The following is a 144179-nucleotide window of genomic DNA, read 5'->3' on the forward strand; positions in this document are numbered from 1 at the left end:
GCATGATCAAAAAAAAAAAAAAAAAAAAAACTCTCATTTGTGCAATATATAGACAAAAAATTTCAGAATATTGAACATATTATAAAATTTAAAACATAATGAGTGATTAAGGATAGATTATTTTCAAATGAAAAAAACACTTTTTTTATTTTTATATTTTGACCTTATTTTCATTCTGCCTTCAAATTTTTACGGCTTTCATTTTGGTACTTATATTTTTTAACTTGCTTTCATTTTGGTCATTGTCATCATCTCGCTTACCAAAACACTATTTTTCACTAGCAAATGCAGTTTATTAGCCACTGATGTGTTTTCTATAAGTGTGATAACGACAATAACCAAAATGACTATTAGTTTAAAAATATAAGTGAAGAGGGAAAAACTGGTGGTGACGGATCCATTTAGGTGGACTTGACATTGTGTGACAAATGGGCTAATGGTGAACGAATCCAATGTGAATGGGCCCAAGGTGGACGGATCAAAAGGCCACGCGGCACTCAAAAGCTCATTGTGTGGATCCTAAATAGAATCGACTTGCACCTCATAATTAACCCTAGTCCATAGAATCCCAATATGAATAGAATTCTAACACTAGGCAGCTAAAGTTCCTAGTAGTTGGCAACGATTACTTCACCAAATGGGTGGAAGCAGAAGCCTTAGCCACTATCACAGAGAAGAATATTCGGAGTTTTGTCTGGAAGAATATCATTTGTAGATACGGGATACCCAAGGTGCTTGTCTCGGACAACGGAAAGCAGTTTGACAACAGCGCATTCAGAGATTTCTGTTCGGAACTAGAAATCAAGAACCACTACTCGTTGCCTGCTCACCCACAAGCCAATGGACTGGTTGAAGTTACGAACCGATCCTTGCTCAAGATTATCAAGACTTGGCTTAAGGGGGCAAAGGGCATGTGGCCAAAGGAACTACCGAGTGTTTTATGGGCATACCGGACAACAATAAGAACACCTATGGGGGAGACACCATTCTGACTAGCATACGGAAGCGAGACAGTCATCCCAACAGAGGTAGGGTTCACGAGTTACCAGGTGGAGAACTATGATGAGAACAAGAATGATGAAGCTATATGCCTGTAACTTGACCTGGTGGACGAGGTCCGGGCAACAGCTGAGCAAAGGATGGCACAATACCAAAACCTTATGGCGAAGCACTACAACTCCAAAGTCAGACACAGAGGCTTCCAGGCAGTAGACCTAGTTTTGAGGAAGGTAATGAGCGCCACTAAAGATCCTACCTAAGGAAAACTCGGCCCTAATTGGGAAGGACCCTACAGAATTACATCATGGCAAAGGAAAGGCACCTACCATATGAAGACGCTAGACGGGTGACAGTTGCAACATCCATAGAATGCTGAGCACCTATGGAAGTACTACCAGTAAAGATGACGACATAGAAAGCAACATCCACCAAACCTTCAGTTTACTTTTAGATAATTTTTGCTACATTTTCCAGTTTTTTTTTTTTTTTTTTAAGTTCATTAGATGATTTATTTTTGCTACAATAATTTTTAAGTATCTTTTTGAGCTTCTCCCTAGAGAAATTACTCTCCTATGAATAAATGACTAATAAGAGGAGTATTCAGATATGACTAGTGTTTTTTTTCTACAAAATTTTATCAAGCCCACAAAGTGGACGGGTACATTCGAGAATGATGGAATAACTGAAATCCTTGTGGACGGTTTTCATCCCAGGAGGATGAGATGTTCTAAAGTCCATAAAAAGGACAAGTTATTACTTAAGTCCATAAAGTGGATGAATACATCCGTAAAGGAAGAAATGATTAAAATTCTTATGACGGTTCATCCAAGAAGGGTGAAAATATCCGTCCAACAGATGGACGGATCTATTACAAAGTCCAAAAAAATGGACGGCTCACCCATAGAGGATGAGATGTTCTGAAATCCATAAAAAGGGCATCATTATTCACGTCCATAAAATGGACAAATCCATCCAGGACGGATGGAATACTTAAAGTCCTTATGGACGGAATCATCCTAAAGGATGAAATAACGAAAAATCCGCAAGATGGACGATTCATCCCATGAAGATGAAAGTTTTATGTCAAACAAATTGATGGGTCTAATGTAAATGGGCAATTTATTAGCCCCATAAAGTGGACGGTTCATCCTGGGAGGATTCGTCCAAAACAAATAACAATGTACAAGACGGGTGAAACAGGACAGACCCATTAAGTGGACAATGTTAACATTTCGTCCCTCAGCGAACGGACTCATTCTATAAACAATGACCAGTGAACGGGGTCAACACCAATATCACATTAAAAAGTTGATCACATTCACATCAACTACATGACGGATAAGTTAAAATTGATTGAAAACCACAACAAAAAGTCTATAAAAGGACGACGGTTAAAATCAAAAAATTAACTATCCTAGTCTTTACATAAAACAAAAATCTATTGCTGAACGGTCGGGGTATCATCCTCATTTGCATCCTCAAGATGACGGGTACCTTCTTCAACTATTTTCTCCTGGCCTCCTGGAGCAGCATCCCCATCACTCTGAAGGACAACGACGGCATCGTCTACATCTTCATCAACTAGGTCCTCCGTACTCTCTGAAAGGTCGAGTTGAGCTGTTGATTGAGCCTGAGTCTTAATGGAGACATGGGACACATCCAGGTCTAGATAAGAACTCTTCACTTGATGGAGGGCATCATCAAAACCTTCAACAAATGATTCTCCAAGTTCTAAAAGGAGGGCGTCGAAGTCCTGATATTCGCATACCGCTTCCTCCTTCACCTGACGGAGTTGGTTCTTGGTGTCGGCAATTTCTTTCTCTTTGTCCTCGAGAACCTTCCTTAATAACTCCATCTGCTTTTCAAGCTCCACTTTGGCTTGCTCTGAGTAGGCAAGTTTCTTCTCCATACCCGTCCTCCAAGCCTTTAGCCCGTTCAGCTTGTCCTCTATTGAATTGGCCTTCGCCCTGACACGCTCCAAAGCCATCTCATGGCTCAGGCAATGACCCATTAGCCCCTTCATCATCAACATTGCCTGAAAGCGAAGCAGAATTAAAAATATGGCAACATAAAAAATATATAAATAGAAAATGGACGGACGTGATTACCTAAGCAATGCAGAAAAGCCTCGTCTCTCCCATTGCTTCAGTAGCATGGTTGCTCAGGTCCTCATAGTTGTCAGTTAATTATGGACGCGAGCTTCTCCAACACGTACTTAGAATCCTCATGAAGGAGGGCAGTGGCTTCTCAGCAATGGTGTCCGGACCCTTCATTAAGCCCTTCCCCCGTCCTATTCTGATTAGGGTAACCGTTTTCTTTATCTTGGCTTTCAAACCCACGATGGTCTCAAGGGCTGTCTTTGGCTTCTTTGGAGGACGGTCCGTTTTCTCCTGTGGTTTCCTCCTAGTGAACGGATTGGATGAACCCGTCCCTTTGGAGGTACCCTCCACTTGTTTTCTCATAGCAGCTTGCTGCTTGATATAAGCCCTTCTCTTGGCAACATCCATTTCTGCAAGATAGTGGACGGGCATTTAAAAAGCGAAAATAAGCATAACAAAAACTCAAGGTGACGGACTTACGTTGACGGACTTGGGCGTCGTATCGACAGGCGACTATGGTCGGCTCTAGTCTGTCACAATACCAATATAGGGTATCCAAATTGACCAATTTAACCCACATTCTCTCTTCGAGCTTGGTCTTGTTAAAAAAATTTTCCAAAAAGCTAAACTATTCAAGAGAAACTTCAGTACAATCCCTAGTTGCAAAAGGAGACGGACAATTAGGTTTACAGTAAAGGGCAGTTAGAAATAAATGAATCTCACAGTAGACAGACGCATACCCGACGGTGGCATTATGCCCCATGTTTTGTCAATAGGCATAAATTCATTGTCACCAAGGTGACACATCCACCCGTCACCTTCAAAAAAGAAGTAATGACTCTTTCAATCCCTATTGGAGTCGGGGTTCTCACAAATGAGCCTTAGCAATGGGCTCCTGGGCATAAAGTTGTACATGCCCTTGGACTGGGAGACCTCAGCCGAATGGTAGCAATGAAAAAAATCTTCCACCGTTAGCCTTCATGCCCCGTCTGACATGGCACCATACAAGACCTCCACACTCAGGAAGACCCTCCAGGCATTTGGGGAGATCTGGTTAACAAACAAACCAAGGTATTGGAGAAGACAACGGTGGAGGGCGCTTAAGGGAAACCTGAGCCTAGCCTTCAGCATTTGCTCATAGATTCCTATGTCCTTAAGACCCTCGTAATAACACTTTTCTGACTTGTAAGGTAGACGTATGGGTATATGGACGGGTATCTGGTATTTATCCTTTAGTGTTTTGAAATGTGATTCTTTGATTTTAGAAACAAAATCATTGACCGTCCATAAAGGGAGTAGGGTGAACTCCCTGAGCCCATCAGGTCCCACAATGGATTGGATTGGGGGTTTCAGCACCAATTAGGCCGTCACTGGAGTCCCCACCTGACCTTTCCATCTCCAAATCCTCATCCCTTGAAGTGGAAGCTGACAAACTCCTTTCTTCACTTGATGTGTCGGGGTCTTTATGACTCGACAGATACATTTCATGATAGCCCACTCCATCACAGACACACGACTGATTACTCGATGCACTAGACATTTGTCACCTACACGTAACGGTAAACCCTAAGACACTGACAGAACTAAAGTAGTCGACGATAATATAAAGTCCAAAAAATGATAAGAAATTTGAACGGTAAAGGAAGGGGACTTACCAGTTGGAAATGGGTTGTAAGGAGAATGTAAATGACGGTTGCACCAGATGGACGGTGTGCTTCTCTGACAGGGTTGACGGGTGCGCTCTGGTTGTGAATTTTAGTATAAAAGTAAAGAAATGAAAGGGAGAACGCTTGGCTTATATAGGGAGAACGACACGAAAGACGAATGGACACTTCGATCCAAGTGAGCGGCCATTCAATAAGCGCCATGTGTCCTTCATCATTAATGATCTTTGATGACTCAAGGCCCGGGGGCATTCTTCAAAAGGCCGGATTAAACCGTCACCCCACGGGTCCTTCCACTCAAAGGTCACGGACCCATGGGGTGAGGGGGCAACTAAAGAGGGAAAAACTGGTGGTGACGGATCCATTTAGGTGGACTTGACATTGTGTGACAAATGGGCTAATGGTGAACGGATCTGATGTGAATGGGCCCAGGGTGGACGGATCAAAAGGCCACGCGACACTCAAAAGCTCATTGTGTGGTCTCCAAGAAATCTTAAATAGAAACGACTTGCACCTCATAATTAACCCTAGTTCATAGAATCCCAATATGAATAGAATTATAACACGAGAAGGATTCTAGAAGATACGCACATTGATGAAGATCTTCCCTATAAGGAAAAGACTTGTTGCGCAAGTATAGAAGTTTGGCTCTACACTATTATAAAAACCCAAAGACCCTCAGAAAATAGGTACGCATAATTCATCCCAACTTTGGCACTCTAGAGTTGTGAGAAGTTCTAACTTGACCTTCGGAGGCTGTTTGGCCGGCACCACATCGGTGCTCTCTGTTAGGTCTCTTCTTTTTATTGTGCAGGTATTGTTTCGAGCGTGCGAGGATCGTGTGACTCACTGGTGATTTTTCGGCATCATCAATAAACATTAAAGTGATATTTCAATAATTTAAAATATTAATTAGTTTGTTTTGAATTTTAGTATATTTATTATCTTTAAATATTATTTAATTAGATTTGAATTTTATTATAATTCTTGTTCTTAAAAGGTGAAATTTTTTATTTCATGCTTTGACCTCAAAGATGAAATCATAATTCCCTTCTTTATATGAATCTTGACCAAGCAGTGATATAATCATAATATGAATAAGGAATGGGGGAACTTGGCATTATTCTGGTAGAAATAAGAGAAAAGCCCCATTTTTCTTCAGAAATAAAATTGACCAAGTAAACACTATGGTAAATAATTTTGAAAGTATCATCTTTATCAAAAATGGTGTTAATAATAATAGATTTTTCATGACGCAGGAGATCAAAATAATAATTTAAATTCTTTTCTCTGTGCTCCGAAATCCAATGAAACATCGGAGGGAAATAACTTTTAGCAAGTCTAAGAGGATCAGAAATAGAGACTCTGTTGGGTTCAATATAAACAAGTGTTGGAAATATTGTTTTTTGATGTATTGAGGGGAATTTTTTGGAAAAACAGTTTTAATAGGCTGGTTAACAGGGGTTATGGCATAAGGGTCATAAGATGAAGCAAGAACAGTGGAGTAATTGGGCCTAGGGATGGTTCCTAGGGTGGTGAAATGGTTAGTAATGTCAAGGGGAGAAGCAGGTTCTTTTTTAACAATTTGTTTGGAAGTTTCAGCAGGATGATTATCTTTCGGTCTTCTACTTGCCATTGTGACACTGCAGAAATTCACGGGTAAGGAAATCAAGGATAGAATTTTGAGATCCTTTAATATATTCAATATCAAAATAAAAAACGCTTAAAATAGCTTGCCATCTAGCAAAAATATGTTTTGAAGCAATATTTTCAACATCTTTTTCAATAACATATTTAGCACTTTTGCAATCAATACGTAACAAAAACTTTTGGTTTAACAAATCACTTTGAAATTTTGAAATACATAGTACTATAGATAAAATTTCTTTTTTAATAGTACTATAATTTAACTGTGCATTATTCCAAATACCAGAATAGAAACGAACAATTTGTTCAGGTGACTCAGGAGAAACTCTTTTTTTTAGAATACCACCATAACCAACGTCAGAGGCATCAGTTTCAACAATTTTGAAAGCACCAACAGTAGGAATACCAAGACAAGGCAATGTCTTAACATGAGATCTGATTTGTTTAACAATAGAAGTATGAACATCAGACCAAGGAGGAGGATTACTTTTTAACCGATTAAACAAAGGTTTGCATTGTTTCCTCATATCTTTGTAAAAATCCACAACATAGTTTAATGACCCAAGAAATCTTTGGAGCTGTGTTTTGTCAATGATAACATCAGGAAACTTATTAGCAAATTGGATGGCTCTATCTATAGGACGAATCTGTCCTTCAGAGATATCATAGCCAAGAAAACGAACTTTGGTTTGAAATAGTTTAACCTTCTTGGCTGAGACAACAAGACCATTTCTTTTAATAGTATCTAAAATCGAATTCAAATGTTTCCAGTGTTCGTCAATAGAGTTAGAGTAAACAAGAACATCATCAATATAAACAATGGTGAAATGACTGAAGGAGTTAAAAATATCATTCATGATATTTTGAAACTCGCATGGGGCATTTTTAAGGCCAAATGGCATAACATTCCACTCATAATGTCCAAAAGGAGTGTTAAAAGCAGTTTTGTACCTATCATTCTCACTAATCTGGATTTGCCAGAACCCAGATTTCATGTCAAACTTGGAGAACACAACAGCTTCACTTAGCCTAAGGACAAGGTCATTCTTATTGGGAATAGGATACCGAATCCATTCTAAAACCTTATTCAAGGGTTTGTAATTAATAACTAATCTTGGGGTTCCTCTTTCAATCTCAGCATTTTTTTGGACATAAAAAGCTAAACAAGACCAAGGGGACTTGCTATTCCTAATCAATTTTTTCTGTAGCAAATCATGGATTTCTTTTTTGCAAAATTCAACAGTTTCAACATTCATTTGGATAGGACAAGCTTTAGTGGGAATATTTTTCTCATCAAAATCTTTAACATATGGCAAATCAACAATATGTTTCTTCCTATGCCAGAAAGCATTAAGAACATTGGAGCAAACATCATCAATCAACATTTTCTAAAAATTATCAATTTTGGATTGCAACAATTTATCAGAAATTTGTTCAGCAATTTTCTTGTATCTAACCTCTTGCTGAAGGAATTTAAGATGTTTAATTTTAGCATGAATCATGTTTGAAGCAGTATTAGTATCAATATCAAACTTTAAAGCAAATTTGAACTTTACTTTTTGTCCAAAAGGATCAGTAGTAATTCCATCATGTTCAACAAGAAAAGGATATGAAGCATTTATAAAAGGCAAACCAAGAATCACTTTATCAGTCATATTTTTAACAAGAACAGAAGGAATCTTGAAACAGACATTAGCATGGCATACATAGCATTATTCAATTCATACTTAATTTTCATCTGAGAACCATTAGCAGAAACCAATCTTTCAGTAGATTTTTCAAAGTATTTTGAAGGAATCAGTCCTTCTTGGATACAGTTCATATTCGCACCTGAATCTATCATAGCAATAATAGTGAAATGATAATCAAGAGAAACAACAATTTTAACTTTTGTAAACCATTTTGGAGGAATTATTTTATTAACAAGAGCAAGTTAAGAATTAGTGAAAGCATTAGGAATACCTTTACCAGAAAGAAGAGCTTGCTGACTTTGTTGACTGGATTTATCTCCATCTTTATGCTCATGTCCTTGTTTAAGATTATTGTTATCACTTTTATTATCTTTAAAATCATGTTTTAATTCGCTTATCTCTTGTTTAACAATATTAATTTCATGTTGTAAATCATTAACAGTTAGTTCTTTATATTTCTTTTTATTAAATTTTTTCAAAGTTTTATCCTCTTTACTCTCAGTGAGAACATTAGTTTTAATAACATTGCAACAAGAACCTCTACTACCAATTTTAATATTAGGAGAATCAAAAGAATCATCAATATTTAGCATGTTAAATTTGTTTTTTAAATTACCAGGTTTTTCTTTACAGTCTTTACTAAAGTGTCCAGATTTACCTGACCTTTGTTTAACATATTTTTTAGAAACATTTTTCTTCTTAGCATAGAAATCATTAGGTTTAACAAAGTTATTTATGTACTTTTTATATTTTTTTATGGTTTTTATCATGTTTTTTACTTTTTTGCCTGGAAGGAGCAATAAGAGGCAAACCATATTGTTCACAGAAATTTCCCATTTCATATTTAGCTTTTCTTTTATCCTTTAATTGGTGTTTTAAAAATTTTTCATCATTACACATATTGATACCAAGTTTTTTAATAGTACTGAAAATATCACCATAGGTTAAAATCATTTTTACCCATTAATTCTTGTTTTACCTTATGAGCAAAGATAGGAGACAGACCGTCAATAAACTTTTCTTTCCAATAAGGCATATGACAATCTTTCCGGAGTATCACTCTGGAAGTAAAAACATCTTGATACCATCTGTAATCAGACATAGTTGGACAAGTCAAATTATTCAAATAATTAAAAACACGAGATAAAATATTGGATGGAGTACCAACGAAATGTTTGAGAATAGTATAGATCAAGGTATTGACACCATCAGGAATACCATGACCAATACTTTCATCAAAAATAGGCAAACCTTCATCATTCTTTTTAACAGCATGTTTAATAGACTCTCTGGATTCTTCAGTGATATACGAATCCCACCATCCACGAAGAGTACCAGAAAAACCAGTAACAAGCAAATTAACAATTTCAAGTTGATCAAGATCATGGTTATTTTGATAAGCAATACCAACCATAGACATGTGACTCATTTTATTAATGATTTCCTGTTCAGACAAACCATCAATATTCCATTCATAAATTTTATCAGCAGAGACAGAAAACTGTGTTTGAAAAGATCTCTCTTCAAACTGCATATCAGGAGGAGTGGGTTTTGGATACCAGTTTTTAGTAAAAGACATAGGTTTGGAGTTTCCAACAAATCTTTTAATTTCTGGGAAATCATCATCAAAGATTCTATTTGCAAAAACAGAAGAAACAGTATCAGAATCTGTATTTTCTTCAGAAACAATTTCTTTTTTGGAAATAGTTCAAGCAGCTGAAGTACTTGTAGAAGTACCCTCAGTTTTAACTTTTAAATCAAAAAGAATTTTTTCAACAATTTCAAGAGTCTTGGACTGAGAAGTTTTAAACATAACTTTTTCTCTTTGACTGGGTAAATCGATCAAAGGTTTCTCAGTTTTAACAGAAACAGATTTTCCAACAATTTTGAAAGGAGAGGCCTTCACTTCCTCTTTTGTCACTTCATCTTTCTTGGTAGTTATCACAATTGAGTCAAGAGGAGGATGACTAGACCTAATAATGGTTTTATCTATTTTAACAAAATTTGATTTCTTTATTACATTTAAATGTTGTTTTGAAACCTCATCTTTTGAAACATAATGGTTTTCAAGAAAATTAAAAAACAAAATATGTTTTTTCAATTGATTCATCTTTTCCAACCATTTTCTTTTAACACGGTCTTTTTCAGACTGAGCAAAATTATTTTGGTTCTTTTGGTTCTATTTTTTGCAAGCATAAATTCATCATACAAAGAAACCAAATCAACTTCAAAGTGTTCATCCAAAATAGTCAAAACTCGTAATTGATTTTGGTAAACAGGAGGATTTTCAACAGGGGGAGAATCAAAGTCAGATGGAGTAACAGAAACAGAGTCTTCTTCATCATTAACAGCAGCATTGTCATAAGGAGAGGAAGATTCAGCTTTAGTAGAATAGAAAGGAGTGCTAACTTGTGAATTACTACTGGAAACTCCTTTTAGCTTTAAATCAAAGGATTTTTCCAAATTCTTTTTCAAAAAATCATTGATCTCTCGATCTCTTTTTGAAATACTTTCAGATCCAGCAAAGGAATGTCTTCCTTCGTTGATCCTTAAGGGTGGATTGTTTTGAAAACTTATTTTAACAGTACCATCAAGATATTGTTGAATATGGGTGAGATCAAGTTCATCAAAAACAGGTTTAGTAGGAGGGGTTTCTTGTGCCAACAACCAATCATTAAGAAGTTTAACATCTTGTCATTGAATCATTTTTGGAACTTGAATTTTAGCATCAGGAGTTGAACACTGAATTAACATGGTTTTACCTGAAGGTTCTCTAGGAATCTTAGCACATGGATTCATTTGAGTACACATTAGTCTATAATAAATGCGATAAATCAAAGCAAAAGGCTTACTTCCTTCTTCCATGTGATAACTAGATGAAGAAATATTCAATGTCAAAGCTTTAACAATATTAGGATCATCCAAAGTAAGAGTAAGATCAGGATAACAGTTAAAATAAACAAGACCATCATACATAGAAGCAGTAATCATACCAAGAATGCTATCTTTAAAAATCTTAAATCTAGCATCTCTTAAACACATGAGAACAGAAGCATTAATACCCTTTCGGGTAAGTGGTTTAATAGCAACTTGAACCATACCAATATACAAATAACTAAATTTTTTAGCAGCAAGGAAGTCATTAATATTTCTTTTAGTGAACAAACAGCATTTTTCATGAACTTTAGAAATAGAGAAAATTTGTTCAATAGTTCTGGCTTTGTAAGCCGAATGAAAAGTACTTTCAACAAAACTAGTTTTATAAACAGTTTTAGTATCAACTTTAGGAATATTCCAATTACAAAAATCAGGGATCAACTCATTATCATCAATAGTGTGATCTTTTTCATTTACAATATCAGGAGGACAACTAGTCCTGGAGCTAATAGAGGAGTTGGATCTCCACAACCTATCCATACTATCCTAGGTTCAACACTCAGTTATCATGTTTTTCTCACAACCGTTGCATTTCGTAACACATACCCTAACCAACCTTATACCTCTCATGCCCTACACGCCCTCTCTTGGCTCAAACGGGCCTTACAGTTAGGTTCTAGGAATTCACTTTACGACTAGGGTGGCGCCAACGACGATAAGAAGGGAACACAACAACGGAATATCAAGCGTTCAGGTAGACACGGACAAGAAACAAAGACACAACAACACTACCACCGGCCAGAAAAGAGTGGCTCTAATACCATAAAGGGGGAAGGAGACGCATTGCTGAAGGGAAGAGACGGAAGCACAGTAAATATTGTAATGAAAATATTGTTCTTACTTTCAAGTTACTGAAGAATCCAGAGAATCTATTAAACATGCTGTTAAAAAGAATGATGAAGGTTTGCCTATTTTTGATGAAAGTATTGGTCGTGGTATTCCTGATGGTGTCAATACCTTGATCTATACTATTCTCAAACACTTTGTTGGTACTCCATCCAATATTTCATCTCATGTTTCTGATTATTTGAATAATTTGAGTTGTCCAACTATGTCTGATTACAGATGGTATCAAGATGTTTTTACTTCCAGAGTGATGCTCCGGAAAGATTGTCATAAGCCTTATTGGAAAGAAAAGTTTATTGACAGTCTGCCTCCTATCTTTGCTCATAAAGTAAAACAAGAATTAATGGGTAAAAATGATTCTATTGATTATGATAATTTAACCTATGGTGATATTTTCAGTACTATTAAAAAACTTGGTATCAATATGTGTAATGATGAAAAATGGCTAAAACACCAATTAAATAATAAAAGAAAAGCTAAATATGAAATGGGAAATTTCTGTGAACAATATGGTTTGCCTCCTCTTGCTCCTTCTAGGCAAAAATGTAAAAAACATGATAAAAGCCATAAAAATACAGAAATAACTTTGTTAAACCTAATGATTTCTATGCTAAGAAGAAAAATGTTTCTAAAAAATATGTTAAAAAGAGATCAGGTAAAGGTAAATGCTTTAACTATGGTAAACCTGGACACTTCAGTAAAGACTGTAAAGAAAAACCTGATAAGTTAAAAAATAAGTTCAACATGTTAAATATTGATGATAATGTGCAAGAAGAATTATTCAGAATCCTTGAATCAAACAACTCGTCTGATTCTTTGGAAGATGATTTTTCTTCTTCATCTGATTTTTGCTATCAATCTGTTGATGATTCTTCTGATTCTCCCAATATTAAAATTAGTTGTAGAGATTCTTGTTGCAATATTATTAAAACTATTAATACTCTCACCAAAATTGAAGAAGATGAAAAATTAATAATTCAACTAATAAATCAAATTCAAAATCCTGAATTGCAAAAAGAATATTTGGATAAATTTAAGAAAAATTTGATAAGAGATGAAACTGGTAAAAAACCAAAATCTACTATAAGCTTTGAAGAAACTTTGGAAAGATTTAATAAAAAGAAATCTAAAGAACTAACTGTTAATGATCTCCAACATGAAATTAATATTGTTAAACAAGAGATAAATGAATTAAAACATGAATTTAAAAGCATGAAAAGTGATAACAATAATCTCAAACAAGAGTTGATAATGTTAAAAATTGATAAAGATCTTAATAAATCCGATAATGAACAAGATAAACAAAATGAGCACAACGATGGAGATGAATCCAGTCAACAGGCTCTTCATTCTGATAAAGGTATTCCTGATACTTTCACTGATCCTCAACTTGCTTTTGTTAATAAAATACTTCCTCCAAAATGGTTTACAAAAGTTAAAATTGTTGTTTCTCCTGATTATCATTTCACTGTTATTGCTATGATTGATTCTGATGCAGATATGAACTGTATCCAAGAAGGATTAATTCCTTCAAAATATTTTGAAAAATCTACTGAAAGATTGGTTTTTGCTAATGGTTCTCAAATGAAAATTAAGTATGAATTGAATAATGCTCATGTGTGCCATGATAATGTTTGTTTCAAGATTCTTTCTGTTCTTGTCAAAAATATGACTAATAAAGTGATTCTTGGTCTGCCATTTATTAATGCTTTGTATCCCTTTCTTGTTGAACATGATGGAATTACTACTAATCCATTTGGACAGAAAGTAAAATTCAAATTTGCTTCAAAGTTTGAAATTGATATTGATAATCTGTCTTATAAGAAAGATTCTCCCATGAATGAACTTATTCAAGAACTAGTGATGAGTTCTTACCAATATTTCATTGATGATTTTAAAGGTAATTTTCATAGTACCAAAATGTTAAATACTATCCATTATCCTAACATTATCACTGATTCTTTGCAGGAATCGAACAATGATGCTTGGATAAATACCACTAATAAGTGGGATAATAACAATAATATTCATATTTATACCACTAGTAAGTGGATTATTATGGAAAAGAAAAATAAGGGAAAAGCTCCTACACAGGTCTATTCTCAAAACAAAAGAATCCCAGTGGGACCTTTTGCAATGCATGAAGGCGCATCTTCTAAGGTAAAACCCAGTGGATCAACATCCCTTCAAGGAGATGTCCCGGCAACGGTGACATATTCCAATGGTGATATGTTAATTGCTTTACAAGAAGTTTTGTCAAGAAATTTACAATTCCACAATGGAACCTATTTAGAATTACCAAATTCTATTAAATTCATCCTTGATAGCCTTCAATTTGCTTTTATTAGAAACCACCATGATCTTTTCCAAAAAACCCTCAGAAACCTTGAAATCCATCTTGTTAACCTTATTGCTCAAAATGAAGCTTATGTGAGCCACCAAGTTAACCCTATTTCAGAAAATGATCTTGTTTTAGAAAATAACTTTGCTTCAAAAAAAATGACATTGTTTCAAAAAATGAGGCTTTTGAAAGCCATCCTGTTAACCACCTAAATATCATAGATGAACCCAATACTAGTCAACTCTTTAGCAAAGAGGACATCCATTCAATGGATAAAAAGACTATTATGGGCACTGATTACACAAGATTGAGTCTTAAGACCCAATCTTTGTTGAAAAGTGCTATTGCCAACTTGCCAACAGACATACAATCTCGTATTCTGGAAAGCAAGGCTATGTTTAAGTCTTATGACTTATGATTCGAACATTTCAAGATACTTGTTACAACTGTTATTCTTGATCCTGCTAATTCAGATGATTTTAGTGACATCCTTCAACAAGCTGATTGGAAAGAACACTTTGGGAGTAGTTTCAGAGTGTATGAAAAGAAACACCCATTTCCTGGCCTTCTAGTCAATTATGATGATGGTTCAGATGATGTTAAGAGGAGTCCTAACTGGCTCTCCCAAATGTTTGAGTATGGCTTTATTAGGCTCATAAGACTAATAAGCCATGACCAAACCAGCCAGCTCCCACAAATCATTCAGACTGCTATTAAAAAATTTGAAAGTCCTTTTGTTTCGATCAGATGCTGGAGCACTTTGCCTCAATGGGAAAGAGATAACTGGATGAATGTCCAGCCCTCAAAACATCTCATTCTCATTAATGGATACACGCACCAAGGGCAATGGTATGAAGGAGACTCTTATTTATCCTTCAAAAATCCTTGGGCTCTCGCAGATTGCTGGAGTAATTATTTTAACAATCAAATTCGTGAGGTTGCTCAGAATTTATGGAAGAATTATCACTTTATGGGGAATTCAGATAGAATTTCTGTTTTTGGTCTGAGACCTTATGCTAATGCCATTCCTCATTTGCAGATAGCAAATCACTGTAATCCAAGAAGTTTTCTCATCCCGGGGAAAACTCCAACATTTGAGCCAATTCTATATTATGGATTCTATAATCAATATGCTATTTACCATGAGCATGAATGTGATTCTCCACAAGGTCCTTTTGATCCTTTTGATGGTTATCCATCTGATGCTCCTTCTACTGATTGATGAGTATATTCCTAAGGTCACTACTATTACAAGACTGGTGCTACTTTATTTGTCTGGCTTGCACAAAAGCCAAAATATTTTATTGTCCTTCACAAATATGTTGCGGAAAATCCGAAACTGATTCATGATACTCCGGATTCTGCGGAAGATTTTGATTCCCCTATTTGTCTAGCTTGCACAACGGCCATATTCAAAATGTGTCTGAAAAGCCACAAGCCATGAAATGATGATATATGAAGAGATGAGATGATGCTTCTGACAAAGACTTCAATAAAGCCAACAAAAGAAGTCATATTGGAGTCTTTTTAAAAAGAAAAGAGAATCTACGTACATGCATGATATTCCTATTGCCATGCTTCCTTTTGCCATGCTTCTCCTGACAATGTTTGGACCAAGAAAAAGACAAAAAGTTCAGAAGTTTTTAATTCAAAAGGTGGGAAAAACACTATTCACTTTTACTGTTCACGGATTACTGTTCACTGATTATTGTTCACTGACACTGTTCACTTTTCTTGTTCATGACACTGTTCACTTTGAAATTTTGCCTATTTAAGGGGGGTTGTCCCTTAAGTTTTGGAGTTTTTCAAGTCAAGTCAAGTTTAGTTTAGATTTCTCTTCCCTTAGAACTAGCCTTCTTAGAGAGAGAACTCACCCTACTTCCACTACTACTACCTTGTTCACTACAAACTTTGTAATCCTACAAACCTTGTAACTAGGACTCCTCCTGATATGCAGTTTGAAGAGAGATCTTTTCAAACACAGTTTTCTGTCTCTGCTGATAAGCTTTATGAATGGAATATTGATGGTTTGTCTAAACAGGAAATCATTAATAAAATGAGTCATATGTCTATGGTTGGTATTGCTTATCAAAATAACCATGAATGAAAACATGTCTCATTCCTGGTTTGTTAACTTTGACAAAAATTTCACTGGTTATTTGCCTCTTTGGTTCAACCATTGGTGGACCCAATTTGGTCCTATTACTGAAATATTTCCTACGCCACTGCTTGATGCTTTCGAATGATTCAAGAAATGTTATAGGTGTGATGCTTATGGAGCCAAATTTCCTGTTTTGCTTCATTTTGTTAAAAAATATAAAATACCTTGGATATTAAAATAGCAATATGAGAAATACGGTGATGTTCTCTCTAGGCATTGGTATGTAAAATGGTGGGGGCAAATTCCCTCACACTCAACGTATTATTGCCACTATTGCCACTATTTCCAGAGAATCTTCATCTGCTGCTGCTTTGCCCATTGCAAAGGATCATTCCCTTGCTCAAACCCCTGCCCCTGTTGATGCTCCCTCTTCTTCCTCCAACAAGAATGTTAAGTCTCCAGCAAAGAATAAGAGCTCCCCTATTGACAATTTGCGAAAAAATCCTGATGCTCTTCTAGCTTTACTCAAATGGGCAGAAGAAGCTGTTGCTAATCAAGAAGAATCCAAAGCCTCTTCAGAAGAATCTGTTGCCCATAACCCCTATTTCCCATATGATCAAGAGCTGTTTGGACATGATGAGGATAACACTCCAGATCTTCAAGAAGATTGAGCTTATTTGTCTGGCCTGCATAAAGGCCAAATGCTACACTGTTTACTTATTAGTGAACTTTCACTGTTATTTTCCACTTCTGATGATAATGTTCTGAAAAGATGATTCTCCATGTTTCCCGTGACTTTTAGTCACACCAAGATTGCTTTCAGCAAATTATTACTGTTAACTTTTACTTTCCACTGTTAACTTTTACTGTTCACAAGTACTGTTTACTCAGAACTTTGCCTATTTAAGGGGGGATGTCCCTTAAGAGTTTTTCAAGTCAAGTTTAGTTCAGATTTCTCTTCCCTTAGAACTAGCCTTCTTAGAGAGAGAACTCACCCTACTTCCACCACTACTACCTTGTTCATCCTTGTTCACTACAAACTTTGTAATCCTACAAACCTTGTAACTAGGACTAGTTCAAGCTTTGTAATTGTCAACCTGTAACTGTTGAGATCTTGTATTCACTACTACTGTAAGTGTTTATCCTACTTTCAATAACAAGTATTTTCAATTTTATGTTCATTATTCTACTTGTTGCTACCGCCACCTTGGACGGATTACCGCCATACCGGACGGTTCTAAATTGCTTTCATCTACTTTGAACTATTGTTTTCATTTACTTTGAGTTATTTTCACATATACTTGGCGGGTTCTACTGCCTTATAATTGTTCTTACTTTCAAGCTATTTATTGTTCTTACTTTCAAGTTACGTACATTATTTTCATTACAATATTTACTGTGCTTCTGTCTCTTCCCTTCAGCAGTGCGTCCCCTTCCCCCTTATATATATATATATATATATATATATATATATATATGCGCATGATTGAAAGAAATTGGTCTCTAAAGTTTGATATATGTACCTCCATGTATCCTTTATGTTGAAAGGCTTTTAATTGTAAAATTCTTACCAATGTTTTTGGTGTTGCATTGCAGATGCTAATAAATTGAAAGACTATATGGAAACCTACTAGTACTACTACTCAAGAAGAAGTATCAGTTGATGCTCTTTACCCATGACTCTACTCATTAACGTATTTCAAAAAACAAAATAAGAGTAGTGCTAGATATGCACTAAGAAATAAAAGAAAATCAGTTGATGATCTGAATCCTTTATATTGATTATTGTTTCAAATAATATTGCCTATTTTATATGGTTGCTTTATTAGTCAACTTTTGCTATTTCATTTTTTATATTACTTTTCGTGAAAAATATGGAATTAATAGAAGATGTGAAGTACGAGGCAAGCCAGGAAATTAATCTAAGGGGTGAAGCTAATTAAGTAAAAAAAAAAAAAAAAAATCTTAGATAAAAAAAATCCATACCCAAAACAAATACTTTATTTTACATATGGGGCTCAATAATTTGTGGCCCTAACCCATTTTTACATTGGGGCCCAAGGCCCGTGCCGAGGATGGATATAGCCGAGGATGGGTAATAAAAGTCCAAATAGTCTTGAGATACAACCGAGGATGATTTTGTCCTCGGCATATCCGAGGCCCCCCTGGAAGAAAGGGCAAAAATGGTATAGGAACAGTTTGAGAAAAAATCTAAAATATCTATGTCAATAGAGAAGAAGACGCTGGATAGTATAACGACTAAAGACAAGGGGAAAGTTGTCATTACTACCATTCAATACTCTGCACCTGACAGAGCCATGCTCTTCAGCTTTTACAACCACCCCCAACCACTCTAGGTAGGGCTGACAGGACAGGTTATAAATCCTGGGAAATTGGGCTTATATGTGGATGCTGGTGAGAGGATAAATGCCAGTATAAAAGGATAAGAAAGGCAGTGTGAGAAAGGGGGGGGGACATCCCGTCCTCCCAGCCATGGTGTCCTAGAAACGAGGAGAATAATAAGAGCATAGAGCTCCCCAGACTCCTCGGACGAGATTCGCTGACCGAAGCCAACCCGAACTACCGTCCAGTGACCAAGGCCTAGCCTTTCAAATCCACGCTCTACAAATGATATTATTTGGGCCTTTTTACATGCGAACCCAACATTATTATGGGTCGTTACAAAATTGTGTCCTTACATTACATATTAACTTTTAATTTTTAATCTAATAAAGTTGTGTTTTATGCTCTTTCATTGTATTAAAATTATTTATAATTGATTCTAAACTAAATTTTCAAACCAACTCTCTTTCACATCTTTGAGCCTTTTTAAAGAATTCAACATAGCAGAAGATTGTGGAATAGTTAAGATTGTTTTTATAAATTATTTATAAAAAAAAAGTTTATTTGAGAGAAAATATGTTAAAGTATCAATTACAGATTAGGTACAATTAAATAATTGTTTTTAAGTATCTCAAAAATTCTTACATTTATCATATATATATATATATATATATATATACATACATATATAGATAATAATTCTACAACTCACTTACTAGTTACTACCCAGTATGCAATATCTCTATTTACTAAATGCCAATTTTTTATTTTGAGGAATCGGTAAGTTCTAAATACCAAATATCAATAAGTAGTGCAATATAAAGTATAAACAACAGTAATGTATATTATATATTACATAATATTTACATGAACCAACAATAATATATATATTCTCTTTCTCGGCCTAGCTTTCTCTCTGAGAAACTAGGCTATAGAAAGTAGAAACCCTATTATCTTTTTCAAAACGATATCCCTCTCCCTCTGTTAACACGGTTAGCAATAGAGCTTGTTGGTTTTATTTTTTCGTGGGTTTAGGGAAACACTTCTCTCTCTTTCTTTCTTCCTTTCTACGTCCCTTCTACACTAGCCTCTCAAATCTGACCATGGACGAAGTACTCAATGAATGGAAAAAACTATCCCTCACTACCGAGGAAGGTACCAAACTTAGTCTGACAAAGTCCAAAAATTTGAGTAAAAAAGAATACGTTCTTGCAGCGAAGTTTCTAACAAAACATGCCCTAAACGTGGATGCAATTGGGAGAACATTCAAACCCTTATGGAAGGCCAGGATCGAGTTTAAGATTAAAGAAGTAGGAGACCACATTCTATTATTTGTTTTCGAACTTGAGACAGATGCGGAATAAGTACTAGCTCAAGAACCGTGGTCGTTTGATAAGCATCTCATTCTTCTCCAAAGATATGATTATTCGATTCCGGCCAAATAGTTACGTTTTACAAAGATCATGTTTTGGGTGCAAATACATGGTCTACCAATGAGAATGTTAGACCCCGAAACAACCATTGAATTAGGAGAAACCCTTGGAGAGGTGTCAACTGAGGAAGTAAAGAAGGAGATGGTGGGGGGTGATTTTGTACGGGTTAGGGTGAAAATAGATGTCTCAAAACCTTTGTGTCGAGGTCGAAGAGTTATTTTGGACAAAGACACCGAGACTTGGGTCTCTTTCAAATATGAGAAGCTCTTCTATTACTGGTGTGGCGGTATGGTGTCTCATGATGAGAAAGAGTGCGAAAAATGGCTTGTTAGGAAAGAATCAAATACTCAAGCAAAGCAGGAATATGGAGCATGGTTGCGGGCTATTCCTTTCAATCCAGGGAAGCCCCCGTATATGACTGTGTCAGGTCTTGGCAATGGGCTTGGAGGTGTCACCACGCAGACTTCTGAAAACAAGAATAGGGTGGAAGAGGAGTCACCGCTGGTGACCTCACAGGGTGGACCTGCCCCGGAACAATTCAGTAATGCTCAATCCAACGTGGACCTTCCTCAGGCTTCTCATATGGATACTGTGGATTTCATGGAGGATTTGGTGCAGATTTCACATCCTACTTTATCTCCAATTAAAGGGGTAATAAATTCCATTCCAAATTCCTCTCCCTCCCATATCTGTCCACAAGATTTCGAAAATCAAATAGATGAGATTGATTTGGCTTTGAAGAAGTTTGACCCCCACACACCGTCAAAATTTAATATGCCAACTGTCACCCCCACACACTCAAATCCCGTTAGAGACAAATCAGGGACAATTATTGATATTTTAGGAGATGAGGTACAAAGTAATTCTCCTCAAGTGATCAACAAATCACCCCACATGATACCATTGCACCTTGCACGTGGAAGAGGTTAGCACGAAATAATATACCACCAGAGACTTCTATTCACCACCCTGTAGCACACAAAAGAACCAAGGAGCTTGATGAGGGAGCCCATCCTGAGTTACCAACGAAGAAGATCTTGGTTTCAAAAGATGATGATACGAAAAATTTATTAGTGGAGGCTGCCAAGCAGCCCCGCCAAGAACCATGAGCATTATAGTTTGGAACTGCCATGGGCTTGGGAACTTGCGGATAGGAAAAGAGCTTGAAGTAGTGATTTGAGCAAAAAATCCCTCCGTTGTGTTTATAGCCGAATTGTGGGTGGATGAAGTAAGGCTACAAGAGATCAAACACAAAATTGAATTTGATAATTTATTTTTTGTTGAGAGAAATAATAATGGTGGGGGTCTAGCACTCTTTTGGCGAAATTCAATTGACTTACACATTGATTCTTTCTCACCAAACCATATAGACTCCATCATCAATAAAGGGAAGGAGGAGGTATGGAGATTCACAGGCTTTTATGGCGAACCAATGACGCATAAAAGAATTGAGTCATGGGATAAGCTTCGACACCTTCATAACAAATTTAATCTCCCTTGGCTGTGTGCCGGGGATTTTAATGAGATCATGAGAAGCTTTAAGAAATTGTGAGGGAGTAGCAGAAGCCAAACACAAATGCAACTATTCTGGGATGTAGTGGATGAGTGTGGATTTATCGATCTTGGTTTTTCAGGCCCCTGGTATACATGGCAGAAACACTTTTCTGCAAGTCACTTGATATGGGAGAGACTTGATCTTGCTTTGGCTACTAACGATTGGCTTTTGGGATTTGCAGGTACAAATGTCCACCATCTCAAGTCAGAATCTTCGAACCACAGTCCACTATGGATTGATATGGCGGGCCTAGAAATTCAATCCATCTCCAAACCGTTTAGGTTCGAAGAGGTGTGGCTGTCTGATCACACATGTTCGGAGGTTGTTGAAGCAATATGGGAAGCAGGGGAAGTGGACGATCTAGCAGCTTAATTCATTGGGAAAATTGATAAATGTGGTCGAGAACTAAAAAGATGCACTTCGGCAACATCAAGAAAATGTTGAAGGAAAAAAGAAAGGAGTTGGCTGAAGCTGAAAAGGAGGCACTGGGCACTGGACAAAATTTCCAAATACAGAAACTAAAGAATGAGATTTCGGGTTATGGTTTCAAAGGTCAAAGGTGCTTTGGGGTACACAGGGTGGTCGAAACTCAAAGTATTTTCACAACCGGGCCACTCAACGATTGCGAAAGAACACCATTCAAAAGCTTCGGTCATCAAGTGGACAATGGAATTCTAGCAATGATGAGGTAGTTGAGATACTCTTAGGCTACTTCTAGGAGATGTACACTTCGGCCAATCAGTCCCCATGTGATGCACCAACAGTGTCTATTGAAAAGGTCATCAGCTTAGACTTGAACAACCAGCTTGCACAGGACTTTACTGCATGGGAGGTTTAGAAAGCAATAAAAGAAATGGCCCCTCTCAAAGCCCCAAGACTAAACAGAATGCCTCCATTGTTTTACCAACATTATTAGGGCACAATTGGTAATGATGTTACTCAATCTATATTACATTTCCTTAATTCAGCATATCTTCTTGATAATCTCAACCACACTTTTATTACCCTCATCCCCAAAAAAAATTCTCACGAAGATGCTTCAGATTTTAGACCCATCAACCTTTGCAATGTTTTATATAAAATATTTTCAAAGGTCTTGGCAAATATAATTAAGAAAATTCTTCCAAAGATTATTTATGAACATCAATGTGCATTTACTAAAAGCAGATTAATTTCTGACAATATTCTTGTTGCTTTCGAATCTCTCCATAGTATGCAGAAACATGTGGGCTAGGAAGATTAAATGACCATCAAATTAGACATGAGCAAAGCATATGACAAGGCAGAATGGTCATATCTTGAATCAGTTATGAGACATGTGGGATTTACCGAAAGATGGATTAAACTCTTGATGCTATGTGTCAAGACAATTTCTTATTCTATATTGGTGAATGGAGAGCCAAAAGGAATGATATACCTTACCTGAGGTATCCGTCAAGGAGATCCACTATCACTATTCCTTTTTCTGCTTTGTAAAGAAGGATTAAATGGTCTCATCAATAAGGCAGCAGAGAAAGGTGATATTAAGGGTTATGCCCTATGCAAAAATAGCCCCAGACTAACCCATCTCTTTTTTGCAGATAATAGTCTCTTATTTTGCAAGGCAACAATTCGGGAATGCCAACAAATTTTGGATATACTAGAGACTAATGGCAGGTGCTCAAGTCAACAAATCAATAAAACAAAAACCACCATCTTTTTCCACCTCAGAGGAAGTCAAAAACCACATCAAATTTGCTTTGGATGTGCCAATGATCTTACAGTATGAGAAGTACTTGGGGTTACCATCCTTGGTGGGGAAAAATAAAAAGGCCAGTTTCAACTACATTAAGGAAAGAGTCTGGAAAAAAAATTCAAGGGTGGAAGGAAAAGCTTTTGTCTTAAGTGGGTAGAGAAATTTTTATCAAGGTCGTAGTTCAAGCAATCCTAACCTACACAATGAGCTGCTTTAAACTCCCTTTGGGGCTTTGCGGAGATATCGAGAGCCTCATAAGAAAATTTTGGTGGGGCCAAAAAGGTGACCGAAGGAAGGTACATTGGGTTAAGTGGGACACCCTTTGTATACCCAAGTCGGAAGGGGGCATGGGGTTTAAAGACTTGGCCAATTTCAATGATGCTCTCTTAGCCAAGCAAGCGTGGCGATTACTTCACCAAAAAAATTCTCTATTTTATAGAGTTTTTAAGGTAAGGTTTTTTCCACATTGCTCTATCCTAGAAGCTCCTTATTTAAGTTCGGGGTCATATGCATGGCATAGCATATTGAAAGGGCGAGATCTATTGTTGAAGGGAGCCCGGTGGAGAGTGGGTTGTGGTGATGCCATAAGTGTGTGGAACGATGCTTGGCTGCCATCAAATGTTCATCCGAGAATTGAATCTCAAGTGGTACCAAGTTTTGAGGATATGAAAGTTTCTGCCCTCATAGACCCAGCCACAAAGAAGTGGGACTCCAACATGCTGAACGGACTCTTCACCACCCAGGAGGCAAAGTTGATTTCAAGCATTCCATTGTGTCTTAATGTAGTGGAGGATGTTATTGTTTGGCCTTTTACTCCATCAGGTACCTACACGGTGAGATCAAGTACAAGGTTCCTCACCTTTACCCAAGCTCCATGTCAACCCGTTGTGTTAGCCCAGCCTGATAATGAAGTGTGGAAATTAATCTGGAGTATTAATGTGCAAAGCAAAGTTCGAAATTTCTTATGGAGGTCTTGCCACAATGCTTTATCGGTGAAACAAAACTTGCGACGAAGGTACATCTTAAATGAAGATATCTGTGAACTTTACAAGCTTGAGACTAAATTAGTATTCCATGCACTCTGGGGGTGCTCATAACTCACACAGGTTTGGGACTCAATTCCTTCATTTTTGTTCCGTCAGACAAGGGTATTTTCCTCCATCCAAGAAGTGCTCACTTATACAAACAAAGAACAAAAAAATTCGGAGTTGCTGGCCTCAATTATGTGGACTCTTTGGCATCACAGAAACCAGGTTTGAACCTCACCTAAGGATTATTCGCTCATGTAGGCGACACCAACACCGCTTCAAGCGCTGGCAGACTTTCAACAGGCTAATTCCATTGATGCATCGCAAAACAGAGGCTCTATTCAATCCTAGATTCGATGGTCACCACCTGCAGATGGAGAAATTAAAGTTAATTTTGATGGAGCTCAATTCAGAGATATGGGCAAAGCAGGTTTGGGAGTCATTATCTGAGACAGCAAAGGACAAGCACTTGCTTCTCTGTCTGTGCAAGCAAGTCTTCCATTCTCTCCAGAAATAGTCAAAGCTATGGTAGCAGCTAGAGCAATTTCTTTTGCATAAGGGCTCGGCTTCACCTCCTTCATACTAGAGGGGGACTCTGCAAATATTATAAAAGCTCTGAAGTCTGATAAGGAATCCTTTTCCCCATTTGGTCATATCCTTAGCTCGGCAAAATCGATGGTGGTGGTTGGAAGTAGCATTAGGTATTCTCATGTTGGTTGAATCGGTAATATTGTAGCACATAACCTAGCTCAGCACGCTAGACATGTTAAAGGTTTTTCAGTGTGGACGGAGAATGTTCCTTCACACCTTTCTCATGTACTTTTTGCCCATCACGACTGATTTTTCTTAATGAAGTTCAAGGTCATGCTTCTTAAAAAAAAAAACCAATAATATATATATTTTTAGAGAGTTTCAACTTATGACGTTCGCTCCTAATGATAGTTCTTTATCATCAAATCAAGATACCAATCAGTTTTTGGTCTAGAAGGAAATTGAACTTCAGATCTCTTATACAACCATCAGAGACTTTACTAATTGAGCTAACTGGAACCCACTAACAATAATGTATATAGTATTAAAATATTGTTTTTTTTTTTTTTGAAAAGACCGATAACTTTATTAAGATGAAGATAAATACAATACATCCTGAGCCAAAGTTGACTCAATGACAATTGGATCCTCCTCTACCCAAGTTAAAAAAACTACTAATGCCTTTGGCATATTGAGCTAAAATTTGCGCGGGTTTATTACCTCTACGCCTAACATGGGACACAACCACAGATCTAAAATCTTGCAGTCTATGACAAATCCCAGTGACAACATTAGAGATGGCTACCAGTGGACTACACAGACCTTGAATAGCAATAGAGAGTATAAGTGAGTCGCTCTTAAAGTGCGCATCCTGAATACCAACATCCCAGGCTAACTCCACAGCTTCCTCCGTTGCTTTCACTTCAGCTTCCAAAGGCCTCAAGGGTAATGACGCCTCTTGCTTAACACAGCCACTACCCTGCCTTCATGATCACGAATAACCATGCCCACCCCTGTTGCCCGTTGTTGAATAAAAACCACCCTATCTGTGTTGATTGATCCATAGTTCTACTTCTTTCACAAATGATCTTGAAGGTTGAAAGTTTGCCACCTTAATAATCATACTAGCCGTTTGATCAGCTTTCCCTTGCCGAACTTGATTCTGATTGAACCAAATGCTCCAAGCAATAGTGATGACTAATTCCAGGATTTCGTCGCCGACATGCTACACAAACTTTAAATGCCATAAAAGATCAATGAACTCATTGAAATGCACCCCACTTGAGTCAATCGGAACTCCAGAGGTTGTCCATATTTCTCAAGTTTTCTGACATTTCCAGAATAGGTGCCCACTGCTTTCTACTTTTAGTCTGCAAGCCTCACACTTTGGATTGTCTAAGACTTTCTGATGACAGAGGATGGCTTTGGTTGAAAGTATATTGTGGCTTGCACGCCATGCAAAGCTTTTAATCTTATTTGGAACGTTAAGGTGCCACGAAGATTTCCAAAATGCGCCACTGTTTTGCCCATTGGAAGGTCTATAGCCTCCAAGAACTGGACCAAAAGTGGAGGACAAAGCAACCTTGTATGCGTTGTGAACCATGAAATGTCATTTGGGTAATAAGCACATACCAATCGATTAGTTGATAGCCTTTCACTCAGGTGGATTCCCAAAATTGTGGTGGCATCATCGGGAGAGAAAGCCTATCTAATCATGTAGATATGCCAACATTTATCCAAAGGGACAATGAGGGAGTTCACCTTTGCATCAAAAGGCAGTCCAGCCAGTGGTGAAGTGAGCTTGAAAGTGGATGGATTTGGAAGCCATCTATCATGCCTGACCCTAATAGATTCTCCATTGCCCATTTGCCACCGATGACCATTTCGGACAATTGATTGAGCCGAGAGAACGCTTCTCTAAGCATATGATGGGTGGTGACCTAATTCAACAAATAGGAAGTCACCATGAGGGAAGTATCTAGCTTTAAACACTCAGTAAACCAAAGAATTTGTGCATGTTTGTAAGCACTAGCCTTGCTTTGCCAATAGGGTAGTATTGAATGCCCTTAAATCTCGAAACCCCAAACCTCCTTCTTCCTTAGGTAGACACATCTTGTCCCAATGGAGGCATTCCATTTCATTATATATTTTAGTTTTACGAAGAATTTCTCTGGGATTTTGTTATATTGTTTTTTTGTCATTCCTTGATCCATAGAAACAAAAGCACCTAAGCCATTATAAATCTCACTTAATTATTGTTTTGTTTGCAAGATTGATGTATATCAAATTCATGTAAAAATATTCTCAAGTGAATGCCATGAGCTAAAGAAAAACTTAAAACTTAAGTTTCTCTTTAGAACTTGTTATGATCCTAATGTCTCACGTGGTTTAAGTGTAAGCTTAACCGTGTGTATATAAATTCTTGGGCACCATTCCTTTGCATGTTGGTTATCAAAAGTGAGTTCTACTCATGGATTTGTATCATTTGGTATCAAAGACAACCTCCAAGTCAAGTAGTCAAACATAGCTCGTTTGTACTAAGGTCAGCAAAAATATGACCACTATACAACCAAATAGGTATTATTCTGATTTTCTAATTCTCTCCATCCACTCTACAAGTGTGACCACTCTAGTTCTACTTAAACTTTTTTAAATGGCTAGATTGTTTGTTTTTGGTAAAATTGGTTAATTTGACTCTTTTTTTTTTTTTTTTAGTTTTGCTATTGGTAATTTTTGTTGTTGGGCTAATTTTTTTTGGGCTCTTTAATTTTGTTTTAGACTTCAAATCTTTAAAAAAAAAAAAAAAATGGTAAACTACAAAGTTGGTCCCTATCCTTTACACCACATGTCAATTTGGTCCTTAACTTTTCAATTGTGTCAATTTGGTTCCTAACCTTTTTAGGATTATGTCAATTTAGTCTTTGTCATTATCTTTTAGATAAAAAAAATTGATGTGTCAAACGGAATAATAAAAAAATATTTTTCATGCCACATCAATGGTCAACTATATCAACTCGATAAAAATAAACCCAAATTAAAATATTCAAACATGAGATAAGTTTGGGGAAAATTCTAAATCCCTAACTTCTTCTCTCTCGTCTGATTCATCTTCCCTCTCTTCTCCCTCACCCTCACTTTCACTTGAGTCAAGATCAAGTTGTAGATAACGATTTAATCAATTTGCAGTAGATTCGTGGTTTACATCTATCTAATGATTAGTTTGTGGCTTACAAAGGAGTCCTTGGGTTGCCTCTACTCTTTGTCCATTTAATAGATAACAGCAGAGATTAAATTAACATAACAATGAAAAGGATAGAGACTAAATTGACACAATTGAAAAGTTAGGGACCAAATTGACATATGGTGTAAAAGATAGAGACTAACTTTGTAATTTACCCAAAAAAAAAAAAAAAATCTAGCCTTTAAAAGGATCGATGACATTGTTAGGGGGAGCAAGTGTAATTTTATGAAGCTAAATTGCTAAAATTAGATCATATATATATATATATATATATATATATTAGTATTTAAAAAAAAAAATTGGGAGGGGAGCATTCCTCCCCCCCCCCCCCCCCCCGGCTAAAGTAGGGAGACATCATAATCATGAAAATCTAAATAAGTATTAACAAACTATCAACAAGTGGGTTAGCTTAACTGATAAAGTCTTTTGTTATTGAATAAGAGATCTGGGGTTCAAACTCCGTCTATACCAAATACCAATAAGTTTCTTGGCTTGATGATAAAGAATAATCTTCATTAAGTTGACGCCATAATATGAAATACAATCCCATCGATCAAAAAAAAAAAAATTATCAACAATTATATATATTTCAATGCAATTATCTATCAGAATGAAAAGTCCCGCGTTATTTTATAAGAAATCATCTATGATTAATTTCATACTAAATAGTGCAACAATTTCCTTTTCAATGTACAAAATCAAAGAGTCCATAAAAATCACATTCCATTTTGTTACAAAGCCTATAGTTTTAACGATATTTGTAGCCGAAAATGATCGCTCTGTAGTTATAGTTGAAAATGAAACAATAAGAACAAGTATAACCACTTTATAAGTAAGTTGGTAGTATTTTGATTTTCTAGTGCTCACTAGCCATTTATATGATTTAGAATTTAATTGGATTTATATTTTTCGGTTTTTACACCCAATAATTCACTTGTCATAAAAATTAAAAAATTAGATGGATACATAGTGCGAAATTGGACTCCAATTGAAATCCAATTTAGAATCTAATTGGATTTGAACTCTTTAATTTTTATACTCAATAATTCACTTGGCACAAAAATTAAAAATTAGATGGGACATGTTAGAGTCCAATTTAGAATCTAATAGGATTTGGACTCTTCGATTTTCATATTCAATAATTTACTTAGCACAAAAATTAAAATTTAGATAGGACACGTTGGAGTCCAATTTTGAATCTAATTAAATTTGGACTCTTCGATTTTTATACTCAATAATTCACTTGACATAAGAATTAAAAATTAGATGAGACATATGGCACAAAAATTGAGAATCCAATTAAAATTTAATTGAATTTTCTCTAAGTTTTGGTTTTTAATATATATATATATATATATATACACTATTTATAACAGGATTCCCCTTTTTGGAATGGACTTTTATGTAGTTCAGAAATACCCCTAGACCTTACATTTAACAGGAACAAAACTTGGGAACAATCTGGTAAAAATATATCTCCAACTCCACTTAATATATTTACAAAATAGGATACTCCCCTACTAATCAATTTCTTCAAAACAAACTTATTCAAAATTTAAAAAAAAAAAAACTTTATCAAGACTCATCGATTCTTTTATTTAATATTTGGATGTGTCATAATTTAAAAATTGAAATGAATGGAAAATTACGATATTAGACCAAAAATAAAGTCTTATAGCATTTGCGTGTGAGTGGGGCTAGTGTGTGTGTGTATATATAGATACATACTTGTTACAATTGTTTCTAAATAAAGAACATTTTCAAAATAAAAATTAACAAAAAATTTTAAATTGATAATTATTAATTGAAAAGGAGATTTAACAAAAATTTAACTAGTATATAGTCTACTAATCTTTCATGTTAATAAGCATTTGAGTTAAAATTTAGAATTAGTAATTAAATATATATAAAAACTTAATTTTCTTAGTTTTATTTTCATGTGTGTTTTAATAAGTATTATTGTTTACTTAAAAAAAAAATTTCTTCATAGTTTTATTTTTTTTTAAAAAAAATTCTCATTTGAGTTATTTTCTTGATCTCAAATTATAGAAGAAATTATAGAAGGAATTGTGTTTGAAGCAAATTATAAACGTTAAGTTATTATTTATTTTAATTTGAATCAACAACATAGATTAGGGATGGCAATTTTTCCCCGCCCCACTTAACCCGCCCCTCCCCGCTTCGTCCCAGGCGGGTTTTCCCCGTCTCGCAAAGGTAGTGGGGCGGAGATAGGGCAAGATTTTAGCCCAGCATCACGGGGCAGGGCGGGGATGGGTTTAGACCTTTTAGACCCACCCCGCCTAACCCCTTCCCGTCCCTGCCCCGCCACACATTACTATGGGTTATAATTGTAATTTTTTCATACCCTAAAACCCTACTATTTAAACAAACATATTAATATTAGCATATTTTATTCTACTCAATATTGTTCTCTGCCTTTATTTTGTTATGTGTTATACTATGAGATTTTTTTTATTTTTATGATTGTCTTGTTAAACACTTGAATATATTATTCAATTTAAAAAAAAAATTGATTTGATTTGATGGGATAAATTTAGTTGTAATTTCAAGTATATTTTTATTAATAAAATAGGTTTCATTAAAAAAATTGTACTAGTTGTAGGGCAAATCAACAAAAAATAGAGTTTTACGGGGTGAGACGGGGCTTCGTGGGGCCCCAAGGGACGGGAATGGGGTGAAAAAGTTTTCCCCGCTATGCGGAATGGAAATAGGACAAGACAAAACCATACGGGACGGAGACAAAAACCCCATCCTTCGACCCCGCCCCACCTCATTGCCATCCCTCGTAGAATATTTTTTCCACAACCCGTAACAAGTTAACAACCACTAGTAACGTACCGTATCATTTCCCCGAATTATATTTAAGGGAAAGGAAATGTCTTAAGTTTTAACATTGGAATGTAATGGAAAACACCTCGGCTCGTTGAATCGTTCATCATTTGAGCGAGCCACATATTGAGCCAAAGCTACACCTGCTTTATATTTTTGAAATTGATCTCTCGATCTGTAGAATTTAACCCTCTCTCTCTCTCTCTCTCTCTCCCAAAGCAAAATCCCAAAAAGAAAGAAAGTAAAATGTCGAGCGATAGCGATGATCTCGACGAGGACGAGCTTCTCCAGATGGCTTTGAAGGAACAAGCGCAGCGAGATCTCGATTACACCAACACCAATAGCAGCAGCAACAACAAGAAGCCAAGGAAGCCGGTGGTGAATTACGTGCAGCCTCCGCCGCAACAACCGCCGAAGAAGCCGGTGGCGGCGAATGCTAGTTCTAGGGCGGGAGCGGCGCGGAGACCAGTGGTGGAGGAGGACGATGATTCGGAAGTGGAGATGCTTAGTATATCTAGCGGCGACGATGACTCCTCCACTAAAGATCAGCATCCTCATCGCGGATCGGGAGCCGGCGGTCGTGGCTCCCTGGCTCGGTCTAGGGATGACGATGTCGCCGCCGTCACCTGGGACGGCGACGAGCCTTCTTTCTGGAAACACGTCGACGAGGCTGAGGTGAGTCTCTCTAATTGATGTGCTTTTGTATGAATTTTCTACTGAGATTGAGATAAGAGTGAGGGATTGGTGTTAAATTCGAAGAAAATAAGCCTTGATCAGTTCAATTTGTTGATTTATTTCTACTGGTATTAGCTGTCGAATTATCGAACTTGTTACTTGAAGAAGACTACTTGAATGGACTAAATGTGGCTTAGATTAGTTCAATAATCTGAAAGTTGACTAGGAAAATCGTTTTATTGTAGTACTTTTAGCATGATTTGAATTGAATTATAAATTTTGTTGATAAGTAAATAAGTATTATATTGACAAAAGATTACTTCATGTACATGGATTAACACAAAGTAGCCTAAAGAATTACCACAGTTTATGTACAGAAGGTTATTGATTCGAAAAACTCAGCAATAGAGTTGCTGTTAGTAAAACCCCACACCGAGGCCTTTTTTTTCCCCCCTGCGGTGCTGTTTGTATACTGCCTGTGTACTTGGGCAGTGTATTTCTTTTTTGATTTTCAATTTATTTATTTACTTTAAAAAAAAAAAAATTTGTGGCCTTGATTTTGCTTATCCCCAAATGTGTGATGAATATGTTCAAGGTTCAAATTCCCTCTCCCCCATTGTAATTATCAAATTACAAAAAAAAAAGGTTCCTGTCATAATGTCTATATCAAACGTAACGGAACAATGTTCCAAGTATTTGGAGAATGCTTGCCTACCCAATTGCGCCAACCAAACATAAGGTTAGCAATCTTTTCTAGCAGCACCCACTGAAACCCAAAAGATCTAAAGCAAAGCTTCACAATTCAAATGCAACACTATAGTGAAGTAAACACCAACTTACTAGCATGTATCCTCTCTAAATGAGGTTACCACACATAAGAATCTTCCCCCAAGCTATTTATCCAAAAAAAAAAAAAAGAGGCTTCCCCCAAGTTGCTGTTCATACAAAGAAAGATTCCCGTCTCAGGGCCTTAACATGCCAAATACTCTTCCAAGGAAAATCATAGCACAAAGACCCCTTAAGCATCATAAAAGGACATCAAAATCCCCGTTCATTACCCTGACCTAAGAGGGATAATAGAATGAAGAAGATTGAAGAAAGGGGTGACAACCTCTATCATCCAATCATTAAAGTCCTGCATGAAACTTACATCCCAACTCCTTTGTTCCCTGTCATGCTGTCTCCCCCACATGGATCTACTGAAGCATCTCTAGCCAAGGAACAATCATACGAATCAAGATAGACCATCCTTGACAGTTGTTCTCCACACCTCCTATCATGCCAGAATCAAACTCAGCTGCCCTTGCCTACCTTAAAGTGTATATACTACCATTGAATTATAATTGCCATTTGTCTTGGAGAATTTATAATTTAAGGTTGAAATGGATATGAAGTTGCCATCTACCTTGAAACATCTGTGTGACTTGGTGCAAAACCATCAATGTCTTGAGCAATTTTACAATTATTTATCCATTTATTACATTCATATACTACTTTTTATAATGGACTTGTCCTCCCATTTCTTTAAGTTAGGTTGAGCTGGTGCTGGACGTTGTTGAGTTTCCAGAAAGACCTTGTACCATGTCCTATGCAATCCAAACACAGGCCTTTGTGTACTCTCACTTAAAACATTTTCAAAACTGGCTGAAGCAAATTTGTCAAACCTCACTTAAACATTGTCATACACTGCCAGTTTGACCCTAAAGTCAGGTTTGGTTTGTGGAATATTTTCAGATTCCATGGAATGTGGTTGGGATTCTAAATCGTTCCCACACTTGGTTGCAAAAGCTCTTGGGAGCCTAAATGCCTGTGGACATCCAAATGTTCACAAAACAATATAGTCAAGTAAACATTTTTTTTTTTCACAAAACCTTAGTTTTGTGGGATTGTAGATTTAAATGAAAAAGAAGTAGAAGAAGAAGAAGAAATGGCATATGCATTACCATGAGTAAGGAAAGTAGAGTTTTCAGTTAAATTACTATGGTACTCTCATTTGATATTTTAAAGGCATTGCTTCTCCCCTAAAAATATGTTCAAAAAAGACTACATTGACTTCATGTCTTCTTAATGGGAGAGTTAATCATAAGTTTTATTTTTCACAATGGCTGTATTTTTAGACAAATGAGTAATAGGTTATTTAAAGAAAATTTCCTTTTGTCAATATGAGATGTTCTTGGCTTATTTTTGGAAAATAAATAATTCCTACAAGACTCCCAAGAATAAACCAAGTGTGGCAATAACAGATATAGGAATTTTGTTAAATTCCTAATCAAAGCAAACATGTACATTATTTACATTCTCAAAAATTCATATATTTAGACATCACATTGTCGTGGCTAGTTTTGAGACTAAGGCTTGGTTGTTGTCATTGAACATTCTTGAGGTTCTAGATGAGGGGGTCGTATTGGATATCTTGAACCAAACACCAAGTTATTGTTTTCAATGTTACTTGAGTCTTTATTATTTTATTGCTTATTTTGATGTCTGCAACATGCAACTCCTTGTATACCCCCCCCACCCCACCCCCCAAGAAAAGAAAAGAAAAGAAAAGAAAAAAATGGAATCTATCATTAGGCTATATTGAAGTATTATGTTACTTGTATTTATTCCATACTTGTAACTCTGCCTTCAGCTCTGAGTGATATTTTTCTCGGTGACAAGGCTGATACCTTTTTTTTTTTTAAATCTTATTTTCAAATACTTATAAAATAAAATAAAATAAAATAATTGATATCCTGAACTAAAGGCCCAAAAACTAGTTTTTAGGTATTTTCGTATTGAATGCCTTCCAAATGACAGTATAATGTGCATCAGAATACTTGATTTCTTTTTAAATATTTTATTCCTTTTTTTTTTGTCAATTTATTTTATGGACCATTAGTTTGATACCGTTTGGTTGTGTGTCTCTGACAGCTTTCTCGTAGGGTTCGGGAAATGCGGGAGACAAGAACAGCACCTGTGGCTCAAAAATTCGAGCGAAAAGCATCAGTAGTTGTTAGAAAGGGGTTTACCTCTTTTCAGTCATTCCCTCGTGGCATGGAATGTGTTGATCCTCTAGGATTTGGGTAAAAATCTTCTGTGTAATGCCTATCTTGGTTTACAGAATCATGATTTCTTCTGGCCTTACATGATTAATCTATTTTGAAAATTTTTTCACTTTGTTTTGTTTGCCATGTTACCTCTGTTTTCAGTGACTCCTTAGTATATCTTGCACAAATGAAAGTGTCTCCTTAATATATCAAGTTTCTGCTAGTTGACTGTTTTAATCATGTTCAGCTACTGGATATGCATTGATGTTTAAAGGATTTGGAATTTATAATATTTTGTTGTTGATTTTTCATTTGAAGGCAAGGCAACCTAATTTGTACTATTTGCAATTAAATAAAATTGAATCTAATAGAAACACAAGCCTGATACTTTTCCTATGGCAGACGGAAGTCAGTAGTTCTAAAACTTTTTATCTTTTATTTTTACTTCCACTATCCTGAGTTTGTGCTGTTCTTACAGAATAATAGACAACAAATCATTAAAGCTGATCACCGACACATCAGAAAGCTCTCCAACCAAGTTGGATAAAGATTCTTTGGATAGCAGCCTTCGAGGTATTGCATTTTCTCATTGTATTCAGCACATTTGATGCATAGTATTGAGCTCATTTGATGCATACTATTGAGCACATTTGATGCATAAGCATATTTTTTAGAGTTCAAGGGATTGTAATTCTTTAGAAAGTAGTGGATATGTTTAACACATATCTTATAGTTTTTACAAAATTTAGGTTATTTTGCTCTTTTTCTAATAAAAATAAGCAGTAATATAATCAATATCTATTATTATAATAGAGTGAAATGTACAATAATATTGACAGGAAAACAATGTTTCTTTTTTCCCCTTGTTAGTTTTGGATGACATGGAAGTTTTATACTGATTGCTGCATTCTGTGTCACATAAGTTAAGAGTGTTATATTTACCTCTCCATCTATGGCCTTATGGCTGACATAATGTTTGATGCAAATATTTGCAGAGAAGTTGATGTATTTCTCTGAGAAATTTGATGCAAAGCTGTTTCTATCCCGAATTCACCAAGATACAACTGCAGCAGATTTGGAGGGTGGTGCTCTTGCTTTGAAGACTGATCTCAAAGGAAGGACTCAACAGAGAAAACAATTGGTTAAAGACAATTTTGACTGCTTTGTCTCGTGCAAAACCACAATTGATGGTATGCATCCATTTCATGTCACTTGTTATGGTGTTAAGTTTTAACATTCATAATTGAACATAGAATGCTGTGTTGCCAGCAAACTTCTCAGGTTCCTGTTTTGTGCATATATGTGTGTAAAGCTTAAAATTCTTGATATGATTGATTAGTTCTTGATTTTGATCTGGGGAATTCTAATTCTTGTTCCAGATATTGAGTCAAAGTTGAAACGAATAGAAGAAGATCCTGAAGGTTCAGGGACTTCTCATTTGTTTAATTGCATTCGAGGAGTAAGTTTGCAGGCCAATCGTGCTTTTCAGCCTCTATTTGAGAGACAGGTTTGTAAAATTCAAATTTTGATTGGATTGGAAATATATAACATCTGATGCAACACTGATCACATTTGTTGCATTTCTCTCTCTCCCTCTCTTTTTTGAATGGCTCTGCTGTAGGATCAAGCTGAGAAGATCAGGTCTGTCCAAGGAATGCTACAGAGGTTTCGGACATTATTCAACTTGCCAAGTACAATTCGTGGGAGCATTAGTAAGGGTGAATATGACTTGGCAGTAAGGGAATACAAGAAGGCGAAGTCAATTGCCCTGCCGTCTCATGTATACAAGAATTTATATTCATCTAGTAATTTAATTTTTGTCAAGGCAGAAAAAAAAATTATGATCTCGCGTTTAAGCATCAATTAACCTGTTGGTTGAAGTTCAGTTTTGATATGTTTGTAAATTCTTTCTTCCGTTTTTATCCATCATCATCCTTTTTCTTTCCAAGATCTGTTTTATGTGCATTTGCAAATGTCCTTGTCAATGTATTAATGTTTTTTAAAATTCATTGTCATTAAAAGAACAAGATACTTGACTGATTTTATGCAGCATCACATTGTCATTTTGACAGTTGTACACAACGTTAAGTTAATGAATGTGTCCCAGAATATGTGCTAAAATGAAGGTTTGGTTTCCTATTTCTAAAACTAGGTAACCAATAAGAGTTGGTATTGGTTTTTTGTTTTTTAGGGGTCTAGGGGGTTCCCTGCCCCTTTTCCATTCTATAATATATGTTCTTTCTTTATCATCACAATCACTGCTTAAGATTCTATTTTATCTTCAATCAAATTGCCGTACTTGGTTTTTCTTTTCCTTCATCAATGAATAGATCTCTTAAAATTGATTTGATTATAAATCATGTTTCTATGTTTATAATTATAATCATGAATGTTGTAAATGCTAACATCTATAATCTGAAATGAAAAATTTTGCCTGTTTTTCTTCTTAAAATTTTAACTGTTGTTTAAGGCACCTCATCTTGGGTCGTAGTTTAGATGTTTTGGTGTAGTTCTATTACATATGCTCACTATCATTGTGTCATAGTATACTATGGAATTAGCTAATTTCATGAGGAATATTTCAGTTAAAACAAAATTATGAAATTATTTATACCCACTAATTTAAAAAATAATTGCTCGACAGTTTTCTTTTCCTACTGAAGTAAATATACTTACGGTTATAAGTCACTTTCAGGTGGGAATACTAAAACGCGTTCTTGAAGAGGTTGAGAAAGTGATGAATGAGTTCAAAAGTATGCTTTACAAATCTATGGAAGATCCACAAATAGACCTCACAAATGTAAGGTTGTTTTGTACTTTTTGGTTTCTTTTGACTATTTGCTGGTGATGCTGAACTGGAAGTAATAAAAAGTTGAAGTAACCTGATGTCTCCTGCTTGGGTTTTTAAGATGTATTAATTATATATTTTTACATAGAATACCATTTTCATTAGACCAGTCAGAGCAGGAAATGCACCAACCTGTTCATGAAAAGCTTGGGCATGACTTGGTGAACAAAGCTTATTTATGTTTGAGCATGCACAGAAGCAAGCCAAGATCGAACCCTATTATTAAACTTGTTTTATGAGCAAACTGAGCTCAAGCAAACTATTTTCTTAATGAACGAGCTTGTGAATATAAGGCTTGAGGATTAATTGTGAAGCCTAAACTTGAGAAGACTCATTAGACTTGCAACAAGCTTGGACAGGGCCCTCTATGACTTACACCATTGTTTGCCAAATAAAGTACTGCCAATTCATTCTCACTGCCCCTCTACCAGATACTTACCTGGACAGGGAATTTCTTTTCTATCAAACATCCTCCTCTTCATTCTGATTCAAAACATACGGCTTCATGCAACCATTGATCAAAGGCGTCTTGTCTTTCTGTTAGTTTTCATTTCTCTCTCTGGAGCCACCAAAGCTTCTCAGCCCCTTTCCTCTTTAGTGCAAACAGACATGGGGTCTTTTTTAGTCAATAGAGATGGTGATCAGTTGTGCAACAAAAACAAATCAAGAAGGAACCAAGCCTTTTTAGATTTCTGTTTAACACCCCCTCTCTTCTGGCTTTTCAATTACTGATAAAATTGTTTTGATGATTTTAATTTAAGGGTTTTCCCCCTTATCATACATGGATATCTTTTGGGAATTAATCTTGTAGCTTGATGTTTAAAAGCTTTATTTATTCCGTTGGGTGCAGCAGTTGTGTTTTCTGTATTCCCACCCTTCAGATCTACTATTTTGTTTTGTTTTTGTTTTTTGTTGCAACTGGGTTGAATCGAGCCAAGCTTGAGCTCATGGCTAACATATTCAAGCCAAGTTTGAACAAGGCTAGTACAGCTTGACTTGAGAAGTTGAGCACAAGCCAGGCCTGAACACTTTCACCCATGATCAAGCTAACCTCAAATAGATTAAGACTCCGTTTGACTTGACTCAGTTACACTTCTATACCAATACTTAAATACTTGTATTTAACAGTTTTGCCAGTCCCATGTGGCATCTAGGTAATGTTTAGCCTACCAAGGGAAAGCATAAGAAGAAACATACAATTTGGCATCATAATTTGCATTTAATAACACCTGGATTTTTCCAAGACAATGTAATAAAAGTATATTACCCAAAAAAAAAAAAAAATTTAAATGCAAGTTTTAAGTTTGACAACTTATAATGTGTCTTCTAATAACTCTAAAATAATGATCACATGAATTTAGTTTATAACTATACTAATTTATCAAAGATGCTTCAAAATTATTCCATTTATATATTTTTCTGAATAAATTTTGATCAGTTGGTCCTGTTGGTTGTTGGCTTATGTGATCTCATTGCTGATTAGTTGAATAGACCACTTTGGGACCTGGTTGATAGAAACAACCAGGGCAACCTGCTGTGTGCCTATGATTTGTGGCTTGGGTGTTGCCTGAGCATCTTCTAGCCACCTATGACCTTGTGGATGTGATAGATGGTTTGGCTAGGTGTGATGATTGATGATGTGTGTATTTAAGTAAGGAACAACTTGATACCAATATCTTGTTATTATATTGTTTATGTGCTTTCTTATGTACCACTTTGTGCAAAGCCAAATACTTTGTGGCCTTTTCCTTTTGTGGCTGCCTATAACTTTCAATGCTTCTTCCAATTGATATTTTTTATGACTCTTTTTGTTCATCATTGTGAACACAAAGCATGTTGCATTATCAATGAAATTGCATTACTTAATTTTCAAAAAAAATTAACTTTCAATGCTTCTTGTAGCTTGAAAATACTGTAAGGCTTTTGTTGGAGCTGGAACCTGAGTCAGATCCTGTATGGCATTATTTAACTATACAGGTCAGCAAAGTTGTGATTGTGCCACAGTTTTCAATTTTTTTTCTTTTTTTTTCACCTAATCTCCATGTTCCTAGATTGTGTTTATTCTAAACCAGTAATGTCCCTTAGGATTTTTTGATGTTAGTTGAATAGCTGAAGTTAGTTAAGTCATATGGTTGAAGTTTTTTCCTTCATAAAACATTATACTTAACATTTTAACTTACAACAGTACTGACCACTTACAACTAATAGGTTGCCTCTCTCCCTTCTTCTGACCCTCCCTTCAAAGAAAAAAGGGAAAAGAAAATTCTAAAGAACACTTTTGGCCCTTTAAGTTTGGGGTTGTTTTCATTTTGGCCCTTCACATTTCAAAATTTTCATTTTGAGCCCTTCATATTTGATTATGTTTTCATATTGTCCTTGCTCTCCATCTGCGCTAGTAATTTGGCCGTTAAGTGCCAGATTAACTCTCAGATTACTAAGCTTTCATTTGGCAATGTCAATATGATAACAGAATCGAACATGAAGGGCCAAAATGAAAATTTTGATACATAAAGGGCCAAAAAGAGAACAACCTCAAACTTTAAGGGAAAAAAAGTACTTCAAATTTTAGTTAAAAGAAAAAGAAACAAAAGATTGATCATGAGCCTTAAAACTACTTTCTGGTGAATCATCCTAATATTGCTATTGGAAGGTAAACTTGCTGAATATCTAGCATTGTCTCTTTGCCAGAATCACAGAATTCGAGGTTTGCTTGAGAAGTGCACCTTAGATCATGAGGCAAACATGGAAACGTTGCATAATGAGATCCGTGAAAGAGCTGTTTCTGATGCAAGGTGGAGGCAGATTCAACAAGCCTTAAATCAGTCTGTAAGTATAACCATAATTGGAGCAAAGTAGCCAACCAATTGACTAGTACTAATGATGATGTTAGCTTTTGTTTTCTACTGTCAGTCAGATGTTGACAATTCTAGTAATCTTGGGAACACCAATCTTCTAGTCGATTCTCAGCCAGTAGATTTTGCCGGTGAAGAAGTCGATGCCCTTAGAGGAAGGTATATCCGCAGATTAACTGCTGTACTTATCCATCACATACCAGCCTTCTGGAAAGTAGCACTTTCTGTTTTCAGCGGGAAATTTGCTAAGGTATTCTGATAATTTTTTTTTCTCTGAAAGCTTTTATATGTAAATTGGAATCCAAATGTAATTTTAGGCAGAACTTATCCTTTAAAATTAGATTTGAATGAAATCAAGGAGCATTGTGTATCATATTTCTAATTTTTTTCTTCTTTTATCTAGTTTCTTTTGTTTTTTATACACCTTTTGGTTACAATTTGATGCAATCTATATATACAACCACCACCCCCAAGTCGTAGCCCCATAAACAATTGCAATTTGATGTAATCCGTATATGATTTAGAGAATAAAAGAGTTTAAGAAGGGAAATCAAAGTGCTAGTTCAAGCTATAAAATTAGCCAGAACATTCACACTTAATCCATAAAAGGCAGAGAAAGAACCAAAAACGTTAGCTGAAATGTCATTCAATAAATTTCCAAAAGCTGCAGTTACAACTCCAGTAAATCGTTAAATAAGAAGAGAATGTTGCCCTAACATAGAAGCAGTCACAACTATAGTTAGTTGCTAACGTACTGATCACATAAGCTAACATACATTTCAATTTGTCTGGCAGCGCATTGGTTACTATAGTTAGTTGCTTCATTTGCGGCACATGGACATTTTGAATCGTGTCAATTATTGTATTAACATTAGTAATCAGCTGATGGGCAAATGATCTTTGGAGCATATCCTCCCCACACAAACATGGGGTAAAAGGGTGAGTTAATGTGTGTAATCCCATACAAGTGCATGTGTTCTAGCTACCTAGTGGGGAAAAAAATAGAAAAGGTTTATGGGATTAAACCTTTCATCATCGTATAATCATCAATATTCGTCTTTTCTATAGTTTTATTGATGATGAACAATCAATAATCCCGTAGTACACGTGTAATCATCTCAAACTCCTAAGGTTTTATTGATGATGAAAAGTACTTAAATGTTCATGATGATGAACACAAGGAAACTTTAAAAATTACAAGGAGATTAGATAGAAGGTCTAAAAGAGTTTTGACACTCAAGAAAAGAAGTACAATGAGTAAAACCCCATGCTCAGGACCAATCAAACAAAGTGTGAATCAGCAAGGATTTCAATTGATCAAGAGGTCTTTCAACATCCTCAAACATTCGGCTATCAAATTTGGATAATAAGTGTACTCAAGTGATGGGATGTGGATGCTTCTATACCTTCTTTTCTAGAGTACTCGAGTGAAGGAGACACCCTCGTGTGGACGATCAAATTTCAAGCTTTTAATGATTGGGACTTGGGAGTAGGAATCAGTTGACTATTTGTTTGATACTCTGTATTCAAACATTCCAAGCGTTGAGGGCCTAATTTTTTGAGGTAGAGGTTGAATAGAATGGTAAGTTTGATATTCACTCTTATTATGAGGCTTTAAGAGTTTCTAATGGAATAACCTTTTACTTGGAAGACTATTTGGTGAAAGAGGCTCCAAAAAAGGTTGCATTTTTTTGTGTGGACAAATGTTTTGATAAATGGCCAATGTAGTCAAAGGCGAAAGGAAACCCTAAGGTGCCAAGTCTTTGTAGTGCCAAAAAGATGCTTGCCAAAGTGAATTAAGGCGCCGAACTCTAAATATAAGTATGATATGTATAATGAGCTTAAATCATTTGTATTTAATGCTTACTAGGTATGGTTTCAAATTTTCAAAATGGTATGAAGATCTCTTCATTAATTCAAGAATAGACTTTGTTTTTTAATTTTCTTTATAAGTAAACAATTTCATTAAAAACCTAAGAAAGTGCTACCAAAGTACGCGGGCTGTATACATAAATAGGAAGCACAAAAGAAAGGGAAAAAAAAATAAAGCAGAAAAAAAAAAAAAATGTCAACTAGGTTAAGCTCAAGGAGCCCATATATGATTTTAATGCTGTAATTTTCTGCCACTCTGTATATTATACCTTTTAGTTTCTGAGTGAGATTTTTGATAAGTCACTGTCTGTAAAGATTTTTGTTTTTCAGATTTTTGACAAATAGGATCTAGTTGACATGATTCCTGTTCAGGTTAGTATGGTCTGTTGTTGCTTGCAGTCAGTGACTACGATTATGGGTTAATGTAAACTTTGCATTCTATGGAAAATGGGCAATGGGCAGTAAAATTGTTGTGGAAGTCAAAGATGTAAAATTCATGATGCATTATGTACTTTGGTTTGTTTCTTTTTTGAATGAACTTATTTTTACTTGTTAAAAAAATTCTGTGGAACTTGGTACTTATCTAGTTCATTATCATTTGATACATTTGAGTAACTCAGTCAAAATTAAAGGACTCACTAGAATGCCTAGAAATATGCTTAGGGCTCAAACTCAAATTAGCGTATATAGATAGCTAATCAGAAGAACATCATTGCTGTATTAGTAGTTATTCATACTGACAAGCATTGTTGTTTTTAGGCACGCATAAGCTCAAAGATCGAATTTCCAAGCTATCAATGCTTCACTAGGCAAAAAAAAGCTCATTTAATGAAGTGCTCTTTAGGCACGCTTTTTTGGAGCTTTTTGAAGAAGCACAGTGCATGCCTAGGCACATTTTTTTATTTATTGCTAAATATGGATCATCAAAATTAATTTCTTGATTTTGAAAGAAATGATATGGACCAATGATTTACTACACAACCACTATCCTTAGGGTGTTGTATTACACAATCAGTTTTTTTATTTACATGTCATAAGGTACAAACAAGGTTAATTTACAATTCTTGTTCTTTTTGGTCTTTGACGTTTAGATTTATGTATCTTGATTGAACCATATACATCATTTGATCATAACCATCATTGGTTGTGTACTTTTTATAAAGCACAAGATAATTATATAAAATATCATGTTTAAACTTTCTATGACTATATTACTATGATATTGACCATTGATAATTGTTTTCAATTTATTATATAAAAATTTTAAGAATTGAAATAGCTTAGGTAAAATTTGAACTTACAAGCATTATACAATTGCACTTACCTAATAGGTAAAATATACAAATTTTGAGTGGTTATTATTTTTTATTATATTTTACTAATATTTCTATCATAAGTTATTAGATATTATATTTGAAAACTATGCGCTTTACTTCAATCAGGCATGCGCTTGTGCTTTGCGCCTAGGCTCCAAGAGGCCTATGCGCTTAAGTGCGCTTAACGCTTTTATCAACATTGCTGACAAATTAAAGGTTTTATTATTTAATTTTTAAAATTATCATAGCATTGATGCTCACTTATTTGTGACATTATTTTGCACCTTCATCCTTCTAAATTTTATTCCTGCTTGAGCTGCCTGAATTTGCTTATAATACAAAAATTACACCTATTGCTTTGTGATCTTTAGACCTTTATTGTTGCATTAACAAATACTGCTTCTTGTTGTTATGACAGACCATTCTCTTGCTCTTGCAAAAAATTATTGTTATGTTTAACTAAAAATCCCTTAATCTCCTCGTCTCTTATGTGAGATGATTTTGGTCTTCATTTTGATTCTGGATCTTGTTCTTTCAGTCTTCCCAAGTTTCCACTGAATCAAATGCTAACACTTCAGCAAATAAAACTGAGGAAAAGGCTGGAGACGGGAAGTACTCAAGTCATTCTCTTGATGAAATTTCTGGAATGATACGAAGTACGATCTCTGTATATGAAGTCAAAGTAAGTATGCTGGCTGACTATTTATCACCTTTTGCATTGGATTGAAGTGTCAGTTTAATGAGCTACTTTGATGGTTGTGGAATTGGATAGTTACTGCTTTGAGAATACTTCAATTAAGTTTAGTCTGATTGTTTGATTAAAAAATTGTTTATTCTCTGGTACTGTTTTGGGATGCAAAATTTGTATATTTCAGTTGAAGCAAAAATTGGTTTCAGATTTCTATTTAGCACCGTTCTCTGTCCACTCTACAATCATTGTGGTAGTGCTTTATTGTATCTTTTGTTCAGTCCATATATTTGGCAGGTGGCTCAAAATGAATCTACTGTTGGTGCAGGTTGTTAATACTTTTCGTGATCTTGAAGAGACAAATATTCTGCGATCATACATGAGTGATGCTGTAAAGGAAATATCTAAAGCATGCCAAGCTTTTGATGTCAAGGAGTCAGCTCCTCCTACTGCTGGTATCTAGGCTGTCTATTAAGCTGCAATATGTTTTATTTTTTATTATTTTTTTAATGAGCTATTAAGCTGCAGTATGTTGACATCTCTAAATTATTCTGAGTTTTTTGTCTTCTTTATGCAACAGTTATGGCACTACGAACACTCCATTCAGAGACTACCAAGATTTACATTCTAAGGCTTTGTTCATGGATGAGGGCATCAACTGAAGAGATATCAAAAGATGAAACATGGGTCCCAGTATCAATTCTTGAAAGGAATAAATCTCCATACACAATTTCTTTCTTGCCTCTAGCATTCCGGTCAATTATGGGCTCAGCAATGGATCAGATCAATTTGTAAGTCTCTAGATGTCCCCAACAACCCCCCCCCCCCTCCCGGGCTTGCACAAAAGACAAGCGCGCGCGCACACACACTCACACACAAAAGAAGAGTAGCTTTTGGAGCTGGATTGCTTTTTCAAAGTGAATGTCAGACTATGGATCCCCCAATACTGTTCAGGAAATATAAAATTAAGAATGAACATAAGACATAAAATTTAATTTTAAAAGTAAGAAAAGAGAATGTAAATGAATTTGCCTCACCTACCTATATCATCTCTAGGCAGTGACAAAAAAAAAGAGCTGCTGCATATAGAGGTGGCATCTGGTGTAACAGTTGCGTACAACATCGCTCTCACATGGGAGTAGAACCCATGCTCATGGGGCCCACCCCCTTGTGAGAGTAATGTTGTATGTAACTGTTAGACAAAATAATAAATCCTGCAGATAGTACCCAGCTCTTTGCTTTATGATTGTAGTTCATTACCACTGAATGTCATGAAGAATGGAACATCAGAGTCAGAGCAATTATGATAAACAGGAAGAGAATGGGTGTGATCTGCAATCACATATTAAGTCATTACTTCTTTTCTTTTTCTTTTAATGGTGACTGAAAGGTGTCACTTCAATTTTGAAGAATGTTGAAATGTCAGAAAAATATCAGTGTAATTCGGAGGTGAGGTCTAATATTTTACTTTATATATCAACTTTATTCTTTATATCTGGTGTTTGACATACTTATTCCTATGTGTTAAACCTTATTGCTTCTGAATTGCACCGTGAATTGCTTTGTCCATTGCATGGAAAAAAGTAATTTTTCTATTACTCTACCCCTTGTTTCTGTCTCATTATTTCTTATTTCAGGATGATTCAGTCTTTAAGGAGTGAGGCTGCAAAGTCGGAAGATATGTTTGTTCAACTTCAAGAAGTTCAAGAATCTGTTAGACTTGCATTTTTGAACTGTTTCTTGGATTTTGCTGGTATGATGCGCTATCTCAAATTTATGTTTGTAAAGTAATTTAAACATGTTCTGTTATGTCACTTCTGTTTTCCGCAAATTAATACTTAACCAAAAACAAATAATCTGTGCACATTAATCAGGTCACCTGGAGCGCAATGGGAGTGAGGTTGTCCAAAACAAATCAAGCAAAGAAATCCCTCGTTTACAAGATGGATACTCCCATGCATTAGAAGAAAAACTATCATCTGATATACATGGAGGTGTTGTTGATCCACATCAACAGTTGTTGGTAGTCTTGAGTAATATTGGATATTGCAAAGATGAACTTTCTTATGAGTTGTACAACAAATACAAACACATCTGGCTGCAGTCTAGGTAGGTACTCTGCCCCATCTTCCTTAGCAGAGAAATGTTAACTTATCATAGATGTCTTTTGCGTTGCTTTATTATGAAAGCTAGCTTGATTAGATGTGAGCCCAGAAATTGACTTAGATAAGCTTTTGGTACCCAGAAGATAATCATCTTGGGCTAGGATCAGCACAGGCCCAAGTGACATCATGCAGTTTATTAGTTTACTGGTTACTCAAGATAACTTTTATTTTTTGAGTAAACAATAATACTTATTAGAACACACATGAACATAGTAATTCTAGTATTTTAAACCGGGTTTATAATACATTACATAACCAAAGTACAACTACAGAATGACCTAACCTTTATAGTTAGGTCCTTTGTAGTTGTAGATTGGGTTTATAACTTAGGTTAAGAGTATGACCAGAATTTGCATGTCGGTGAGATTGTCCCCAGCCTTATGTTGAGCATTGGCTGGGTATATTGTAGGATCACATAATTATGTTGTTTGATTCATTTGTATGATACCATTCTCTAGATTGAAGAGCCTTCAGTTCAAATCTTCTCAAGGTGGCATTTCACCAATCTTAGAGAGACCAATTAACCCGAAGGGTTTCTGAATGGCTCTTCAGCTTGAGTTCCAGTTGCCTTGGGAAGCTTTGGCCCAAGGTCAAACCCTCCTTTTCCCCTTTGGTGTCAACCCACAGGGATTTGTTCTGGTAATTTCCTGGTGCATATGGGACCGGGAACCAGATATGCCTGGGTATTATTAGATGCTTGAAAAGCCCTGTAAACCTCATTTGGAAAAAGTAAAAGATGCTTTCCTCAAAGCAGTTGATGGGTTGTGCCATGCTGTATCATTTATTCCTGAAAATGTGTATACTTTTATGATTCTCCTGGTGATGCTCAATGACCTGCTTTCTTGCCTCCCTTTTTCAGGGACAAAGATGAACAGGACAGTGACATACAAGATCTGGTGATATCTTTCTCTGGGCTTGAAGAGAAGGTCCTTTCTCAGTATACTTTTGCAAAGGTATAAGTTTAACTCTTCAATTTATATGGAAAAGTCTTTGGCCTCCCCAAAATACAATTCACACACAAGCATAGATGGCTCATGCCGTGTCTTGTAGGTATTTCACTGCACTTGTGTGGATATAAGTACATGATAAAGTTGATAAAAATCCGAAGCTCCGGGAGCGTAGGTGTTAAAGGGGTAACAAGTTGGTTAGTTGTGTGAATTGTTAATATAGATCCTTCAATAGGTACTGTAGAAGTTGTTTAGTAAAAAGTTAAATTTTTGGTATCTTTTATTTATTTATTTTTTTTATAGATAAGTAACAATCTTTGTTAAAGCAGCAAAACTTCCGTATACAAAGAAAAACTAACATCAACATCTCAAAGAACAATACTTAACAAATCTAAGAAAGAATCACTAGAGAAAGCTTGAAGAGTTCTAGCCCAATCCAGCATAGAAAGAAAGAAAAAGGATTTAAGCTCAGTGATAGACTGCTCACAACTCTCAAAACTTCTAGCATTTCTCTCTTTTCAAATGCACCACATTAAGCAACGTGGCACAATTCCAAATTGCAGCATTACAGTGCCAACCAAAATTGCCTTGCCAAGAGGCTAACAGATCCATTACCTGCAGTGGCATAACCCAATGGATACCAAACAAACAAAAAACCAAGGACCACATGGACAATGTAGAAGCAGATGATCCACATTTTCCCCATTCTGTTTACACATGACGCACCAATCAATCAAATTAATACCTCTCTTCCATAAAGTATCTGTAGTCAAGATCCTCCCCAACGCAGCACTCCAAGAGAAAAAGCAACCCTAGGAGGGATCTTAGATCTCCAAATAATTTTCCATGGAAAAAGGATTGAATTAGAGGGACATAATAGCCTCCTACCTCAAGAACCCTACTCTTATTCGGCTTCCAACACATCATGTCATCTCCCCTAACAATCACAGAAGATGAATACATTAAATCCATAAACCTATCCAAAGAATCCAGCTCCCAATCTTGTACTGATCTGGAAAAATTAAGATCCCAATGCTTCACCCCATTGTTGAATTGCAATAAATCTGCCATAGAAGAATCTCTATCCCAACTGGTCAAAAATAACTCTGGGAACGCCTCCTTTAGAGGGGAATCCCCACACAAGTCATAATAAAATTAGAGCTGTCACCCACTTCAAAATGAGTGAATCAGAAAGGCGTAGACCATAGGGGCAGGAAACAGATGTCGAACACCAGCCCCCCCGCCCCAAAAAAAACTGCTCCCATTCTTAGCCTCAATGATCCTCCTCCATAGCATCTCTCTCTCTCATTCCCATATGTCTACAGCCATTTTCCTAATAATGCTTGATTAATGGTTCTCAAATTTTTAACCCCTAATTCCCCATGCTTCAGTGGAAGACATACCTTAGACCATTTCACCAGATGAAGCTTGTGTTCTTCACCAATACCACTCCATAAAAAATCTCTTTGTAACTTTTCAATTCGGTTAGCCACCTCCACTGGGATAGGGAAGAGGGATAGAAAATATGTTGGCAAATTTGAGAGAGTACTCTTAATTAGATTAAGTCTACCTCCCTTTAACAATGCATCCTCTTCCAGCCTGCCAATCTCCTCACCATCTTCTCAAGAATAGGATTCCAAATTGATCTCTCCTTAAACTTGGCACCCAATGGAAGTCCCAAATATTTCATCGGAAGCGTTTCCCTTTGGCACCCAACGGAAGTCCCAAATTTTTGGTGTCCTGGTAGCTGATTTTCTAGATTCGCTTTTCTCTCTCTTTATTTAGATTGTTTGGAAGTCTATGGATCTGCAGAAGTATAAAGGGGAAAAAGAGGAGGGGGGGGGGGGGGGGGGGGGACTTATTTGAGCTCGCCAGTTGCACTCAGTAGCTGATATGAATGGCTAGGACTTGCATCTGAGCCTCATCTGGAATAATGCACTGTCAGACGGTACAAATGTACATTTTGCTAATTTTAGTAAAATCTACCAGAGTACAACCTTAGATAATATTTTGTATTTTTCTTGCTGCAATGTCATGCGTACAATCTCAAGCTGATGTGGATTGATAATTTGAAAACATAAAATTGCTTTCTGCAGCGCTTTGTTGAATTTTTTGTCATTGCCTAAACAGTTTTGTGTCCTCCCATCAGGCAAATTTGATCAGAACAGCTGCCATGAACTATTTGCTGGATTCTAGTGTTCACTGGGGAGCAGCACCTGCAGTCAAAGTAAGAAACTAGGGAATTTGTTTGTAGTAGTACTAATAATAGTTGTTTTTGTTTCTGTTTTTCTTTTTTCCTCCAAAACATTCTTTGGTGAACATTGCTGTCTCCAAATTATTACTATTAAATTGCTGGTTTCTTGCAGGGTGTGCGTGACGCAGCTGTGGAGTTACTGCATACTCTTGTATCTGTTCATGCAGAGGTAGTTACTACATGCCTTTTATTTATCTGTAAAAAAATTGATACGCATGCCATACTTGTTCATGTAGTTGGCTGGTAAATTTTTGACTTTTTAACTTGCTTATTTACTTTAGTATCTACATAAATGTTATTTAAAGGCCATACTTCCACAAATTTATGAAAAGTTTTAATTCCCTAATTATCATAAACCTTTCTTTTAGATAAGTAAACCAATTATTTTGTTATCCAAAAAAAAAAAAAAAAAACTGTCTTACACACTGATTAAGTACCAGTTTAGTTCTCTTGCTCAAATATTCTTTCAAAATGAAGTAATATTCTCGTTGCAGGTTTTTGCTGGTGCTAAGCCCCTCTTGGACAAGACACTTGGCATTCTTGTGGAAGGGCTGATTGATACATTTCTCAGCCTTTTCCATGAAAACAAAACCAAAGATCTTAGGTCACTTGATGCAAATGGTTTCTGTCAGCTCATGCTTGAGGTAAAATATGGTGTTCAACATTCTTTACTGTAAAGTACTGAATCAAAATCAAACTGCTTGTTTCTGAAATTTCAAATAGCTATAATCATGTGAAATATAACAAATAACAGTTCAATTTCCTAGCTGTCTGCAAGAACCAGGTTTTTTTTTTTTTTGGGGGGGGGGGGGGGGGGTGTGTTGGGGTGGGGAATATATACATATATCTTTTAAACTTTATGACTTTGACTAGACATTGTTGTTGTATGCATTCTCAAAGAGAAGTCAACCCCGCCAAGAGCATTGTAGCTCAACTTGCGCCTCCTGGTGTTTTCAACAGTTACATCCAGGGTTCCAATCCCCCCACCCCCAACTATCAAAAATAAATAAATAAATAAATAAAGAAGAAAGAGAAGTCAACCCCCTACCCCTAATACAGGGAGAAATTTTGGAGAAAGGAGAAGTTTGATGTGATTACCTTGTTGAAAGGAGCGCAATGCCCGAACTTTTGAGGAAATTGAGAGACTTGTTGATTGTGTGAAGTCTTTGCTTCTTAGGACTTTGTTTGAGTGGTCTCGCATTTAGGGGTTTACGCATTGTCACTCTTTGTTTGATTTCCTTAATTCTGTTAGTCTTTCTTTTTGATTGGTTTGTATTCTTTTCAGTGCAGTGAGTTTACTATCGTAAATTCGTTGTACTTTTATTATCAATAAATATTGTTATTACCTATCAAAAAAGAAAGAAAAAGTGTTACATGCATCACAAAATTTATATTTTGTTTACTTCACCTGCAGCTGTTCCATCTGAAATATGGCTACGATATGTTTTAAAGGTTAATTATCTCACCTTTATCTTCTGCAGCTTGAATATTTCGAGACCGTATTGAATCCATATTTTACACCTGATGCAAGGGAGTCACTGAAGTCTTTACAAGGGGTACTTTTGGAGAAAGCTACTGAGAACATGACTGAGGCTGTGGAGAATCCAGGGCACCATCGCCGGCCAACTCGTGGGAGTGAAGATGCACTTGCAGATGATAGACAGCTAGGGATGACTGTGTCACCGGATGACCTGATTGTAAGAAACTATTCCTCGTGTATTTTTTTTGTTGTATTATGTCCTAACCCCTAAACACTGAGGATGCTCTGAGCCTTGTTCATTATGGTTTCTAGGTTCGTGTCAGCTTTATAGATATGGTATTATTGTTTGATTATCTTGGACATAAGAAGAAGACCAGAATGGTATTATAGGGTCTCAGAATTTAGACAACCTGGTTTCATATGACTTGTCATTATTTTTTCCAGTTAAATTATTTTAAATATCAGTTGGTTCTTGATTTAGCCTAATAGCAGAAGCTGTGATAATGCTTCTCTGCTACAGCATTCTTTTATGCGTTTTATTTGTGTTATTAGATATTCTATCTAAGCATATTTTTCGGTATGCTTTAGGCTCTTGCACAGCAGTATAGCTCTGAGTTACTTCAGGCAGAGCTGGAGAGGACTCGTATCAACACAGCATGCTTTGTGGAGTCAATTCCATTAGACTCGGTGCCTGAAGCTGCAAAATCTGCTTATGCTTCTCTCAGATCAATAGATTCTCCCAGCAAAAATTACAGAGGCCCACATGCTACAGGATCACCAAGTTTCTCCAGACACAGGCGCCGATGAAATATTTTGTAACCTCAGTCTTTTATTTTATATTTTCCATGTGCATGTGTAAGTGTTGTATTGTAGTTCACTCAATTTAATTGAATGAAATTCATATTCTTTCCATTTGTATTTACCACCTAAGTTTTGCCCTTTCACTTTTGGCAGACAGCACAACGCTTTTTGTATGTTGTTTGTGCCATAATTTTGGCATTTTTCAAGGTCATTTCAATAAAAATGCTTTTAGTTTGAATAGGTTACATTCCTATTAAGCTCCTTATCCTTAAATTTCTACTGGGTTATGTTTTAATTTGACTCTGGTTTGTAGTTTAATAAGTTATTTATCCCTACTGTGAATAATCTTTCATGTTTTTAAAGGTTTTGTGCTTTTCTGCGAAATTATTTAGTGCACTTGGTATGTTACATCTTACATTATGTCAAGATTTCCTGTTCTTGACGTTTTTGTTGGTGGTAGTGGTGGTATTGTAGTGTTGAAGCTGATCCTAGCCTTAATCCCTGTGGAAATCTTGAAAGAAGAAAAAGGTGTTGAAAATGAAAGTTTATTAAAAGAGAGAGCCAGAGAGGTACATGGCAGCGACAAGAGCAGTAGCAGCCGTATAAGGCAGAGATAAGAGTAATTTGTTTATCAGGAACGGTTTACAGTTATACTACTGATTACTGGTGTGATAAATTGAGTAATTTGCTTTCGTAACACGGATTTATTTTCTACAATTAAAAACTTGAAGCCTCAACGGTTGTAAACACTACCAAAAAAACACGTTTACAAAAAACGCAGCTATAAACTTAACCTATAACCACTTTTTGAAATTGCATATGTAGACTTATATATACATATCTATAATATATAGAAATGGTAGTTATGTAATAAATTTTATAAAACCCTTTCTTTTTCTTTTTCTTTTTTGCAATTTTTACTTTGTTCAATTTTTCATCTTTTTCAACCATTATCTTTTTAGTTCAATCTTTCACCCCTTCCAATAATTTTTTTTTTTTTAATTTTCTTTTGATTTTCTTTAAATTTTTAAATTTTTTCCTTTATATCTTTTTAAATTCTACAATTTCACTTTGTTCAACATTTCATCCACTTCCACCCTTCCTCTTCCATTTTAATTTTTATATAAATTTCTTCTTACTTCATTTCCGCCTCTCTCCTATTCTTTTCAAGTTGTCCACGATTTCAAGGTCAATACTCTCTTTCTTTCTCCAAATTTTTTTTTCCTCTTTTGGTGTATTTTTTTTTTATTGTTTCAACCACTTTTTTTTTTTCCCTACTAATGGTGCTTTTTGTTATTGTTGATTTAATTGTCACATCACATTTGTTCTTCTTTTTGGTAAATTTGTATTGACTTTTATGCATATTTAGTTAGTTTGGTATTAATTTTTTATAGTGATCAATTTAGATGTTAAACTATGAAACTTTATTCATTTTTGTTTATTTTCTAATCCCTTGGGGTGGACAAAGAACTTTTAATAGTTGTATTAGAAATACTCTATAATACCATTTATTTAGAGAAAAGCAAATGTTAGTCAAACAAAAATAATCGGATTGGTGACATTTTAATCTTTGCAATTATATTTTAATTATTGTCTTTGACATGAAAAGATGATGTCCTAACCACCGGATGAAAGGGACCAAAAAGCCATTCTTCATATACCTCATATCCAAGAATAGAAGTGGTTTGTTTTGTTTCTATACACAATTCAAGATTTCGTTTGTGTTCATGTTGGTGATTTTTTATGTGAATTCGATGAGTCGTCCCCCCTTCCTATTGGTACCACCAATCCAGTGACACACCAACTATGCCCCCTTTTCGGTGTTTGGGATTGTACAGCAGAAAAAATAAGGTTTGAGAAAGTTTGTTTAAAATTAAAAGAATATTTTTCAAATTTTATATTCTTTTCAATGATTCACAAAATGTTATAAATAACTTTTACTATAAAATGAATATTTTCATTAACTTACCTTTTGAATTTCTGAGAAAAAATTTATTGTTTTCATTTGGGTATGACAAATATATATATTTATGATTTATGATTATTTCTATAATAAATAAAAATAGAATTGTTCAAATTTATATTTATGATTTATAATTGTTCCTATATTACATTTATGATTGTTTCTATAATAAATAAAAATATGATTATGAAATACATTATTCTTTATTAAATTAGTCTAAATTGTACAAAATAAATTTAGTGAGACCACCTTAAAAAAATTATGAGCAGCTAGTTGTATATAATATTTCTAACTAAACTACCAACATAGTTTTGTTTTGTAATTTAACTAATTGACACTTCAGGGTGTTTTCAACGGAAACATCTAAAAGCCCAAAGCCCTCCACCTTTGTCTATTAAAAAAAAAAAAAATTTTGAACAAGGTGCCCATGGAAATATGGCAAGTGGATTGGTTTAAAATTGCAGGATAATTTTATTTATTTATTAATTATTATTTTTAATGTTGTAAATGGTTAGAAATTACAATTGCTATCTCTTTTTTATCTTCTTTTGTCTTCTTCTTTTCTTTTTCTTTTTTTCTTTTTTTTTTTTGTGTGAGTGTTTTATGTTTTAGGAGGAGGGAGACATAAAAGTGGATTTAGTCTATTTTTAACAGAGGTGGGTTATATAACTTTAATTAAACTAATCTCATGTTAATAAAGTGTCAAATTTTAAATTAGAGATAAGTAACTTAAATTTCAATCAAACCAGGATAAGGCAAGTTGTAATTTCCCCAAAAAAAAAAAATTTATTTTGTTTCTAATTTCTCACGAAAGATTGACACATATAGCTAGCTGCTCTAGCTCCTCTTATTTTTTAATTTAAAGTTTAACCTCAGCCTCAACGTCTCAAGTCTCAACTCAACCTGTACCTGTGTGTTTGGGTGATGATTATTATTATGTCTTGTACTACTACAATGGAGGTGGAGAAGGAGGGCATACGGATACAGCAGCAATGGATGAGAGAGCAGCAGCAGCAGCCGCGAGGCAAGATTTTCAAGGGCTCGTGGGGCCCGCTGCAGCGGCGCATTCGCCATGGAGAACTGGAGATGGAGGAACATCTTCATTCCTCAAGGAAAGGTACTCCCTTTTTTATATTATGGAATTTATTATAATAAAAAAATGGTTTTTTTTTTTTTAGTTTGACAGCCATTTGATTGATGATTGATAGATTATATTGGGTTTGCTATGTTAGAACATTGAAGTGAAAATTAATTGAGATGGATTCGATTGGATTGTATTGGAGTTCAAACACATATTGTGCCTCCTAGGGCTAGGGCTAGGAGAGCACTTTCACTTCCAGTTCCATGGTATGTTATCAATTCTGAATACTTTTCAATTACTGTCCGGATTATTACATGTTGCTTTAATTGATTCATTTGTAATTGTCATCCTAAGCTACTATTTATTGTCAATTTGGTTTTGTTCTTTTTAATGTTGCCCTGTTCTTCAAATCATATTATTCATAACCAAAAAAAAAATGTTAAACCACACCTGCCCTGTTTGAAAATTTTGGAGGGAAAGTTAGTTATGCAGTTGATGACATCATCCTCCACTAACTCCCTAGGCCTATAAATACTCTAATCATTTACTCTCCCTCTCTCCCTCTAGAGACTTGTCTTTTTCTCTCTAAATTCTCAAGTTTCTTGTAATGATGTTCCTGTTTAATTCTATGTATTAACTTCTATTGGCATTGTATCCACTCTTGTATACATTTGGTTCATGAAATGGGTACTTACTTCTCAACAAAAACCCTAATTTACAGATTTATGTCATGCATTACTTATGCTTTGTATTAATTCTGTTCCAAAATCAATTCTGTTCTTCATCCATATACTGTTAAAATTATTACTGAACTTGTTCTTCTTGTTTCATTTCAATTGATGGCTGTAGCTTTATAAAACTTGACTTTGATTCAACATTTTGATGTTTTTTGTTTTGGTAATGGGTCTGTTCCAAAATCAATTTTTTTCTTCATCCATTTACTGTTTAAATTGTTAGTGAACTCATTCTTCTTGTTTGACTTCAATTTCTGTAGCTGTCATAAGCTTTATAATATACAAAAAATGTCATATCTAAATTATTTGCTAAAAAGTTATGGTTTTGGTTTGGTAATGGGTCTGTTCCAAAATCAATTTTGTTCTTCATCGATTTACTTTCTAAATTGTTATAGAACTTGTTCTTCTTGTGTGACTTCAATTGCTGCAGCTTTATAGAAGTTGACGGTGATGTCAACTTTTTGATCTCTCTGTTATTCTCAAGAACCATTCTTCCAATGATTGTGATGAACCTTCAAACTCCCTACCTTCTTTATTGCATACACAAAGTGATTCTTTGTTTTCATTAGGGACTCTCCACCAAACTGCTTACAGGCTTTTACTTTCATTGTTGTGAATGAGATGATAACTGTTTTTCTTTCAATTGCTGTCTAGTAGCCTTGAAGAAGCTCTTAGTAATTGATGGTTTTCTGTTGGTTCCTAAGAAGGGATAGATGTTTGAGGTTCTTTAGAAAATGTTTGTATTTTCTTAGATGAGCCAGATCATCTGTTATGTTTCTTAAATTACTTTTCACCTAAGAGTTTCTATCTTTTTTATTTCCTACCCAAAAAAAAAAAAAAAAGAGTTCTCTTTTTTATAATTACTTTTAAAAATTTAGTTGTAGTAGATGGATATATAATTTGATTTACAATTAATATTATGCTAGACAGGTTGTATGTGAAATTGCTTATTAACAATTTGCAACGATGCTAAATTCTGACGAAGAGCTTGATTTGACATCTGAATCTCCTCCTCTAGCATCCGAAGTTGCAGCTATTTTTGCTGAGGAAGATTCCTTGGAATTTGTTAGTAGTATGTCTGAATCAGCTGCCCATAAAGAGGTCTCCTCTTCAGTTTCAGGTGACAAACCTTATGAAGATTTACAAAGATTTCAAGATTTAGCATTAGAAGTTTGTGTGAAGATAACTTCAGAGGAAAATTTATCTGCTTATCAAAAATCGATAGCAACGGTTGACAAGGAATTAAGGGATCCAGGAGGAGCCGCATCAAGTTCTAGTGGATGAAAACTTTGCATCTCCAGCACCAGTTCAAACAGTTGCCGATCTCATTTTGTCTAAGATAGCTGAAGTACATCGTGTCTCTCAGGATATCAAGTCTCTTAGATCAATGCCCAAGTTGCCTACTAATTCCTCTGTTTGTGCTTGTGGTGATGCTGACTGTATTGAAGCTTGGGACATTCAGGAATGGCTTTGAACATCAAAATCAGAGTGTAAGATGTGTAAACTTGGTTGTTTGCTTGGAGAATCTGGTTTGGCACTCGGTCAAGCTTATAAGGAGAATAACCAGTTACATCAGGCTTTGAAGGTTACAAGATTGGCATGTTCTATTTACGGATCAATGCATCAGCATCTTGAAGAGACAAAGTTCATTTCCTCAATGGTCAGCGAAAGGAATGAAAAGACAAGACCATACAGTGTTGGTGCGAAATATGATAAATCCAGCTCTGCTGATGATTCTTTTACTTTTGAGCAATCCTCTTCTGCTAACCTTTTCTGGGCCAAGGCATGGACACTAGTTGGAGATGTATATGTTGAGTTCAAGTATTGTAGTTCATGTTCCTCTGTAAATTGCAGCTGCCCAGGTGACAGGATAAGCAGGTGTAGTGGCGCAAGTTGTAGTGGTGGAAGCAGTACGAATGACGATAAGCCCTCTGTAGCTAAGGGCAGAAAACAAGGAAAGAAATCAGATGTGAAGAGCATGTTCTCACTCTTGGGAGACCCTCCTCACCACCATAAGCATGGGATATATAAGTACCTTGGGGATCTTTCTCTTAAAGATGCATGTCAGATTTATTCAGATGCCCTAAGCTGTTATGAAGAAGCTATAAAGACATTGGGGAGACTTCCATCTGGTTCAACAGAATTATTACAAGATGTGCTCAAGAAGAAAGGGGGAGCTTACAACGAACTGGGTCGTACATGGCTTGCAAGAAACAATTTGACTAAAGCTAAAATTTGTTTTGCACAAGCTATGGCAGCATTCAAGGAAGTTTCTGATCACATCAACGTTATATGGGTTAACATGAATTTGGGCCATGGCAGACGATTATTTGCTGAAAAGATGTCATTGGAGACTGCCGTAGTACAATATTGGGAATCACTTAAATGTTACAAAGCAGCAAAGTCGGAACTTAATTTTGTGCCCAGATATGCTGACTTGAGGAATAAGGTGTATGAACAATATGCTAATACATATCTAATGCTTGGCATGAGATTGGCTAATGACGTAACAGAAGAAGTTTTAACCAGTCCTAGTGAAAGAAAAAGAAGGGAAGAACGAAGCAAAAAGAATTCAGCCGAGGATTCTATACGTATGGCATTGACATTGTTTGAATCTTTAGGTGAATCCTTCAAGCAGCAGGCTGCCTATGCTCATTTTCAGCTAGGTTGCTACCATAGGAATTGCTGTTTGAAGCTTCTGGAGTTGGGCCATAAGAAAAGGGACTCATCTGAAGGTGTTTTAGAGCAATATGTTTCCTTGGCTAAGAGAAGTTAGCAGAGTGCCTTGGAGTTTTATGGCCCACAAGCACATCCCCACATGTATCTTACCATACTCATGGAGAGGTCAAATCTTTTATTATGCCTTTCAGGCCCTGCGATATGTTCTTGGACTTTGATAGATGTTAATATTTACATTTGTATTTCTTACTCCACATTTTGAGACAGTAATGTTTTGAATTTGTTTTTGTAAAGGTAGGAATCATCTCTCTCCTACTTGCACAAAGCTCTCTCATACATGATTGAAGGACAACACGTATTAGATAAAGCTTCAAAGAATTTTATAATCCAGAATTTTATATGTTCCATTACGACTAGTATATATAAAAACAAGAACCTTAGTTACAATGGTCTAAAAGTAATTGTATATATAAAAGGAATTTTAGACCATTGTAACTAAGGTTCTTGTTTTTATATATACCAGTCGTAATGGAACATATAAAATTTTGAATTATAAAATTCTCTGAAGCTTTATCTGATACGTGTTGTCCTTCAAGCATGTATGAGAGAGCTTCATGCAAGTAGGAGAGAGATGATTCCTGCATCTGCAAAAACAAATTCAAAACATTACTGTCTCAAAATGTAGAGTAAGAAATACAAATGTAAATATTAACATCTATCAAAGTCCAAGAACATACCGCAAGGCCTAAAAGGCGTAATAAAAGATCTGACCTCTCCATGAGTATGCTCAGATACATGTGGGGATGTGCTTGTGGGCCATAAAACTCCAAGGCACTCTGCCAGCTTCTCTTGGCCAAGGAAACATATTGCTCTAAAACACCTTCAGATGAGTCCTTTTTCTTATGGCCCAACTCCAGAAGCTTCAAACAGCAATTCCTATGGTAGCAACCCAGTTGAAAATGAGCATAGGCAGCCTGCTGCTTAAAGGATTCACCTAATGATTCAAACAATGTCAATGCCATACATATAGAATCCTCGACTGAATTCTTTTTGCTTCGTTCTTCCCTTCTTTTTCTTTCACTAGGACTAGTTAAAACTTCTCCTGTTACGTCATTAGCCAATCTCATGCCAAGCATTAGATATGTATTAGCATATTGTTCATACACCTTATTCCTTAAGTCAGCATATCTGGGCACAAAATTAAGTTCCGACTTTGCTGCTTCATAACATTTAAGTGATTCCCAATATTGTACTATGGCAGTCTCCAATGACGTCTTTTTAGCAAATAATCGTCTGCCATGGCCCAAATTCATGTTAACCCATATAACGTTGATGTGATCAGAAACTTCCTTGAATGCTGCCATAGCTTGTGCAAAACAAATTTCAGCTTTAGTCAAATTGTTTCTTGCAAGCCATGTACGACCCAGTTCGTTGTAAGCTCCCCCTTTCTTCTTGAGCACATCTTGTAATAATTCTGTTGAACCAGATGGAAGTCCCCCCAATGTCTTTATAGCTTCTTCATAACAGCTTAGGGCATCTGAATAAATCTGATATGCATCTTTAAGAGAAAGATCCCCAAGGTACTTGTATATCCCATGCTTATGGTGATGAGCAAGGTCTCCTAAAAGTGAGAATTTAAGAGTATTTTATATTTTTATAAGTTTTATGTAATGGAACATATAACTTATTTTTCATTCAACAACAATACATAGTAATGACTAATTTGAACATATTCTAGAATATTATAAAAAATGTACAAACCCGATTCCATGGAACTCATATAATGTGTCACGTTAATTTTAAATTATTATATGAGTTTAGAATTGTAGGTTTTTTTTTTTTTTTTTCAAATATAAGGATATTTTTGGTAAACTGTTATAGGCACTATAATGTAATAGTTATTCTTATAGTTTAACTATTCAGTTGGTTATGTTTTTATTACAGAAAATAGTCATTCCTTATAAATAGCTATTATTTGAAATGAGAAATAACTATTTATCTCTAAAAGAGATGTAATAGCTATTTCTTAGTAGGTGTATTAATTTCTAAAATTAATATATTTCCAAATAAACAAACTTTCCATCTGTACATAATAATTATGAAAATAAAAAATCATAAAAAAATAACTAATCTCTCTTTTAAATTTAAAAATATATATATTATTTTTTAAGAAATATAATTATATGAGTAAAATATTTCCTAAAATATTTCTTAAGTTTGATTTAAAATGCTTTCATTTTATTGTCTTTAAAATATTATAATTTTTAATGTATTTTTAGGACCCATATTTCTAATTTCTAATGCTTATTATTATTATTATATTTTTACCCTAAAACTAAAGATTTTGTCCCAAATTAAATAAAATTTTATACTTTTCTGCCCAACAATTAAGGAAATAAAATAAAATAGAAAAGAATTTTGGGGCCCAAAATTGAAAAAAATGAATATTTGGACCAAATGGATCGGAGTGGACTGAATTGGACTGATATGGACCAATGTGGACCGAACATGGGTTGACCGAATGGACCAATAAGGAGTGAATGAAAAATGTGCCCACTTGAACATGGGTTTAACTGATGAAAATCCTTGAGACACACATATGAAGGAAAAATATTATTTTATGAGTTTATATGCTCATCTGTTGGAGTTGGGTTTAGACATGTGTAGGCTAGACCCTCTTATTAAGTTTGTGGATAGTACTTTGGTGTCTATTCACCAACGTACATATTCATACTCCCTTATTCATAAAACTACCTTTTTTTTTTACTAAGAAACTTTCCAAAATAGAATTTTTTTTACATACATTTGTATAGAGTCAAAGAGAGAGAAAAACATAGTTAAGTTCACTAGGCACGGAGGTTGCAGTGCTTCTACTACGTGTTGTTGATCATTTTATCCTAGGAGGTAGACATCTGTGAGTCTCAAAGCACTATTGATAGTATAAGGGGCGAAATTTGTCTTAAGGGAATTGTGTGAAACTCAAGATTTGATTAGTTTTGCTTAATCCTTCTGGTCTGTGAGTTACAATATTTAATTATTTTTTACAAATTTTTTTTGTTTATTGTTCTTTCCAGATGAATTTATTTGTGTTATTGTTTGTGATTACATCTATATATATATATATATATATATTGTTCATGTTTATATATTCACAAAAATAAATTAATTTTCTCCATGGACTTGGGCTTATTCATATCACACACATTCTTCCCATGATGTTATATAGCTTTGTAAGATCTTTCTAAACTCTCTTTAATTGTTTTGTTCTTGCTAATTTTTAGGATTTCTATTGTTGAATCAAAACTTGTTTTTCTCTATGTTAGGTTCTATATTTGTATTGTTTTATTGGCATACACATGAACACAAACTTATCTAATTATAGCTATAGAGTCTATTAGAATGGTTAGACAATGCTCAAGGTATTGCTTCAGTGTGCAAAAATAGAAAATCAACTAATTCAAGGAACATAATTTTTAACAGTTTCAACTGATCAAAATTTAAGTTTGACCAATTGAAAGTCGTATATTCATAATCAGAAATTCAGCCCATAACCCATTAGAAAATTAGGGTTTGAGACCTACTTTACTAAGTAGATAAAGAAAACTCTAGTACACGTTTTTAAGACTTTGGAGCAGATCAATTTGAGATCTAAAAGGTTGGTACCTATTGCTCTTTCAAAGTTTTTATCGATGATTACTCACATACTCTTTGAACCAGTAGATTCAAGTTGCTGATTTCCAGATATCAAGTGTACTAGATGCAAATCTTCAAGGGAACATTGAAGTCGTGGGCTGGAGGTTCACGAAGTAGCAGATTACTATCAAAGTCGTCTGTGGGATTCAACACTCAGTTTGGTAACTATAATTAGATTTACAATAAATAGGGTTATTTTGACTATAAATCTCTATCTAATAGTGAATCTGTTAACCTCAAGATTGATAAGGTTAAGTCCCCCCAAATTTTTCTTATGAAACGATTTGTCTCATTAGGTTTAATGAGTCACCATATCTTGTCTCATTTATATTTCTGCACTTGTATGATATTGATGATTGAATATTTAACCTAAAACTTCCATAATTAATCTAATTATCAAGTTGACCGGTTAAATACAATTTTTTGACAGAGGTCTAAACCCAACCCTTTAAAATATTTACGACATTTGCATACTCCTCATTGGCCTCCCTGCCGTACATAGAACCTTTAAGAACACAGTAATAATTTAATCCAAGAAGTTAGGTTAATGTTCTGAATTTATACTTTCATGCATGGCAAGAATAAGATGGAAGAAAATAATTATGCTTTTGTTTAAAAGGCTAATCCCTCTTCTTCTTCTTCTTCTTCTTCTTTTTTTTTTTTTTTTTGGTTGTAAAAATGTTAGTGAGCCTTTGACTCACATGGCACTTGCTGAAAAAAAAGGGCATTAACGATAACGACCAAGCCAGAGTAGCTTTCCACCATGAGACCCCCGAAAACCCATCTCATATGCAAATAAATTCATGCTTCCCTTGCAAAGCCTTTGTTTCAAATACTCGAAGAATCTCCCCAACTCTCTTGCGCATCTTCTACACGACTTCAGACTTCTCCGTTGGAATCTCCTCGCTTTGTACGCTCAAAATCGTGGATGTGTCCAAATCTCAAAGGCCATTCGAAGGAAGGCAAAAATTAAATTTTTTTTTTAATTAGCCAATAATAAAGGGCCACATCAAAATTTAGTGGCGAATACCAAATTTTTATTTATTTATTGAGAAAAATTTATATTGGCAAGTTGACATTATATTGGCAAAAAAATCAAAATTTGCTACATATCACTTGAGTCCACAAAATAAAAATAAGTCTTCAATTCAAATTAGTTGATAATTATACTTAAATAAAAGAAATAAAATTAGGAATAACTATTAACAAACATAAGTTCTAGTGAGAATCTTTGATTTTGGGCCAACTAGAGTTCACCATTTATCCTCAAGGATATCAAGTATGACTCATCTTAAGAGACCACTATAAACATAAGCATCTCATAACTCATTAGAGGAGCTAATGCCGAAACTTAATTAAGAAATTCTGCCTTAAGGCTCTGAATGCCTTCAAATATAAAGAACATTCGAAAGACATTCGAGGAATGCAAAGAACAATGAGTCTTTAACAAGTTCAAACCCAGAAATTCGTTGTAATTCTCTTGCAAAGACCATTCAATTTATCTTCCAACCAACAGAGAAGATTATGCTTTCAAATCAAAACTTCTTATGCATGTGGATCAAAAAAATATTCAAGAAGACTAATTTAAAGAATCAACTTTTTGTAAAATAATTAAATACAAATAATTGTACTCATTTATTCATAAATACAAATTAATATTATGATTCAATTTCAATGGTTTAATTTCAAACTTAAGATTTTGTGTTTATAGAAATCATTTACAACCTTGTCTCATAGCAAATCGTCTCGGTTATGTATCAACAACAATCACACAGCGATCGAGCTAATTCAGATCCATGCTTCACTTCCGTGTAGTTAAACAAATTGGAAGTTGATTCTCAACAGAAAAGAAAAAAAAAACAAAAAAACAAAAACTTCCGTGTAGTTAAACAAATCCTCCCATTCCCTTGTAATTTGGCACGGACTAGTCATGCAAGAACTCTAGCCTCCCCCGATTGTAGATTGCACCAAGTGAATGTGTTAGAAGTTAAACTTGTTTTTAATTAATCTTTCATAAATAAGTGTGAGTTTCATAAGTTAATGTAGTGGGAGGTTTATTGAAGTTATGTGTGGGATTTATGAATGTAAGAGTTAGAAAAATAAATGTAGTGGGAGTTAATGGTTGGATGGTGTACTATATAAACCCATTCATCCATCAAGTTCTAAATAAGAGTTGAAGAGAAATACAAAGCTTTAAAGAGTTCTAACTCTTCCCTCTCCACTCTCTCTCCCTTTATTTAATTTGTGAGTGTAAGTCTCTTCTATACACTAAGTAGTGTGTGAGTATTTGTGAGAGAAAGTGAGGAGAGGGCCATCAGTATTTTGTTTTATTTCCAACAGAATGTTGGGCCCGTAAACCCCAAATCATGGAAGCCACAAAAGTCAATCTTTCTAACCAACTCCAATGCTCATCAGCCTTAATAGTTCATTATAAAATCCTTCAAATAAAGCCACAAAATTGAAATCTATCAAGTAAAAGTTCTCAACAAACTCCACTTCTTGTCCTTCGTTGAATGGTAGGCCTATCAAATGGGTGGATAAAAATACTCCTAAAACCTTTAAAATGGTCAAAATACCATCAAAATGCCCCTTAAAACTTGAAAATGACCAAAATACCCCCCCAAAATCTAAAAAATTACTCAAATATCCTTAGAATCTAATAAAATGACCAAAATACCCTTCGAACCTAAAGAATGAATGAAATGCCTCCTAAAACCAGAGGCGGCGCCACGTTCAGGCCAGGGTGGTCACAGGACCACCCTAACTTAGGAAATTTTTTTTTTTTTTTATATATAATAATTTAAAATTTTTATATTTGCCCACCCTTTAAAAAAAATTTGTGACCAACCTGAAATTTTTTTAAGACCAAAAAAATTAAATATTCGTCAATAATTTGGTCCCATAAAGTTGTGGCCTTTCAAACAAAAAAAAAAAGCCAAAAAAAAAAATATAGAACTAAAATATGAAAATTAAAGAAGACCCATGTTCTCTATCCTACTATCCCAGCCCGATCAAAAAAATTTTATAGAACTAAAATCTGAAAATAAAAATTAAATTGCTATAAACCTATTGAGGCTCATTTTTGGCAAGCCCAACAAGAGAAAAGGTCCAGCAACATGGGCAGACCAAAGTTAGCAAGCAAGAAAAAGCCACTGAGCCCAAGTGGTAGGAATGAATGGCTCACGGGCTCATAAAGTAGGTCCTGAAGAAGCAAACGGGCTTGAATGGGCCCAGAAAGAGAGAGGAAGCAAACCCATGGGCAATATGTAGAAAAGCGAGAATGGGCCATAGCAGGCCCAAAGTAATGCAAGCAAAGAAAGTAAGGGGCTAATGGAAGACCCATCAACCCCAAGGATGAAGTACAAAGTAATTAGGCCAGGGAAGCCCAAGAGAGTTAATAAAGCCCATGGGAAAGTAGGATTGAAAAAGGGTTGAAGAAGCCCAAGGAAAGTAAATGGGCCAAGGATGCCTAAGAGGAAAATGGGACACAAGAGCCCGCAAACAGTGTAAGAAAAGACCCAGTGAACACACTGAGTCACTGGAAGGGAAATAAACAGCAGGCTCAAAGAGACCGAGTAGGATTGAATCAAACAACATTACAGCAAGAATAGCAGAGTAGTATGGCAGGAAAATGCTAACAAAGCCATGAAGTGAACACAAAATAGACCGAGGGAAGGAAGGCCCATGATCCAGCAACACCCAATCCCCAAAAGAAGCAAGTCATAAAGAATGGCAGTTCGGAAAACAACCCACATCATAAGAAGCCAAAAGTGCACGGTAGAACGTACAAACCAATCTCCAGAACACGGCAAATGCATGAGCGGCGGGTGAAAAAGGTGAAGTATGCGCGAGATCATCAGCTTGTACCCAACCAATATAGGAAGTGGTGGGTCATGGGTCAGAGGGCATGGTCTGGCGGTGGGGAGAGGGAAAAGACCTATTCTGGGGTTCTTGCTCAGGTTCTTTTAAGAGAAATGTCCTGTTGGAATGACATGCCACCCAAAAGAAGTAAGGATAAGTTGGAACCACTAAGTGCATGCCATGAGGGATAGAGAGAGAGAGAGAGCACACACACTGTAACGGGTAGAAAAGCCACAGCAAAGAAACAAAGAAAATAGTCTTCTTTGTCTGGCAGAGGGGAGCGGCATAGCCAGCACAGGTAAGTGGTGGTGGCTGAACCACTGACGACTAGTAAGTGGTCAGCAAAGACACTCACAACAGACAAAGGCAGTTAAGGGCTAAAACAGTAAATACCAGTCACGACAAGCTCTATAAAGGACCCCTTGCTGTGCACTAAGAGAGGGATTTGAAAAATCATAGTAATAGGAATTTCTAGAGAAAAATATAATCCAGAAGTAAACATTGAAAAGGAAAGGAAGTAAAACAAAAGAAAAGGAAAACTAAGAAGTAGGAAGGAGAGGAAAAGAAAAACAGAAAGTTTAGAACGGCAGGCATGCACCAATAGGTTGATTTCCTCTCTCCCTCAATAGCCTTGCTCTTTATAAAAGGCAAAAGATCTGTATTTGGGCATAGAATATTTAGGCCTATTCTCTCAAAACAATTAATCTCTTCTCTGAGATTACTCTTGTTGAGGGAACAATCGTCCCTTTCTTGGTTTTAATCCCATGTATTACTTGGTATGGCAGAGTAACACTTTGATTTTGCTAACTCTATTTATCATTCACTTAGCTTATTCTATATACATAGAGCCTTTTGTTGCTCACTTTTATTTATTGTAGTTAAAAGTAGTGATTATATTTTCTTGTGTTATCTGTATTATATCTGTCTGCCATAACTTCTTTATAGCGACTTTGCTTGTCATAGGCATGTAACCAAAACCTGGCAGAGGTGGTGTAGTTTGTGCACAAGCTGGACCAAGGTAGGTTTCAGTTGGACCGGTCCCAACTCCCTTATCCAGAAAAACTCAGGCCTAGTGCAAGAGGAAGCAGCCCAACATGGTGAAGTCCTCTTCAAGAAAGGGTATGATGGGGACCCCTTAAGATGTTTGGGTCCCAAGGAAGCAAAAGAAATGCACTTAGGAGAATGTGGATTGCACTAGGGGAAGAAAAAGTTATATAGATGTCTGCTGCAAATGGGTTACTACTGACCCACCATGAAGAAAGATACGGTAGAATTTGTTAAAAAATTTTATAACTGCCAAGTACAGGCCAACTTTATTCATACCCATCTGTAGAACTTACACAATATGGTCACCCCATGGCCCTTCCACACTTGGGGGTTTGATTTAGTGGGACCAGTTAACTCCCTATCGCGTGGGTATATATGGATTCTAGTAGCTACAGAATACTTCACCAAATGGGCAGAGGCAGTGCCACTCTGCAAAGCCACAGGAGGAGCGGTAGCAAACTTCATCAAGGAAAATATAATTGTAAGGTTTGGGGTACCCTACAAAATTATCAGTGACAACGGCACACCCTTTGTGAACAACGAAGTAAGGAAAATGTTGGAATTCTACCAAGTCAAGCATCATCGTTCATCACCCTATTACCCTCAAGGAAATGGGCAAATGAAGGCGACGAACAAAACCCTTATAAAGATCATCAGTAAAATGAGTCAAGAATATACAGGGGGATGGGCAACACACCTGCTAGACGCTCTTTGGGCTTACAAAAAATCACCAAAGTCTGTCACAGGATTTTTACCATTTTCCTTAGTATACGGGACGGAGGTAGTGAGCCTAGCAAAAGTGAAGACTCCATCTTTGAGAGTTATGGAGATACAGGGGAAGGAAAAAGAGGAGGAAGCCTTTACAGTAGAAAGATGTGAAGATTTGGAAGGGCTTGATGAAAGAAGGGAAGAAGCCCAAGAGCGTAGCCGCAGATATAAATAAAGGATGACAGAAGCCTATGGAAGGATGACTAAAGAGAGGGTGTTCGCAGAAGGACAACTTGTGCTAAAAGTGGCGGACTATGTCAAGCGAGGTATGGCATGACCATCTAAGTTTGCACCAAAATGGGAGGGATCTCTTATGATAAGAGAAGTACACCCAAGTGGGTATTATTGTCTAGCCCAGATGGATGGCAAGAACCTAATGGATCCCATCAATGAAAAATGGTTAAAGCGTTATTATGTCTAAGATGAGGTTATGTAGTTATCCCTTTTATTCAATGAGTTTAATGTTTACCTTTTGTTCTCTTTTCCTTCAAGTGGCCATATCACAAGACAAGTTTGTAATATACTTTTATGAGTACACAATGAAAAGATATGAAGCATTATAAAAAGCATTCTATGTCATAAGCAGTAGCAGAAATAGCAACCAAGTGTAGCATCTCAAAAGTTACAAACCCAACTGTGCCAACTATATCAAACTAGCCAAATAAGTGCTATAAAAAGAAAATATGTAGATGAAGTGTACTAGATGGGGTAGTAAAAGAAGGAAAAGAACAAAAGAAAAGAGAAGGGAACTATATCAACGAAGCCCAGAGATAAGAGGCTGGTCTCCAAAGCGGCTGTACCCACCAATGCTGGTAAGAAGACGCTCACGACGACCCTCCAAGTCTGCCACCTCCTTCCTCAAAGTCTCAATCCATGTGTCAATGGCATCTACAGCAGGCTGAACCTTCTTCATGAAGAAAGCTCGGGCAATCTCACGGAGATGGTCTAGGATGAACTCCACAGCAAAACCCACACTAACCAGCTCCTGAACCGCAGCTCTCCACTATAGGATCCTCTCGGAAGAGACAGTGTCAACGAAGTTATGCTCAATGTCATTCATTGTGCTCCCCAACAGCTTTAAGAAATGCTCCTTGGCAGAACGACCGAGGCGGAATCCCTACATGAAGTCACCCCGGCTATTGTAAACTGCCTCTAGATGATAAACGTAATCCTGAGAAACTCTGAAGCCATGGAAGTCCACATAAGGAGGGCCAAAACTCCAGAAGTCTATAGGATCGAGGTCGTTAACCTCAGGCTAATCAAAATGCGTAAAAAAGGCTGCAGCCTCACTCACAGGGTCAGGAACCCTAGCAGAACTGCTGCCCACCTCAAACTGAAAAGGGATAGTAGGCAATGGACTTAACAAGGAGTATGAGACTTAATACAAGAAACCATGATCTAGGAGCAATGAACTCACAAGAAAGAAATGAGGTAGGAGATGAGAAAACTCAACAGGACTCGTGAGAATTGGGGTTGTAAAAGTGGCAGAAACTGGTGCTGTAGCAATGGCAGAAACTGGAATAGTGGATGTTAACGCTGTGAGAGTAGTAGAAACGGGCACAGTAGCAGTGGCAGAAACTAGAATGGTAGATGTTGGCGCTGCGGGAATGGCAGAAACAGGTGCCGTAGATATGGTAGGAGAAGTAGCTATAGGCATGCCTGTATCCACTACAACTTCTGGCTCTTTAAAGGTCTCTGCAATTAGAAGAATGAAGAAGAGATAACAAAAAAAGGGAGGAAGAGGCACATACCCATGAATTCGGTCTCGGAATCAACACTCTCCTCCTCATCAGACTCAGAAGTCCTCCTCTTTATGGTGGGCTCATCATCAGGATCCTCAAGAGCATCCTCAGATCCCTCAGAGGACAAGTCCGCATCAGGCCCACGAGTGGTAGAACTAAGGATGGAAGAAGGGGTAATCACCAAAGAAGAACCATCTTTCACAGCCTGAGATAGAGCTGCGACGGGGTCGTCGGTGGAGATGACAAGAGATGTGGTAGGAGAAGCAACTTCAGGCTGGGCAGCAGAAGGGATGGTCCCCTCTTGGGGAATAAGTGTCTCAACAGAAATGGGAGTGTCCTCAGTAACCCCCTCGGTATGAGTACCCTCTATGGGTACCAGCTTAGTGGAGGGGATGGGAGCCTCGGCAGAAACTCCCTATGCAGCAGCTAAAGTGGCAGAAGTTATGGTCCTAAACATAACATCAGCTCCCTCAAAGAAACCTTCCATGGGTATGCCCATGGAGGCAGAAAGCTCCTCAGCTGTGGGACGATATATGGAAATAGGCTCAAGCTCATCCTGGAAGATAAAAGTGATGAGGAAGAATGAGGAACAGAGGAAGCCGTAACTAGATGATAAAAAGAAAAGAGAAGGGACACGGCTAAAGGTATGTGGCAAAGGGAATGTAAAGAAAATGGAAGGAAGGAGTTGTACCTCAAATTCGGGCTCATCTAGTAATATGGGACGGGTGACAGATGCATCCTCCTTATGCTTAGAATACAAAAGAAAAGAAAACAGAAGACAAGGTTAAAGAAGAAGAGCCAACAAGCATACAAGTGTTAACCACAGGAAAGCTAAAATACATATGTATAAAAGACAAAGTAGATTTAAAGATAACATACCCTCCGCTCAATAGTGGGCACAGGATGAGGGGATGTCTTTCTCTTGCTACCCCGTGTCCTACTGGAAGGAGGAGCACCTGTGGATGGCCGTGGAGCAGTAGACTTAAGCTTGCTGGCAGCAGGGCGTGCATTAGAGCGGGTGCGGGCTGAAGAAGGAAGAGAACCCTTTAAAACTATACGACCTATGGGAGGAAGGTCACTCTCAAGAGGCACCACCTCACCACCCTTTTTGGAGGATTTGGGTTTGGCAGGACCCTTCTTGCCCAGTGCAGAAAGGTTTGTAATCTTTACCTTTTTCTCCCAACCTGAAGGGTAATCACCAGCATGCCAATACCACCCTCCACCCTCCTCATCCCACTCAAGGATGGCGGACCAATCTTGCTTCCTAGCATAGGCTAACACGGATTTGGAAAGAAGAAGCAATCAAGGATTAGCTTAAATAACCATACCAAGTCTATCGGGGGGAATAAGGGAAAAGCCACAGCTACCCAACAATTCTTGCTCAAAAGAGGTCATCATGGTCTGCCAATATCCGTGCATGGCAGGAGTGCAAATGCCTTCTCTCAATGAGCCTGGAATAGTAACTGCAGTAAAGTGCTGCCTCCAGAAATCAAAAGCAGTATGCCGCAGGAACAGTCTAACAGAAGTAGGAGACTCCATGAGAGAAGAGAGGTCATTAGGAATGTCCTAGTCTAGCCCAAATTGTCTTCTAACCTGATTAGCAGGATAATACACAAACTTGATTACCTCGTCCGCTAGATAAGGCAGCCACCCAGCATTGGTAGCTGCCAAATAGGTAATCCCCCTCTCCTCAAAACCAACCAGCGGAGTGGTAGTTCCAACTGTATCAACAAACTGACCCATCACAGAATCGGCACATGTATAGACTGCACCCAAGTGTTTGTATGCTCTCCAAGAGAATCTGACTCCTTTATCAAAGAACTCAATGATAGGATGATAAATTGGCTTCAAACCAGACCAACGAAAACTCAGACTCGAATCTGAAACAAAAATCAATAATAGCTCTCGGACAAAACTGATACTTTTCCTTAGCAAAGTGAAAGGGTCTACACTTAGCCAAATGTTTGGTGCAGCGCTCATATAACAGGTGTTGTAGAACGGTACTATGAACAGAAGAAGTAACTATATGGCAAGAGCTTGCCTGGTCCTCATCGCTCCATAGGATATCTAACTGTACATACAAATGTCCTAAGAACATAGGGGCCAGTGGCAAACTTACCCCGGCAGATATCTTAATAGCTAAACGGAAATACAAAGGCTTCACAGCATAATGGGGTGGGAACCAAAAATGAACTTACAGAGTCAAAAAGTGATGAAGGCTGCACGACGAGCAGCGGCAAAAAACTTGGAAGAAGAACTAACCCAATACGATAACTTGGCATTCCCATTCATTCTTTTCTTCAACTTGGCCTACACGGCCTCTTCCTTCGGAGAAAGCTCTAAAGAGCCAAGATCGACATCGCCAAGGATGGGCAAGAGAAGCTGATTTGCCACGTCCTTAAGGGTCACAGTGATCTCACCGCAGGAGAAGAAGAAAGTGTGGGTGGCGGTGCACCACCGGCGGACTAGATGACGGAGATTAAAGAGGTCCCTGTAGTTGGATAAGCAATGGGACATAACAATGGCCTTCAATACGCCAACCCGTTGTGGCAAACCCATGAAGCCCGTATTGGATAACTCTCTATCTACCCACTCCTTCCAACACAAGGCCATGCTCGACCCAAACTCGAAATGAATAGACACGGGGAGCGAAGTGCCCTAGCGAATGACTAAATCGGGAATCGAAGAAGCCAATGGTGCCCAAGGAGCCTCCGTGTTGCAACGACAGAGAGCAAGCCACACAGGGCCTAGCGGTGGCAGCATGCAATCACCGGGAACCTTTGGAAAATGAGGGTGGATATCGTACCAAGGATCTATTAGAGGGGCATATTCACTGTCAGAGGGACGTCGCGCCTCCTCCTCGCCGGAAGAGTCAGGCTCGGAGTACACGGCCTCCTTGCCTTCATCATAGGTAGCAGGAGGATCAGAAACAACATCTTTCCCCTTACAACGGGAAGAGCTCTAGCCTTGATGGCTGATCGGAACAAATGGGTGAAAATACTTGAAGAAGGAAACACGGTGAAGGAAGGGGAACGGAAAAGTCGTTTGTGTGGAAAAAGGAGAAACTGGTTGAAATATGAAGGGAGGCTTCTTTAAATATCAACATCATTAAAACTGAAGTGAAGGGAGGCGATGGGTTAGCCACCGGATAAGGAATAAAATTAATGAAACAAGGCTGCCCTTTAGTATAACCACCAAACTGGGAAATTCGAAGAGCCAACACTGTTCATGACGAGAAAGAAAAGAAACACACATGAGTTGGGGACTACTGTTCGAAAAAGCCTACGAAGGAAAAGAAGAAAAAAAAAAGACAGAAAAGGGCAGAAAAGTCTTTTATTCGCATATAAACTGCAAGAACGTTTCATATGCTCAGGGGGCTAAATGTTGAGACTCATTTTTGGCAAGCCCAGTAAGAGGAAAGGCCTAGCAACATGGGCAAACCAAAGTTAGCAAGCAAAAAAAAGCTATTAAGCCCAAGTGGCAAGAATGAACGGCTCACGGGCTCATAAAGTGGGTCCTAAAGAAGCAAATGGGCTTGAATGAGCCCGGAAAGAGAGAGGAAGCAAACCCATGGGCAGTATGTAGAAAAGCGAGAATGGGCCACAACAGGCCCAAAGAATGCAAGCAAAGAAAGTAAGAGGCTAATGGAAGATCCATCAGCCCCAAGGATGAAGTATAAAGTAATTGGGTCAGGGAAACCCAAAAGAGTTAGTAAAGGCCCATGAGAAAGCAGGATTAGAAAAGGGCCAAGGAAGCCCAAGGAAAGCAAATGGGCCAAGGATACCCAAGAGGGAAATGGGACACAGGAGCTCGCAAACAATGAAAGAAAAGGCCGAGTGAACACATTGAGTCATTGGGAGGAAAATAAACAGCAGGCCCAAAAAGGCCGAACAGAATTGAGTCAAACAACATTACAGCAGGAATAGCAGAGTGGTACGGCAGGAAAATGCTAACAAGGCCACAGAGTGAACACAGAATAGGCCGGGGGAAGGAAGGCCCATGATCCAATAAGGCCCAATCCCCAAAAGAAGTAAGTCATAAAGAATGGCAGATCAGAAAACAACCTACGCCATAAGAAGCCAAAAGTGCATGGCAAAACGTACAGACCAATCTCCAGAACACGGCAAATCCAAGAGCGGCGGGTGAAGAAGGTGAAGCGCGCGCGAGACCCAGGCATCACCAGCCTGTACCCAGCCAATATAGGAAGTGGTGGGTCATGGGTCAGAGGGCATGGTCTGGCAGTGGGCAGAGGGAAAAAACCTATTCTAAGGTTCTTGCTCAGGCTCTTTTGGGGAAAATGTCCTACTGGGATGACATGCCACCCAAAAGAAGTAAGGATGAGTTGGAACCACCAGGTGTATGCCATGAGGGATAGAGAGAGAAAGCACACACACTGTAATGGGTAGAAAAGCCACAGTAAGCAAACAAACAAAATAGCCTTCTTTATCTAGCAGAGGGGAGCGACACAGCCAGCACAAGTAAGTGGTGGTGGCTGAACCACTGACGACCAGTAAGTTGTCGGCAAGGACACCCACACCAGACAAAGGCAGTTAAGGGCTAAAACAGTAAATACTAATCACGGCAGGTTCTATAAAGGACTCCTTGCTGTGCACTGAGAGAGGGATTCGAAAAATCACAATAATAGGAATTTCTAGAGAAAAACATAACCCAAAAGTAAACATTGAGAAGGAAAGGAAGTAAAACAAAAGAAAAAGAAAACTAAGAAGTAGGAAGGAGAGGAAAAGAAAAACAGAGAGTTTAGAACGGCAGGCATGCACCAATAGGTTGATTTCCTTTCTCCCTCAATAGCCTTGCTCTCTATAAAAGGCAAAATATCTATATTTGGGCATAGACCATTTAGGCCTGTTCTCTCAAAATAATTAATCTCAAAATAAGGAGGATGGCCAGTTACATCAGGCTTCGAAGGTTGTAGAATTGGCGTGTTCTATTTATGGATCAATGCCACAGCATCTTGAAGACACAAGGTTCATTTCCCCAATGATTAGTTGCTCATCATGGCAGAAAAAATTCATTGAAAGAAATGAAAGCACAAGAACATACAGTGTTGGTGAGAAGGATGACATTTCCAACTCTACGGATGATTCTCAAACTTTTGAACTATCCTCTTCAACTTACCTTTTCTGGGCCAAGGCATGGACACTCGTTGGAGATGTTTATGTTGAGTTATATATGATAAATGGTAGAGAGATCTCAATACAGGCAAGGAGGAAATCTAGTAATAGACAATTGAGAATGTCTTCTGAGGTGGCTATGGAAGTTGAAAGGCTCAAGAAGAAGCTGGGGCAGCATAACCAGAATTGCAGTTCATGTTCTTTGGTAAATTGCAGCTTCCAAAGTGACAGAGCAAGCAGTGGTAGTAGTGGCAGCAGTAGCAATGCAGATATGCACTCAGTAGCTTATGGCTAAAAACAAACAAAGAAATCACATGCTAAGAGCATGTCCTACTCACTTTTGGGAAACCCCGAAAATGACCAAATGCATAATAGAAAAAATTCTGGTATTGAGTGTCTACAGCTCACCAAAGGTGATAAAAGCCTAAAAGAAGCTTCTTATACTAATGGGGTAAAACCTTTGGAGACTAATTCTAAAAAGGTGGAGGGTTTTTTGGAGATGCATGATGTTGGCTCCACTGTGGCATCTCAAACTGAAACAGCTCCCAAAGAAGCACCTGATGTGAAAATCGGTAGTATATTTAAGTACCTTGGGGATCCTTTAGTTAAAGATGCAGAGCATAATCTTTTAGAAGCCCTAAGTTGTTATGAAGAAGCTGGAAAGGCATTGGGTGGACTTCCATCTGGTTCTACAGAACTACAATTTGTATTCAAAGAGAAAGGGTGGGTTTGCAACGAATTAGGTCGTCATAGGCTTGCAAGAAAAGAATTGAAAATAGCTGAAGATGCTTTCGCAGAAGCTATCAATGCATTTAGAGTAGTTTCTGATCACACCAATATTATATTAATTAACTGTAATTTGGGCCATGGGAGATGATCACTGGCTGAAGAGATGGTATCAAACATTGAAAATCTCAAAATACATGCAATTTTCCATAATGCATACAACCAAGCATTGGAGACTGCAAAATTAGAATATAGTGAATCACTTAGATATTATGGGGCAGCAAAGTCAGAACTGAATTTCATCACCGAAGAGGCTGATTCTGTGACAAGTAGCTTGAGGAATGAGGTATATACACAATTTGCTAATACATATCTAAGGCTTGGCATGCTCTTGGCAAAAGAAGATGAAACTGCAAAAGTTTATGAAAATGGAGCAATGGAAGATACACGTGTAGGTTTTAACAATGAAAGAAAAGGAAGGAAAGAATTAAGAAAACATGAGATTTCAGCCAATGATGCGATAAGGGAGGCATTGTGCGTGTATGAATCATTAGGTGAATTGCACAAACAAGAGGCTGCATATGCTTACTTTCAGTTGGCTTGCTACCAAAGGGATTGTTGCTTGAAGTTTTTGGAGTCAGATCATAAGAAAAACAATTTGTCTAAAGGTGAAAACAGCATTCTCCAACGAGTCAAGCAGTATGCTTCCTTGGCCGAGAGAAATTGGCAAAGAGCCATGGAGTTTTATGGTCCAGTGACACATCCCAGCATGTACGTGACTATTCTCATGGAGAGATCAGCTCTTACCTTAAGCCTTTCAGGCCTTTTACACTCAAATGCAGTATGTTCTTGGACTTCTCTGTTTCTTGTACACCTTTTTATTTAATGATTATACATGTTACTCCCATGGCTTGTGGAAAATGTGATAAGACACCAAATTATCTTTCTCGTCATGATTAGAATTATGGAGATTAGGCTACGCTAGAACCAACCTAAATTTTATAAATTGATACTCAAACCAGCAAAACCGAGTCATCAAGGAGCTATCTCCAGTTTTGGAGATGGAAATAATGATGACGATAATGATGCCTTCAAGCCTTTACTCAATTTAGGTGGCAAAGCAGTATGATTACACTAGGTAACCTCTTAGGTTCAAGTCTTATTCATTAAGGAAAAAAACTTGATGATAAGACTTTTAGAAAGAACCCAAATTTGCATTTTTTTTAAATTAAGCATATCAAGTTTTTTTTTTTTTTAATGAGTAAGACTTGAACCTAACACCTAAGTAGTGCAATCCTACTGCTTTACTCAAATTTGCATTTCAAACTGAATTAATCATCTTATAATATTTTTTATGTTATTTAAATGATTACATTTTGAATAGCCTTTTGATGGAGAGGGGAATCTGATGTTTAGATTTATTTTTCCTTGTGTTATAAAAGTTTACAAAATACTTCAAGATAGTGTGCTCAGCAATTTAAACACAAATCTTATTGCAGTTCCATACTTCCATCGTAAGCCAATGTGACCACACTTCGTATTTGGCATCATCACAAAAAAGATTAGCATCGCTTGGTATTATTGTATGAGATTCAGTAAACATGAGGCCTAGGAAGGAATCATTTCTTTTGTATTGCAACATGGTTAGGGCTCTTGGCTCAGTTTCAAAATTTTATGATGTATCAGAAAATTATGGGCTTGTTGCCAATGAGTTATGATGTCATGGTCAGCTTAGCATTGTTAATTTACTCTCCACTTTTTGAGAGATATTAAATATATTGCGCTTGCTTTTTAGATGCTGGAATCAGCTCTATCCTGCATGCTTGAACGACACCATGTATCAGATAAAGATTCAGACTCTTTTAGAACCAGCTATCCCAAGATTCATGAGAAATTCTGGAAACAGTTGCAAATGCTTTTGAAGAAAATCCTGGCCATGACAATTTCAGCCAGTGCAAACAAGTCTGCTCCTGTTTCTCAACCAAATACAGTATCCAACAGGTGAGGTGATGCTGAAAAGCTGAGAGAGCTTTACAAAATGTCTCTGAAGTTCACCGATATGAGTCAATTGCATGCCATGCACGTATTGTGGACATCATAATCAGAAATTATCTCTATAGTTTTCATTTTTAAACATTTTCATTTTAGGAAAGCTCAGACGGTTATGGATAGTTGAACATTACTTGGTATGCTACTCTCTATTGATTGCCTATATCACTGAGAGGAAGATTTTGAAGATGAATGGTTGGCAGTTTCATATATTCATTTTGATTGAGTCAGATAACATATACGTTTTTCTTTTCAACAATTGCAAACCAGGTATGAATTTGCATATATTCAGTGAGCTTTTTCTGTTCCCATTGGTTTTGAGGGTTTAGCCTTTCAGGTCAAATGAATATTTGAAGAACCCACGATTCTGATGTGACAATATCATTATATTTTCTTTCTAAATATCAATTATATGGTAATTCTTTTGCACTCTGCTTCGTTATGATTAAATTTTATTGTGTTTACTTTTACATAGTTTCAAAATTTTCTCGAGATCAGCTTGTAATTGTTTACTGGGGATTTACATAAATTATGAAGGCCAGGTCTAGTACAAGATCAAATGTAAAACAGCAATTGTCATAACTCGAGTTTCAGCTTGAAGATGCTTAGAAAAAGTGATTTTTATCTTATACCTGAAAGGCAATATGATTTGCTTTAACAATGCAGGCAGGTAGTACTGTAGAGGCCCAAGCAGAAAAGTTAAAAGAGTCTTAAAAATGATATTTGTCATAACTTGAGCTTTAAAATTAATTAAAGTGAAAACTTATACAATTCGTTAACAAGTGTAACTAATAAAAACTAATACTAGAAGGGCAGATATGGATAGAAACAGGCTAACATTAAAGGACAACTAGAGACGACTTCAAGAGATTGCCACACTGCCAGAGGAATGTTCTAGCTAGCACATAAACCCCATTAATGAATAGCATGCTAGAATTAGCATAAATCCTTATCTTATTTTTAGTATTTCATTTTTTACTCCAACTGCAACATATCAAGTGTGTTTTTTAATTTTTTTTCATTTTAAATTTAATTTAAAAATATATATACATATATGGACGTGTGGTTGACTGTAATTAATGGAGTATAAAAAAGAATGTTCAAAATGGAATAAGAAACCAATGATATTATAATAACACTTTTCGTCTTTTAGATCTCACTATTTTCTTTTTTCTTTTTTCCAACAAGGTTGTCCAAAGCTCTTTGAGACCCTAATTATTCCTCACAAGGTCTTAGAAACCATGTTGTCCAGCAGAATGGTATTACTGTTTTGAGGTTCCTTTAAGAAAACTGCAAGCAGCATCCTGGTGCTTATTGGGTACTGGCATGATTTATAATTACATTCCTTTAAATGTGAACTTCCTTCTAATAATGAACGCCCTAACCATAGAAATGATGCTGGAAATATACTGATTAATATCACCCTTCAGTTTGAATTAGGAAAGGTAATCTCTCCGTGTAAAATGTGATCTAAATTTGAATGAATCCACTTCCACTTATCCCTTAAGTCAATTAGTGATAGGAAAATTAACATCAAATTTAAATATAATAGAACGTCCTTTATTTCCCAAGCACAGACGAGTTAAATGCTTGAATGAAAAATATTTAATTTTTATTTGATGCCAAAATTAGAAAAATGTATCGGGATTTTTTTTTTTTTTTTAAATCAGTAAAAAGTTCCTCATTTGTGCAGGAAGAGAAGACAAAGAAGATGTGGCAGAGGAGCATGATCTGCAGGAGATTTCACATACAGTTTTTTACTAGTTGTTTTTACTAATGACCATTGATACACTAAAACCAAAGATGCTAATAATCCTGTTGAAAAAAGGCAGCTTTGATACTTAATAATACCATAGTTGAACTTAAAATCCATCCAGAATCGTCTTCTGCTAGGTAATTATGATAGGGATACCTCCACATCATATAATTTTATGTTATGTAGAGTCTAGTGTGCAACATGATGATGCTGATGTGGCACAAGTGCCACATGGCAGGCATGGAGTTGTCTAAGTTGAATGCTACAAGGAGGCAGCCAAGCCTGAGGGCTTAATTTCAGGTTTGCCTAATGAATATTGTAACTAAAATCCACATGTGCCAAGTTTCTAGTGGTATTTGAAAATTGGAGGGAAAATTAGTTATTTTGGCATGTGATAAATGTGAGTTAGTTGTGACATCATCCATAACTAACTCTTAGGCTATAAATATCCATGTACGTGCATTCTAATAGATAGATTGATTGTTAGTGTATTTCAGAATTTCAGATTGTGTTTAGATTGAGGTATGAATTTTCTCTCTTCTCTACTCTCTCTCTCTCTCTCTCTAGAATCTTTCTTTTTCTAGAAACTGCAAATATTATGTCTTGCATCATTATGTTATATAACAAATCTCTCTCTAGAATCTTTCTCTCTCTAAATATTCAAGTTTCTTTTAATGAAGTTTGATAATATAGCTGTTTATTGTATATCCTCATTTCTATTGACACTGTAGCCACTCTAGCATACATCTTGTTTTGATTTATGTGATAAATTAGTTATGTGTTGCAAATAAAATATCATATCTACATTCTTTTCTAAAAGTTTTGTTTTTGGTTTGGTAATGGGTCTGTTCCAAAATCAATTTTGTTCTTCATCCAATTACTGTTAAAATCATTACCAACAAATTGTTAGTGAACTTGTACTTCTTGTCTGACTTCAAATTCTGCAGCTTTATAAAAGTGAAGTAGAAGACATAATTCAACTTTTTGATCTTTCTGTTATTCCCAAGAACCATTCTTTGAACTTCTTCATTGCATACACGAAGTGATTCTTTGTATTCTTTGCTCACAGACTTTCACTTTCATTGATGTGAAAGAGATAATAACTGTTTTCTTTCATTTATTGTCTAGTTTCCTTGAAGTATCTCTTAGTAATTGATGGTTTCTTGCAGACTCCTAATAATAGGGCTAGATGTTTGAGGTTCTTTAGAAATTTTTTGGATATTCTGAATTTTTTTATGTTTCTTGAATTGCTTTTAATCTGAAAGTTCTTCTCTTCTTTTTTCTTTTTTTCCCTAAAAAAAAGAGTTGTTCTCTTTTTTTTTTTGTAAATACTTTTGTTAAATTTAGTTGTATTACATGGAAATATAATTTGATTTACAATTAATATTATGCTAAACAGGGTGTATGTGCATTTGCTTATGAAAAATTTGCTGAGGCTCATTTTAAATTCTTCTGTAGAATTTGAAGTTCCAGTTACTTTTGCTGAAGAATCCTTGGAATTTGTTAGCAGTATGTCTGAATCAGATGTCCATGAAAAGGTCTCCTCTTCAGCTTCAGGAGATAAACCATATGAAGATGGACAAAACTTTCAAGATTTAGCACCAGAAGGTGATGAGGAATTAAGGGATCCAGGAGGAGCTGCATCAAGTTCCAGTGGCAATGAAAACTCTGTGTCTCCAGCATCAGTTCAAACGGTTGCTGATCCCATTTCATCCATCTTAGCTGAAGTGCATCATGTCTGTCAGGATATCAAATCTTACATATTGGGGCGCCAACTGCAGAGCACGAACCAAGAGTTGCAGGGAGGCAGTGGAACTACTGATAAGTTGCCTTCATCTACTAATTCTTCTGTTTGTGCTTGTGGTGGTGCTGACTGCATTGAAGCTCACAACATTCGGGAATGGCTTCAGACATCAAAATGGGACAATGTGTTGCAGAAACTTGTTCTTACGCTTGGAGTGACTTGTTTGGGACTTGGTCACGCTTATAAGGATAATGGCGAGTTACTTCAGGCTTTGAAGGTTATAGAATCGGCATGTTATATTTCTGCATCAATGCCTCAGCATCTTGAAGACACAAAGTTCATTTCCCCAATGGTCAGTGAAAGTAATGAAAAGACAATACCATACAGTGTTGGTGCGAAAGATGATAAATCCAGCTCTGCAGATGATTCTCTTACTTTTGGGAAATCTTATTCTACTGAAATTTTCTGGTCCACCGCATGGATGCTAGTTGGAGATGTTTATATTGAGTTCAAGAATTGCAGTTCATGTTCCTTGGAAGATTGCATCTGCCTGAGTGACAGGGCAAGCAGTGGTAGTAGTGCAAGCACTAGTGGTCCTCCCAATGCCAAAACTTGCTCAGAAGCTTGTGAAAGAAAACAAAGAAAGATATTGCATGCTAAGGGCAGTCCTTACTCACTCTTGGGAGACCCTGAAGATGACTCTGTTCATCACCAAATGCATGGGATATTTAAGTACCTTCGGGGTCCTTTTTTTAAAAATGAGGTATATAATTATTCAGATGCCCTAAGCTGTTATGGAGAAGCTAGAAAGGCATTGGTTGGACTTCCATCTGATTCAGCAAAACTACAACTTTTGGTCAACAAGGAAAAGTGGGTTCGCGACGCACTAGAGGAAATCAGGCTTAGCAGAGAAGCATTGAGCCAATCTATTAATTGGTTGTTACAGCAAAATTTATGATGACACCAACAATGCATGACAAGCACGCATTGTGGACATCGTACTCGGAAACTTATCTGTTATCTCCATAGTTTCTGTTTTTAAAACATTTTTCGTTTTAGGTAGAAAGCTCAAACGGTTTTATGGATAGTTAAACATTACTTGGTACGCTATTCTGTATTGATTGCCTATATCATTGAGAGGAAGATTTTGACGATGAATGTATAGCACTTTCAGATATTCATTTTGATTGTCAGATTACACATTACAGCATCATATAAAGGTTGCTTAAGATGAGAAAAATCAACATATAAGCTAGAAAAAGATCGACACAATTTGAATGAGGTTTTGAGATAACATTTACTTAAAAAGTTTTAATTAGGAATGTTCACATGCCCCTTCCTCGGTTTCTCCATTGATTTATGGGATGCTAGCAGAATGTCATGAGCTTAGGAATGTAGTGTTCTCTCATGTGAGACGACAAGGCAATAGGCCTGCCCATTTGTTAGCCAAACAAGCTTTTGGCTTGGTTGATTTCTCTACTTGGATAGAAGAGTGTCCTTGTTTCTTAGAAAAAGCTTTTATCCATAATGTTTTTGTATTGCTATTTTTGTAAATAAAGTTTTAGTCTTTTTAATTTTTTTTTTTTAAAAACCTTACTAATGAACTGTTGCAGAAGTTGGATGGACCAGGACTTTGGGGTGAATTCACATAATTTTAATTATTTCACAATTATTTATTTATATATTTATATTGCCTTTGTTCTAAAAAAAAAAATTTATCCACTTGTAGTTGAAGTCCCATGACTCTTTTAATGAGTCATGTGACTTATTGGATGGTCTTGTAAATTAATACATAGTGGGTTGAAGAGGATTCCTCCAAACTGATTTTTGTTTGACTTTTGGTTGATCTAATGTTGTCACCCAAGTTTGTAAGAACTCACAATTTTACATATCATTATTTAATATATAATTTTAATTGAATTTAGTTTCCATATTATATTTAAACCATTCATTAGAATATGCACAAAATTTAATTACAAAATTGGTTGTAGTCTTATTAAATATCTTTTTTTTTTTTTTGAGAAACAAATATCTTTTTATTAGATGTGAATTTTGACAAATCCACCATTAGATTACATATTCTTCTTCTTCCTTTTTTTTTATTTTTATTTTTTATACAAGATAAAAATTCTACTCTAACTTAATCTAAGTGTATATGTGTGTGAATCTCCCTCTAAAGACTTAAACATCGGCCAAACATTTATACTTATAGAGTAACCATCGCACCAAGGGTGTGCGATGGTAATTACATATTACATATTTTTCTTATATCCTTCATATTTGCAAAATTTCTAGAAAATTAATGATCAATAGTTATTTCATCAATAAATTGTTTAAATTGCAAGGGTGTGCGGTGGTAATTACATATTCTTCTTATATCCTTCATACTTGCAAAATTTCTAGAAAATTAATGATCAATAGTTATTTCATCAATAAATTGTTTAAATTGCAAATTTTTGTAATTTGAAATTATGCATAAAATATAAACTTATAAATCATATAGTATATAATATTTGATTAATACAAAATTTGACATATATATTAAGAGAATAAAAAACATGCACTTCAATGATTTGATTTTCAAAATATGTAATAATATTTAATAATTACCATAATTATTAATTTATAATTAAGGAAAAATAGAAAGAAAATATATTATATTTTGTTAAATTTTCAAGTGCATTGCAGGAATTATCAACCAATTATATATATATATATATATGTATGAGTCCAGTTAATATATGCCCTTAAAGCACACATTAATCATCTATTTTAGAAAAAATTTTATGGAAAATTAAAAAACTGTAAAAAAAGTTGATAAGTTTTTCATTTTTCCATAAAAGTTTTCTAAAATGATTTACTAATGTATGTCTTAAGGTCACACGTTAGTAAAACCATATATATATATATATAATTGAAGATGTTTGTCTTTTGGTCAACTTTATCATATTTTGGCACTTAAGTTTTTGGAACCTCACAAATCTTACATGTCATTATTCTTATTTTTTAAATTAATTTTAAATTTAAGGAGAATCTTGACACATCATATTATCTTTTAAAGGTATGATATATAATTACGTATACAAACAAAATCATACTAAATATTTAGTGATATACTTTTTACCTTGTACAAAATAAAAATAAAACAAATCCTTATGGTAGAATATTTAATTTGGCATAAAAATATACTCGTAATAAATGCTTTTTAATTTTTTTTTTAATAATTCAATAGCTGAAAATGAGGCTCTTCGTTTATTAATAGCTCTTTTTAATAATTAAATTTTATATTTAGGGGGAAAAAAAGCATGTTACATTAAACTTTTCCGACACGTAGATTGTTAAACAAAAATGGGCCATTAAGACAAAATAGTAAAAAAAAAAAAAAGGTTTCTAGTTGGTTCTGAAAATTTCTAGACTCTAGTAGAAGATGATGGAGGTGGCGGTGGTGGTGCCCCAACTGACTAGTTTTAGAGGCACGCACTTAGTTGAAGTTGAAAAATTAGAGACCACAAATACATACATACATAGTGAAGAGAAATATTATACTACCAATTAGAGAGAGAAATGGCGAAATCGGAGGGAGAGCTTCAGTGCGTGGGAAAACTTGAAGTGGTTAGGCCAAATTCAAGTTCAAAACCCGTCGGTTTCCTCTGCGGTTCTATCCCTGTTCCCACCGACAATTCCTTCCATGCTTTCAATTCCTCCGCACTCGTTCCTTCGCTCCACCACACGTACTCTCTCTCTCTCTCTCTCTCTCTCGTTTAATTTTGAATTTTGAATTGTTGATTTTTTATTTTTGTATTGACACAAATATATATACACACAGAGTGAGTGCTCCGCGATATCGGATGCTTCCGACGGAGACGGATCTGAATTCGCCGCCAATTCTTACGAATTCCAAGCCTACTACTGCCACCGGAGGTACCTAATTCAGTCACAATTATATTAACTAATAATATAGACACGGTTCAAAACTCTACATACTATATATTGGAAATGCCAAATGCCACCAAAAAATATGAATGCATTTGCTTATTTTCGGTAGTATTTGCATATTGTTTATCAAAAGATATATAGTTTTTGGACATTTATTTGTTTAATGTGTTACGAAAACCTAAAATGTAGCTTTTTTTTTTTTTTTTTGATTAGTAGTAATAAAAGTTTTATTGAAGAAGAATTACTTCATACAGAAGAATGAAATAGCTAAAAAAATATGTACAAACAACAAAAACAGATAAAGGAAAAAAATATTATGTACAATTAAAAATGGAAATCTATAAACAACTGAATGGAATCACTAGAAGTGAATCCTCAAGCTCAAGACCAATCAAAAGAAGTCCCTGTATACAATGCTATGAGCTGGTATTTGAATGCTCTTAAAAGCTAGATTATTTGCAAAGCAAAAAGAAAAAGAAAATTATCCACTTATACATCTCAATGTTGTCATTTTTGGCCTTAATATATATATATATATACTTTTCTTAAACTCCAGAAACACTTTGCTGCAGAGGCAAAGTTTCCTTTTTTTGCCATGATTCATATGCATACAGCTTTATACCAATACTACCTCCTTCGATTCTATCTTTTTGGGATGTATATACATTCGACATTCAATTTTGCATTTACTTCTAGCAAAACTATAGCCCAATCACCTATCACTAACCTCACAAAGTCATTAGTAAGCGTACTTAGAAAATACTGTGGAGAGCCATTGTGGGACTCCCGAGTAATTATTCACTCCACTGGGAGTCTAGGGGGTCACATCAGCAATTCCCAGTGGTCCTCCCACTCAATAATATTGTGCCATGTGTGACAATTTATTGAGTCGAATCCTAGTCATCAATCCTGTACATTTCCCTTTCACTTGCTGGTGCATATAATTGCAAATGTTTTCCTGCAATGGTGTGAGTCCCTTTTGTGGTCTCTGTAACAATATCTATCATCTGATGTTTGAACTACTGTGTTAATGTAAACAGCATTTGAATAATTCTTTTAATATTTTAATTTGCTTCTTTTATGAATCAGATATATTCAATAGTATTTTACTTATCAAAAAAAACTTATATCTGATGGTATTATTTTGGTGCTCATACTTGGCAGGTTTTCCATGGGAAGGTGGTGCTGTTGCATCAAATCTTTCTAGGAAATGTGAGGCCCTTGCAGTATCTGGTTTGGTTGAGTATGGGGATGAGATAGATGTGATTGCTCCAGCTGACATTCTGAAGCAAATCTTTAAAATGCCTTATTCCAAGGCTCGATTATCAATTGGAGTCCATCGTATTGGACAGACGCTTGTGCTGAATACTGGGTGGGTTATTGCATATACTGCTTTGTTTGTCATCCTATTACATATTAATCCCTTTAAGATTGAATTTGTTGTCAATTTGGTCATTGAAGTTTAGATTTGGTCAATTTAGCTCTAAGGTTGTGGTCAGTTTCGTCCATCTGTCCATATCTGTCAACATTGTCCAAGCTAAAATGTTATAACGATGCCATTTTTTTAGCCAAAATAATGGCCATTTGACACTAGAATATTGATATCAAAAAACTTTAGAATTTTTTTTTTTAATTTTTAGTTTACTAGAAAAGAGAAAAATAATTTAAATTCTCTTTTTGGTCCCCTAGTTCCATGAAGTCTCAGCCATCACATCTAACCAAACTTCCTTCAACGTGGCATAATGTTAGCCACTTCAGAACATAAAAAATGAAAACGATAGTAGTAAAGATGGTAAAACCAACCCAAATGATCATCATTGCTTTAAATTTGTTATTGGACCCCACCAAACCTTGGTAGAGAAATCCCATTTCACTTCTCAATACCAACCCAACTTCCCAGAAATTCCATATGATCACCTCAAATCCAATCCAAAACTAACCAACTGAAACCTTGGTTTTCATGATTGGTTGCAGCCCAGTTGGCAACTTAGCTGTTGATACCCTTGCTAAAGGCAGTGTTGAGATGTACCTCATCAAGTCCAAGTTTGACAAAGCTAAAACCTATAGCTGAGCCATCCCAGTTAGCATGGTGGGCAAGTTCGAGCTCCTATTCAACATCCTAGATTGCCAAGTCACCAAAATGAAGATGATTTGTCACGACGCAAAGAAAGTGGTGGCTACATCTGCCTAAAAATACTAGTTAAGTTATAATTGGAGCTCCTTGTAGCCTCTTATATGGTACACACTCAATGTGAATCTGTACATGCCCACACACAAACACTCATTCAATTCAGTCTAATCTGATCCATACAATCTGGGGTATTACATTCTCTCCTACTTAAATGCTTGATGTCCTTATTAGGGCCTGAGTTGCTCTGTAGTGCCCCCAAGCTACATGAGGTCAATGTAGAGCAAGAGGATCTTTCAGATTTGATTTTGAAGTTATCTAATTTGAGGCAAGGCTCATGGAGTAGACCAGAGCGAGAATTGTTTTTCCCCCTTTTCTAAAAGAAAGTAAAAATAAAAATAATATAATTTTCTGAATTACTGATACTGATATTCTAGTGCCACAATGCCCTTTTTTTTAATAAAGAAATGAATTTCTTCATCATCTAATGGGAGCAAGGTAAAAGGATTTAAACAAAAGTACTAGAAGTCTAGAATAGATTTCAATAATTTTCTCGGTTTCTAATTTTAACTCTCAAAAATCAACAACTTTTGAGTATTGAGTTTCTGAGAAACAAACAGCTCTTAACATCTATTTTATTTTTTAAAGTGCAGGCCTGATGTTGAAGAGGGGGAAAAGTTTATTAGAAGACATAATCAATCAAAATGTGCAGACCAATCTTTATTTTTGAATTTTGCTATGCATTCAGTTAGAATGGAGGCTTGTGATTGTCCTCCAACTCATCATGTCCCATCACAGGAGCAATCAAACTCTTCTGTACTTCCTGGAAGAAGTACAACTCATTTTATGGGGAAGAGTGATAGTGTTGTTCAAGATGAAGGATTCAATTCTTTTTCTGACTACCCACAAGTTAAACAGGATGGCCTTCTTTGGGAAAATAAGAAGAATAACAGAAGTAAAGGGCATCATCCTGTCAAAAAGGTTTCACAAGTTGGCGAGAAGCCTAGGAGCTCAATGCAAGAGTCTGAAAAACATAGAAGAGTCAGTAATGATGAGTTTTTAAGGGTTTTGTTTTGGCAGTTCCACAATTTCCGTATGCTCTTGGGCAGTGACTTACTTCTGTTCAGTAACGAAAAATATGTTGCTGTAAGCTTGCATTTGTGGGATGTTACACGACAGGTGGGAGTGAACTTCTGAAATATATATTTTTTTCTTGATTTTGTTCTTCACAAATTTCATTATGCTTTACATCAATGTTTTCACAGGTCACTCCATTAACTTGGCTTGAAGCTTGGCTTGACAATGTCATGGCGAGTGTGCCTGAGTTGGCCATCTGTTATCATGAAAATGGTGTTGTTCAAGGTTATGAGCTTCTGAAAACAGATGATATTTTTCTATTGAAAGGAATCACTGAGGACGGCACTCCTGCTTTTCATCCTTATGTTGTCCAGCAAAATGGCCTTTCTGTTTTGAGGTTCCTTCAAGAAAACTGCAAGCAGGATCCTGGCGCTTATTGGGTACTGTCATGATTTATATTTACTTTCCTTTAAATGTGAACTACCTTCTAATAATGAATGCTTTAACCATGGATATGATGTTGGAAATAGACTGATTTATATTTACTTTCCTTTTTAAAAGTGAACTACCTTCTAATAATGAATGCACTAACCATGGATATGATGTTGGAAATAGACTGATTTATATCACACTTCAATTCGAATATGTAGAATTAATCTCCTTGTATAATGTGATCTAAATTTGAATGAATCCACTTATCCCTGAGTCAATTAGTGATCTGAAAATCCACATAAATTTTTAATATCTTAGAACTTTCTTTATGCCAAAATGAAGATTTTAAAATTTTTCTTTATGCCAAAATGAATAAAATGTATTGGAATTATAAAATGGAAATCAGTGAAAAGTTCCTTATTTGTGATTCAAATCTGTCAACTATTTTTTTTTGTAAGTATATATTTGGAACACCAGGAAGAGAAGATGAAGAAAGTGTGGTAGAGGAGCATGATCTTCAAGAGATCTCACATATAGTTATTTTTAGTTTTACTAATGACCACTGATACACTAAAACCAAAGATACTAATAATCATGATGAAGCCGACAAGGCAGCTTTGATACTTGATAATAGCATAGCTGTACATATTCTCTATCTGGAATTTTCTTATATTTGTATAAATCATCTTCTACTAGGTAATTGTGATAGGGATACCTCCTTATCAAATTATTTGGTTTTTTGTGTCTCATAGTTATAAGAAATATACATATAGTTGTTTGTTATAATCCTAATTAATAGATTTTTGTAATGAATTAGTTATATTTATATAATAAAAGATTATATGTATATTATTTTCTAAAGGAATCTTTTTGGTTTGGTATTGGGTCTATCCAAAATAAATTTTCTTTTCATGCATTTAATGTTAAAATTGTTGGTGAGCTTGTTCTTCTTGTCTGACTTCAATTTTTGCAGCTTTATAAAAGTGCTGGCGAAGATGTAATTCAACTTTTTGATCTTTCTGTCATTCCCAAGAACCATTCTTCCAATGATTGTGATGATGCCTCAAGCTCCCTACCTACTCTATTGCATACGCGAAGTGATTCCTTGTATTCATTAGGGACTCTCCTGTACCGAATTGGTCACAGGCTTTCGCTTTCAATGGTGGGAAAGAGATAATAACTGTTTTCTTTTATATGTTGCCTAGTAGCCTCAAAATAGCTCTTACAAATTGACGGTTTGTTGCAGGCTCCTAATAATAGGGCCAGATGTGTGAGGTTCTTTAGAAAATGTTTGGATTTTCTGGATGAGCCAGATCATCTGGTATGTTTATTGAGTTACTTTTATTCTAAGAGTTGTACTCTTTTTTGTAATTTGTTAAATTTGGTTATAGTACATTGGAAATATAATGTGATTTACATTTAATATTATGCTAAACAGGTTGTGCGTGCATTTGCTCATGAACAATTTGCGAGGCTCATTTTAAATTACGATGAAGAGCTGGATTTGACATCTGAATGTCTTCCTGTAGAATCCGAAGTTACAGTTACTGATGCTGAGGAAGAATCCTTGGACTTTGTTAGTGATATTTCTGAATCAATTTTCCATGAAAGGGTCTTCTCTTCAGTTGTAGGTGACAAACCATATGAAGATGGACAAAGTTATCAAGATTTAGTATCAGAAGTTTCTGTGAAGATGGAGGAAAATTTATCTGCTTCCCGGAATTTGATAGCAGCAGGTGACAAGGAACAAAGGGATCCAGATGGAGCTGCACCAAGTTCCGGTGGTGATGAAAGCTTTGCAGTGTGCAAGGTGTCTCCAACACCAGTTCAAACTGTTGCTGATCCCATTTCTTCAAAGTTAGCCGCAGTGCATCATGTCTCTCAGGCTATCAAGTCTCTTAGATGGATGCGCCAACTGCAGAGCACTGAGCTACAGCTGGAGGAAGTCAGTGAAACTAATGATAAGTTGCCTTCATCTATTCATTTTTCTGTTTGTGCTTGTGGTGATGCTGACTGTATTGAAGTTTGCGACATTCGGGAATGGCTTCCAACATCAAAATTGGACCATAGGTTGTGGAAACTTGTTCTTTTGCTTGGGGAATCTTATTTGGCACTTGGTCAAGCTTATATGGAGGATGGCCAGTTACATCAGGCTTTGAAGGTTGCAGAATTGGCATGTTCTGTTTATGGATCAATGCCCCAGCATCTTGAAGACACGAGGTTCATTTCCTCAATGATCAGTTGCTCATCGTGGCAGAAAAAATTCAGTGAAAGAAATGAAAACACAAGATCATACAGCGTTGATGAGAAAGATGACTTATCCAACTCTGCAGATGATTCTCAAACTCTTGAACAATCCTCTTCCACTTACCTTTTCTGGGCCAAGGCATGGACACTAGTTGGAGATGTTTATGTTGAGTTCCATATAATAAATGGAAAAGAGATCTCAAAACAGGCAGAGAGGAAATCCAGTAGTAGACAATTGAGAATGTCTTCTGAGGTGGCTACGGAAGTTAAAAGGCTCAAGAAGAAGCTGGTGCAGCATAACCAGAATTGCAGTTCATGTTCCTTGGTAAATTGCAGCTGCCAGAGTGACAGGGCAAGCAGTGGTAGTAGTGCCAGCAGTAGCAATGCAGATATGAGCTCAGTAGCTTATGGCAGAAAACAATCAAAGAAACCACATGCTAAGGGCACAGCCTACTCACTTTCGGGAAACCCTGAAGATGACTCTGTTCATCACCAAATGCATTATAAGAAAAATCCTGATATTGAGTGTCTTCAGCACAGCAGAGGTGATAAAAGCCGAAAAGAAGATTCTTACACTGATGGGGTAAAACCTTTGGGGACTAATTCCAAAAAAATGGAGGGTTTTTTGGAGACGCATGATGTAGGCTCCACAGTCTTATCTCAAACTGAAACAGCTCCTAGAGAAACACCTAAAGTGAAAATTGGTGGGATATTTAAGTACCTTGGGGGTCCTTTAGTTAAAGATGCAGAGCATAATCTTTTAGCTGCCCTAAGCTGTTATGAAGAAGCTAGAAAGGCATTGGGTGGACTTCCATCTGGTTCAATAGAATTACAGTTTGTAGTCAAGAAGAAAGGGTGGGTTTGTAACGAACTAGGTCGTAACAGACTGTCAAGAAAAGAAATGAACAGAGCTGAAGATGTTTTTGCAGATGCTATCGATGCATTTAGAGCAGTTTCTGATCACACCAACATTATATTAATTAACTGTAATTTGGGCCATGGCAGACGAGCATTGGCTGAAGAGATGGTATCAAAGATTGAGACTCTTAAAACACATGCAATTTTCCGTAATGCATACAACCAAGCATTGGAGACTGCAAAACTAGAATACAGTGAATCACTCAGATATTATGGGGCAGCAAAGTTAGAACTGAATTCTATCACTGAAGAAGCTGATTCTGTGACAAGTAACTTGAGGAATGAGGTATATACACAATTTGCTCATACATATCTGAGGCTTGGCATGCTATTGGCAAAAGAAGATGTAACTGCAGAAGTTTATGAAAATGGAGCGTTGGAAGATACGCATGTAGGTTATACCAGTTCTAGTGAAAGAAAGGGAAGGAAAGAATCAAGAAAGCATGAGATTTCAGCCAATGATGCAATAAGAGAGGCATTGTCTGTGTATGAATCACTAGGTGAATTGCGCAAACAGGAGGCTGCATATGCTTACTTTCATCTAGGTTGCTACCAAAGGGATTGTTGTTTGAAGTTTCTGGAGTCGGATCATAAGAAAAGCAATTTGTCTAAAGCTGAAAACAGTATTCTCCAACGAGTCAAGCAGTATGCCTCCTTGGCCGAGAGAAACTGGCAAAGAGCCATGGACTTTTATGGCCCACAAACACATCCCAGCATGTACCTGACTATACTCATAGAGAGATCAGCTCTGTCATTAAGCCTTTCAGGCCTTTTACACTCAAACACGGTATGTTCTTGTACTTCTTTGTTTCTAGCTAAAGGAGAGCCTCATATTCCTATTTTTCCCTTGTTGAATGCGCACCTTTTCATTTTAATGTTTATATGTGTTACACTTCCATGGCATGTAAAAAATGTGATAAGACACCAAAATATCTTCCTCATCACAATTAGAATTACGGATGGGCTATGCAAGGGCCAACCTAGATTTTATAAATTGATTCTCAAACCAGCGGAACTGAGTTGCTAAGGAGCTGTCTCCGCTATTTGCAATGGAAATAGCGATGATAATGATAACGATGCCTTTGGGTCTCTACTCAGCTTTGGGTGATAAAGCAGTATGATTACACTAGGTAACTCTTAGGTTCAAGTCATAGTTCATTAAGGAAAAAATTTGATGATAAGACTTTTTAGGAAGAACCCAATTTTGCATTTTTTATTTATTTAGTACATCAAGTTTTTTCCTTAATGAGTAAGACTTGACCTAAGACCTAAGTTGTGCAATCCTACCACTTTACTCAAATTTGCATGTCAAAACTAAATTAATTATCTTTAAAAAAATTATGTTATTTAAATCACTATATTATGAAAACCTTTCTGATGTGAGAGGGGAATCTGATGTTAGATCTATTTTGCCATGCTATAAAAGTTACAAAAACTTCAAGATAGTGCTCTGCAATTTATACACAAATCTTATGTAGTTCCATCATAAGCCAATGTGAGCACATTTTTGTATTTGGCATCATCATAAAAAAAATTAGAGAATGTTTGGTAACTGTTTTTTCCTCTTTTTTTCTGTTTTCAAAAACAATTTTTTATTTTTTAGACTAAAAAACTTGTTTAGCAACCTAAAATGGACAAAACAAAAATTGTTCTTAAAACTCAATTTGTGAAGGAAACTGAAAACATGCAAAAGGCTGTTTTTAGTTTCTAATTTTCAAAAGTCAATGAAAATACGTATTTAATTTAATTAATTTGTCTCATTTAATGAGTTTGCATTAGAGTTCAAATCCTATTAACAACATATTTTAGCATTCTTTATTTTTTTTCTTTAAAAAACTATTTTTTTAATTTCAACTAACCAAACATGTTTTTTATTTCAAAAATACAAGAAAATTATTTTTTTCTTTATATTCCCAAAAACAAGTTTTTGAAAATAGAAAACAAAAACTGTTACCAAACATAATCTTAGTATCTCTTGGGTTATTATTGAATGAGATTCAGTAAAAATTAGGATAACAAAGGAATCATTTCTTTCTGTCCTGTAACATGGACCGGGGCTGTTTCCTCGGGTTCAAAATTTTATGATGTATCAACAAATCATGGGCTTTGCTGCTAATGAATATTATGTACTGGTCTGCATAGCATTGTTCATTTACTCTCCACTTTTTGAGACAAATTAATAATTTTGCATTTTCTTTTTAGATGCTGGAATCAGCTCTATCACGCATGCTTGAAGGACGCCATCTATCAGATAAAGATTCAGACTCTTTCCGAATCAGCTATCCTGAGATACATGAGAAATTCTGGAGACAGTTGCAAATGCTTTTGAAGAAAATCCTGGCCATGACAATTTCAGCCAGTGCAAACAAGTCTGCTTCTGTTTCTCAACCAAATCCAGTATCCAATAGGTCTGGAGATGCTGAAAAGCTGAGAGAGCTTTACAAAATGTCTCTGAAGTTCACTGATATGAGTCAATTGCATGTCATGCACGCATTGTGGACATCATAATCAGAAACTTATCTTTATAGTTTCTGTTTTTAAACATTTTCGTTTTAGGATAGTTGAACATTACTTAATACGCCACTCTATATTGGGTGCCTATATCACTGAGAGGAAGATTTTGAAGATGAATGTTTGGCACTTTCAAAATTTCATTTTGATTGTCAGATTACAGGATCTTATGCGTTTTTTTTTTTTTTCTCAACAGTTGCAAACTGCGTATGAATTTGCATCTTTCTTTTTTCTCAATTCAGCCAACTTTTTCTGTTCCAATTGGAGGGTTTAGCCATCAAGGGAAAATGAATATTTGAAAGGATTAGGCTTACCTCCAATATTTTTTTAACTGGACATATTTTTTTGTTTTAAATATACAATAGCAAATGGTTGTAAGTTTTAATCTTTACATTTTATTTAATTAGAAGATAATAAAATAGTATTTTATTAAAATAAAAGGATATTCCAATTTAAAAAGTACTGAAAGAAGTCAAATCCTATTTGAAGAACTCACAATCTTGACATGACAATGTTATTATATTCCTTTTATAAATATCGATCACACGGTAATGCTTTTGCACTCTGCTTCCTTGTGATAAAATTTTCTTGTGTTTGCTTGTAACATAGTTTCAAAATTTTCAAGTACAAGAGGGAATGTAAAACAGTAATAGTCATAACAAAGTTTCTTTTCAAATTAGTTTAGAGAGATTCTTCAAACTTCTCATATATTTTTATATTAAGTGTGAATTTTGAAAATCTAACAGTAGGATTGCATGTTCTTATTATACCTTTTATGCTTACAAAATTTCAAGAAGATCAAATATCAATTGTTATGTCATCAAACAAATGTTAAAATTTTAAGTTTTTGTGATTTAAAATTGTGTATAAAAAATAAGTTTATTGATCGAATAATAAATAACATCTGATTTATACAAAAATTGATATGCTTGTTAAGAATATAAGAAATGTGAAATTCAATGGTTAGATTTTCAAAATTCACAACAAAAAAAAAAAAAAGCTATAAAAAGTTTGAAGTGTTTCTTGAAATACATGTTTTTATTACACTTTTTTTAGATTATAGTTTTCATATTATTTTGTAAACTAAAACCTTTGCTACCAAACGGCCCCATATACGTCAATAACTTTAGCTTTAAAATCAGTTACATTTTAATGAGTGAAAGTGTAATACAATTCTGCTCTTTTCTTTTTTTTCTTTTTTTTTTCCAAGTTACAAATGATAATAGTTAAGCAAGATACAAATTTTGTGTCTCATTTTTTGTATTTCACTTTATGGTTTCACAATTATGGTATGTCATATGTTTAAATTTTTTTTTTTTAAACTTTTGGTATTTTTTAAGAAAAGTAAAAAGAATATAAAATAAATTGTGATTAGTAGAGCATAAAGTAAAATACAAAAAATGGGAAAGAAAATTTGAACATGTCAAAACTCATACAATTCGTTAACAAGCATAACTAACTAAAACTAATACTAGGAGAGCATATATGGATAGAAATAGGCTAATATTAAACGACAGCTTTAAGAGACTACCACACTTCTACAAGAATGTTTTAGCCTAGCACATAAATCCCATTAATGCATACCATGCTAGAATTTGCATAAATCCTCTATTTTTTTTTTCTTATCGGAATCCTCTATCATATTTTTAATATTTCATTTTATTTTTATGGGAATTCTCTATCTTATTTTTAGTATTTCATTTTATAATCTAGTTGCAATAAGTTAGGTGTTACTTTTACTCTCTTTTTTTTATTTTAAATTTAGGTTTAATTTTAAAGAAAATATAGGGATGCATGGTTGACTACGATTAATGGAGTATACACTACACACAGAACAGAACACTCAAAATAAAATAAAAGAATTTTATTTAACAGTTACAATAGCTTTCAGTGTAAAATAAAATAAATAAATAAACCAACCTACGATGGCCTGTAAAAGAGAAGCTTGGTCAACGAGGTGGGTTTCTATGCCGCACCCCTACACTTTGTCACCTTATCTACTCCTTTGTGCTGAGGGGTTATCTGGAATGGTAAGAAAATCATCAGAAACTAGACAGTTACAAGGAGTTTTATCATGCAGGGAAGGAGTCCATATTTCTCATTTACTATTTGTTGATGATAGCTTGTTGTTCTGTGAAGCATTAGTTGGAGAATGTCAACGCCTTTTGGACATCCTAGGTTAGTATGAAGAGGCATCTGGTCAAGCCACTAATAGACAGAAGACTTCTTTGTTCTTTAGTAAAAATACAACTGAAGAAGTTAAGAGGGAGATATAGCAATTATTGGGAGCAAGGATTATGAATAACTGTGAAAAATACCTTGGACTACCAATGGCTAGTGGAAAATCAAAGGTGAATACTTTTAAGGAGATGCATGACTGAATAAAAAAGAGAGTTATGGGATGGAAAGAAAAGCTTATTTCTAAAGCGGGAAGAGAGGTGTTGATCAAGACAATTGCACAAGCCATTCCAATATACTCTATGAGTCTCTTTAAAATTCCAAAGGTAGTAGGGGACTCTATCAACACTACTTTGGCCAAATATTGGTGGGTCAGACAAAGGATGAAAAGAAGATCCACTTGATAAATTGGAAGAAATTGTGTACACCAAAGAAAAAATGAGGTATGGGTTTTCAAGATATACATGCATTTAATTTAGCTATGCTAGCTAAACAAGCCTGGAGATTGACACACCATACACACTCTTTGTTTTATTGGGTTTATAAGGCAAGGTATTTTCCTAGTTGTTCTTTCATGGAGGCTGAATTAGGATATAAATCCTCATATGCTTGGCGGAGTTTGTTAGCTGCTAGGGATGTCATTATAGAAGGCACAAGATGAAGGGTGGGATATGGTACAAAGATTGAGGTTTCATCTTCACGCTAGTTATCCCATAGACTAGTGTTTATTGGAGAAGAAAGGCTATCTGCTAAGGTGTCTGAGTTCATTGATACAAACACATGGCAGTGGAATAGATTAAAGGTTTGTGAAATCTTCTCACCTAGAACTAGGAAGGAAATCTTAGCCATACCACTTAATCGAAGCCGTTCAAGGGACATTCTGATTTAGAAGGAAAATAGGAGGCATGAGTTCACTGTCAAGTCAGCATATTAGATAACCCTTCGTTTAAAATAGCAGGTGGAAGCTAAACATTCAAAGGCACAGGAGGATAGAAAATGGTGGAATAAGATTTGGGCTTTGAAAGTACCTCCTAAAGTTAAAACTTTTTTTATGGAGGGCTTGCTCCAACATTCTCCCTACAAGAGATAATCTTTTTTGGAGGAAGATACAAATTGATCAAAGGAGTGAATTGTGTAGACAGAAGAGGGAAACTTGTGCTCATCTGTTGTGGGAATGCCCCTTTGCTCAAAACGTGTGGGCGATGGTGAAAGACAGAGCGCAAAAGTGCAGCAATGAAGTCCAGGATTTTTTTCATCTCTTTCAATGTTTGGGTGACAAACTAACAAAGAAGGATCTGGAACAGTGGGCTGCTCTGTCATGGGCTCTTTGGAATGCATGGAACAAAGTCTATTTTGAGAAAGTCCAACCACAACCAAAGGCAATAGTGGAAGGGGCGTTGATGTTACTGGAAACATATCAGCGGGTTGCGGTTTCTTAAGAAAATATATAAGTCTGGATGAAGATTATTGTAGATTGTTTTTATTTGTTTGTATAAAGGGGTAGTGAGTCTCTTTGTTCTCAGTATGTATAAAGTGGTAGTGGGTCTCTTTTGTCTCAGTTTGTATAAAGTGCTTGTGCGCCTCTTTTCTTTTCTTTTCCTTTGGTATACACGGTCTTCTAGGTCTCTTTGTTTTCTTTTGTTTTGTTTTTTTTTTTTTGAGTAAATGGTTTTCTAGAGAACACACTGCTTGGTGCTTCTTTGATGTATATTGTGGTTAAAATACTCTTATAAATGAAGGATTCTATTGTTTTGTTTTCCAAAAAACAAAAAAAAAAAAAAACAAAAAACAAACTAGTTACTTAAACGTGTAGATCTCACACATACATACATACCCATATTTATGGGAGGATAAAACTTGGCAATGGTTCCTTAAGTGCAATTTATTAGGGTTTTTAATTAATTTCAAACACACTATTGCCTAGAATTTATTTTTTGTAAAATTTTTTAAAAAATATTGGTACTTTATTGATCAATGCAACCATATGTTTAAATTATTAGGAACCCTAGTATCTTGCATGCTAAAGAGTTGTATAAGAGTTCCTAAATTTTTCCCTTTATTAAAAAAATGATAAATTACAAAGTTAGTCCCTATCTTTTACACTATATTTCAATTTAATCCATAACTTTTCAATTGTGTCAATTTGGTCCCTAACCTTTTCAATGCATGTCAATTTAGTCCATGTCATTATCTTTTGGATGGAAAAAGTTAATGTGTTAAACGGAACAATAAAAAAAATTACTTTTCATGCCACATTATCTGCTAACTGTACCATTAAAACTGTTATGAAAAAAAAAAAAAAAAATTTGAGACAGGTGATAACCAAAATCCCTAAAACCCCTAACTCATCTCCATCTCTTCTCCCTCTCTCAGTCTCATCAAGCATCAAGCATCAAGCCTTGGTCGCACCTTCATTTCAACACAAAGAATCGTTCTCTCTCTTTCTTTTTCTTATTCTCCCTCTAAATCAAATATCATGAGGGTATTATATAGATTCAAACTCATTATCCTATCGTAGGTTCCAGTTAGCTCAATCGATAAAGTCTTTGATGATTGAATAAAAGATTTGAGATTTAATCCCGATCTATACTAAAAACTGATTGGTGTCTTGGTTTAATGATAAAAAAGACAGAAGTAGACGCTATAGGTTGAAATTCTCTATAAAAAAAAATTTTAAAAAAAAAAAATCTCATTATCCTACCATCCACACATTATTATCATCCTTCCACAGACTCATAAAAATGCCCATTTGGCCCTTTCAACTCCTTCACTCAAAAGAAGATATGCCAGTAATCTCAACTAGAACTTACTTAAGGTCCGTTTGGTTGGAGGAGTGGAAAAATGGGAGGAGGGAAAAGTGGGAGGATAGAAAAGATTTTAATTTCCCTCGTTTTTATTTGGTTGGAAGTGAAAAAATGGAGGGATGGAAAAATGAGTTTGTATAAATTTACTAATTTACCCTTGTTAAAAATGATACCCAATTAAAACAAAAAAAGTGACAGACAACCACACACCAAAAAAAAAAAAAAACACACACACAAAAGAAAGCAAAAGAAAAAAAAGAATATGAGCAACATACACTTAAATCAAAAGAAAAAAAAAAGGGAAAGAAGAGGCAACAAGGGAAGAAAGGAAGAAGAAGAAGAAGAGGAGGCACGTCCAGGAGGGAGGACAAAAAAAAGAAAAAAGAAGAAAGAGGCAATGTCCAAAGGAAGGAAAAAAAAAAAAAAAAGCAAAATTGTTGAAAGTCGCTGTGATGGAAAGAGAGAGAAGCTCTGAGGAGGAAGACACACTAGAAAGGAGTACAAAGAAATTCACCCAATGAATGAGGTAAACACTGAGAGGTTACGTGACGATAGATTTGCTAGTTATAGTGCAAATAGTTATAAAGATAAGTTGGTGGGTTCCATCCCGGGGGCTTATGAACAAGCCTTTGGATTCTCTACTTCCATGGATGAGGAAGATGAATCGGATGTGGATGATGATGAACTCTGTGAAGGTATGGCCGAACTTAAAGTCTCTAGTGAAGAGAAAGCGAGGATTAGAGCACCGTGGAGCCAGTCTATTATTGTAAAAGCTTTTGGTAAGAGTGTGGGCTTTGTATATATGTCTTCTAAGCTTAGAACTATGTGGAATCCGTCTAGTAGAATGGATTGTGTGGATATGGGTCATGATTTTTTTCTAATCAAGTTTGAGCTGCAAACTGATTTGGATGAGGTTCTTAAGAAGGGTCCGTGATTTGTTGGTCAACAATTCTTGGCCATTAGGCAGTGGGAACCCGAGTTCAAAGCGTCTAAGGCAACATGCTCGTCTATTGCGGTGTGGATTAGGCTACCTGAGCTTCCTATTGAGTACTACGATCCCATCATGCTTAAGAATGTGGGGGGTACAATTGGTCCTGTGCTGCGTATTGATTCCCATACGTTTAATGGTGCTAGAGGTCGTTTTGCAAGAATCTGTGTCCAGATTAACATTAACAAACCACTGATTAATTCTACAAAGATTGGGAAGATGGTGTAATAGGAGCAATATGAAGGTATTCAAATGCTGTGCTTTGCGTATGGGTGCATTGGTCATAGGAAAGATAGTTGTCCAACCTTAGTCAGGGGGCCAGAACCGACGGTAGAAAAAGAAGGGAATAATGCCACTGATGCCAACTCCAAACCCAAGGAAGCTTGTATGACTGAGACAAGTCAAAAGGATGGTAAGGCTGGAAAGGAAGAGGTGTATGGAGATTGGATGATAGTGAAGCGGAAGACAAGACCGCCTGGGAAAGGTTGGAACGCACGCTTTGGCTATGGTAGTGAAGGAGTGGGGTTTAAGGGTGATGGCGATGACAAGTCTGATTCACGTTACCCACCTCGAGACTCAAAAACTCATCACAGAAGGGACGTAAAGGGAAAAGCAATGGAGAAAGAGACGTTAGTAAAAAAAAATGTTGAACTAGTGTTGGCCCAGCCGAACCAAAAGAATACACAAAACCAAAGGGGTGAGATGGCTATTGAAAATAATGAACATGTGTTGTCCCAGCCGAACCAAAAGCATACACGGAACCACAGGAGTAAGGTGGATATTGATAATAGTGGGACCCGTAAACCAAACTCTAGGAAGGGGTTTACTAACCATGGTAAAAATCATACTATAGGTTGGGAGAGTAGAAAGTGGCCTATTAAGGCTACCACGGAAGGTGCTCTAGTTAAGAAAAATTCTCCTAGTTGCCTTGGTGGGTTTACCTTTGAGGCAAAAGCTCAAGAGAATGAATATTCCAACAGAGAGATGGGCAATTTTTCTGAAGGGCAAGGTAATACCAATTGGAGACAAGATAATAAAAGGGATACAGAGGGATCCAACGGACATAATGGGCTGGTACGAAGAGGAGGCTCTTGTAGATTAGAAGAACATCTTCCCCCTGATAGAGGTGAGTGCTCGACTGGATTATCTACCTATGGAGGACGAGGCATGGCTAAAAACTCTAAACCCGTATTGGTATTTTCTCATGGACAGACCAACGTTTCCTCCTCTAACCAACATGGTATCAGTGCAACAAGGAAGTCCCTTTTGGGAGCACCTTTGTGAAGAATCAATGAGTGCTTTGGAGAAGATTTATCTGGAGACAGCGATTTGTCAGAGAAAAATCCTTCAAGAGAGACCGGTGGAGATGGTAGTCATGGGCAACCTATTTCTTGTGAAACTTCTGCAGTTTTCAATGCCTATGATAACATGCACTCTGAACATACTCAGCAATCAGTCTCTATTTGGGATTTTGAAACACGCAGTGAATCTGTTTCCGGGACTCATCAAGGAAAATATGGCACTGAGACATGCATGGATATTGAGGGAGACAGGGGAGGAACCATCCCCGGTATGGTTTGATGCTTGCTGTACCCCCAATCCGATTATGAATATTTTAATATGGAATTGTCATGGGGCGATGAAGCCCACTTTCAAGAAGACTGTAATGGACCTGGTGGAATGGCATAAGCCTACAATTTTTGTGATCACAGAAACTAGGATTGATGGTAGTAGAGCTGATGATATCATTAGGAGATTGTCGTTTGATGGGGCATACTCCACAAAGACTATTGGGCATGCAGGGGGTATCTGGCTCCTTTGGCACTCTGATATTGTATCCATGGATGTGCTTTCAGCTACAGAGCAAGAAATTCATGCGATAGTTCAGGTTAGTCCCCATTCTCAACCTTGGCTTTTAAGTGCAATTTATGGTAGTCCTCGTTTTAGAGAAAGATGCATGCTGTCGGAAAATTTAAAAATGTTATCTGTTAGACATAATCTCCCTTGGGCTGTGATGGGAGATTTTAATGATGTCACGTGTGAAGAAGAGAAGTATAGGGGTAATGGTATTTGTAGAAGGAGGGTTATGGAGTATACTGGGTGTATGGATTTTTGCAACCTTATTGATCTGGGATTTTTTGGAACTAAATATACCTAAACTAATAAAAGAGAATTTGGTGATTTAATTCAACAAAGATTGGACCGAGTTTGGGCCAATTCGGGTTAAAAGGCAGAATTTCTTGAAGCATTGGTGAAACATTTAACTCGAATTAATTCTGATCACTGTCCTCTGCTTCTTTCTTTGGATTATCCTTATGTCAGTAATGGTGTCAAACCTTTCTACTTTCAGCCCATTTGGCTTAGTCATGAAGAGTTTCCTAGTGTTGTTAGGGAGGCGTGGGAAGGTAACCATCATAGTGTGTGTAATGCCATTAATGAATTTACCAATAAAGCAAATAGTTGGAACAGAGACGTCTTTGGAAACATTTTTTGGAAAAAGAAGAATCCCATTGCTAGAATGTTGGGTGCAGAGAAAGCCTTAGCCAAAAATCCCTCTCAAAGATTGATCCATCTTCATAATTTCCTTTCGGAGGAACTTGAGAAAATTCTAGCATTGGAGGAAGAACTTTGGTGCATGAAAGCTAGAATGAATTGGCTGATTCAAGGGGAAAGAAACACCACTTTTTTCCATATATCAACTCTTAATCGTCAAAGTCAAAATAGAATTGTTCGTATTCAAAATGCTGATGGTTTGTGGGAAGAGGATATGGACAAGGTTAAGGAAATCTTCCTGGAAGGTTTTGCTAAGTTGTATAGTTCTGAGCAAGTTTCAAGTCTTAGAACTCCCAATAATATTTTTGTTTGGGGAAATCAGTAGTCTGAGTCTGAGGCTGCCAATCTTACCCTTGCTCCTACGGATGCTGAAATCCTTTTTGCTTTAAATTCTATAATAGCCTTCAAAGCTCCTTGCCCAAATGGGCTGCATGCGAGGTTCTTTCAGATATTTTGGATGGTTGTTGGTGAGTCAGTGAAGCATGAAGTCAAGCAAATTTTTAGATTGAAAAGAATCCCCCCCCCCCCCAATTGAATAAAACCATTATTACTCTTATTCTGAAGTAGTTAGGGCCTGAAACAATTAATCATTTCCGTCCCATTAGTTTATGCAACACCATTTACAAGATTGTTTCAAAGATTTTGGTGCTAAGGATGAAACACCTGATGCCTACCCTTGTCTCTCCTACACAAACAACTTTTGTTTCTAGTAGAAGAGGTACGGATAACATCATTGTTGCTCAAGAACTTGTGTATACTTTAGAAAAGAAGAGAGGGAAAACTGGCTTTATGGTGATAAAGTTAGATCTTGAGAAAGCGTATGATAGATTGGAATGGAGCTTTGTGAGAAGCATGTTGTTCAGTTTTGGGTTCCATGAAGACACGGTTGAGCTGGTTATGAATTGCATTTCCTCCACTTCAGCCTCTTTGTTGGTTAATGGGAGCCAGCTTGAATAGTTTAAACCATCTAGGGGGTTGAGACAAGGCGACCCAATATCCCCCTATATCTTCATACTTTGTATGGAATTCTTAAGCTCCCTCATAAATAAGAAGTGTGAAGAGGGTAAGTGGATTAAAGTGAAGGCTTCACGTGGTGGACCTGGTTTTTCTCATTTGTTTTTTGCTGATGATTTGCTTCTTTATGCCAAAGCTGACCGGGGTAACTGTGAGGCAATAGTTGATGTGTTGGAAGAATTTTGTGAGCTCACGGGGCAGAAGATTAGCAAGGTTAAGTCCAAAGTGTTTTTCTTCCCAAATACGTCTGAAGAAACAAAGGATGATTTAGTGCAGTTGCTGGGGATTAATAAAACTTCTAATCTTGGTAAATATCTCAGATTCCCTATTTTGTATAAAGGGAGATGCCGAAATGACTTCCAATGCTTGGTGGAAAGAGTACAAGTGAAATTAGTAGGATGGAAAACCAAATGTCTATCTCCTGCAGGCCGGATTGTGCTTATTAAGGTAGCGGTGACTGCCATTCCAGAATATACTATGCAATGCTATAGAATACCAGTTAGAATTTGTGATGAAGTTGATAAGCTTGTTAGGGACTTTTTATGGGGGTCGACGGTGGAGAGGAAGAAGATGCATATGATTGGATGGAGTCATGTAACGATGCCTCAAGATCTTGGGGGATTGGGTATTTTCCAAATGAAAGCTCGAAATACTACTCTATTGGCAAACCTTTGTTGGAGGATTGCTTCTAGCCAAGACTACCCTTTGGGCACAAATGCTAATAAGTAAATATTTGATTGCTACTAGACTTAGTGAAGGAGGAAGACAGCTCCCAGCTTCAAAAATCTGGGCTGCTTGTAAAGAAGGAGGAATTATTTTTAATAAAGGTTTGAAATGGGCAGTTGCAAATGGAGAAAAGGTGGGATTTTGGGATGATTTTTGGCTCCCTTCAGGTCCCTTAAGGAAGCAGATTGAGGGTCCCCTTGTTGAGAGGGAAAATAATTTGTCAGTTAAGATATTCTTATCTAACCCCAATGTGCTATCCTTCAATTTTACTAAAACCATTTTGAAGGACATTCAAGGTATCCTGTTAGCTTCGCGTCCTGAATTGAAGGATAGGCTTATTTGGGCATATTCCAAGGATGGTTCTTTCTCCTTAAAGTCTGCTTATCTCCTTGCCAAAGGTTTAAATCCTTTGAACCTTGCTTCTCATTCTTATAGGTGGGCCTGGGATGCTTACACTACTCCAAGGATCAAATTCTTTTTGTGGCTTGTTTCTCGGAATAGTATTCCTACTCATGTAGTGCTTGGTTCAAGGGGTTTCAACCTGTGTTTAACTTGTGAAGTGTGTGGACTCTCAGATGAATCTATTATCCATGCATTGCGTGACTGTCCTGGGGCTAAAAGAGTGTGGGCTGAGTTGGGCATCAAGTGTACAAATCAAGAGTTCTATGATCTCCCTTTATCGGAATGGCTGAAGAGCAACTGCTGCTCGATCTAGATTTTTTCTTGGCCTCGTATTCCTTGGAAAATGCTATTCCCTCAGGCTCTTTGGCTTATATGGCTCCAACGGAATAAGGTAATTTTTCATAATGGAAGTTTTGATGCGAAGTTAGATGGCCAGTGCATTAAAAAAGGAGTTGAGTTCTTTGCTATTGTGCTTGAAAACCCCCATAAAACCGAGTAGAATGTCGACTTGGGTGTCCTGGACTAAACCCCAAGAGGGATGGGTGAAGTTGAACTCAGATGGATCGGTGTTAGGGAACTCGAAGAAGGCTGGTGGAGGAGTTGTGATCAGATATAGTAATGGGGATTGGATTGCGGGTTGCTTAAGGAAACTTGGGAACACGTCTCGTATACTGGCTGAGTTGTGGGTGCTTAGAGATGAGCTTCTTTTGGCAAAACAACTTAGTTTAGATAATAATTGTGTAGATATGGATGTTGAATATCTTGTTTATTTGCTTTCTAATACTTTTGTGGTTAACCTTAGTCTTGAACCTTTATTATCCGATTGCAGGAACCTAATGAAGACGTTCCTTAACTGTACTGTGGCACATGTATTTAGGAAGGCGAATAGGTGTGCTGATAGATTACCTAGGTTGGAGGCTGATCTGCATTCAGACCACCTTATTTTGTATAATCCACCACTTGTGGTGGAAGACCTCTTGGCTAGTGATAAAGTTGGCCATTTTTGTAATAGACTTGTGGTGCCTTAGTTGTATAATACTTGCATGGTTTACCAAAAAAAAAAAAAAAGAAAGAAAGAAAGGAGGCAACGTCCAAGAAAAAAAAGAGTGAAGAAGAGCAATGTACGGACAATGCCCATATGCAAGTACATAAGGGCATTTTTGTCCATTAAGCAGCCCCATTTTCTCTCTTCAGTTTTCTCTCTATTTTTGGGAGAAAACATTTTCGTGGGCCCATGGAGAAAACACTTGGGCCCCACCATTTATTTTTCTTCCTCCCCACCCAACCAAACACACTCCAAAAAAGTTTTTCTTTCCATTTTCTCTCAAAAGTTTTTCATCTATCCTATTTCACCTCCAAACAAACACACCCTTCAAAATCAAAGACCCAAAACCAGACAAACTAATAACCCACCTCAAAAAACTAAAAACCATCCTCAATCTCCACCAACTTATGTCAAACTAAAAACATTGTCCCTTCGTTTCACTACAACTCATGTCTAGGTGGAAAAACATTGTCGGACTTAAATGTCATTGAGATATGATGTAAAGAATAGGAACCAACTTTGTAATTTACTCTTAAAAAAACTATATATATATATATATATTTGTTAAGACATGCTAAAGTATACTTGGTAAGGAGACATTTATGGATTCCCACCAACATTAGGAAATAACAAAAGTAATAAAAATAACTAGAGATTGAAAATAGCCAACTTGACTACATTATAAAATTTAGGGTGAAAAATAAGAATAATGTTAGAGATACAAACTATTTTACAAAAATTTTTACAAACTGCTGATATGGTGAGTGATTATTAATAAATGAAAAAGTGATATTAATGGTGAATCTAAATGAAAACCAATAAGAGGTTTGTCACATTAACATTTTGATAAAAATGTTGTAAAATAGTTTGTGATTGTAGCATTATTTAAAAAACTATTTTAGTACCTAAACTTGACAAGAAGTTCATTTTTTGTTTTAAATTATTAAAAAGTTCGCTTTTCATATCTAAATTATTGAAAATGTTTCAATTTTTGTCCTTAATTTTTTTTTTAAAGTATTTTTGAAATTATTGAAAAAGTTCTTTTTTTATCCCTAATTTTGTCTTTAAATTATTATTAAAAAAAAAAAAAAAAAAAACTCTTTACAAAGTTTGAAGGTGATTTTTTTTTTTTAAGCCTAGGGTGACCATAGTATTTTATCCTTAAATTTACCTTATCAGTTGCACTCAACAAAAGCCTTGTAAATCTCTTATTTTAACTATCAAATAATTAATTAAAAAAAATGCAAAAATGCAAAACTAACCCTCTAACTTTCACTGTTTTTCATTTCAGTCCTCTAACTTTCAATTTTGTTAATTCAGTCCTCTAACTTTCAATTTTTGTCAATTCAAGGCTCCGTTACAACTCAGTTAGTGCTGCTATTAGATACGCTTGAAACGACACCGTTTTGCTCTTCTTCTTCTTCTTCTTTTAATTCAGAATTAAAAGAAAATAATAAAGATCTATAAAAAAAATAAAAAAAAATTAAGGGGAACGACTCCCCTGAATCAAAACAAAACAAATCCCTAACGTAAATCAAAAAAGAGAAACTTTGAGAGATCCAAATCCCTAACGTAGAGAATTTGGGGAAAAGGAAGAGAGGCTGAGTCAGATTTGAGAGAGAGAGACCAAGTCCGTTTGAGAGAGAGGCTGAGTCGGATTGAGAGAGAGAAACTAAATCGGTTTTCCAAGATGAAGGTGACTGAATCGGTTTTGAAGGTGACTAAAGTCTTCTCACTAGACTGAATCAGATTTGAATACGTACACAAGGCTCCTTTCGGCCTCTACGGCTTGATTCCCTTCATGATCTCGCACGGCAAGTCTCACGGAACTTCTGGATTCTTCTGGCTGAATGTGGCAGAGATGCAGATCGATGTGTTGACGGCCAGTTAGGACGCAGATTCTGGGATCTCATTACCGTCGGATAGGTCTAGAATCGACACATTGTGGATGAGCGAGGCCGGGATTATTGACGCTTTCTTCTTCGTCGATCCAAAGCCTAAAGACGTGGTTAGACAGTACACTAGTGTGACTGGAACGCCTACGATGCCTCAATTCTTTTTTTTATTTTTTCTTCCAGATTTTTCTTATTTTTTTAATTCCGAATTTAATAAAAAAATAAAAAAAGGCGTCGTTTCAAGCATATCAAACAGCAGCACTAACTGACTTATAACGAAGTCTTGAATTGACAAAAATTGATAGTTAGATGACTAAATTGACAAAACTAAAAGTTGGAGAACTGAAATGAAAAATTGTAAAAATTAGAGGGTCAATTTTGCATTTTTACCTTAAAAGAAATATATACACTTCTTGATATGAAGTTATAATACACGAAACAACTAAAGGCCAGGGCAGCCGAATGAATTTTTATGGAAAAAAAGCGTAGACCCCAAAGCAGAGACAAATACATAACAAATTAACAATTAACAAAGAGAAATGCTGGAGACACACCAGCAAACTAAACAAATAGTAAAACTTATTCAGCCAAAAAAAAACAAATAGTAAAACTTAACCCTTAAGCACCGTAAAAATAGTACGAATAATGCCCAAAATAATAGTAACAATAAATAAATAAAATCAGTTTTTCCCATACAAAGATAATATTATAATTAAGAACATTGTGATTCTCCGATTTCTTGGACGGTGGTGGTGGCAAAGAGTTGTGGCTATAAAAGAAAAATGAGAGCCAAAAGTTAATAAATAAAAAGCTATAAAAATGGGTCCAACTCCAAGAATACTTTCATTTCTGTCTCTCACATTGCTGCTGCTGATACCGATTACAACAATGGCCGAGCGTGTTCCGGAAAAGAAACCTGATCAATCATCATCATCATCATCAGAATCAGAATCGGCGGTTCACATCGTATATGTGGAGCGACCCCAAGATATGGAGCCTGAGGCTTTCCACATCCAAACCCTAGCCTCCGTCCTCGGCAGGTTCTTTTCTCTTTCGTAAAAGATAAAAAGATTCTTTTGTTATAGAAATTAGAAATATTGTTCAAAATTGTGCGTTGGAAATTTTTTTGACAGTGAAGAGGCTGCAAAGGAGGCTCTGATATATAGTTACAAGACAGCAGCTAGTGGATTCTCTGCTAAGCTTACACCCCAACAAGTTTCCCTCATTGCAAGTATGCGGATCTCTTTGTTTTTCGTTTGGGTCTTAATTCAATGGAAATTAAAATGAATAATTCTATCATATTACTACTTGTTTCAATCTATTCTTTGTTTCTTTCCCCTATATTGTTTTTTTTTTTTTTTTTAATTATCAATGGGTTTTCATCTCGAAGCCCTAACTTAAGATTTGGGGATTTTTCACCAACTTGGCTGATTGCAATGATGTGCTTGACCAATATTTTGGTGCCACTTTTTCTGTCTTAAAAAAAAAAAAATATATATATATATATATATATTTATTTTTAAGAATTGGTCCATATCAGATTTTCTAATGCAGATAATATAACACCTTGAGCAGGGGCGGAGGGAGGGGGGGTCGAGGGGGGGCAAGCCTTCTCAATATTTCTCAAGCAATAGTGGTGTAAAATGTAGTAAAAGTCCCCACTTGATAGTTGACACAAAAGACAATCTACTTTTTCTTGTTATTTATATTTATTAGCTTGTCAACAATTGTCAGACAATTTTACATTCACATGGCAACACTTTTTTTACATAATAGGTTCCATCTAATAGTACTTTTTTTTGCACATTACTTTGCCAGCTACGACTGAAAAAAAAAAAAAATATATATATATATATATATATACACTAAATTGGACTTTGAAAGAAAAAATCTATGTTTATGTGTAATGTGCCTACTTTAGCGCCTTACCAGTTGGTTTCCAGCTTACAATTTTTTCTCTAGTTATCAACCTTTTCAATATCAAACTTGAGTTTTTGCTATAAACTTGAATTTTAACGACATAAAAAAGTAAAAATGTCTATATGAAATTTTAGAAGCATTCATGGCATTGAGTTGCATATAACCAAATAAAACTTCATAAGCATATTGCTATATTCTGAATATTTTTACATTGCTTTATTTTTCCAATTTATTTCAAAGATCCAAATTACATGTTTAAATAGTGTGTATTTAGTATCGATTAATTTATCTTAGATTAATTCTACCTTCAATCTTGTCTTTTAATCTTGCCCCCCCTAATTTGAAATTCTAGCTCCGCCACTGCTTGAGGACATAAAATTTTAGGTTCGAAAAGCAGACTGCGCCTAAAGCTTAGGATGAAAACAATATTTTAGTTTTCTTTAGTTATGTGCTATAGATTCTCAATAAACTAATTAGACTCGGCCATATGTATTCTTTTCTTCCATTCTTAGGGGATGCCCCACCAATGAGTATCTATATTGGATCCAGTCATGATAGAGTGGGCTAAATTTTATGATGGCCGTCAACCTATTACAACCCTCCTCCTTTTCCTGAGCTTGGGACCAACTATGAACAAATATATGACACTAAGCACATGCACAGTTGGAGTTTTTCTAGTATAAGAATAGTGAAGATTTGAATGGCTGACGAAGGTTGTATTTTGGACTTTTGTCTTTGAATTATATTTTAAAAACGATACCCAAAGTGAGGAAAGGGTTTTTTCTTTATCAAAAAAAAGAAGAAGAAAAGAAAGGTTTTCTTAGTGTCTACAATGATGTAGTCCACACTAGGTGGCTTGTATTCAAATGTCATTCTCATATCATTGTTGTGTGTTATGCTGTGTACATTTGTTCTGCCTGGATACTTTAGGTATCTTGCAGAGTCCATTTAAAATGGAATCTGATTGGATCTAAACCTTTATGATACGTGTGTAGAGGAGACTTCCGCACATGGAACACTACGCGTGGGCTACTTTAACACTTCGACTAGATAGGAGATTAGGTTTGCTAGATTTACATTATCTTTGTGATTTTATCAGGTTAGTCAGACTAGATGAATAAAGATTGAGATTAAAAAAAAAAAAAAATGAGCGCTATCTTATCGGCTAGGATGGCATTCATATGGCCAGTTACCAAATAATGAATAGATGAGAACTATGGTTGAAAAACACAAGTCTAAAAGCTTGTTTTGGAGGCTTTGGTTTTCCCTCAAAGCAAAACCAGCTTTTGTCCTGTATGTGCTGCCATTATTTGCACTTTCCAATACCATGGCACTGTGAGGTAGGTGCCACCAAGGTCGTGGTGGAAGTGACCATAACTCTTTGTTTCAGCACTGAAGGTAGTAATTGATATGGGGTTACGGTGGTCTGTGGGTGAGCTCTTTTAGATTTGGCTGGCCATCGGTGGTCTCTATTTTCCAATTTGTTGTCATGTTTCACTTCCGTTATTCTCTTGTTCTATTATCATGCAAAATCAGCCTATATGTGAGCTGAAAGTTTACCTGACATTTTTTTTTCATACAGCAGTTGAGTTAACTAGTCAATAGTTGCCTAGAAATTGCCTGAATTTCCCTTAGTAGAATTTTAGTTATTTTATTTATAAGCATCATCTTCACGGACTCTGGTCACCTCCTCTACTTTTGTTGTTCTTTTGTTTTCCTTTTTTCTAGCAGAAAAAACTTTATGGTGGTATAGTAGGAGTAAGAGAGAAATTATGTAAATCCTGCTACCTTATTATACTAGACACGATTATGCTTTGGTTTTGTGCTGGACACCTACCGGCAATAATATCTTGATAATATTTTATGTTATATGCTATGAAGTGATTGTGTTATTTATTATCTGACTTTTAGTTCTATACCATCAGTCTACTTGTTATTTTAAGTGATGACCTGTTTAAAATTTCCTATACAATTTACTGTGTTTCTCATCATTGTTATGCCAAGAAATTCCTACTCTATTATATTCTCCATAATACAACAACACAATCCATAGTCGTAAAACTCTGGGATTGACAATGAATCCTCAGCAGACTAATCAAAACATATTCTTAATTAACATGTCCTCTTTTGTTTTTTTTTTTTTACTAATTCTACCAGTATAATGTTCTCCATGATAAAGTGGATGATTTATTTGTTTATTTCTTTCTTGGCAGAACTACCAGGTGTTCTTCAGGTTGTCCCAAGCCGGACACTGCAGCTGCATTCGGGACCCGGGAGGCTGCATTAAAGGATATGAAACTCCTGCACCTAGTATACATATCTCTCAAACAGTTGTCTCGTGTATAAACCAGTCTGCCCTATGTGCTGTCCTGTGTGGCATAGGAGCTTTCACCTAAATAAGGTTTAACTTTTGGATTTAAGCTGTAAAATACTCTCGTGTGATTACTTCTGCAGGTTATATATATATGACATAAAAAAGATAAGTTGTTTTGGTGTTCCTAATATTCAAGTGAACCAAACTCCAAATCAGAGCAGAGTTCAAAATCTATGTTTTGCAGTTCAAAATCTCTTCCCCCCAAATCCACCCCCACCAAAATAAAATTGTCGGCAATTTGATTTTTTTTTCGGCTTTTGTTAATGGATGTGGATGTTGAAGTGCGTTAGGAATTTATTAGGTGGAAAGTAACAAGACCTAATAAATAAATACATGTTTAACTTTAGTTGCTCAATTCCCTTAAAAAAAAGGTTGGTTGATTGCAATAATTTTTTTTTCTTCGTTTAAACCTCAGCTTTAACCAATTCACTTCAACACTTGTCAATTAGACCCTCCCTCTTACAACGTGTTGAAGTAGTAGGTTGTAATTTGTGCAACATCACTTTCATTGGAACCCCATTGACATCACGTTTGTTCTACACCAATCACAATTTACTACCCTAGCAATTGTGATATATGTTGTGTGATTATTGTTTAAATAAACAAGTTCAAAAATTGTCAAATTATACTTATTTCATCAAAATCTTTGTTTACGTGTGTAATCTCCTCTTGACATGAAGAAGTCATAGGTAGGAGGCAAAGTTTCTGTCTAGTCCACGAGATGGGATGTAAGGGATGTGATGCACATTCGTGTCCAAAATCCAACCTGACCCATAGACACAACTAATTCATATTAAATATATTTGCTTAATTGAGTTTTGTGTGGATATGATCACTCTCTCACAAAAACATTGAAACTATAAAGGAAAAGGAAAGTTTCAGAGGACTTTTAGAAAAACTATAATGAAAAATGATCTTTTACAAAAAAAAAAACTATAATGCTCTAATATAAGCTTATGTTTGGTTGGGTTGAAAATAGAGATGATAAAAAATGGGAAAGGAAAAGGCAGAGGAAAATGTGATTTTCTATTGTTTGGTTAAAGTTAAAAGGGAAGAAAAAAAAAAAAAATGGTGCGTGGAGTATTTATTGGGCTCGCCATTTTTTTTTCTCTCTCCAAATCAGGAAGAAAAGAGAAAGGAAAATGGCAATGAGATAAAAAAATTACCACCACTTTTTCTATATTCTACTTTTAATCATAAAGACATAATAGTTATTTTTTTTCTTTTTCTTTCCACTTCTCTATTTTCTCTATCAAACACACAATGAAAAATACAAAAATTTTATCCTCCTAACATTTTCTAATTTCTCAATTTTCCATCCTCCCAATCATACGAAGAAATGCTCAATAAATGCCCAGTTCTCCATTTTCTACACATTGGATTTTTGCAAAAACAATAATGAAAAAGGAAATTTTCAGACAAAAAAATAGACTTTCCCTCCCTTTCCCTCATTTTCCCGAGAACTGCACAAAACTTTAGTGAGAGACACAACGTGATATACTTTAGTAATGCACCCACTCCCTTGCAAGCTTGCCCCACCATTGTTACATGTTGGTCATACAAATGTCCTAAAATTAGGACACCAACAATTGTCAAATCCGTTGGAAAACCTTAGAATTATTGACAATTTTTGGTAGGATTTCAACTGGAATCTCTAGGGTTTCTAATGTGGGTTGACTCATATGACTTGGGATTGTCACTATCTAATTTTTTTAATAAATACTTAGTAATAATGCTTGATTTTTAAACTTCGAAGAATTATTACTATCCAATGTTTACATAGCAAATGATGGTGTAAAAATGTTTCAAAGAATTAGTAAATGATGTCAATGATCTGCAAATGATCATAGCAAATGATCTGCAAAGAATTAGTAAACCCAAGAATTAGTAAAAATGTTTATGTGGGGCCAGAAAACTTATGACCCGGCCCACTTTCACTAGGACCTAGGGCCCGTGCTGAGGAGAGTAGATGCCGAGGACAAGTGGTGAAAGACCAAATAGCCTAGAGACGCAGCCGAGGATGACCTTGTCCTCGACATCTCAAGACTTCAAAGGGAAGAGCGACATCTTGTCGAAGGTTGCCTCCAGAATGCCCCTAGAAGAAGAGACGAGTAGAATGGGACCCACATGGGGGTACGGAGTGGGGGTGGTTCAAGGTAAATACGTCACCTCTGCATTGAATGCGCCCACAAACGTCCTAGCCATATTAATGAGAAAAGACGCCTGAACAGTGTGGCTTCGATTAGTGCAACTAACAAAAGGCAGGGGGAGGCGGTTGATGGGACAGGTATTTGAATAGGTATCTGTCTGATATACAAGTGGAGGGTCAGGATCAACCGAGAAGGGCTATATAATCTAAAGACTTATGCGCCAAAAGAAGGGGGCTTCCGGACCATGGAGTCCTAAAAAAGGGAGAATAATAAAGACATGAAGCTCCTTGGACGAGGTCTAAGGACCGGAACCACTCATGACATACCGGAATAGATTGTTATTAAACACGTCAGGTTCATCCTTGTGCAAATCGCTATGGAAACCCTAATTAACTACCGTTCGGTGACCAAGGCCTAGCCTTTCAAACCCACACTCTACAAATTATATTGTTTGAGCCCCTAACGTGCTAACCCAATATCATTTTGGGGTTGTTACGAATTGAGTCCTTACAGTTTACATAGCAAATGATCTGCACAGCTTGCATACTCAAAAACCACATCAACATTTCAAAGAATTCTTCTCTCTTTTCATTTATTTATTTATTATTTTTAATTTTCTTACAATTTTTTAAATGATAATTTTTTGTCTCACAATCGCCCAGTAGAAAGTTGTGCCTAACTCTAGGGTTTAGGCTTTTTAGTTTGTGTCAATCATACTTGTACAATTTTCTTTTCAAAGTCAGTGAGTTGTCTTTCAGTTTCAACGCTTGCAACCGAGGGTTATCATGGAAGACTTGTCAGTGATGTGGAAAAAACTTTCACTATCAGAGGAGGAGGAGAGTGAGTATAGCGGTCAGATCTTTGAGACGACAGGGGGGAAGGTTTTAGCAGCCAAATTCTTTACACGTAGAGTGTTGAATATGGAGGCTATAGCCTGGACGTTCAAACAGTTGTGGCAGACAAAGAAGAGTTTCGAGATCAAAGATATGGGAAGTCATGTGGTTCTCTTTGTGTTTTCGGATAAGATGGATGCAGACAGGGTCCTCTTAGGAGAGCCATGGAGCTATGATAAACACTTGGTTTCTCTGCGTTGGATGGAGAAGACTGTTGCGGTAAAAGATTTGGTTTTCGACAAAATGTTTTTTTGGATTCAGGTCCATGACTTACCAGTGGGGGATATGAATCCAGATGCGGTTACTGAGATCGGTAAAGTCTGTGGAGAGGTACAACAGGGACTTAGAGAGTGGGGCAATTAGGATGGAAGCACCTTTACGAGAATCAAAGTTGGGGTTAACATATCAAAACCACTATGTCGAGGACGCAAAATCCTTCATGGGGATAGGGAGATCGGCTAGGTTAGATTTAAATATGAACGCTTGCCAAATCTGTGTTATTGGTGTGGCCGGCTTACCCATAGTGACAAGGAGTGCTACGTTTGGGTGAGGAGTAAGGGCTCTCTGACTGAAAACGATAGGCAGTATGGTGCTTGGTTACGTGCGCCAACCTTTAATATGAGGAAGTGCGCAACGATCAAGGTGGGTGGCGCAAAGGATGAGGAGAGTGGTGGTGACGTGAACGATGGTGAGTCTCATGGAGGAGTCGCGAAGGAAGTAAGAAAGGAGACTAATACAGTTTGGAGTGGGATGTTTGGATCAAATCGGGATCATGGTACTGAATCAAGGGAGGAGGAAGGTGGGGCTAGGGCAATTTCGCCGACTATGCCACCTCACGAAGTAACGGATTATGCGATCACAGGAGATGCGAAAATCTCGGAGAATATCGCGAGGAGCAAGCCGGATTTCCAGGAGGTATTGAACGGAATTGATGTTGAGATGTCAATGTTTGATTCTACAGTAGTGGGCTCAAGTCCAATTGGGCCCGATATGGCCTTAGTGTAGTCTAAGGGCCAATCCATTAGTAATACAACAACTGGTATAGGCTTCAATTCAGAGCTGGTTATGGTGGAATCTATACAAGGCAGCCCACAGGATAACAATTATAAAACCCATAGTTGGAAGAGATTAGTGTAGGATAGAAATCCAACTGAAACCCAGCTCGTGCCTTTTATGAAGAAGAGACTTCTACATGAAAATGAGGATAGCAGTGACGTTGTGCATGCAAGAAAAAAACTTTGTGCAAACCCCTTACCAACGGTGGAGGCTGCTAGGCAACCCCGCCGAGAGCCATGACTGGTCTAGCCTGGAACTGCCGTGGGCTTGGGAACCCACGGGCAGAGGATGAGCTTGAAGAATTTATTCGAGCACAAGACCCCTAATTGTCTTTTTGTCAGAAACCTGGTCTGGGAAAAAGCAGTTAGAAAAAAATAAAGCGCAAGGTTAAATATGTAGGTTTGTTTACGGTTCCTAGTCGTGGTAAAGGAGGTGGTTTGGCCCTTTTGTGGAAGTTAGAAGGTGCCGTGTGGGTTGACAGCTTTTCAAAAAACCATATTGATGCAGTTGTAAACTGTGGTACAGTGGATGCGTGGAGGTTCACCGGTTTTTACGGAGAATCGGAAGCTAGTAATAGGGAGGAAGCATGGAGTATGCTCTGTATGTTGAAATCCAAACCACACTTACCATGGTGCTGTATGGGTGATTTTAATGAACTCTTACACATGAAAGAGAAGAAGGGTGGGCGACTTAGACCGCATGCACAGATACAAGCTTTCCGAGACACTTTAGACTTTTGTGGCTTCATGGACCTTGGCTTCACAGGTCCGGAATTCACCTGGCATGGTAGACGACATGGGCATTTGATTTGGGAGCGTCTTGACAGGGGAATGGCCAACTATGATTGGTTATCAAAGTTTCTGGCTGCTACAATTCGCCACCTTCACTGCTATTCTTCTGACCATTAGCCTATCAATCTTATTTTCAACCCCAACAATGAAGCTCAACGTTGGAGTAGACGTCCATTCCGTTTTGAAGAGATGTGGTTAGCTGACAGAGGATTTAGTGATACAGTGTTGAGAGCGTGGCAATGTGATCACCAAGGGACCCCCATGTTCAAGGTAACGAGAAAGCTTAAGAAATGTAAGAAAATGTTGAAGTCTTGGAGTAAGGAGCACTTTGGAAGTGTTAAGTCTTAGATTGCAAAGAAGAAAGAGTTATTGTGGAAAGCGGAAGAAATGGCAACCAAAGGGGGAGATTATGAGTCAGTTGTCACCCTTAGACGTGAACTCAATATTCTGCTTGACAAGGAAAGCCGGATGTGGAAACAGAGAACGAGAAAACAGTGGTTGGCTAAAGGGGATAAGAATGCAAAGTATTTTCATGCAGTGGCTACCCAAAGAAAAAGGAAAAATTTTATAAAAGGAATCCGAGATGATGAAGGGGTATGGTAGTCAGAGGACGAGGTGGTGTCCTCATTATTTGTTGACTTCTATACTAGGCTCTTTACTTCATCAAATGGCCATGATATTGACCAAATCTTGGAGGGTGTGAATAAGGTTGTTTCTGACAGTATGAATTTTGAATTGTTGAAGCCTTACAGCAAAGAAGAGGTGGATGCTGCTATTAAACAAATGGAACCTTTAAAAGCACCAGGTTTAGATGGGATGCCGCCCATCTTTTATCAATCTTTTTAGCAAAATGTGGGTTCAGAAGTTACTGAAGCTGTCCTCTCCTGTTTGAATTCTGGTACTCTCCTTAAATCCATTAATCACACTTTTATTACTTTAATTCCTAAGGTTTGCAATCCTGAAAGTGTCTCGGAATTTAGACCCATTAGTTTATGCAATGTGCTTTATAAAATCATTAGTAAAGTTATTGCAAATAGACTCAAACCCATCTTGAACTCTATAATTTCAGAGGCTCAAAGTGCTTTCATTGCAGATAGACTCATCATTGATAACATTCTGATAGCTTTTGAATCTTTGCACTATATGAATACACAATGTTCAGGAAGAGAGGGGTATATGGCCATGAAGCTCGATATGAGCAAGGCTTATGATAGAGTGGAATGGTGTTTTTTGGAAAAAAATTCTATTACATATGGGTTTTACAGAATCATGGGTTGCAATGATAATGCAGTGTGTATCAACAGTGATTTATTCCATACTCATCAATGGAGAGCCAAAAGGCTTTATTCGGCCTTCAAGGGGATTGAGACAGGGTGATCCTCTGTCTCCCTTTCTTTTTCTGTTTTGTGCAAAGGGTCTTAATGCTCTCTTGTGTAAAGCAGCAGAGGATAAGGAAATAAAGGGTCTATCTCTATGTAGGTAGGGTCCAAGGATTACTCACCTGTTTTTTTGCAGATGATTGCCTTTTGTTCTGCAGGTCAAATGCAGCTGAATGCCAAAAAATTCAGCTCCTACTTGAGTGGTATGAAGCTGCTTCGGGCCAACAGGTGAACAGGGCTAAGACAACCATTTTCTTTAGTTGAAACACTTCTAAGAAGGTTCAACAGGAGATTAAGGATCTATTGGGAATGCCGGCCATAAAGCACTATGACAAAATATTTGGGTTTGCCATCTTTTGTGGGGAGGCAAAAAAAAGCATGCTTCAATCAAATCAAGGAGAGAATATGGAACAAGATGCAAGGGTGGAAAGAGAGACTATTATCTCAATCCGAGAAGGAAGTAATGATTAAGGCTGTGATTCAATCCATCTCCACCTATTCCATGAATGTGTTTTGCTTGCCACTTGGGTTGATAAAAGATATAGAATCTATGATCCGCAAATTTTGGTGGGGGAATCAAGATAATTCAAGGAAGATGCAATAGGTGAAGTGGAAGACGCTTTGCTCTTCAAAGTCTCTTGGAGGCATGGGGTTTCGTGATCTTCAACAATTTAATGATGCACTCCTTGGTAAACAGGTGTGGAGGCCTTTCCATGAAGAAGATACCTTACTGTACAGAGTGTTTAAGCCAAAATATTTTCCTTCGGGTTGTATCCTTGATGCTAAGATTAATCCACGGAGTTCCTTTGCATGGAAGGGTATAATGCAGGCAAGGGATGTTATTTGTAAGGGTGCTAGATGGCGTGTAAGGGATGGCTCTACAATAGATATATGGAAGCATAGGTGGCTGGACTCTTCAGGTGGAGGAAAAATCCTTTCTCCTCGAATGGATTCATCTTTGGCTGTAGTAAAAGACTTGTTCATCACGGGAATGAAGATGTGGAATTCGGAACTTATTGATCAGATGCTTTACCCTTGGGAGGCAGATTGTATAAAGAGTATGCCTGTTAGCCTTCATACTGATAAGGATGCACTTATCTGGCCATGGACCCCGGATGGAATATACTAGGTCAAGAGTGCTTATCGGATTTTGGCAAGTGAATCACTCTTATCCCAGGCTGGCTCGTCCAATCTAGAAGCTTCAAAGCCCTTGTGGAATGGTATCTGGAGGCTCAAGGTCCCTAACAAAGTTAAGCACTTCCTGTGGTGGGTGTCAAATGAGTCTCTACCTACAAAGTTCAATCTCTGTGCATGGCATATCCTACCAGATAATAATTGTGGACTTTGTGAAGAGTTTCCAGAAGACGTCATTATTCACTACTTATGGCTTTGTGACCATACCAAGAGTATTTGGTTCTTGGATCAGACCTTTTACTACCCACATACAAGGAATTTTAGATGCTTTGGTGACTTGGTGTCCTTCGTGTTATCGGAATTATCTTCAGGTACAGCTACGCTCTTTTCCGTAGTAGCTTGGTATATATGGACTAGATGTAACAGATTGAGAGAAAGGCAACCTATGTGGGATGTTGGTGAAACGGTGAAAAAAGCAAGGGAGTTGTTGCAGGAATTTAATGACGTGCAAGACATTCCTACACAGTCTGTCATCCCTCAGGTGGAAACGAAATGGTAGCCACCTGGTGCTGGGTTATTCAAGATCAACTTCAACGAAGCTGTGTTTGAGGATAGGAAGCTTGCTAGCCTGGGTATTGTCATCCGCGACGAATCTGGGCTGATTATTGCAGCCCTTAGTCAAAAAATCCCTTTGCCAAGCTCAGTGGACATGGTGGAAGCTTTGGCAACTAGGCAAGCACTTATTTTCGCACAAGAGATCAACATCTTCAAGGCCATTGTGGAAGGGGATTCCTTGAAAGTCATACAGGCACTCAACAACCCAAAGCACAACAAAACTCATTTAGGCCATATTATAACTAATATCCAAAGATTAGGAGCTGGCATGCAATTTTGTAATTTCATTCATACATGTAAGGGGCAATAGGTTGGCCCACTCCCTGGCAAAGAGAGCAGTTTTAGCTGCTAATACAGATGTGTGGTTAGAAGAACTACCATAAGACTTGATTGATTGATGTACTTTAGTTTGATTTCTCTTAATAAAGCTGACTTACCTTCCCCTCAACCAAAAAAGAACAAAAAAAGAAAAAAGAAAAAAATGCAAGTGACCCTTAACATCTCCCGCCATTATACCAAGCCCAATATTTCCCGCCATCCGAAGGGTCGTATCGTATAAACCCAGCCGCAGTACAATATTTTTCTCAAACTTTACAAACAAAAAAACATTCTATTTTCATTTTAGTTGTCAAATTTCGAAAAAAAAAATCCCCAATTCACCTCAGAAAGAAAGAAAGAAAGAAAGGAAGTTAGGGTTTCTGATTCTGAAAATGGCGGAGCTGAGCTGGAGACACCAAACCCTAATTCAAGCATTGTTATCACGCGGTCCTCTCAGGGACGATCAGTTCCATCCAATCTTCAATGGCCTCACTGGCAAAAACCCAGGTTTCCTTTTTCCTCTTCTTGTTCCATGGCTGCTTTAATTGTTAATTCTTGTTTGGTTAAATTTTAGTGTAGTGTTTGATATATATATATATATATATATATACACTATTGCAGGCACTCATAAACAGGTGTTTGATGAATACCTCTTGAAGATAAACAAAGCACTTTCATATGTTCAGTGTGAGCTACGGGGTTTCAGGAACCAATACGATGGCCGGGTTTACTATGGAGTGGTCAATACTGTTTCTGATGAACAATCCAAGCTTGGCACTAAATATTCAGTTCCCCAGATTGCTTTCTACAAGGCAATTGTAAGTATGGCTATACTTATATTTTGATAAGAAAATTCAAAATTGTCCCATTGCAACAACATTCGTCAACCCAATGTAGGGTTTACATACTAGAGAATGTGCTTGGATTACTGGACAACTGGTTCTGGTGGGTGGGGTCAGTTGCCCTTGGGTTTTAGCGGGTAGGGGCGAGTCCAAAGGGTTCTTCTTTAAAAAAGTTCCCTAGACGTTATTAAAAAAAAATATGTATATACTAGAGACATATCTTCTTCCAAGAATCCATTTTGATCACCAATTCATTTTGGCTTTCAAAGATTTATAAAATTAAGTACATAGCTATTTCTGCTCAATTTCGACCTTGCCTCTTCTCCATCATCTCAAGCAAGGCCTTCCTGATGTTGACTTGAAAAATTGACTGATTACAGAACTAACAATTTTGATATAGGAACAGTTGCCATTGTCATGGGTATGTACTTAAGACTTGATAATAACTGATGTGTTTAAACTGTTTGTCATACAAAAGATGTTATACCTATTATCTCTGCAATGTACATTGCAATTTAATATCATGACTTTTAGGCCACATATCTCAGCCATCTCTCTTTTTTTTTTTTTTTTTGGTTAAGTTGCATTGTTCTACAGTAAACTATGAGTAAGGGACAGTGTCATTAAAGTACTTTAGTTTACCAGAGGCCGTGGCTGCTTTGTTTTTAATTTCAGTTTTTAGTGTTTTGGGGTTTGGTTCTATTACAATGTTTCATTTGGTATGTGTTTATTTTACTGAGGCTTTAATTTTTGTAATGTACTATTTTTGTAAAGGTTTAACACCAAATAGTCTTGAAGTTTTACAGCATCCAAGAACTTGTTAATGGAGTTGGTTCCTTGCTTCAAATCAACTTTAATCTGTTATTTAAAAAAAAAAAAAAATCTAATTAATCCACGACTGTGGGTCACAGGGGACTTGGGATACCCAATGGAGCCACTGTTGGCTCTGCATACCTGTGCACATAGTCTTTTCATATATTAGGGTAAACATAGTAAAGCAATTAAAAATTTTACCTTATTTATGAGAGCTCCCATCCTCTAGGAGGCTGTATGTATTATTACCTAGCAGGTTGCTACTTGCAATTTGTTCACTCTTCTTTCTACAGCAAGATATAATCCCAATATAAAATGAGCATGGAGGACTCTGTACAAGCATAAAGATAACCCCTTAATGATATCTCTAAGAACATTTTGCTATAGATTATTGTAGTTGGTTATATTGTTTTTAGATGTCATTCCTTATAATGGAGAATATGATTTCCACCGTGAAGAGAGATGTCATATCTCAAGGAAGTAGGTGTAGCAGAAAAATAAGGGCCAAAAACAACCTTTGGTATATTCTTCCATTGTCTCTTAGCCTTTCTTGCTTCTTTAATGGATTTCCTTCAAAAAAAAAAATTAATAAAAAAAATATGGTGGGCATCTTTCTCTAATCCAAAAGAAAAAAAAAAAAAAAATTGGGCATCTTTTTCTGTTATATTCTTTTGTGTTTATCATGAAAGTTACAATAAAATAGGTAATCTCCATTTCTTTTTCACGTGCTTTGTTGCTAGTGGAATAGTTGGAAAATATTAATCAAGGTTCAAGGAGAATTTCATAACATTCACTTGACATTGCATTATCCTTAGTTATGAGAATGAAGCAAATTCTCTGATCACTTTCTCAGTGTTTGAGCCTTCTAGAAAAGGTATAAATGGAAGAAACTATGTCTAAATGAAGTCTTTGTGAAAATCTTTATGCCAATAGATGTTTGATGTTTACTAGTATGAATTTTAGATATCTTCATTTATATCATATCTTCTTGCGTCTTTTTTATGTCAAATATCAGATTGAAGCAATTGTGCAAGATGCCACAGCCCAAGGTAGCATATCCAATATTCATGCCCTTAATCTACGATTGGAGAATCAGGTCTGAATTTTCTGACCTTATTTGTTGCACTGATGCATTTTTTTTTATAAGTAACAATCTTTATTAAAGCAGCAAAACTTCCAAGTATACACATCTCAAAGAACAATGCTCTAAAAAATCTAAGAAAGAATCACAAGAGAAAGCTTGAAGAGCTCTAGCCCAATCCAGCATAGAAAGAAAGAAAAAGGATTCAATTATAATCTGCTCACAACCCTCAAAACTTCTAGCAATTCTCTCCTACCAAATGCACCACATTAAGCAATATGACACAATCTTCCAACTTGCAGCATTACGGTGCCGAGCAAAACTGCCTTGCCAAGAGGCTAATAGATCCATTTCCTGCAGTGGCATAACCCGATGGATACCAAACAAACAAAAAACCAAGGACCACATCTCATGAGCTATAGGAAAATGTAGAAGTGGATGATCCACATTTTCCCCATTCCGTTTACACATGACACTCCAATCAATCACAATAATACCTCTCTTCCATAAATTATCCGTAGTAAAGATACTCCCCAACGCAGCACTCAAAGAGAAGAAAGCAGCTCTAGGAGGGATCTTAGATCTCCAAATAATTTTTCATGGAAAATGGACACAATTGGAGGGACACAATAGCCGGTAATAGCCTCCTACCTTAAAACCCCTACTCTTATTAAGCTTCCAACACATCTTGTCATCTCCCCTTCCAATTACAGAAAAAAATTAGTAAATTAAACCCATAAATCTATCCAAAGAATCAAGCTCCCAATCTTGTACCAATCTGGGAAAATGAAGATCCCAATGCTTCACCCCAATTGCAATAAATCTGCTATGGAAGAATCTCTATCCTGACTGATCAAAAATAACTCTGGGAATGCCTACTTTAGAGGGGAATCCCCACACCACAAGTGATCAAAATAACTGATGCATTGAACTCTAGAAATATGAGTTAGCACTTTGAGTGATGCAAATCCAACTCCATATGGTTTGTCTTCTACAAGTGGCATAACTTGTATGGAAGAGATTAGCATTGGAGAAGCTCACAAAGGGTTTTAGTTTGTACTAGAAAGTTTATAAACTCGAGGAGTGAGTGATAAAGATGAAATAATAGCCAAAGGGCTGGCCTTTCAGGCTACAGAGTAAGGACACAGAAAGAAAAAAACTCTCTCGCTGAAATAAAAGTCAAAATTCTGTTGCACCCCTAAATAATCAACTTTGTAGCATAGAAAGAATTATTAAATAGAAATATTGGCCTTGATATAAAACATAATTTATCTGTAAAAAGGTAGCCTAAGAAATTTAACTCAAGTTATTCATAAAAATCCCAATTTATAAAACTGTTAGTGATGAAAAGTATTGTGCTACAATGCTGTGAACACTGACCCTGGAATCTTTTTTCTTTTCTGATTAGCTACTCATCAATTTTTCTGTGGTGGAGAGATCTTGGCATCAGTTAAAAATGTGAAAACTATGGTCATATATAGAAGGATCAACCTTTTAAAAAAAAAAAACTCTCCTGTAGTCCAGGTGTTTTCATTAGTTAATTTATATGAATTTGATCGTAGTGATAACCTTAAAATTATCAAGCCTCCTTAATATCAAGGAACTCTTCGATGACATCTCTAGGCTTCTTTGGTAACTAGACACTACAATCTTTGATTTCTGGTTGCTCAGTGTCACCATCAAAGTTTTGGTAATCAAACAAATGCAAGACTGCAAGATTAGAGATAGGACTGATCTAATGATCATTTGGAAGTTCCACCTCATAAGTATTCATACTTATTTTCTTCAATGCCTTATGTAGATCAATCTTTGTAATGGATTTCCTATGGAAATATTTGTTTTGTAAAGTGTACCCAAACTTAATTACCTCCAACAAACTCCTTGAGGCACCTATGTTGAATTGCTCGCTCTTCAATAGTTTGTTGAGGATCCATAGTCAGCAACAAAATTTTGGTACTAATGAGGATTGGTTGTTTTTTGTTGCTATGAACTTCTTTCTATGGTTCATAACTGGTTCTAATTGTGGTATGCACTTCATTATGAAAGCACCATATAGGATTAATGTATGCTTCTTTATCAAACTCATGCTTCATTGGGCAACAGAAAAAAGTCCAACACATAGAGCGGTTCATAATGACACTTTTCTTCTGCATCACAAATCTATGATGTTAAGTAAAATCTTATTGGTTTGATATAATGATGCTCATAAAATGTTCTCTTTGAAATTCAAGTTTCTGTAGTAGGAGAATTTTCTTATAATATTATGGAATAAAGTAAACTTATAATAGGATTAAATTGCTGTATCCTCCCCTAAGATTTCACAAAACAACATATGCTCCCCCTCTAGTTGAGAAGATTGGCTGGCCCCATACTACAAAATGTCAAAGTATAATACTCTTTTACCCATTTGAAGTCCACCTACGCTCTTTTTTCATTTGCAAGCCTGGATAAGTAAAACGCTTTCCCATTGTAACCATGTAGCAGTGTTTTGGATAAGCCAAAGAAGATCAATGGGCTCTCAAGAGGGACAACCAGATCTGAAATGGAAAAGTCAAAAGAAGTGAAATTTTTTTAAACACAACCAGCTGATCACTTGCTCATCCAAAGTGGTTTTTTTTCAGTGCGTGAAGCAATAAGTGGATGTGGTTTTGGTGTTTTGATGATGTTATGTATGGTTGTAATTTTCTATTGGTTGGCTACCTTTCTCCCTTTTCTCAATGTCAGCAAAATGTCTGAGCCATGCTCTCCCTTGCCACTTCTACTACCACTCACCTACTTGGCAGCTCGTCTCCCCAATCTGCTAGAATTTGTTTCTTAGCTGTTGCCTATTGGTCAGAGTTGGTGACAAGCCAAAGATGTACTTCTTTCTAGAGGCAGTAACATTCACAGTTCCATTAAATATAATTCTGGTTCCCTTGTAAGAGCTAGGTTAAGGGTGACTTAATGGCTTCAAGACCCAACCAATCAAAATAAATATAATTCTAGTTATGGTCATGAGTATTGGGTCTTGAGTGTTGCCTTTCCCATCTCTACTGAAATTTCAAGATCAGTGGGTTCTCAACTCTCAAGGGAAGAGGATTGTCATGTAGATCACATTTGTAAGTACAAGTACGCCAGTTGTGATAAGGTTGCTAAAGGCAATGCAAGTTAAATATTTTTTTTTGATAAGTAAAAGAATAATTTATTAAAATGAAGGAATGCTCAAAAGCGAGCATCCTTAAAGAATTACAACACTCATGATCTCCAAAAAAATCAATAATAAAACTACAAGATACCTCCCGATCTATGTACTATGTTCAAACATAGTTCTCAAAAGGCTATTTTTAATATCTTGCATAGATTTCTTCATTCTCAAAAGTCCAGCAATTCCTCTCTCCATATGGCCCACATAATGCAATGTAGAGTAGCTTGCCACACTACCCTATTACAGGGGCTTCCAAACACCCCTCCAAATAGTCAACAAGTCAATTACTTGGCATGGCATTACCCAATGTACTCCAAAAGCCATAAGTGCAAAAGATCACATCTCCCTAGCAATAGTACAGTGCAACAATTGATTAACTTTTTCACCGTCCCCTTACACAAAATACATATATTAACAATCACTAGCTTCCGTTTAGCAAGGTTATCTATTGTCAGTATAGAATTCAAAGCTGCAGTCCATACAAAAAAAAAAAAGCTACCTTACATGGAACCTTATTGCCCCAAACACCTTTCCAAGGTAATACGTACAGAATTAGGTGCAACATGGTGAAGCTCTTATATTATCAATCAGTTTTGCTTAGAAAAACTACAATGTTTCTGGTTGTTTTGCTAAAGGTTTATTTCAGTTATATTTTATAGCAGTACGCATTTTGAATACTCTTGAATGCATTTTTCTTTTTGAACATTCACCTTATTACTTACTGCAGTTGTCTGCAGCTAAACTGTGGGCACATGTCCCAGTTTGGCTTAATTTTGTCTAATGTTGGCAGTATGTCTTACATATATTCTTCTGAATGCATATATCTTTTTGAATGTTCTTCTTAATACTTGCTATAGAGAATGTTGTCTGCACAGCTAAACTGTGGATGAAAACCCAATGGGTCTTAATTCTATATGATTCCCGCAACAAGTTTATTGATCATGACTTGGTTTGCCCAAGAATGGATGTTTCCAGAACTAGTGACTGAGTGTTTATGCTTTTATTAGGAAAAATTCCATATCAATTAAATAAAACAAACTAGAATTTGCTTTCATTTAGGAACTCCCTCGACTTTTACACCATTTTCTCACAGGCAAATGAGTTTATTATTCTGTACAAGCTTGCTCCTGTGATGCGCTCATGCTTGACACTTCATGTTGTTAATCTTCAGGTTCTAACTAGCACAGGATCACAATCACAGTGTGATCCAACTCAGGTCCCTCCTGCAGTAAAGAATTTCTCATTATCTCAGAAGGAAAAAACTCTCGATGAACTTGTGCGGGACCAGTGGCTTAATCGCACTCCTGATGGTATCATTGGACTTGGTGTCAGATCCTTTCTTGATCTGCGCAGTTATTTCCGTAATAATGATATTCCTTCATGTCAAGTGTGCAACGAAGCTGGAGTGAAGGTTAATTGATTATTACTTTGCTATGTTTGTGGATACTGGTTAATGTTTGATGTCTACTATATCTCGGAAATTAATTAAATTTTTTTTTAACAGTTAATTAATCCATGTAGGATGTATTCAGTAAAATGTTAATTTGAATTAGCTTTGCTTGTGGTTTCGAAGTAAAATCTAATGTTTTATTCAACCATTACCCTAGGGTAATAGCAATGGAAAATTTTCAAATGTTCCAGCTAAAACTAATGGAACATTTCTTTGTTTCTGCTATTAATTTTTGTACTTTGTTGGGTTTGTTTTTGACAGGCGGATGTGTGCCAGAATGACTCCTGTACAGTCCGAATTCACAAGTACTGCCTAAAGAAATTCTTTTCCCAAAGAAGGGTATATTCATGATGTGTCTCATATTTACTGTGAACAGGGCGTTCTGTACTTAGTAAACCTGCTAACTTGAATTAATTTTAGGGGGAAAGAGTTTGTCCAAGTTGTGGGACTGAATGGAATTATGTAGTACCCAAAGCAGAACTTGTCGATGAAGAGGATGAGGCGGATGTGCCCACCCAGACCCAGCCACCTCGGGGACCTAGAACAAAAAGGCTTAGATCCAGCAAAACTGACGGTGCAGATGTAGTTGGAACTGGTTCCTCTCGAGCTTCCAGACCTACTTCAGATCTTAGAAGAACAACTCGAAGCACTGCCTGCCCAAGGTAATCGTTTTCCATGTGTCCCTTTTACAAGGGACTAGATGAAATATGCTGTATATTTTGTTTCTAACTAGCTGGCCTTCCCTGGATAAACCTTATGGAGCAATTGTTAATTTGTTATTAGATTTTATGGGCGAATGCTGTACTAGTCTTTTTTTTTTTTCTTTTTTTTTTTTTATGTCCCAAATATTTAGGAAGAAACTGTGATTATATAATAGACCTCTAAGTAGCTTGAAGATACCTGGATGAATTTATGTTAGATATATTATTCTCAGTCCAATTGCTACCAGCACTGTAAATTCTCATTTCTTATCCTTTGCCTGGTGTGCCAAATGGATCATTTGAGAGACAGAGTTCTAGTGGAATTATTTTGATTTGTGCTTTGATGACATAAAAGAAAAATGCTATATGGTACAGGTGATTGCATAGCATATTTATGGAACTTAATATACTTCAATGTTGTCAAGAGCCTTGTAACTTAATTAAGACTTTTATTAGTGTTTTTAATGGAAAAGTCCAAGATTCAAATTCCCCTTCCCCTATTGAATTACACACACACACAAACCCTTTAAAGTTTAAAGCTCATTTTTGCATTACAAATTTTTACTGCAAAACTTAGGTATAGCTTTTAAGTATTGAACCTTAAAAAAAGTTTTCCAATAAAATTGAAACACATATATTGACTAATGCAGCAGAACAATGTTTATCTTTCTCAGAATAAATAAATTCAATGGGGAACCAAATATACAATGTTTATCATGTGTTTGAATTTAACTGGAGAACTTAATATACATCATCCAAAAGTCGTATCAAGTTTTTATCTAAGCCATTATCAGCTTTCAATTGCTGTAACTGCTCATTGAACAGGCTGTCTTAAAATCAGATACTGTTAACTTGTTCCTACAATTTCTATTTCTTGCTTCTATTTTCTTTTGTTAAATTTATATTTCTTGCACCTAAATAACGAAGGAAAAGCAATTCAATTATAGATTCTAATAGCTCTCTTTTTTTCTTTTTCTTTTTTCAAGAAACAGCAATTCTTATTAGAACACATACGAAAATAGCTCTCTGAGTTAACTAAATGAGGTATTAATTTAATATTTTACTGTTATTGAACCGAGAAAAAAAGAATCATATGATTCATATCAAAATCCTACTTCAGAAAAATATTTTGAACATTCAATCCACATACCAAATACTCTAAGGTGTTGGCTAATCGCCTTCGTAGGGTGGCGCATGGGCTTATTTCGGATTCACAAAATGCTTTTGTGAAGGGTAGACAGATTTTGGATTCCGTCCTGATTGCTTCTGAATGTATTGATAGTAGATTAAAGTCAGGAGTTCCAGGTGTGTTATGTAAATGGGATGTGGAAAAGGCATATGATCATGTGTGCTGGGATTTTTTAATGTATATGCTGCAGCGTTGTGGTTTCTCTGAGAAATGGAGAAAATGGATATGGTATTGCATTTCAACTGTAAAGTTTTCTATTCTGATCAATGGTAGCCCATCTGATTTCTTTGGTAGCTCTAGGGGGCTTCGGCAAGGGGATCCTTTATCTCCGTTGTTGTTTGATATTGTGATGGAGGCACTAAGCCGTATGTTGGATGTGGCTGCCTCCGCTGGGCAATTCTCAGGTTTTTCTGTGGGTAGTACGGTTGGTTCATCAGTGATGGTGTCTCACCTTTTATTTGCAGATGATACTCTGATTTTTTGTGATGCTGAACCTTCTCAGATTGCTAATTTGAGGGCGATACTTGCTAGATTTGAGGAGGTCTCAGGGCTTCATATTAATTTGGGGAAGTCTGAGCTGGTTCCTGTTGGTGGAGTACACAATTTGGAGGATTTGGTGGGTTTGTTGGGGTGTGGGCAGTCTTCTTTGCCCTTGAAATATTTGGGTCTTCCTTTAGGTGCCAAATTTAAGGATTTATCTGTTTGGAATCCTATCCTAGAGAGAATGGAGAGGAGATTAGCAGGTTGGAAGAGAATGTATTTATCTAAAGGGGGTAAGGTGACTCTCATTAAAAGCTCACTCTCGTCTTTACCTACATACTTTCTTTCCCTTTTTCCTTTACCAGGGAAGGTGGCAAAGCGTATGGAGAAATTACAGAGAGACTTTCTGTGGAATGGGATTGGTGGTGAACCTAAAATACATTTAGTTAATTGGGCCAAGGTTTGTAGGCCTTTGCAGGAGGGGGGGTTGGGTATACGACGGTTGGGGAACTTTAATTCTGCATTGCTAGGTAAATGGTTGTGGAGGTATGGCATGGAGACTGATGCTTTATGGAGGAGGGTTGTAGAGGCAAAATATGGGAATATTTGGGGTGGTTGGTGTACGAAAAAGGTGACAAGTGCTTATGGAGTCAGCCTGTGGAGATACATTAGAAGTGGCTGGTTGAACTTCTCTAAATTCCTTGTTTATGATGTGGGGGATGGTACTAGAGTGAAATTTTGGAAGCATTTGTGGTGTGGGGATGGTACTCTCCAAGAGGCATTTCCAGAGCTTTATCGTCTTAGTAGGTCAAAGGATTCCTCGGTGGCTGAAGTTATGGGCTGGTCTGCTGGGAGGTTTCACTGGAATGTGCAATTTCGTCGTCCACCACAAGATTGGGAAGAAGAAGCCTTTGACCGGTTTATGGAATTGATCTATTCTTCAACGGTGCGGGGGTTTGGTCCTGATAAGGTTTGTTGGAAACCTGCAAGGAATAGAGGTTTTGAGGTTAGAGGTTATTATAACTCATTCTACCCTCCTACTTTTGTTTCTTTTCCATGGAGAATGATATGGCAATCAAAGGTTCCCACAAGGGTGGCGTTCTTTTCTTGGTCTGCTTCATTGGGTAAGATCTTAACAACAGATAACCTTCGTAAAAGACGAGTGATGGTGCTTGACTGGTGCTATATGTGTAAGAGGAGTGGGGAGTCGGTGGATCATCTTCTACTTCATTGCTCCATAGCTTGGGAGTTGTGGTCCATGGTTTTCTGCTTGTTTGGTATTCAATGGGTTATACCTCATACTGTTCTTGAGTTGTTTGAGGCTTGGCAAGGAAAGTTTGTGCGACATCGCCACATTGATGTTTGGAGAATGGTGCCTCATTGCTTGATTTGGTGCATTTGGCGTGAAAGGAATGATAGAAGTTTTGAGGGTTGTGAACGCTCTTTACTGGAGCTTAAGTCTTTTTTCCTACACACTCTCTTTGAATGGAGTGTGGTTTTTTCTCATTTTTCTTGTTCTTCCTTTTCTTTGTTTCTTGACCGTTGTTCTTTTGTTTCTTGACTTGTGCCCCCATAGTACATCCCCAATGTACTCGGTTTGGCAATCTTTTTATTATTAATAATATTCTTACGTTATTTATCAAAAAAAAAAAATATCTTCTCCCGAAAAAAAAAAAAGTTCCAATATAAAACAATATTGTTGGCTATGTTACAACGATTTTTTGTAGCACAATTAATCTAACAGTAACGATTCTCACCCAAAAAAAATAAAAAAAAAAGAAAAAGAAAAAGAAAATCCTTCCTGTGACGAATTGCTAATTACTATGTTACATAATGAATCTTATTCAAAAATAACAAAATGCATATATATATATATATATATCTAAAAGCTGAAGCGTAACATTTATTATTATTATATTCCAGTTGAGTCACATCAGCATCCACGTCATTATCTTTTTGTTTTCTAATTTTTCTATAATTGTTTTTTACATTTATGTTTTTAATATTTTCATTTCTCTAATCTTTCTCATTTCCTTACATTTTCATCTTCCCACTACTTCAACATTTCCCCCTCCCTTATCTTTTCATCTCCCCACTACTTTCTACATTAATACCATTCTTCCTATTTCTTTTCATCTTTTTTTATTTTTGTTTCTTCTTATTCACAATTTCTTACTATAAATTTGTCACTATCTTTTCCATTCTATGCATAGTTTTTTCTCAAAAAAAAAAAATATTGTTTCTCTCTCTCTCTCTCTCTCTCTCTCAACTTTTTGGTGGATTTTTTTATTTTTCTTGTATCTTTGCTTTAGGTTGATAATTTTTTTTATGTTCTTTAAAAGTCTACTTTGGGCTAAAGCGTTTAGTTTAGTTTTTTTAAATTGTTATTGTTTTTATTTTATTTTATTTTTTTTATTTGATTGTTAAATGTTATCCTATTGCATTATAAAGAATTAAATACAGCATATAAAAATATAATATTATTCTATTACATAGCATGTGTAGGGTCTTAATTTACAGTCTAAGCCCAAAATGTATGGGATATTGGCCCAATGAGCCCAGTACAATAAATTTGTAGAAAGTGGGTCGAAGAACTAGGCCTTAATAAGTTAAACAATGGCTAATACTGAATTGAGTGACAATCAAACATGAAATAAGAGATTCTGATATCAATAGACTTTCAGTCTGAGGAGGTCACATTTATATATATTGATCTCAATTGAATACAAAGACAATTTAGATTGCTACAGTCTTGTTTTTCCCTTTCTTTCTTCTCCTTTTTTTTCTTTTTTTTTTTAGAATGACACTATGTCAATGTGTATAATGTACTTTTTTTTTTACTTAATGAAAACGTTTTTCTCTTCATCTCTTGTTCTTTTGTTTTATCATTTTTATACACAACATTGAACTATTGTTACTATTCCTTCAACAAAAGCCAATAATATTATACTGTCCGTAATTTAAGTAATTTGATCAAGTACCAGAAACAAAGTTATATATTAAGTGTTCGTATTGTGAATTGAACCTTCTATAATGAAGGTTGATATTGATAAACTTATATCATGTGAGAGATAATAAAAGAGGCAGACAACCTGTATTCTGCTCATCACTTATGTAAATAAATATAAGTTTCAATTTGCTTAAAGATTTCAACTCGAGGATGTAAACATAACCTTGGATCTGTTTTGATCTTTAGTGAAAAATAAAGGGGTGTTACAGAATGTTGATTTCCCCGAAGTGTGTGGTCCGAGGGACCTGACACAACTTAGGTTCTGTTTATACGCTTGTATAGATATCTTTGAGTGTTAATTTCACCCAAACATGTGGTCCGAGAAACCTGACATATCTTAAGATTTGTTTAAACATTTATGTAGATGCCCTTGAGTGTTAATTTCACCCAAGAATGTGGTCCGAGAGACCTGACATAACTTAGGATCTGTTTAAGCACTTATATAGATGCCATTGAGTATGAATTTCCCCTCAGCCTGTGGTCCGAGGAATCATGCAGGGCTTAGGTTCTATTTAATACTTGAAAAGATGTCAAAAGTAATTAATTTCTCATAAACATGTGGTCCGATGAACAATGCAAAACTTAGGTTCTGTTTAATACTTAAATAGATGTCAAAAGTAATTAATTTCCCCCAAGTCTGTGGTTCGAGGAGCCATACAAGACTTAGGTTTTGTTTAATACTTAAATAGATGTCAAAAATAATTAATTTCCCCAAAACCTGTGGTCCAAGGAGCCATACAAGACTTAGGTTCTGTTTAATATTTCTATAGATGTCAAAAGTAATTAATTTCACCCAAGCCTATAGTCTAAGGAACCATACAAGATTTAGGCTCTGTTTAATACTTGAATAGATGTCAAAAGTAATTAATTTCCCCCAAACCTGTGGTTCGAGGAGCCACCTGACTTAGGTTCTGTTTAATACTTGAATAGATTAAGTAACAGGAAGCACGATGCCTTTACACAACAAAATAATTTATTAATAAAGGAATTTTTCATTAATAATAATACATTTTCAGGTTGTTTATATTCCAAGGGCGCGGTATTACATGCTCGTCTAAGTCTTCTAGGAAATGTGCCCCTATACCAGCCATAGAGGTGATGCGATATGGTCCTTCCCAATTAGGTCCTAGCTTTCCCTATGTTGAGTTTTTTGCAGTGCCTAGAACTTTCCTCAATACCAAGTCACCAGGCACTAGTGGCCTCAGCTTTACCTTGGCATCCTAACCTTGCTTGAGTTTGTGTTGGTAGTATGCCAATTGGACCATTGCACTTTCTCTCCTTTCTTCAATAAGATCTAAGCTCCTTTCTAGCAACTCGTTGTTATTGTTCAGACTGAATGAGCTGGTCTTTAGCATTGGAAAGCCCATTTCTAAAGGAATAACAGCCTCGGCTCCGTAGGTCATCGAAAAGGGGGTCTCCCCCGTTGATCTGCGAGGTGTGGTTCGATACGTCCACAGGACATGTGGTAGTTTTTCCACCCATCTTCCCTTCGCATCATCCAACCTTTTCTTGAGTCTGTTCACTATGACTTTGTTAACAGCCTCAGCTTGTCCATGCCCCTGAGGATAGGCTAGGGTAGAATATCTGTTCGTAATTCCCAATTCACAGCAGTATCTCCTGAAGGACTTACTAAAAAAGGAGAAGAAAGAAAGGGAAAAACAAGACTGTAGCAATCTAAATTGTCTTTGTATTCAATTGAGATCAATATATACAAGTGTAACCTCCTCGGACTGAAAGTCTATTGATATCAGAATCTCTTATTTCGTGTTTGATTGCCACTCAATTTAGTACTAGCCGTTGTTCAACTTATGAGGGCCTAGTTCTTCGACCCACTCTCTACAAATTTATTGTACTGGGCTTATTGGGCCAATATCCCATATGTTTTGGGCTTTGACTGTAAATCGAGACCCTACGACATGATTTGAATAATTTGGTATATATTGTAATTTGGTATTTATTCTATTATATAGCATAATTTTTTATAGTGATCAATTTAGATGTTGAACTATGAGACTTTACTAATGTTTGTTTATTTTTTAATCCTTTGTGGTGGACAAAGTACTCTTAATAGTTGTATTATAAGTACTCTATAGTGCCATTTTATTTAAAGAAAAGCAAAGGCTAGCCAAACAAAAATAATCGGATAGATGACAAATTTTAGCTTTTGTAATTTTATTTTAACTATTATTATTATTTTATAACAATGTATATATAGAAATTTAATTCTTAAATTTTGCTAATAATTTTTTATTTGATAATATGTTTTGGGTGGACGAAATTACAATTTCTGCAAAGAAAATAACCTTAATAGATTATTAATAACAAATTGTTTTCCTAATTGGTCAAGTTAATCATTGTTAAGTTTATTAATTTTTTTAGCTACATTTTTTGGTGTTTTGGATTGTAGGCAAAAAAAAAAAAAGTTTAAGAAAGTTTGTTTAAAACTAAAAAAAATAATTTCTAAATTTTATATTCTTTTTAACGATTCAAAAAATGTTATAAATAACTTTTATTAAAAAATGAATATTTTTGTTAACTTGCCTTTTGAATTTTAGAAAAATTGTATTGTTTTAATTTTGGTACGACAAAATTTATATTTATGATTGTTTCTATAATAAATAAAATTATGATTATGAAATACATTGTTCTTTATTAAATTAGTCTAAATTTTAAAAATAAAAAATAATACCACTATAAAAATAATTATCACGCGTAATGCGCAGGATCGCGGCTAGTTATTATAAAATTGGAACCAAAATTGAAAAGCCAAAAATTAAGGAAAGGGAATTTGGAATTAGTAAAAGTAATGTAAAGCAAGTAATAGGATATAAAGAAGTTAATAAATTCCTTGTATAACCAGACACACTATATTATGGTAAAACTAGATTCCCGTTAAAGAGGCAAAAATAGTGAATTAATCAAATCGGGATAACAAAAGCAAGCAGGCAGCCTTGTTATTATGTTATATTTGATCGTGATGGAAGCTCAAAGAAAAGGGATTTTCTGGGTCAGGGTATTTATAATTTACAACACCATATTTTTTTAAGCTTATAATTACAACACTATAAAACCTTAAAATAGTAACTATATATGTTAATATAAAAATTTAAATATTTTCCTTTTTAGAAACAATATAAAAATTTAAATTTAAGCATGCCGTACATATATGATTTTTAGAAAGAGCCGTACATATATGTTGGATAGCCTTTTAAATACTGGATTATAAATTACTTTGATGAAAGTAGTAGGATACTATGATGACCCTATCTCATTACCTGAATAAAGACTAAGGGTCCATTTGGATACCGCTTATTTTGTCAAAAACTGAAAATTAAAAATACTGTAATAAAATAATTTGTAAATGTGTAAATAGTGTCGTAGGGCCCATTTTTAATGAAAGTTTTGTTGAAAAAAGAGGTTTGTGGGTCCCGTGAACAGTGCACGGGACCCACTGAATAGTAAAAAAGGCCAGTACACGTTCTCAAAAAAAAAAAAGTCAAAACGAAGGAATAGAAACGCTATCCAAACGGATATTAAATAAGTGATTTTTTTTTTTTTTGAGAAGAAAATATATGATAATAATATGATTTGGAAAAAATATTATTATTATTATTATTATTATATGATGGACAAATTATTTAGTAGATGATAATATATGAATAAACGACTTGAGAAGTGCTACGTCCACAATATTTTTACAACAAATCATGGGTGATTAGTTATTATTTGTTCAAATTTGAATTTAGTACTGAGATAACTTTTTTAACCCAACAATAACAACCAGTAACAACTTGCCATTTAAAATTTGCTGTAAAAATATTGTGAACATATCATTTCTCAAATGACTTTGTCAAAGCGAGCACCACATATTGCTTTATTGATGACATCGACGGTTTGGATATAAAGAAAAAATGTGGGACTTTCATGTAACTTATAGTTGTTTAGCGAAAAATGCAACTTATAGTTGAGGTGTCTTTTTCTAATGACTTGCCTTTCTTATTGGCCCAATTAACCACGGTAGGTGGTGCAACGGGTAATTATTAGGCATTCTTGAAGCATGATAAGGTGGTGCTCTGTCATCTCACATTTATATTGAATTTTCACCCCTCGCTATAAATATGAGAGAACGAAGTACCATATTACTGTGTTTCAAAAAATCTAATAATTTTTGTCACGCAATTTTTTTTTTTTTTTTTAGAAACCTATGATGCAATTATAGGTAATACACTCCCCTTGGAGAAATTATTAGGTCCACCAGGAAGACTACTGATGTGGTCCTCCATGATCTTTCAACCAATAAAATGCTATTATTTATGTAAATGTGATATCATCTGGTAATTTTTATTTTTTATTCATTGTGCTGATTATGAAGCTCATACATACATTTGCGTAGATGACATTATCTCATTGGTCAGGAAGACTGCTGACGTGGTCTTCCCTAACCTCTCAACCAATAAAATGTTATTATTTATGTCAATGTGACATCATCTGGTAATTTTTATTTTTTATTCCTTGTACTGATTACGAAACTCACACATATATTTACGTAGATGACATTATCTCATTGGTCAAGAGAACCAAATCAACAGTCCTCCCGATGTAAATAATAATTTCTCCTCCCCTCGCCAATGAGCTACCCTCTTAAATAAGTGTGGTTTAAATGCTTATTTTGCATTTAATAATCATCCTTGCCAATGAACTATCTCTTAAATAATTGTGGTCTAAATACTTATTTTGCAATTAATAATAGGAAAATGTTAATAATAACCTCATTAACATGCATCAATAGAAGGACGAAACGAAAAACATTATCAAAAGTTAGGGGCTGCAATCCAAAATTTGGAAGGTCTAATTTTGCATTTTAAATTTTACTTTTTAAACAAATTGTTAAAATAGTAATGACTTAAAATGATTTGGGAGATTTATTTATTTATTTTTGCTAATTAGTGTTGCACATAGTTAGTTGTGGGGCCCAAATGATTTATGGGCCAGGCCCATCTACCCGGGGAGAATCCAAAGGCCTAAGCCGAGGAGGGCTATGGCTCAAACTAGACAAGATAGCCTTTGGATACCGCCGAGGGCAGTTCAGTCCTCGGCAGACCCAAAGTACCCCCAGAAAGAAGGGTAAAAACGGTATAGGACTGAAACTTAGAAGAAATATCTAAAATATCCAGGAAAAGCTGCTGTTACTGCCATTTAATGCTCTGAACCTGACGGAGCCGCATTTTTTGGCTTTTACAACTGTGGGTCCGAGAGGTCTGCAATTCGGCCCAAACTCTATCTGGGCCCAGGGCCCGTGCCGAGGAGGTATCTTGCCGAAGACGAATGATCAGAGGCCGAGGTAGCAAGGGGAACGGCTGAGAACTTACCCTGTCCTCGGCATTCCAGAGCTTCAATGGGAAGACCAACACCATGGTGTAGGCAATCCCCAAACAGCCCCCTCAAGGGGATGTGAACGGAATGGGGCCCATAGGGAAGCAGGGTGTGAAATTGGACCAAGGAAAATGCGTCCCCTCTTCAGTAAATGCACCTGCCAATACCCAGAGCTGATTAATGAGAAAAGACGTTTGGACGGTGTAAACTTCGATCCATGCAACTAATAGAAAGTTAGACGGGACGGTTGATGGGATGGATACAGAAATAAGCTCCTGCCTGACCTACAAGTGGAGGGTCAGGATCAACCAAGACGGACTATATAATAAAAAGGAAGGTGCACCAACAGGGAGTTGGGGAAAAATGGCCAAAAACCAGAGCCTCTCAGCCCACCTCCAGGAGAAAGACTCCAGGGGTGAAGGAAAACTTAAACTTGTACGAACACCATGAAAAACCCACCGCCTGTCGATCAAGGCCTAGCCTTCCAAACCCACACTCTACAAATGATATTGTTAGGGCCTTTTCACGTGCGAACCCGACACTGTTACCGTCCGCCACGAATCGTGTCCTTACATTAGTTATACATGCATAAAAACACAATTTTAATTATAATTGTGAAAACACAATTTCAGCTATATCATATGTACAGTGTATAACTATCATTACTCTTTTTTTTTTCTTCTTTTTTATAATTGATTTTGTCCTTGAAATCATGTCTTATATGCCATGATTGATTTTGTCCTTGAAATCATGTCTTATATGCCATGATATGGCAAATGTCCATAGACTGACAATAAAGTGGAGAGGGGAGCCACAAGGCTGTTGGACTTGATTCAAAATTAGTATGCTTAGTAATTATTTGAATGTCAAAATGCATTTTACACCCTCTAAAAGTTTGGGATTGCTTCTAAATCAATTATTTAAATATGAAAACTTGTAATTTGCAACAATGTCAATTTGTCTATTCTGTTGGAGTACATCACATTTTCATTGTTAACCCAAAAAAGTGACAAATTATTTTACAAATAATAATAAATACAAGGAACAAAATCCACAAATTGGTCTTCATCGGAACAAAATCCATAGATTGGTCTCATCAAATCAAATCATATCCCACAAAGCAACCTGCTTAAAAAAAAAACCTACAAGCAACCAAATAGCAAATCTGCAAATGGTCTTGACCAGAGCAAATATAACAATCCACAAATTGATCTCATCAAACCAAATTAGATTACACAAGTCAACAATCAACAAAATAACAAATCCACAAATTGGTCTCGGTTAGAACAAATTTACGAATTGATTTCATCAAACTAAATCATATTACCACGAATCAGTTGTCGATAAGTGGGCAACAATGGTTCTGGCTAACTTGTTGCTCTGTTTGCTTGGAAGTGGCATTGGCACATCAAAGATGAGAGAATGAGGCTGGTAGGGAAGAGATTTGATTTGGTAAATACAATTTTTTTTCCCAATTTGAATTATTCTTTTATATTTACTTTATATTGTTTTTCATATTTGTTTTCTTATTTTATGATTTTTATTTTATATTTTTCTATTTTATTGGGGGGGAAAACGATGTGTTTGAATGAGTTTACAATGATGATGAGACAAATTCAAATAAAAAAGGTCACATTAACATTGTTGTAATACTCATGATATGTAAATTGCATGTTTTTAGAGTTGAGTAATCGATTCAAAACGCAACCCTAAGAGGGTGTAATTGCCTTTTATATAATTGCCATTTTTGGATGATAAAAACATAGAAGGATTTGTCTTATTTTATATTTTGTATTTGGAAGATTTTATTAGGCCACGTATTAAATGCATAATTTGATAATTGTTACAACAAATGGAGGAGGACAACTTTGAATCATATTTTCCTTCATAAGGGAGATTAGGCAATGTTAGTGAATAAAAACTATATACTTACTCTGGGAGTACCATAAATGTATATTTCTACTTCCCATCTCACATGAATTTAATTAGCAAGACTCAATTATATAAAAGAGGAGAATGCACATTTATGGTATGCTCGAAATTTTCTATAATTATCTATTATTGAGTTACAAAACCCTTGATGTATTAACGTGTCTTTGATACATCATGATTTTGGCTAAAGTGCCTTACTTGAACATCAAATTGTCCTCACATTACCTTTTTTGTATGGAAATTAAGTACATATAATTAATATCTAGTGGATTGATGTCTTAATTAACACATGAAGTGAGGCATAATTCTACCCAAAAAATTTAGTGAAGGGATAATTTTAAAAAAAGAGAGTAAAATTACATATATTTGTAAATTACACAAATCATCTTTGGAGTTTATCAAAATGACACTTTACCAAATGTTTGTGTAAATTAAACTTCCCCTAACTTTCTATAAATGAAAGTATGCAATTGATAAGTTTATAGCATCTCACATTGTTACTTTCTAACAAAATATTATATTCATGAAAATATTCATACTCATCTAGTCATTTATACAAACCTCAAGGAAGAGTGTTATTTGTACAAACCTTAAGGGAGGGAAGAATCATTTCGTCCATAATTTAGGTATGACTTTAAAAAAAAAAAAAAAAAAGAAGAAGAAGAAATTGTTAGAAAAATTCGATTTATCAGTTACATTTATAAAAACCCCAATGAGAGAGTAATTTATACAAATCTCAATCAAGGAAATGTCATTTTATCTATAGTTTGGGTTTAAATTTTATTTTAAAAAAGATTATTCCGCAAGAAAAATCATACATGAATTTATATTATACATTAATAAAGAATTGAAAAAAAGAAGAAGTATTATTTATACAAATGGTCAAAATTTGTATAATTTTTCAAAATTTCTTTTACAAAACTCATCAAGCTTAGATTGTGGAAATAACAATGCTACATACCAAATTTTGCCAACTATTTTTTTAGAAAATAACATTTGATATGAGGTGAGAGATTGTAATTATTATAACATCGCTTTTACATGAGATCACCACAAAAACTCCACCATTATGAGATTTGTCACTTATCTTGGAAATAGACAACCCCAAATGTGAAAAAGTATATTATGTTTTTTTTCTACCTTTCCTTCTAAGAAAGCATATTATTCCCCTAAAAAATAGAAAGCATGTTATGTTCTTGATACATGTTACCTTCAATAAAAACCCACATTATTATTTATGAGTGAGATGTTATATTATGAGACTAATGGTTATCACACACGCTTTTAAAAAAAATGAAATCGTGACTTCAACTCACAATTTCAATTAAAAACAAGAAGTGTATAAACTGAGTATATTAATGTGTAACAGTTATTTTTCATATTATTATTGAAAAAAGTTAACGAATGTTTGAGCATTAATTTAAGAAATATTTAAAACCAAATTTTTATGAAAAAAATACCAAATGATTTTTTGAAATTTTTTTACACTTCTTATAAAAATAGAATCAAAACTTCCTTAAAATTATTAATTAACAAACACCCTAGTAACCGGTTAACCGCATCCAATATTGAATGGGAAACAAAAGAATGTGAAATCTGATTCCTATTCCCACTCTATCCATTATTTTACTAGTATTTTCTGAAATGCTGATGTGGCTGGATACAATTATGTCTTGGGAGTCCTGCAGTCCCACCTGTGACATCTTACCATCCAATCAACACACCCCAAATTCTGACACCACCCACACTTCCGTCAACAACAAAATTGACTCGAAACAAATAAACAAACAAAAAATAAAGACTTCCCAAAAGAAAAGTATGTACCTTTTGATCGAGATAGCAATAGCAATAGCAACGAGAGGAAAAGTAAAAAGAAAAGAGATTCTATTTCGATTCTCAGCATTGTAAAAAGGAAAGAATCACACAAATCTCACAATTCACAAATCACAAATCACAAATCACAGAGATCCATCTTCCATCAAAATCTGCTGAACAATGAAGAACCAAACCACATCATCACAATCAACAACACCAACACCACCGCCAAAGCCAGCAACCACAGTGTTACCCTATCAAACCCCAAGACTCAGAGACCATTATCTAATAGGCAAGAAGCTAGGCCAAGGCCAATTTGGTACAACATACCATTGTACCCACAAGTCCACAGGTGCTTTCTATGCCTGCAAATCCATCCCAAAGCGCAAGCTTTTATGCAGAGAAGACTATGAAGATGTTTGGAGAGAGATTCAGATCATGCACCATCTTTCAGAGCACCCAAATGTGGTACAAATCAAAGGGACTTATGAGGACTCTTTGTTTGTTCACTTGGTTATGGAGTTGTGTGGTGGAGGTGAGTTGTTTGATAGGATTGTGCAGAAGGGTCAGTATAGTGAGAAAGAGGCTGCCAAGTTGATTAAGACTATTGTTGGGGTTGTGGAGGCTTGTCACTCTCTTGGGGTTATGCATAGAGATCTCAAGCCGGAGAATTTCTTGTTTGATTCACCTGCTGATGATGCTAGCCTCAAAGCCACCGATTTTGGCTTGTCTGTCTTCTATAAGCCCGGTTCGTTTCTGGGTTTCCTTTCATTTTCTTTACTTTTCATTGGAAATGCTTGTTTGGGTTTATTTATTTATGCATGTTCATTCCTAAATTATTTGTATTGTTCAGCGTTTTTTTTTTTTAATTATTTATTTTATTTTATTAAGACTAATTGATCTTGGTTGCGATTGATTATTCAAGTGGGCATCTTTCTCTTTATCTATAAGATTTAGGACTTTTCTATTTATTTTATAGTTATCATAGGATTTGAAACCATGACACCTGCTTACCACCGGGCCAATACATCAATTGGTTTTTAAGTATAGGCGGGATTCAAACTAGGTCCCTTGGTTGATTACAAGAGATTTTACTAGTTGAACTAACTGGAATCCACAACTTTCCAGTGTTTTTGATTGATTAGAATGCATGGTTGGTCGAAGGGTACATGTATTTACTTTTTTTAATTGCTTGGACATTGCAGGTTCTTGAGTTTCTCTGTTTTTTTTTTTTTTTTTTTTGGACTGAAATTTTGTATTAAGTTTGTGGAATAAGACAATGTGCCTTTTATCCATCCGGAACCTGGTTGATTAGTTGGTGTTTTCCCCTTTTTTGTAGTTTTGCTGTTGTCATTTGGTTCTCCCTGGCTTGTTTCCAATTTGGTTGTTTTCTCTTGGAATCCAATTGTTCTGTCTCTGTCTCTAAATTCCTTTTGATATGCGTTGATAGTTTCCTCAAACAAACTGCTGGGTTTTAATTTGCAGATTTGAGACTATTTTTTCTCTTTGATTAGAGGACCTATTGGTTGGTTAGCATGTTTACATAGAATTCCTAGTTTTTATTTATTTTCTTGGAGTGGACTTGTTGGTATCATTTTGTGGGATAAATTGTTCTCTGTGTGTGTTTTAGTTAGGATTGTGGTTGGTCAATGATTTTTTTTCCGATTCTGTTAATTTCATTGTTTACAAATTTCATTCTTCCTGTTTCTTGTGTTCAATCTTAAATATTTCCAATTTCTTGTCAAGTTAAAGTTTTGAAAGGTTTTCTCTATTTATTATTTTGTACTCTTGAAACTGCCATTTTTAATTGTCCTCTCTCCTATTTCCTTTTGTACCAATGCTTTTAGTGTGTGTGTGTGACAGATGTATGTTGCATGTTTCC

The 144179-nt window shown here is 36.0% G+C and overlaps 6 protein-coding genes and 1 pseudogene across 8 annotated transcripts in view; all 7 read left to right on the forward strand.

Moving 5' to 3' along the window:
• The first annotated feature begins 31091 nt into the window (after positions 1-31091).
• LOC115975390 (exocyst complex component SEC5A-like) lies at positions 31092-52215 on the forward strand. 2 transcript variants are annotated; one of them, XM_031096153.1, is made up of 21 exons: positions 31092-31716; positions 34630-34781; positions 35224-35318; positions 35741-35935; positions 36125-36252; positions 36367-36525; positions 37441-37545; positions 39496-39570; positions 40282-40419; positions 40504-40695; positions 44172-44315; positions 44650-44776; positions 44902-45112; positions 45959-46074; positions 46196-46430; positions 47346-47439; positions 49583-49660; positions 49800-49856; positions 50182-50331; positions 51169-51384; positions 51756-52215. In XM_031096153.1, the coding sequence occupies exons 1-21, from the start codon at positions 31288-31290 to the stop codon at positions 51972-51974; spliced, it is 3315 nt and encodes a 1104-aa protein (XP_030952013.1). In that variant the 5' UTR covers positions 31092-31287; the 3' UTR covers positions 51975-52215. The 2 variants fall into 2 exon arrangements, with proteins under 2 accessions (XP_030952013.1, XP_030952014.1); XM_031096154.1 differs by lacking the exon at positions 39496-39570 and having other exon boundaries at positions 51756-52213.
• Positions 52216-57036: 4821 nt separating this feature from the next.
• On the forward strand, positions 57037-77495 carry LOC115975392 (annotated as a pseudogene).
• A 2203-nt stretch (positions 77496-79698) lies between these two features.
• On the forward strand, positions 79699-82143 carry LOC115978372. The gene is made up of 2 exons (XM_031100392.1): positions 79699-79721; positions 80599-82143. Exon 2 carries the CDS (start codon positions 80618-80620, stop codon positions 81899-81901), a length of 1284 nt encoding a protein of 427 aa, XP_030956252.1. The 5' UTR covers positions 79699-79721; positions 80599-80617; the 3' UTR covers positions 81902-82143.
• Positions 82144-84326: 2183 nt separating this feature from the next.
• On the forward strand, positions 84327-94357 carry LOC115975393. Of its 2 annotated transcripts, XM_031096155.1 has the most exons (9): positions 84327-84674; positions 84770-84864; positions 86044-86251; positions 87661-88186; positions 88273-88524; positions 89490-89678; positions 89763-89837; positions 89955-92468; positions 93884-94357. In XM_031096155.1, the coding sequence occupies exons 1-9, from the start codon at positions 84508-84510 to the stop codon at positions 94187-94189; spliced, it is 4332 nt and encodes a 1443-aa protein (XP_030952015.1). In that variant the 5' UTR covers positions 84327-84507; the 3' UTR covers positions 94190-94357. The 2 variants fall into 2 exon arrangements, with proteins under 2 accessions (XP_030952015.1, XP_030952016.1); XM_031096156.1 differs by lacking the exons at positions 84327-84674; positions 84770-84864 and adding an exon at positions 86854-87078 and having other exon boundaries at positions 86169-86251.
• A 14141-nt stretch (positions 94358-108498) lies between these two features.
• Positions 108499-112226, forward strand: LOC115975394 (subtilisin-like protease SBT3.3). Its single transcript, XM_031096157.1, has 3 exons — positions 108499-108837; positions 108931-109028; positions 111931-112226. Exons 1-3 carry the CDS (start codon positions 108617-108619, stop codon positions 112002-112004), a joined length of 393 nt encoding a protein of 130 aa, XP_030952017.1. The 5' UTR covers positions 108499-108616; the 3' UTR covers positions 112005-112226.
• Positions 112227-120575: 8349 nt separating this feature from the next.
• On the forward strand, positions 120576-128742 carry LOC115975395 (non-structural maintenance of chromosomes element 1 homolog). The gene is made up of 6 exons (XM_031096159.1): positions 120576-120934; positions 121049-121245; positions 123098-123178; positions 127519-127758; positions 128059-128136; positions 128218-128742. The coding sequence occupies exons 1-6, from the start codon at positions 120820-120822 to the stop codon at positions 128461-128463; spliced, it is 957 nt and encodes a 318-aa protein (XP_030952019.1). The 5' UTR covers positions 120576-120819; the 3' UTR covers positions 128464-128742.
• Positions 128743-142392: 13650 nt separating this feature from the next.
• The window catches only part of LOC115975396 (calcium-dependent protein kinase 11-like), an 11778-nt gene continuing 9991 nt past the window's right edge, over positions 142393-144179 (forward strand). Inside the window, exon 1 of the mRNA XM_031096160.1 lies at positions 142393-143045. Within this exon, the coding sequence (XP_030952020.1) occupies positions 142478-143045 (568 nt within the window). The 5' untranslated portion in view covers positions 142393-142477. The remainder of the gene's footprint in view (positions 143046-144179) is intronic.

This window comes from Quercus lobata, chromosome 2 (assembly GCF_001633185.2).
Source record: "Quercus lobata isolate SW786 chromosome 2, ValleyOak3.0 Primary Assembly, whole genome shotgun sequence".
In the NCBI taxonomy this organism is placed as follows: domain Eukaryota; kingdom Viridiplantae; phylum Streptophyta; class Magnoliopsida; order Fagales; family Fagaceae; genus Quercus; species Quercus lobata.

What these genes read in the sequence shown, in the direction of transcription:
- LOC115975393 (XM_031096155.1), top strand. Translation starts at nt 84,508, where the DNA reads ATGGCGAAATCGGAGGGAGAGCTTCAGTGCGTGGGAAAACTTGAAGTG. An exon ending in AGGATCCTGGCGCTTATTGG is followed by an intron (nt 88,525 to 89,489) that starts GTACTGTCATGA and finishes CAATTTTTGCAG; the next exon opens with CTTTATAAAAGTGCTGGCGA. An exon ending in GCCTTTTACACTCAAACACG is followed by an intron (nt 92,469 to 93,883) that starts GTATGTTCTTGT and finishes TTTTCTTTTTAG; the next exon opens with ATGCTGGAATCAGCTCTATC.
- LOC115975395 (XM_031096159.1), top strand. Translation starts at nt 120,820, where the DNA reads ATGGCGGAGCTGAGCTGGAGACACCAAACCCTAATTCAAGCATTGTTA. An exon ending in CCTCACTGGCAAAAACCCAG is followed by an intron (nt 120,935 to 121,048) that starts GTTTCCTTTTTC and finishes ACACTATTGCAG; the next exon opens with GCACTCATAAACAGGTGTTT. An exon ending in GCAACGAAGCTGGAGTGAAG is followed by an intron (nt 127,759 to 128,058) that starts GTTAATTGATTA and finishes TGTTTTTGACAG; the next exon opens with GCGGATGTGTGCCAGAATGA.
- LOC115975390 (XM_031096153.1), top strand. Translation starts at nt 31,288, where the DNA reads ATGTCGAGCGATAGCGATGATCTCGACGAGGACGAGCTTCTCCAGATG. An exon ending in CAATTGCCCTGCCGTCTCAT is followed by an intron (nt 36,526 to 37,440) that starts GTATACAAGAAT and finishes AGTCACTTTCAG; the next exon opens with GTGGGAATACTAAAACGCGT. An exon ending in CTCAGTATACTTTTGCAAAG is followed by an intron (nt 47,440 to 49,582) that starts GTATAAGTTTAA and finishes TCCTCCCATCAG; the next exon opens with GCAAATTTGATCAGAACAGC.
- LOC115978372 (XM_031100392.1), top strand. Translation starts at nt 80,618, where the DNA reads ATGAAAAATTTGCTGAGGCTCATTTTAAATTCTTCTGTAGAATTTGAA.
- LOC115975394 (XM_031096157.1), top strand. Translation starts at nt 108,617, where the DNA reads ATGGGTCCAACTCCAAGAATACTTTCATTTCTGTCTCTCACATTGCTG. An exon ending in CTAGCCTCCGTCCTCGGCAG is followed by an intron (nt 108,838 to 108,930) that starts GTTCTTTTCTCT and finishes TTTTTTTGACAG; the next exon opens with TGAAGAGGCTGCAAAGGAGG. An exon ending in ACAAGTTTCCCTCATTGCAA is followed by an intron (nt 109,029 to 111,930) that starts GTATGCGGATCT and finishes CTTTCTTGGCAG; the next exon opens with AACTACCAGGTGTTCTTCAG.